This window comes from Erythrolamprus reginae, chromosome 3 (assembly GCF_031021105.1).
Source record: "Erythrolamprus reginae isolate rEryReg1 chromosome 3, rEryReg1.hap1, whole genome shotgun sequence".
Lineage (NCBI taxonomy): Eukaryota > Metazoa > Chordata > Lepidosauria > Squamata > Dipsadidae > Erythrolamprus > Erythrolamprus reginae.
This window is the reverse complement of record NC_091952.1, coordinates 28,639,457-28,774,786: the sequence shown is the minus strand read 5'-3', so window position 1 is coordinate 28,774,786 and position 135,330 is coordinate 28,639,457. Positions and strand designations below refer to the sequence as shown.

The window sequence follows — 135,330 nt, the reverse complement described above, 5'->3', positions numbered from 1 at the left end:
ATGGAGAAATAAGATTTATTCCCAACATAAATAAGCTCTCTCCTTAATGGTACAGTTATCCTCCTTTAACCATTATAATTACTGACCATACAATAATTAAGAGTATTGTTAGAAATGTTAATGGTGTGTTACTTTTTATAATCCCTTATAATTCATGGGTAGAACCGCCTATACTTATAGCATCAGTTTCTGCTTAAATGCATATTGATTTTTTTTTAAAACTTACAGGGGAAAACAATATTGTTTTAGCATATTTTCTTGATGCATTTTTAGGGAGTGAAGTTATTTAATTGTAAAGTGTTGCAATGAGTGTGAAATGATAAAGCTGTCATTTGCTTGGTAATGTGCCCAGAAGATGACCTTTCCCTGTGGAACAAAATGTTTTGTGTTCCATAATTGTTTGTTCGAATATTATGTTCATGTTGTTTTATTTTGGTAACATTTAAATTACAAATTCCTATGCTTTGAATCATATAAATTCACAAAATGAACTGCATCTAGAAAAGTAAATTATCATTTTAGGTGAATTTGTGAAGAGAGTTTAAACAGACTTGGCGACATATCTTGTTATTTTCATGACAAACCAAGAATTAAGCAGTAGAATGCATAGCATTTCAAACTTCATTGGTGGGCTTCTTCCAAGTCTTACCCCATAAAACATGCTTACCAAGACTGAATCCCCTGACAGATGCTGAACTGTCTACATGGGGGTTCTTAAATCTGAACTAAATATACCTTCCAATCTAGCTTTTTTTTTTTTTAGCATCACTGTTTCATTTTTACAGAACTTGAAAAATAAATAAAAGACAGTTTCAAACAAAATCCTCTATTTTTAATATGAGGATGCAATCTTCAGCCGGTATACAGGTGAAACTCAAAAAATTAGAATATCGTGCAAATGTTCGTTTATTTCAGTAATGTAACTTAAAAGGTGAAGTGTAATATATAAGAGATAGTCATCACATGCAAGGCAAGATAGTTCAAGCTGTGATTTGTCATAATTGTGATGATTATGGGGTACAGCTCATTAAAAACTCCAAATCCCCTATCTCAGAAAATTAGAATACTGTATTACATGTGATCAATAAAAAAGGATTGTACATAGAACAATATAAGAGTCTTCGGAGAGGGGCGGCATACAAATCCAAACAATAAATAAATAAATAAAAGACCTCTGAACAGTATAAGCATGCATATGTAATCAGTACTGTATTTCGTTTGGGTTCCTTTTGCAGCAATTATTGTCTCAATGCAGCGCGGCATGGACACTGTCAGCCTGTGGCACTGCTGAGGTGTTACAGAATACCAGGATGTTTCAATAGCATCCTTCAGCTCTTCTGCATTGTTGGCTCTCATCTTTCTCTTGTCAACGCCCCATAGATTCTCTATGGGATTCAGGTCAGGCGAGTTTGCTATCCAATTAAAGACAGTAGTCCCATGGTCATTGAAACAGGCTGTGGTGCTTTGGGGAGTGTGAGTTGATCCAGAAGGACTTGGTACATTAGCAGGTACCAAGTCCTGCTGGAAAATTTAAATCATCATCCCCCTAAAGCTCTTATGTGGATGGAAGCATGGAGTGCTCGAAAATTGCCTGGTAGATCAATGCATTGACCCTGAACTTAATGAAGCACAGTGGACCAACACCAGCAGATGACATGGCTCCCCAAATCACAGACTGTAAACTTTTCACTGGACCTCAAGCATCTTTCAATGAGTGCTTCTCCTTTCTTCCTCCATACTCTGGGTACATGATTTCCAAATGAGATGCAAAAGTTTCCAGTCTCTGTTGATTTGGGGAGCCATGTCATCTGCTGGTGTTGGTCCACTGTGTTTCATTAAGTCCAGGCTCAACACAGATATCTACCAGGAGATTTTGGAGCTCTCCATGCTTTCTTCTGCAGACGAGCTTTATAGGGATGCTGACTTCATCAGATGGGACAGATAGAAACACAGATTGACGGCAGAAAAAGATCTCATGGTCCATCTAGCCTGCCCTTATACTATTTCCTGTATTTTATCTTAGGGTGGATATATGTTTATCCAGGCATGTTTCAATTCAGTTATTGTGGATTTATCAACCACGTCTGCTGGAAGTTTGTTCCAAGCATCTACTACTCTCAGTAAAATAATATTTTCTCACATTGCTTCTGATCTTTCCCCCAACTAACCTCAGATTGTGCCCCCTTGTTCTTGTGTTCACTTTCCTATTAAAAACACTTCCCTCCTGAACCTTATTTAACCCTTTAACTTATTTAAATGTTTTCAATCATGTCCCCCCTTTCCCTTCTGTCCTCCAGACTATACAGATTGAGTTCATTAAGCCTTTCCTGGTACGTTTTATGCTTAAGACCTTCCACCATTTTTGTAGCCCGTCTTTGGACCCGTTCAACTATATCAATATCTTTTTGTAGGTGAGGTCTCCAGAACTGAACACAGTATTCCAAACGTGGTCTCACCAGTACTCTATTCAGCGGACCACAATCACCCTCTTCCTGCTTATACTTCTAGCTATGCAGCCAAGCATTCTACTTGCTTTCCCTACCGCCTGATCTCATTGTTCACCCATTTTGAGACTGTCAGAAATCACTACCCCTAAATCCTTCTCTTCTGAAGTTTTTGCTAACATACAACTGCCAATACAATACTCAGATTGAGGATTATCTTACCTCTTATCAGTGTGGTGCCCCCCTCAGGGCCCTGCACCTTGCTTTAATTCTTAACAAAACCCAGTTGTTGTTCAATAGTACAATTCAGACAATTATTTTCAACCTGGATCAATAGTCTGTTTATTTCCAAGTGCTGATAGAAATACATTTCAAGATCTAACAGTATTTATGCAGTTTAGTAACTCAATGGCTATCATTAATATTCACCTGGCTCACTGTTTTCCCAAATTAAGTTATAAATGTTGTGTGCAATAGATAGTAACAAAGATCTCACCAGTTTTGTTTTTGACCTCTTATCTCAAGAGCAGTGAGCAGCTATAATTATTTCATTTGGCCTCAGAATTTTGGTATATAATTACTCTTAAAAAAGACTGATCTCGTCATTTCAACTAACAACGACAACACTAATGAGCATTTGGGTTATTAAAATATGTAAATAGTTTTTGATAGTATGGAAAGGTTAAATTTCCTTGCTTATAAAGAAAAAATATGTTTATGTAATCACAGTCAGCTTTCGTTCTTTATCCTTAAAAGTGTTTGAAAAACACATACAGATTTAACTGTTAAAAGCCTTGACTCTAAATCCTTAGATTCAAGCAAACTGATAAGTCTGTTGCTGTGATACTCCAAGAAACTAGCAATAACTCTTAATGGTGTACCGTTTAGATAATTAAATTCTGACTGGTTTATAGATGGAAATTTTTAGCAAATCTAAAGTCCTTGTAGTTTGTTTGTTTGGTTTTTCTTTTAATAATCAATGCAAGTTGCTTAAATGAGAAAGAGCTCAATTTGGTCTAGAGCTTTCATGCTGGGGAGAGTTTATACTACACAATTCTGTTCAGAATCAAATTTCACCTCTCAAGCTATATTTTAATCTTGGGAGGAAAATGATACTGATACAGGTTGCTGGTGAATATTCCCTACATATACATATGTATATATCTGTAAGGACAGCTAATGGAACAAGGGATTCTTTTAATAAATATAGCTCAATTTAGGCATTGTTCAACTGATTTTAGGAATAGCTAGCTACTATAATACTAAAGTATATATATTTTTCAGCAAAATAAGAGAATTATCATTTAGATTCATAAGTAACTGACAATAACGTCTTCATGCAAAAACTCAAGCTCAAAAAGCAGATAAATTTATTTCATATATTTAGGAAACAGTACAGACGATACATTTCTTCCTCTTGCAGAGGAAAAAAATGGTTACCTTTTTAGAAGTGATCAGTGTAATGCCTATGACATTTCTATTATCCCATCAAGCTACTGCTCATTACTTTAGTTATTGTATATGATTATTTCCTAAATGAGAAACTAGCATGCTGCAAAGCACACTTTATAGTATTTATACAATAATGACCCTGACTCTTACAGAAGCCCCACAATTGCTTTTAGAAAATAAAACTATCAATAGTTTCAGTTTATTGCTTTGTTGAAATTGTGCCAACCTGACTGCCAATGGGAGGTTGGGAAATGTAAAATATATCAAAAAACAAAAAGAAATCAGGAAATAACATCTAGTAAACTGTTGTTTTGTAACTGCCCTTTTCATTGCTTATGGGGAAAAAAAGAATCCCCAGCAGCCACTTTAAGACATCATAACTTAACTATCAAACTTCCAAATAAGTCTGGAGACCAAAAATATTGTCTATTTCTGCCCTAAAAAAGGTCGCAAAGCATTTTGAATAAACATAGCTTTTAAAGATGTAAAAGTTGAACATAGAAGCAAGGGTATCACCAAAGAACAGAAATAAAAAAATATTGCATAAAACCCATGACACAGGTCTGAAAACTAAGATTATAGTGAAGTGCTAAAACAAAGCTGATGAAAGACAGAAAAGTCTAGACCTGGTTGGAACTGGCTTCAGAAATGAAAATAGATAAAGACATTGACTCACACACAACTAATTTTGGTAATGAGAGAAATGAGAGAGAAAAATGAAGCAATTACAAGGAACTCATGGGCTATAATTTAGTTTTAAAATGGAAGGGAAAGGTAGTTCAATTACTACATATAGCATAAGTCTTAAACAGCAATTTCCCATGAGCTCTAGGTTCCCTGTTTAACTAAAGTTATGTTCATGCAACACTACATCAAACTATGATCTACAAGCTGCAATATATGGGTAGTTCTGAAATTATGACAATAGAGCTTAACATTTATGTTGTTAAGTGAGACAGTTGTTAAGTGAGTTTTACAACCTTTCTTGCCATATTGGATAAGTGAATCAACAGCAGTTATTAAGTTAGCAACATGGTTGTTAACGTGAACCTGGCTTCCCCATTGACTTTGCTTTTTAGGTTGCAAAAACTGTAGTAGATCCTTGGAACAAACTTCCAGCAGACGTGGTTAGTAAATCCACAATAACTGAATTTAAACATGTCTGGGGTGGATATATCCATCCTAATATAAAATACAGGAAATAGTATAAGGATAGACTAGATGGACCATGAGGTCTTTTTCTGCCATCAATCTTCTATGTTTCTATGTAATAAGGGGACACAATCTGAAGTTAGTTGGGGGAAAGATCAAAGGCAACATGAGAAAGTATTATTTTACTGAAAGAGTAGTAGATCCTTGGAACAAACTTCCAGCAGACGTGGTTGGTAAATCCACAGTAACCGAATTTAAACATGCCTGGGATAAACATATATCCATTGTAAGATAAAATACAGGAAATAGTAAAAGGGCAGACTAGATGGACCATGGGGTCTTTTTCTGCCGTCAGTCTTCTATGTTTCTATGTTTCTATGTTTCTAACTGATCACATAACTTAGTCATGGAACTAGGTGACCTGGGGATGGTCCTGATGACACTGAGTGACCTGGGGATGGCCACTATCTTTTTCCACCCAAGTGATCTTAGTGATTTTGTAGAGGAATAAATGTTATAAGGTTGGCTTTTCGATCAAAGGCACATAGATATTAAAATCAATTTTATTTATTTATTATTAGAGTTGGAAAGGACCTTGCAGGTCATCTAGTCCAACCCCCTGCTCGTACAGGAGATCCTACACCATCCCAGACAGATGGCAGTCCAATCTCCTTTTGAAAGTGTCAAGTGTTGGGGCATTTACAACCTTCCGCTGGCAAGCCCACTATCACCATCAAAAAGTTTTGAATCTCTCCTTGGTCAGCTTTCATCCATTGCTCCTATCTGGACCTGGAAAATACCGTGACACCTCCTCTCTGTGACACCTCCTCAAATATCTAAACACTGCTATCATGTCCCCCCTGGACCTCCTCTTCACTAGACCAGTGTTTCCCAACCTTGGCAACTTGGAGATATTTGGACTTCAATTCCCAGAATGCCCCAGCCAGCGAATGCTGGCTGGGGAATTCTGGGAGTTGAAGTCCAAATATCTTCAAGTTGCCAAGGTTGGGAAACACTGCGCTAACTATCCATGGCCAGTTCCTACAACCTTTCCTGGTTTCCAGACCCTTAATCATTCTGTTTGCTCTCTTCTGCACTTTCTCTAAAGTTTCAATGTCTTTTTTATAGTGTAAATGAATGAGAGTGCAAACAAAATAAGATGCGGTGTGCTTTCATTCTGCTTTAATGGAACCCTTTTTCCATTTATCTGATAACTTTGACTTGAATTAGAATTTACTATTTACTAATCATGAATTAGAATACTAGAAGAGCCCTCTACTCCTCCACTCGTAACAGAATACCCTATGCAACTAGACTTACAATCCTAGGTTTAGAACTATGTACAGTAATCTTAAACACGACCTAAGCATAGTCCTTAAAATTATCTGCTACAACGTTCTTCCTGTGAATGACTACTTCAGCTTCAACCACAACAACACATGAGCACACAACAGATACAAATTTAAAGTAAACCACTCTAAACTCGACTTCAGGAAATACGGCTTTAGTAACTGAGTAGTTGATGCATTGAACTCACTACCAGACTCCGTAGTACAATCACCTAACCCCCAAAACTTTACCCTTAGACTATTTACTTTTGACCTCTCCTGATTCCTAAGAGGTCAGTAAGGGGCATGCATAAGTGCACCAGCATGCCTTCCATCCCCTAAGGTTTCTCTTTTACTAGTATCATGTATATGAATATTATTATATCTTTGTATACCACCAATATTTATTTGACAGAACAAACAAACAAACAAACAAATAAAGGTGCACAAGGAGGAGGAGGAGGAGAAGAAGAAGAAGAAGAAGAAGAAGAAGAAGAAGAAGAAGAAGAAGAAGAAGAAGAAGAAGAAGAAATTGGGATAGCCACAGCTCCTTTTACTACTGACTTATTTTATTCAAAGGCTAAAGATTTTATGACATTTTCGAGGGGTAGGATAGGAGAACTGGATGCCTTTGAATAACATTTGTTGCAGAGAAAAAGTACTATCCAATTAGTTTTGGTGTTTTGCTAATATAAATGAACACTACTCTCTCCCTACTGTGTCTATAAGAATAGAGAATCTGCCCTGGGAAGCTGAAGTGAAGTGTTTGTGCACTGCTCATAAAAATAAAGGGAACACTCAAATAACACATCCTAGATCTGAATGAATGAAATATTCTCATTTAACACTTTGTTCTGTACAAAGTTGAATGTGCACAACAGCATGTGAAATTGATTGTCTATCAGTGTTGCTTCCTAAGTGGACAGTTTGATTTCACAGAAGTTTGATTTCACAGAAGTTTGATTTACTTGGAGTTATATTTTGTTGTTTAAGTGTCCCCTTTATTTTTTTGAGCAGTGTATATGAGGAGCCAATTTGGTGTCTTAACATCCGAAGATGCTACACTGTACTGTAATCTATCAGAATGATATTGTATAATGATAATGTTTCATGTTTGCCTTCAAGGAGGACAGGAACTACACTTTATTAGATAAGAGGGGAGGAGTGAATTACTGAAGTTTGTCGAGAACTCAAAAAAAAAAAACGACAGTGAAAATCTTAGATTGAGCCCACTCCTGAACCATCCATGATGTTGATTTTTATTATTCATTTATAAAATGTATAGGCCACCCATCTTACCTTGAGGTAGCTTTGAGATGAACTCTTTTTATCCTTTATTTGTTGAAAATTTTAATGCTACAAATGATTTTATATTTAAGTTTCTATAGCATTGCAAGCTACTCAGAATCACTCTGAATAGTAAGATGGGCAGCATCATTAATTAATTAAATGATGGAGCTATTCATCTCCTATTTTGGTTCAGTTTCCATCAGCATCAAGCACTGTGATCCACCAGGAAACTATAAAGAGCAAGTCGAAAGTGCAGGACTTGACAACAATAGTAGAACCGATGCAGAATATCTCTTCATTATGTATTAGTTTAAATCTCTAAGTTTCTAAGGGTTTAGCAAAGGAGCTTTCTAATGACCAAACCCTTAGGCATTAGTTTTTAAATCCTGGAGATCTGATTAAGTCTTACATGGCTGATGAAAGCAAATGTTATCCGTACTTTCCAAAAGAGGAAGAAGGAATTGTCCATCTGACATTAATTTCTGGGAAGGTTCTAGAGAAGGACATAAATAGATCAGTCTGAAAGTATTTGAAAACAATGTGAAATCAGCATGGGTTGGTCACGAACAAATCTTTTCAGATTAATATTGTAAGTTTCTGCATAAGTTTCTTAGCAGAATTGGGGGATGCTGTAATTATAGTACATATGTATATATCTATGTATATGTATCTGGAGTTCTATCCAACAGTTGACACAGCATTCACTGATAGGCTCATTAGCAAGCTACGGTAGTTAAGAAGTGGCTGGATAACATGACAATTAGGTGGAAACATCACTAGTTCAAAATTTACACTAAGGGAATGCTCAGTAATTTTTCCTTGCCAAATTGGAGAGAGGTATCAAATAGTACATCAACTAATTATTTCTGGGTCCTCTGCTCTTCAGTATTTTCATTCATTAGTCCGATGAAGAGCTGGAGGAGTTAGCTAATACTGTTGCAGTCAGAAATAAAGCTCAATAAAGGGATTACAAATAGCAGAATTATATTTAACTGTGTAAAGTTCTTAATTTAGGAAACAAAAATAAAATGCACAGATATAAGTGCAGGGAAATCAACTGAAAACTGTATGATAAAGTGAATGATGATTGCAAAAAAGGCAAATGTAGTTTCAACCTAATCATAATTTTCAAATCATGAAAAGCTATCATTTCACTCTGTTATGCTCTGGTGAAACATCTCCTAAAGTATTGTGTTTAGTTGTTAGTTTCACACATTAAGCTTTCAGAGAAATTGGAACAGGTACAGAGGACAACAAAAATAATCAGAGCATTGGAAACATCCCTATTCTTTCTGCCCCAACTTAGGAAGATCAAACTGCCCAAGGAGCTGCTGATATGGTTCTACAGAGGAATAATTGAGTCTGTCATCTGCACCTCTATCACTGTCTTGTTTGGTTCTGCAACCCAATAAAACTGACATAGACTTCAGAGGATAATCAGAACTGCAGAAACAACAATTGCTACCAACCTGCCTTCCATTGAGGACCTGTATATTGCACGAGTCAAAAAGAGGGCTGCGAAAATATTTACTGACCCCTCGTATCCTGGATATAAACTAGCCTCAAAACATCGCTACAGAGCACACTAAGACAACTAGACACAAGAACAGTGTCAAACTATTTACTAAATCTGCACTATTACTATTCCCTTCTCCTCCCACTTATGACTGTATGACTGTAACTTGTTACTTGTATCCTTAAGATTTTTTAAAATATTGATTATTTGCTTATTTGACCCCTATGACAATTATTATTATTATTATTATTATTATTATTATTATTATTTATTAGATTTGTATGCCGCCCCTCTCTGTAGACTCGGGGCGGCTCACAACAGCAATAAAACAATTCATGACAAATCTAATAATTTAAAAACATTTTTAAAAACGCCGTTATTAAGCAGACATAAACACAGACATACCATACATAAATTGTATAGGCCCGGGGGAGATATCTCAATTCCCCCATGCCTGGTGGCAAAGGTAGGTTTTAAGGAGTTTATGAAAGGCAAGGAGGGTGGGGGCAGTTCTAATCTCCGGGGGGAGCTGGTTCCAGAGGGGCGGGGCCGCCACAGAGAACGCTCTTCCCCTGGGACCCGCCAAACAACATTGTTTAGTCGATGGGACCCGGAGAAGGCCAACTCTGTGAGACCTAATCGGTCGCTGGGATTATGTGTTGTACCTCATGATTCTTGACATATGTATCTTTTCTTTTATGTATACTGAGATCAAATTCCTTGTGTGCCCAATCACACTTGGCCAATAAAGAATTCTTTTCTATTCTATTCTATTCTATGAAGAAACATTGAAGTGTGCTTAGTTGTGAGGAAAGACAGCTCGGCTGGAGATGATATTATTTTTTTAGTACCTAATTGGATGTTACACAGGTAAAGACAATATCAGGAGATATTGTCTCTCATGCCACAATGTAGCACATCATGGAATAATGAACAATTGTGTCAGCCATTAACATTCATAGTTTTAATTCTAGCAACTTCTGTGGACCTCACTCCATATTTAAGAGATCCATAAAGGGGCATGCATAGGTGAATTGGTATGCCTATCGTCCCTGTCACATTTTGATTTTCTTATTTATTCAAATGTGTACTTTCTGTTTGATGAATGAAGAAAAATGTAAATTACAGTAGGAAACTTGTGATTAGAAGTTAGGGTGTAGAAAACCAATCAAAGTGGAACTAATTACCCAGGGTGGCGGTGGACTCCCCTTTCCTGGAAGTGTTTTTTTTTTAAATAAAGTTTTTATTTACAAGAATATATACAGTAAATACATTTAGGTACAAACAACAATGTAAGCATGTAGAGATACAGAAGGAAACTAAATAAATGGAAGAAACAAAGATTGTGTATCAAATTATAACCTAGGCAATATGCATTTGACTGTAGACAGAAGACAAAACAAAATAGAACTAAACAGACAAAAATAAACAAACAAACAAACAAACAAAAAAGACAAGCAACAACAAAAAAGAGAAAATAAAGGGGGGAAAGGAGGGGAAAGGCAGGCGGGTATACGGTAGATCTGTATTGAAAATATGAACTAAAAATATTCTCAATAGCTCATTATAATATAGCTAATATTCTGAATTATAATTAAGCAAAATAAAGTGTTGCATATAGCAAAGCCAAGAGATTTTTAGTAGATCATTTTAGTTTTTAACCTACCGTATATCTTTATCTCATTCATCCATTGAAAAAGAAGAATTTTTGGTACCAGATATGTATCTATATGCATAGAATTCTTAACATTTATTGGGCACATTGTTCTTTTTTTCTAGCCAGCGGTAAAAGGGATCCCAGCAGTTATTCCTGGAAGTGTTGAAGCAAAAAGTGGATAGCTATTGGTGTGGAATATTTTGATTCGGGTTTTTGTACTGAGTAGGAAGTTGAACTCTCGGCCCACAGGGGCTCACTCCCACAACCTCCAACTCTATGATTCTGTGCCAAGGACTTTAAATGTAATATAATTTCTTCAGAACATGTATTGGGGACATTGATAGGTATTACAAAATATTTCCTGATAAAAGTTTTTTATTTCTCCAAATCTCTTGAACAGGACCCCACCAGTGGATAATAGCTCCTTATCCTTTGCAGTGCTCCAACATTTGCTAGAAGGTAAAGTGGAGGACTATATTAACAGAATAGTAGAATTGGAAGGGACCTTAGAGATCTTCTAGTCCAACCCCCTGCTCAAGCAGCAGACTCTATACCATTCCAGACAAATGGTTATCTAATCTCTTCTTTAAAACCTTCAATGTTGGAGCATCCACAAATTCTGAAGGCATCCCATTCCACTGATTACAGTAATTGTTCTAACTATCAGGAAATGTGTCCTTAGTTCTAGGTTGTTTTCTCCTTTATTAGCTTCCATCCATTGCTCTATGTCCTGCCTTTGGAAAATAGGTTGATCCTCTCTTCTTTGTGGAAGCCTCTCAAATATTGGAACACTGATATCATGTCAGCCCTAGTCCTTCTTTCCTGCAACCATTCTTCTGTAGCCCCCAATCATCTTTGCTGTTCTTCTCTGCATTCTTTTTAGAGTTTCAACATCTTTTTTTATATTGTGGCAATGCAAAACTAAAAGTGTCTTAGACCTTTTTCCTTGATTGATATATTGATACAGAACAGCTGTGATTGAGCAAACAGCATGTCCTTTGGTGCTTGTGGCAGCAAAGCCATACCCCAATTCCTCCTGATTTATCTCTTGTAAATAGACTAGATTAATATGTATTCTAAGGACAAAATTGTTGGAGGTTTTTTAGCTTAATACGTTGTGCAAATCTTTCCACTTGTGGTTTGTAAATGTACGAGGACTTAACATGACTTATAAAACCCAGGAACTGTTGCAGCTTTTATCTCTCTAACGTTTTCTTCCTTGTTCCTTTTGTTAAGGCCAAAAGGTTTGATCCAAATGCAGGCAATATTCTGGATATGCTGGTTGAAATCAAATGAGTCATGACTAATTAATTCCTCTTAGTTACAGTGTGTTTATTTTTAGCATTACCAAATCTGAATCTATATCTTTTTGGTTTTTAAAGAGCAGGAGATGCTTCCTGGACATCAGCCACTAAGTGGAGAGAAGTAACTGCCTCAGTCAATAAATACTGTCAGCAAAAGCAGCCCCTGGAGAGGTTTGCCTTGAGACTGCTTTCCAGTCTGTGAAACATGCCACATGGTTTGTCTTGCATCCCCTAAACTAACCTGCTATTTTTAGGTGCAGTCAAGACTACTGCCCTGCCTTTAGCATTAGAAGCAAAATAAATCTGTTAGTCCATTTTGCTTATGTAAGTGGACCTAGATAATAATAATAATAATAATAATAATAATAATAATAATAATAATAATATTTATTAGACTTGTATGCTGCCCCTCTCTGGAGACTCGGGGAGGCTCACAGTAACAATAACATAATAAAAATACAAATCTAATAATTAAAACTATGGCTAAAAACCCATTATCTTAAAAAATAAGCAATAATGCACAATCAACACTCAATATTACAATCATACCCAAACATAACTTTTAATGGTCAGAAGGGGAGGGGCCACATGCTAGTTGCCCCACGCCTGGCGACATAGATAGGTCTTAAGGCTCTTGCGAAAGGCAGGGAGGGTGGGGGCGGTCCAAATCTCTGGAGGGAGCTGGTTCCAGAGGGTCGGGGCCGCCACAGAGAAAGCTCTTCCCCTAGGCCCTGCCAGATGACATTGTCTGGTTGACGGGACCTGGAGAAGACCGCCTCTGTGGGACCTTATCAGCCGATGGGATTTATGTGGCAGAAGGCGGTCTGATGCCATGTAGGGCTTTATAGGTCATCACCAACACTTTGAATTGTGTCCGGAAACTGATCGGCAACCAATGCAGGCCATGGAGTGTTGATGAAACATGGATATATCTGGGAAGACCTATGATTGCTCATGCGGCCGTATTCTGAAGTTTCTGAACACTCTTCAGAGGTAGCCCCATGTAGAGAGTGTTGCAGTAGTCCAACCTCGAGGTGACAAGGGCGTGAGTGACTGTGAGCAGAGACTCCCTGTCCAAATAGGCCGCAATTGGTGCACTGCAATCTTACCTATTATTTCAAGTTGCAGTATTGTATTTGATTAGAATGCAGTTCTTCTCTCCATTTACATATTTTTAAACTTCCGTCATGTTTCGTTAAATTACATTTTAATTTAATTTTATTTTGTTAACCAGCACTCTCTCCAGGATACTTTAGGTCAGTGAGGGTGAACCTATTTTTTTTAATCGGGTGCCAAAAGGGTGCATGCGCGTGTGCGTGCCCACACCCATAATTTATTTATTTATTTATTTTATTTATTGGATTTGTATGCCGCCCCTCTCCGTAGACTCGGGGCGGCTAACAACAGTAATAAAAAACATCATGTAAATCCAATACTAAAAACAACTAAAAAGCCCTTATTATAAAACTAAACATCCATACAAACAAACATACCATGCATAAATTATAAAGGCCTAGGGGGAAAGAATGTCTCAATTCCCCCATGCCTGACGACAGAGGTGGGTTTTAAGGAGCTTACGAAAGGCAAGGATGGTGGGGGCAATTCTAATCTCCAGGGGGAGTTGATTCCAGAGGGTCGGGGCCGCCACAGAGAAGGCTTTTCCCCTGGGCCCTGCCAAGTGACATTGTTTTGTTGACGGGACCCGGAGAAGGCCCACTTTGTGGGACCTAACCGGTCGCTGGGATTCGTGTGGCAGAAGGCGGTCTCGTATATACCCTGGTCCGGTGCCATGAAGGGCTTTATAGGTAATGACCAACACTTTGAATTGTGACCGGAAACTTATCGGCAACCAATGCAGACTGCGAAGTGTTGGTGTTACATGGGCATTTTTGGGAAAGCCCATGACTGCTCTCGCAGCTGCATTCTGCACGATCTGAAGTTTCCGAACACTTTTCAAAGGTAGCCCCATGTAGAGAGCGTTACAGTAGTCGAGCCTCGAGGTGATGAGGGCATGAGTGACTGTCAGCAGTGAGTCCCGGTCCAGATAGGGTCGCAACTGGTGCACCAGGCAAACCTGGGCAAACGCCCCCCTTGCCACAGCTGAAAGATGGTTCTCTAATGTGAGCTGTGGATCGAGGAGGACGCCCAAGTTGCGGACCTTCTCCGAGGGGGGTCAATATTTCCCCCCCGCACATGCAGTGCCCTCCCCCCGCACATGCACACAAACTCTATATTGCCCCTTATGCATGGGCACAAACCCCACCTCCATGCTGCCCCACCCCACGCATGTGCACAGGCCTCACTGAAGCCTCTGGATTCCTGAAGCCTGCGGACAGTGAAAAATGGCCCAACGGGCCAACCGGAAGTTTAGAACCGAACTTCCGGTTGGCCTGTTGGACCATTTCTCACTGTCCCCAGAGTTCAGGGAAGCCTCCTAAAGCCCGGGGACCGTGAAAAACAACCCAAAGGGTCAACCCGAAGTTTGTTTCTAAATTTCAGATTGGCCCGTTGGGCTATTTTTCTCCATCCCAAGGGATCAGGAGGCTCTCCTGAAGCCTGGGGAGAGTGAAAACAGCTGAAAAAAGGGCCGAAAATCAGCCTGCTGGAACTGACATAGGGCAACACCTCGCATGCCCTCAGAAAAGGCTCTGCATACCACCTGTGGCACGTGTGCCATAGGTTTGCCATCACTGCTTTACCTGAATGCTCCCTTCCCAATTGCTTTTTCTTGATAGTCCTTGATTTAACAACCATTCAAGGACTATCAACCATGATAGTGCTTGATTTAACAACCATTCATTTAAGCAACCATACAAAATTGCAATGGCACTGAACCAGTCCCTGCATTGACTATGACTATCACAGCATCACCACAGTCATGTGATCAAAATTCAGGCAACCAATAAATATATACACTGCTTAAAAAAAAATAAAGGGGACACTTAAACAACGCAATATAACTCCACGTAAATCAGATTTCTGTGATATCAAACTGTCAACACTGATTGACAATCAATTTCACATGCTGTTGTACACATTCAACTTTGTACAGAAGTAGTCAATGAGAATATTTCATTCATTCTGATCTAGGATGTGTTATTTGAGTGTTTCCTTTATTTTTTTGAGCAGTATACAATAGCTGCAGCATCCCAGGGTTACGTGAACCACATTTGTAACTTTGCCAACTGGTTTCTGAAAGACAAAACCAAGTGGGGAAGCCAGATTCACTTAACAGCTGCAATTCTTTGCTTGACAATGGTAAAAAGATCATAAAATCGTGACTCAGTTAACAGTAACATGTATATTAAGATAATAACATTAAGGAACCTCAATTCATTGCGCCCCAGGTAAAGGATTTTTTTTTCAAGGCTAGTATGCTGAAATACAAATGGGGAATGGATTTTAACATACATTTGTTCCTTATTAATTTGTATTGATATTCATTGCATGCAATTGGTTAGTAAGTGCAGGTGAAACTCAAAAAGTTAAATATTGTGTAAAGAATGCTTCACACTGGACATCAAGCATCTTGCAGTGTGTGCCTCTCCAGTCTTCCTCCATATTCTGGGTTCTTGGTTTCCAAATAAGATGCAAACGTTTCCACAATCTGTGTTGATTTGGGGAGCCATATCATCTGCTGGTGTTTGTCCACTGTGCTTCATTAGGTCCAGGATCAACACAGCCATCTACCAGGAGATTTTGGAGCATTTCATGCTTCCTTCCGCAGACGAGCTTTATAGGGATGCTGACTTCATCTTCCAGCAGGACTTGGCACTTGCCCACACTGCCAAAAGCATCAAAACCTGGTTCAATGACCGTGGGATTACTGTGCTTGACTGGCCAACAAACCTGTCTGACTTGAACTCCATAGAGAATCTATGGGGCATGAGACTGAACAATGCAGAAGATCTGAAGGCATCTCAGCAGTGCCACGGGCTGATAGCTTCCATGCCATGCCACATTGAAGCAGTAATTGCTGCAAAAGGGGCCCAAAACAAGTACTGAGTACATATGCATGCTTATACTTTTCAGAGGTCCGATATTGCTCTATGTACAATCCTTGTTTTATTGCTTGCTTGTAATATTCTAATTTTTTGAAATTGTGGATTTGGGGGTATCATGCACTGTACACCATAATCATCTCAATTATGACAAATCATGGCTTGAACTATCTTGCCTTTCATGCAATGAGTCTCTCTCATATATTGGTTTCACCTTTTAAGTTGCATTCCTGAAATAAATGGCCTTTTGCATAATATTCTAATTTTTCAAGTTTCACCCATATATTGATATAAAAATTTGAAAGATATAATCAATCTCTTTAAAGGGAACGCGAAACAAAGGACCTGTCATTATTTCAGCAGAAAATAAACTTGACTGTGAGATGGAAAGTACAGGAAGTTTGTTTGTTTATGTATGTATGTATGTATGTATGTATGGTTGGTTGGTTGGTTGGTTGGTTGGTTGGTTGGTTGGTTGGTTGGTTGGTTGGTTGGTTGGTTGCTTGTTTGTTTATTTATTTATTTATTTATTTATTAGATTTGTATGCTACCCATCTCTGAAGATTCGGGGTGACTAGTTAGGATCTGCATCATGATTCTCCTCATGTTTTTGCCTATCCATAGTCCCTAGACTTTTGGCTGTGATGACTTCTTAACTGAACTCCTGGATTTGAAGAGTAACAGTCAGTAAAGGGCTACCAAAATTTTTACTACCACACTGTGGGCGTGGCTTATGCAGGACACCCTGCATTTTCTTTCAACATCTTTCAGTGCAAATTGGGTGCTCTGGGGTGGAGCTCCATTTTCGCTACCCCACTGCGTTCCCCTCTGTCCGGGCAGCAGCCCACCCCTGGTAACAGTTCAGAAGTTTTCTTAAAAATTGTGAAATCCATGATCAGTGATGAAATTTGATGGGCCTTCTGGCTGGGCATATTTGAAATTATAATCTATACGCATGTGGAGTGATTAAGGTTGGGTATTACAGGAATCTATGACTTGCAGTCTTGTTTTTAGAGTACATGAATGCTATGAATTGTATAGTGCAACCTGAGATCTCGATGAAATTTACTCACATTCTAATTTTACTTAGGGCCAAGGTAAGAAGAACTATCAAGAATTCATCCCAAGTGCCATAATCTAGATGTAAACTGAATTAATGGTAAAAGTTGGGGAATACTTGTTAGCTTGATATTTCATCTTTCCTTCAAAAGCCCAAGGTGATGAATAAAACATTTGATGTACCTCTTTCCATACCGAAAGTGTGAACAGTCCTATAGAACAGAACATTTTATTGGCCAAGTGTGATTGGACACACAAGGAATTTGTCTTGGTGCATATGCTCTCAGTGTACATAAAAGAAAATATATATTTGGCAAGAATCATAAGGTGCAACACTTAATGATAGTCCAGGTACAAATGAGCAATCAAATCATATTAGGAACCAGACAATTTAAATCATAAGGATACAAGCAACAAAATTACAGTCATACAGTCATTGGTGGTAGGAGATGGGTGATAGGAATGATGAGAAGAAGGTAGGATAATCCATCACCTTATCCATTAGAATACAGTATAATTCTTTATTGGCCAAGTGTGATTGGACACATAAGGAATTTGTCTTGATGCATATGCTCTCAGTGTACATGAAAGATACATTTGTCAAGAATCATGTGGTACAACACTTAATGATTGTCATACAGGTCAAATAAGCAATGAAGAAACAATCAATATTAATAAAAATCTTAGGATAAAAGCAACAAGTTACAATCATACAGTCCTAAGTGGGAGGAAAAGGATAGGAATGATGAGAAAAATATAGAAGTGCAGACTTAGTAAAAAGTTGACAGTGTTGAGGGAATTATTTGTTTAATAGAGTGATGGCGTTCGGGAAAAAACTGTTCTTGTGTCTAATTGTCTTGGTGTGCAGTGCTCTGTAGCGACATTTTGACGGTAGGAGTTGAAACAATTTGTGTCCAGTATGTGATTGGTCAGTAAATATTTTCACTTCCCTCTTTTTGACTCGTGCAGTATACAGGTCCTCAATGGAAGGCAGGTTGGCAGCAATTGTTTTTTCTGTAGTTCTGTTTATCCTCTGAAGTCTTTGTCAGTCTTGTTGGGTTGCAGAACCAAACCAGACAGTTATAGAAGTGCAGATGACAGACTCAATGATTCCTCTGTAGAACTGTATCAGCAGCTACTTGGGCAGTTTGAGCTTTCGGAGTTGGCGCAGAAAGAACATTCTTGGTTGTGCTTTTTTGATGATGTTTTTGATGTTAGGTAACCATTTTATGTCTTGAGATATGATACAACCTAGAAATTTGAAGGTCTCTCCTGTTGATACTGTGTTGTCTAGTATTGTGAGAGGTAGAAGGATGGAAGGGTTTCTCCTAAAGTCTACCACCATTTCTACAGTTTTGAGTGTGTTCTGTTCTAGATTGTTCCGGTCACACCACAAGGTTAGTTGTTCAACCTCCTGTCTATATGCAGATTCATCATTGTCTCAAATGAGTCTGATCACTGTTGTATCATCTGCAAACTTCAGTAGTTTAACAGATGGATCATTTGAGATGCAGTCATTGGTGTATAGAGAGAAGTGGACAGTGACGGAAGAGATAGTGACTCTTAAATATCTATGTGAAAATAATGAAGACTCGCAAATCTTTATCTGATAATTTGAATTTAGAAATATTTCTTTATTCATTTGTTTGTTTGTTTGGATTTCTATGCCACCCTTCTCCGCAGACTCAGAGTAGCTTACAACAATAGGAATAAAATACAGTACAGTACTATATGACAAGTGAAATCCAACCTAATACTAAAACTAATAATTAAAACCCCAATAATATAAAAAACATTCACCCAACAGTCATGCAATCACATCTGCGACCGGAGCAAGATGTTAAGCTCAAAGGCTTTTAGCTTTAAAGTTGTTAATATTTAGTTCCATTTAACTTTTGGGGGCAGGAATGTAAAGGTATTTTAATTATGCTCAGTTTTTACACTTTCACACCAACGCACACCTCTTTTAAAAGCCTCAGGCAGCTGACATTTTCAAAATGTAAAACCAACAAATTAATCTTGGCGCATGTCCAGGAACGCAGAGGAATCCGTTCGCACGCTTTTCCCCAAAGCGTCCTTGACAAAGATTTGGAGAAGCCAGGGCGAAGATTATTGGTTCGTGACTACAAACCCCAAAGGGCATTGCGGCGTGAGAAGAGAACTCAAGGCGAGGCAAAGGCCAGTCGCGGAGGCTTTTCGAGCCGGGTGTCCCTTTGGTGGGGGAACTGGAGAACTACAAGTCCCAGATGACTACGCGCTCGCCGGACTGGCTCCAGCTCTTTGAGGAGGCTGGTTCCTACTTCAAATCCAGACAGAGATCAAAATGGCGGCCGCGAGCTGAGTGTGAGGTGGGGAAAGGCGAGAGCGAGAAAGAGACGGCGGAGCAGAAGGCGCGCTCGGCGGCTTTTCCCGGGGGCGGTGAGTGCAATCCCACATGCAAGGGGGCGGAGAGGAAGTTAGCGGGTCTCTCCAGCGAGGAATGCTTGCTACTTCTCAGGGAAAAAGAGTTTGCAGGGGCAGCCCTAGTTCTTCTGACTCTGGACGTGTCGCCTCTTCCACAGGGGGGCGTCCACGGGCTTGGGGGGGGGGGCGTCGGGTTTAAACTGGGGTTTGGGGATGAGGAGAAAGTGTGTGTGTGCGTATGTGGGTTGGGGTAACTGCCTTGTCCCCGGGGATATTATGCCGGGGAAGGGCTCTGCACCTTCCCGGACGGCTCCGCGGGGCGTGTAAAGATGCCCGCAAGAGGGGCGAAGAAAGGAAGGGGCTTTCTTGCAGTCAGAAAGGGGCTGGTGTGTATTTGTGTGTGTGTGTGTGTGTGTGTGTGTGTGTGTGTGTGTGTGTGTGTGTAGAGAGAGAGAATTTGGCGCTCTCCCGTCGCGGGAATCTTCGGGTTGGGGGTTTCGCGGTGAGAAAAGGAGCCCGCGAAGCCCTTTTTGGGTTTTTTTGGCTGGTCTCTGGAGCGACAGGGTGAACGCGGGTAGACGAAGGGCGGGGAGCGGGGTTCCTTCGCCGTCGGGGAAGTTGCAGGGGCGAGGCGACTCCGAAGGAAACTCGAGAGCCGCTTTCCAACACCCCCCCCCCCGGGTTGCCTCTCGTTCGGCTTGTTGAGTTTGAAGCGTCTCCCAAAGAAGTCGCCCGAGGACTCCGGGCGTTGAGGATGCCCGGCGTCTCGTTCCGCTGGCCTGTCTTCTCTCAGCCATAGCAAGCAACCGAGCAACCACCGGGCTTGCAAGAGGGGTTGTGTGCATCGGCGGCTTCCGCTTTCCTGCTTGTGAACAGGGGGTAACACAACCACCGCGAAGCCAAAGGGGAACGCGAGGGCAGGGGGGGGGGACAGCCTCGGGGTAGGGGAGCATTTTATACCCACAGATGCATTTATTTCTAACTATTCCTGGTTACTTATTATTAAAAGTTTGAAGTTGCTTCTGGGCGGTTGGCTGCCTTTCGAGTGGGTCATTTTGCTTTGCCAAGTTTCTCAAGGGGAAAAAAACACCATGTTTCCAGCCTGGTTAGTAGTGCGGCTAGCCAGGTTTTTATTTTTATTAAAAGTGATTTTTTTTAAATTAAGAAAACCCCAGGTAACCTATGGTTATGATATCTGAAAAGGAATGAAAAAAATTATTTAAAAATGTGTACATGGCGTAGGTATATAGCAAAAATGAATGTTCTCTTACCTTGGCTGTGTTAACAGTCTCAAACTGATATTTTCAACAAACAATAATAATAGGCATGCCTGGTCTTTGGTATATGAGATACTACCTCAGGTTCACTTTCCGTGATACAGATAGTCTCTGTGACTTGGTTAGTGAAACGAAAAAGGTGTTTGTAATGAATGTAGATATTGAAAAGTATATACTGTATTCCACAAATGTTTGATAATAGCACATGAGGTGCGGAATGCTTAATTCATTTGTCTGATCTGTCGTCATAAGAACATTCTGCATTGTAACATTTAATACATTGTATATATATTGTATATATATTGTATATTTTATATATTGTAACTCCTAATTGTATGTTACATTTGCTGTAATATTTATACACAAATTTATTTTTATAATATGTAATCTATTAATAAGCCAACAAGAATGTTGATAGTTAAACACTATGGTTTCTACAGAATCACTAGAAGAAAATTTCAACCATCACTGGAAGAAGCTTTTCGTATTTGCTATTTCTAGCCTGATATAATCTGCACAATATATAATTTTATTTAAATATTGATAAATTGAGTATGGCTGTATTGTATATTTCTAACTTGGAAGTTGTCATTGTATATTAATTTGCTTATAATTTAAACGCCAGATAGCTAAGGAAGAAAGCTCTGATCACAATAGAATCAAAAGGAGGACTATTCCTTTACTGTACAAAGCTTAACAATGTAGATTGTATATATGAAAATATTCAGCAAACAAAAGCCTGACTTCTTATATATTGTATATTGGAGAAATCATAAAAATATGCTTGTTAAAACACTTGGGGAAAGAATATATTATATGTAAGATGAACCCGTTACTGTGCCTCAAATGATACTAGATACTTGTCTGACATTAGAGGTTGCTTCAGGTCTTGCATATAAATGAGCAATATGAGCAGTAATCGAAGATCTTATTTTTGCATTGTCTTACAGCGCTGCTTAAGACATGCTGTTATTCTGAAAACAAGAAGAGAACACTATCTTTAATATCTAAATTATTAGTGTGTGCAGCAATTGCAATTTTAAGATAGAATATTGTAATGAATATTGCAAGTTATGGTATTATGCTTAGAATAATTTTAGTAAAGGTAAAATGGGTTGTGTATTGAATATATTTTAATCATTGTGACAAACCAATGTGAAAACTGCTAATTTTAATCAGAATTATTAGACTACCCTCCCCAAAATTAATATGGCATAAACAATTTATTTAGAAACAGAACATAATTAATACATATCTGCAGATAAGTCTACAAACAGACTTAGAATATATTTTTTTTGGAAAAAAAATAGCTAATTGTTTTTACAGTGGCCTGTTTCTTAATTTTTCTTTTACATACAATTAAAATGATATTTTTATATGTATTTACATGAGAAACTACAGTTTAAGTTATTGAAATAGCATGAGAATTGAATGTATTATGGTAGGAGCAAGCAGATAGGATAAGTAGAATTCTTGACCAGGAGCTGAGTAAAAACCTCTCATTCAAGAAACTTTGTTGGCTAATAATGTCACCACCCCTTTTAAGTCAATGCTCAGCAGGGAAACCAGCTATGTTTCAAATCCATTTTTAAAGGAAATTTTCCTCTTCTCAGGAAATTCAAGATCTCTGAGTAAGCTGCCATAAATCTAATAAGCAATTGGCTTCCTTTTAGATGTAAAAAGTATTAATATAGTTGTTCTGAAAAATAAATTGAACGATTTATTGACCATAGCAGCCATTGAATGCCTTGTAGAGGTTGGTAATTCCGATTCCAGTTCTCAGGAGTATAGTTATTGGTGTAAGTTGGTCATTCATAGTTGTTAGGTGTGTGTTCAACACAGTTCAAATCTGAGCTACAAATATTCTACAATATTCTCTTCCATCGATATTTGTAGCTTTATTTAATCATACTGCCTCTGAAGGCCATTCAGAAGTTTTAATAGTTTTAGCATATTAGTTTCACCAATAGAGCACCACTGCTGTAGAAGCTGCAGTGGCTTCCAGTCAGATTCTGGATACAAATCAAAGTAATGGTTATCACCTGTAAAACCCTACATGGCTAAGGGCCTAATTAGCGCCAAGAATGCTTTTTCTTTCTGCCTGAAGAGATCACATTGAGGGAATTTGCTGAAGTTCCAGATATGAGGGAATGCCATATACAGGAATTCCATGCTTAAGAGAATTATAGACCTGTTGCTAGGGAGTGATTGGGCTTCAACTATAGAGTGCTTTGGATGAGATGGATTATCTGGGTCCTTTCCATTTGAATTTCAAATCTGGGTATAGGATGAAGATCAGTTTTATGTAAAAATCAAAGCTCTATTCAATCCTACTCCCACCTGTATTGGTAAAATATTTGGTTTCATGTAGACAATCACAGATTCATCTTAAAGTAGGAAAGTCATTGAATTTGAGGGTAATGAATTCAAGACTCTGAATTAACAGTTGGCAATCTTCCTCTGTGTAGGTGACAGAGGCTATGCAGCCATCATTTTGGGGGCAATAGTTTGTCCTCAAATGCCAAAGAGGCTGGTGAAGCCATTACCAAAATGGCTATCAGAGGAGGTAGCAAGTGATCTTCCCTCTTGTGGGCCTGGGCCAGGGGTGGGTTCTAACTTACTTTGCCACTGGTTCGCTTCCTCTCACACTGCATGGGCACACACGCATTGCATGAGCACGCACATGTGGAGTGCTGAAAACCAAGCTTCTGTGCATGTGCAGAAGCCAAAACCAAGATGGTGGTGTCTATGGTGCTGCCAAAAGTCAGTTTGAGGGCATGGCCAACTGGCGATCACTCCCGGTTCAGCGAGTGGGGGGAAATTACCACTAACGATTCTATAGAACCAGTCCGAACTGGGATCAACCCACCTCTGGCCTGGATGAATATAATTTTTGGGCTGGATGATTTTGGGTGGACAGTCCATGGTTGTAGATTGCTGACTCCTGTTTTAAGAGATGATAGAAATTATGATACATGAAAGGAGTTCCAATTCATTTATTAGATGTTCTTCGTTTTCATTCAGTCAAGTCTTAAACTGAACTTTAAATAATGTTCATACTAGATAGTATACAGGCAGCATTTGTGTTCTTTTCTCTTATTAAATTTTCTTCATAAGGTATTTTTAATCTCTTAGAGGTATATATAGGTTTCCATCTGACATCTTATTTTAGTTTTCTCATATTTTTGTGGATAGTGGAATATGTATACTTTATATGACCTTCAGTCTATTTTTGAAGATGTCTCAATTAATATAGTGACAATGCGAGACTTTGGTTCAAGGAGAAAAGCAAAAAAAAAAATAGACGTTTTGAGTCTTTTGAAATGCATTATTGAACCTACTTTGCTTACGGAATCTATCTTGCAATAGCAGCAACAACCAGTCCAAAATTTCAATATACTGCCTCCAGTAACATTATTGTTATAGTCTTCAGGAGCCAGAAATATGTATTTTTTTTAAAAAAAAATATTGCTGTTGGTTGCAGAAACAGTGCCATCATGTTTTGTTGATACTATTTGGAACTTATATCATTCTTATATTCAAATGACATATTCCTAGTAATATTTGGCTAGAAGAATAGGAGGAATAGAACCTTCAATCATTTTTTTTAAAAAGGCTGATAATACAGTTTGAAGATGTATAGGTTCTATGAATCCTACATTACGTGCCTCGGGTTCTTAGGTCTCTGGTAACTTCCTTATTACCCACACAGAATAATAATTGTTAGTACTTCCAGAGAAAGGAGAAATAACTTGATCACAGTAGGTACTGCTGAACTTATGACTGCAATTAGGGCTGGAGCAAAGTAGTAATTAAATAAAATATGTGACTGCTTCAATTAATGAAAGCAACCCTGGGTCATCTAGTTGCATTCATTAAACAATTGCATGGGGTATTAGGAGGAATGTGGGAATGGCTTGGGTTGGGGAAGACTTGGGGCTTGAAAACATTGGCTGGTTCCAGGACCTACTGGCACACCTGAAGTTGCTGCAGCCCTGGAGGCCTTTGGTCTTTTTCCTAGCCAGCTGTCCAACAATGAGTGTTTGAGTGTTTCCAGGGGTTACTGACACATGCAAAACTGTCATGGCACTGACACCTTCTCACCACAAAGCAACACATGGAAGTCTTCAGCCAACTCCAGGGCCTACTGGCATGCAACTTAACTTTATATTTTTCTGCATCTTCTGACAGACATGCCCAGCAGATGCGAGGTACAGTGTTCCCTCGATATTTGCGGGGGATGTGTTCCAAGACCGCCCATGAAAGTCGAATTTCCGTGAAGTAGAGATGCTTCTTTTCTTTCCTTCCTTCCTCCCCCTCCCTCCTTCATTCCTGTTTTTACTTACCCCCAGAACCCACAGGGGCAATGGGGCGGCAAGCAGGAGGCTTTGCTGTGCTCGCTGCGGTGATGGCGGGCGGCAGTAAGGCTCGGCTTCAATTGGAGCGTAGCAACGCTCCAAGAATTAAAGGGGTGGAATCGGAAGGCTGGGGTGGAAACGGAGCTTTTATTTAAAGAAGCAGGACAGCTGAGGAGGAGGGGGGGGGAAGGAGACTTAAAATGCACAGCCCCAGAAAACCCTTGGTGTGCAAATATCCCACAGAGTATTTTTTAAATAATTTTTAAAAAAAAACCGTGGTATAGACTTTTTGCGAAGTTCGGACCCGCGAAAATCGAGGGAACACTGTACAGCCTTCTTATAGAAGCTGCTTTGTGCCATCCGGCAAATGGACAATTGCTATTCTTTAGGAGAGGTTTTTTTTTAAAAGAAGGGCAGCTTTATATATTGCGAGAATAGTGCCCACTTGCAAAATGACATGAGGTGTCATCTGCAGAAAGCATTGGCTTACATGTCTGCTAGAAGCTGAAGAAAAACAGAAAGGCAAGTTACTTGAGGATAAGTCCTGAAGCTGGCTGAGGACTCCCATGCATGGCTGGATAGCTAGGTAGCAAGTGCAGTCTGTTCCTTCTGCTTATAACCTTTCCTGCCATCTTATTGACTTTTTGAGGAAGCTGGCAGACAAGATTGCAAATGACAATCATATGATCGTGGGGTGCTTTGCAACCTTGGGTGCTTGGCAAGCCAACAGTCATAAATGTAATATAGAATTAAAGTCACTGATATATCAAGGATCTAAATGTGATATTGGAACCATAACCATGATGGTGATGAAGATGTGTGGATTTTATTATGGCAGAAATCTTTCATGGGATGCAAAGCACTCTTTCTGAATCCAAACAGTGATTAAATGACCAGTTGTATGTAGAAGACTTATCATTAACAGTTCTGGTGCAATGAATCACTTTACTTGTACTTTCACTGGTCAGAATGGAGAGTTGAATCCACTGTAGAGGCATCTGATGAGAAAAGACTGGCTCTGCTAGTAATTTCGGGTGGCATAATTTCATTGTTTACTGTTATTGGAAATGTGTTATGGCAACCATTTTGTCTTCACTAATTTATCAAAGGATCTTATATCATGTTCTCACATTTTTATGTTCATTTCTGCTTGTTACTGATTATTCAGTTATCTCCCATTATCCCAATTAGTTTTTTGTTTTGTTTTAAGTAGCTATAGGCTTTCCCACTGACAGTTACTCCTTCCTCCTCAAAGAAATTAATATTTTTCTACGAAGTTTTTAGTCTGTTGATCAAAAGGGTGTTTCTAAGTATGTCTGATCTCCTTAGTCTGAATTTTCACTGGTAGCACTTAAAATTTTCCGGTACTCTTGGCAGGAGTAGTCACGTGTGGGTATTAACTTCCATCTGCCTGAAGACTGAGCTTGTATCACTTTGGCTGGCCACTCTCCTTCGCTCGCCTGGCTTTGGCAGTTTTTTTTACAACTCAGTCACTCAAGGAGACGTTTTTTAATCAATTCCATGCAGATTGAATTTATTACCTTCTCATTTCTTCTCTGAGAAAGATTGTTTACTAAAACAGGATTGCTTGTGAATCGCTACTGGCCTTCTTCACGTGCAAGGGTTGGTGAGTAACAACCTGGCTGGCTTATCAGGAGTCGCTTATCAGTTTTCTTTGGCCCTTGTTTTCTGGGGTTAATCCATTCAGGGAACCCCAATGATGCAGACACTGGAGGCTCAGCGATGTGGCCATAAAAGAATAGCAGGTCCTTCCTGGTCTGCTGGGACAACCACCACCAGTCCGATAACTCTTACAGCAGGATGATTCTGGGGGCTCACCTGTGCTTTGGGATCCCCTGATGTTGGTGGCACAGATCCCTAATTAATTTCTAAACCAGGGCCGGCTAAGCGGATCCTTCCCAGACCCTGGGATGTATGCCCCCCCTCAAGAACATCTCTTGGGACAAGCTTTATGAACAGACAGACATGACTTTGCGGTCGGCGGCTCTTGCAGTTCTCTTTTTAAAAAATTTTTCTTTTCTTCCTGGTCACCACTTTTTTTGTTCAGTATGGTTGCTGTCGCCATTTTGATTGCAATCTGGCCGGGGCCCGGGGAGGCTGTAGCCTAGCACAGACTTTCCCTTTATTCCAGCATCTGGGAGTTTTTTCATGGGCCTTCAAACATTGGTCCTAAGCCCCTCAGTTTTGAAGCTGCAATTGCTTTCTTGTACACCAGCCACCATGTCTCAATCTTATAGTGGCCACCATTTTGTCATGGCTGCCATTTTGGATTGGGATCCAGCCCAGGCCTGGGGAGAGTGCCTGGTAGAGCTTTCCCCTTTTCTCTCAGCAACTGGAGACCTTTCCTTTGAGCTTCTTAAGCTTCTTAAAGCCATTGGGTCCCAGAGTTCTTTAGTTCAATGTCTCAGTTGTTCCCTCTGTATAACGGATGCCATTTTTTCTTCGTTTAATAGCGGCCACCATTTTGTTTTCTAGACTTGATTGCTGGGTCAAATTCCCTCTTGCGGTGGGGTTCTTCGATAGTGACGCCTTCAGGAGACCTTGCACCCAGACTCTACAAGACCACTGCTTGCTCAGGCCAGCAGCTGCCTAGCCTTTCCTGGTCCTTTTCCATCTCAGCCTACCCTTGGGAACAGCTTCCATGGCAGACTAAAGGAAGCTGGTTAGCTAAGGGGGGAGGGGCAGGTCAAAGGGCACCCAAAGGCTCCTGATCCACCCCCAAAGGAGATTCAAGCAAGGCCAAGGCGCCTACATCCTCCTCCATATCAGAGAAGGAAATAGAGTGGCACCACAGCGCTCGGGAGCGCCAGTTCGCCAAAGCCTCAAAAGTAGCTTTGTTCGTCTTTTTGAGGAGGCCATATCTGAAGAGGTGCATGACTCTCCATTCTAATACCAATTTAAAATAGGTTTACTATGTTAGGTAATGTGATTGTGTGGGAAAATGAACTACGGTTTTGGCTATTATATTAACTAAATGTAATATAACATGAGTTTAAAAATCCTTAGCATTTTTGGGGTATTATTATAATTTTTGTTCATTAAGATCTGACACAATATTTGTAAATTTTATGCAGCATTTTATGGAAATTTCTCTTAGGTTGTTTGTCAATAGGATACGTTTCAAATATTTTAGAATATAATCAGTGGTTGTATTGATTAAAGATGATGGAAAATGAACATTACCCCCAGTCAGATTGGGAATAGATAGCTCTTACCTGCAATATAACATCTTTGTATTGCACTTCATTCTAAAAAGAGTCATATAGTTCAAACCAGACCAAATATTTTTCTAGTTAGCATTTGTCTATTCTGTCTGAGCAGCTTGTAGGGAAAATGGTATCAGAGTAGTAACCATAGCACACTTTTATTTTGTTTTATTTTATTGTTTTATTTTCTTATTTGTGTCTTGAAAAGCAAGAATGACAAAATTCACTTAACTGTCTCGCTTAGCAACATAACTTTTAACTTTTAGGCTCTATTGTTGTGAGTTGAGGAGTGGGGTGGCATAGAAATCTAATCAATCAATCAATCAATCAATAATTGTATTGTGCATCCTGCCAATTAAATATTAATCATTTTGATTGCCAAATACTACATTTGCCAAGATTCAGATTCCAAAAAGACTCATACATTTGTAATCACAGTGCTACCTCTACCTACAAACACCTCTACTTACGAACTTTTCTAGATAAGAACCGGGTGCTCAAGATTTTTTTGCCTCTTCTCAAGAACCATTTTCCCCTTACAAACCCGATCCTCCGAAACTGTAACCGGAAAAGGCAGAAAGAAGCCTCCGTGGGGCCTCTAGGAATCTCCTGGGAGGAAGTAGGGCCGGAAAAGGCTGGGAGAAACCTCCATGGAGCTTCTCTAGGAATCTCCTGGGAGGAAACGGGGCCTTCATCCTTCCCAATCGCAAGCATTATTTGCTTTTACATTGATTCCTATGGGAAAAATTGCTTCTTCTTACAAATTTTTCTACTTAAGAATCTGGTCACATAAGTAGAGGTACCACTGTATTTGGCTAGATTAAAAACCTTTGCCATCAGAATTTTTCAAGACGATCCCTCTTTTCTCTGTACAGAAGCTGGGTTAAGGAAGGTATTGCATATAGGGGAAATACTCAAAAGACCATTGAGAAGATAAAGTATGGATCAATAGAGTAATCCAGGCAAATGGCCAAAAGTTTATCTTGTGATAGGAAAACTTAATACAGTAATTCACATAGCTCTTTCATGGAGAAAGATCCGAAGTAACAGTCTAATAATAATAATAATAATAATAATAATAATAATAATAATAATAATAATAATATAATATTAGATTTGTTTGCCGCCCCTCTCTGAGGACTCGGAGAAGACATAGCCTGCAATTGCCCAATGGACCAGTTTATAAAGGAGATGGGGAACGCTTCATACTTTCATAATTGAAAGATTTTGTTAATGTAACCTTACAATAAAATAGAATTAGCTCATCTAGTTGTGTTTCCTGTTGGGTCTACTTGGGAAGAGTGACAGAATTGCAACCAGATGAGCTAATTCTATTTTATTGTAAGGCTGTACTGTATTAACATAAATTAGGGTGAAGGTCTTCTGGGCCTTTTGCCCTGCCAAACACTCAGCTGTGGGCCATTGTGACTCTTATCTGATTGATCCCTTGGCAGTCTCTCTTTGTCCAGTCTCCCAAGGTCTTTCCTATATGCTATTACAATTTATGATTTGTAAGTTCCTGGCATAGAGATAATCAAGTAGCAGACTTCTTTTCAGCATTTTGCATGCTGGTCAGGAACTGAAGCCATCAAGCTCACTGAGGTGGTTTCAGCGCCTGTGGAAAATTCCTTGGATGAGGATCCAAGATGTGAACAGATATTAAATAATGCCTGTAATGTTAATACCTACAAGTGAAAAATGAAGTCTTTTATCTGCACCATCAATCATACTATGTGTCCTAATCAAGATCACGAAGTTTAAAATTGCCCTCAGCATAAGAATTGCTATAGAAAGGAGTTACACATCTAGCAACTCCTGAACATAACCTATAAATCATTAGCCAAAGAACTATAGGAAGTCATCTATCAGAAAGTTTTAAAGCAATCTCCTTCTGTGTGTCATGAGCACTTACATTTGAATAATTTAATCCAGCAGGTAGCCAAAAATGATTCCTGTTACATTATTTCAGAACTCATTTAAGACCTCTTACAATTTTAGAAAGCACATATAGGATGTGTTTTAATACTACTCCGTCTTCAGCCATCCTAGAGAGCAGATCCAAGAATATTCCAGGGTCACTGAGACTAGGTCACATGGATCAGATAAGTGTAGTCCTCAACAACCATTCATTTAACGATTGTTCGAAAGCACTGTAATTTGATTTATAACCAATTTATGTGAACCAATTTTCACACATAAGACTGTTTATTTATTTATTAGATTTCTATGCCACCCTTCTCACAGAGACTCAGGGTGGTATCCCCATGGTTGCAGTTATCCCCATGGTCATGTGATCAAAATTCAAATCTTTGGCAACTGGCTCATGGGACCATGAGACCATGTGATCACCTTTTGCAACTTTCCTACAAGCAAAATCAATGGGATAATATTAATAACCGCGTTATTAATAGCTGCATTGATTCACTTAACAACTGTGGCAAGAAAGATCGAAAAATGGGGTACAGCTCACTTAATTATTGTTTCACTTTGCAATGAACATTTTGGACACAATTTTGCTCGTAAGTCAAAGACTACCTGTAGTATTGTCTTTGTCAAGTATTTTTAAGTTGTTGCCTTTTATTCCGATTTAAGATGACAGCTATTCCAGCCATTTAAAATAATCAGCTGTACTGAACAATTTTTATATGGCAGACGCAAACAACAAAAAACTTCTGTGGCAAAATTTTATTACTTACAGAAAGAAAAACATTGTAGAAGGGACACCATCACAGGAGGGAATGCTTCCCTGCAAAGGTTACCACACAATGTATTTGTTTAGATCCCTGGGCTTAGATCAGAACAGCACTCTCTGACTTCTGGTTTACAGTAGTACTTTGGTATTTGTTAATTGGTTCCGGAAGACGTGATGAGTACTAAAACTCAAACGTGCCAAACAAACCACATGACTTACCACATGACCTTTTATTTTAGCTGGGAGGGACTTCCTGTCTGCCTGTCCCTTTTTCTATATCAGAGACCTTCCCAGCATGGCTGACTTCCTGTTCGCCATCTGAGGCCGTCCCCATCTTCCTTTTGCAGCAACCTTCCTGGCATGCCCAACTTCCTGTCTTTTCTCTGTGGCTTTAATTCTGGGCTTTAGTTCCCAAAGTCTCTTGACATTGGGCATGCAGCCTGATGATTAGTGAAGTGAAAGTCTGGAAAGTAGCAAGTTGCCTATTTTTGCTTTACAGTATTTGTTTTTAAGGACTTTTATCAAATTGTCCAAACCATGTGTTCCTCAATATCAAGCTTTAAAGTCTTACTAATAGAAGAAGCATATGTAGGTTAGGGTTGAACTGTGGATTCCTTGGAATCCATAGTGGAATAGAAGCTTGGAATCAGACAAATCAATCATCAACAGGTACATAGAAATAAACAATATTTAAGCACAGTTTAAAAGAGACAGTTAAAAAGCTAAAAAGGAAACAAAGACCAGAATATCTCTTTGCTAACAATCACTACTCAGATAAACTGGAACTAATACCAGGATTAACACCAGACAAACATGCAGAAAACATCCTAATCAAGGGTGCACACACATACACTATGAGGGAGATGGGTGGTTTATAAAAACATCATAAAAAATAAAACTACCAACTAAGATAGTCAAATAGCAAGCAATCAAGAAACTATCACAGACATAACAACACTTCTATCAACTCTGATAGGACAAGATTTTGTTGTGAGCCGCCCCGAGTCTTCGGAGAGGGGCGGCATACAAATCTAATAAAATATAATTTTTATTATAAGATACTGTAAAGAAACAAAGCGAACCTCACACTCTTAACACTGAAGATGTTACCTAGTTGGGTAATGAATGAAACGTTAGCAAGAAAACAATCAAGCTCAGAGGGCACCAAGGATTCCACATTAAAGTCTGTGCTGTACCACCAAATGCTTATTAGTTGCATTGTAGGCATCTTATTAATAATGATAGTAAGAAAAAATAATGTGTAAAAAAAAAAGGAAGAGAAAAAAATGATTGCAGTTCCCAAAAGAAGGAAAGAGTAAAAATGAAGGTTATGAACAAAGCCTGATTCATGAATCATGAATTATCAGAAAGTATAATACTGTAATACATTTTGGGTTATATTCTTTAAGGGCATGGATTTTTGTTCTAGCTGTTGTAGGGACTGATTGAATTCACATTGTGATTTGCATCACTCTTTCAGTGTTTATAATAGCAATCTAATAGCATGTAGGTTATGTCAGTAATTTTGAAAAAAGACTTTATTCTAATAAAGAAAAGATTTAGTGTATTTTTGCCAATAATATGCAAGAGATATCTACAAAATGTGGATATAGAAGTGCTTCTGTACTGCACCTTTGTAAAAATAGTAGCCTATTTCTCAGTGCACATCTATGTGTTATTACTATATGCTGTGTATCTATTGTGTTACACTGATACTTGCAGGAAGAAAAGTATCAATTCTTACCCTTTCTTTGCTGGTTGGTTGGAAGAAATTCTTATATATTACAAATAAATAGGTATTAGCTAATTAGAAGCTTGCTAGTAATGAAACTATTGCAGTTGTGATGAAGGATTACATACTTCTCTGACATTATTCAGTATAGATATAATCTGGGTATTATACTCTATATTTAATAGTGTAGGTTTAAATGATCCATTGAAAGCACTTCAACAACTCAGATATAAACAATAATCTTGCTACAATAAGACTATTGTTTATATTTGTGGCATCATTGAAGTGCTTATAGTGGATAATTTATGTCTGTTGAATGCAGAAAAGCTTTTGTGTATTGCAGTCCACTTTATCACTAACTATAGTGCTTAGAAAGGAGTGTTGTATGTGTTCTGCCCCAAAGTTATTGAATTAGCTTCAGTTACTAAGTGGAGACTCTAGTTGTAGCAAGAATATAGTTTTTCAATTGACTTTAAAAGCTATAAAATCTTTCAAAATTTCCGAAGCAAATTTGACACCAAATATTAATTGGTGTATTGTAGAATAAAATATCAGAATGAACTACACAGTTTTAAGATGTTACCTAGTGAATTTCCCAATCTTTTCCATTACATTGGAAATACTTCCATCATGTTTACATTGCTGATAGTCTGGTCAGCAGTTTTCACTCTGAATGGAATGTTAAACTATTGAATCTGTCATATGCAGGCAACTAGCAGAATTTTAGTTCTGAAAACAAACTTCAACAAATGATTTTAATATTTCTAAATTTTTATTTAAGAAGTTAATCATTGTTCAGATCGACTGAGGTAAGCTTCAGAATACCATATTGTAAATATGAAACATTCATACTGATCCATTATTAAGAATTTACATTAATAAATAATAATAATTATTAATAATAATTTATTAGACTTGTATGCCACCCCTCTCTGAAGACTTAATACAGTGGTACCTCTACTTAAGAACTTAATTTGTTCCATGACCAGGTTCTTAAGTAGAAAAGTTTGTAAGTGGCAGCAATTTTTCCCATAGGAATGTAAAAGCAAATAATGTGTGCAAACCCATTAGGAAAGAAATAAAAGCTCGTAGGAGGAAGCTCATAGGAGGACAGTCGCTGCCGAAGGAAGAAGGTGAGGTGAGGGGAATCAAAAAAATCCAAAACTTTAAGGCTTAAAAAAACCCGGGACTCTGAGGCGGCGAGAAGGAACACGCATATCCCATACACTCGGCGCGAGGCTGCCTCCCATACATTGTGCCAGAGCGAGAAACCCAGGCAGGTGAGAGGGGGGAACCTCCCGCTCCTTTGACCGAAAGGCTACTGCTGCTGCTGCTACTACCTGCTTCCTCTTCCTTCCCATGCTGAAGGGCTCCCTTCTTCTCTCACTCGCTCGCTCACTTTGTAGTCCTTCACTGTGGTAATTCCTCAGTTTGGCTGAAGCCGAGTTGATTTGGCCGGGGTGAAGTGCCCTCTTTTGCCTTTCTGTGCCCAGACGCTCCAGGAGGCAACCTTGTGCCAGATGTGTGGGAGGCAGCACAAGGGAATCACCATAGTGAAGTGGTTTATTCCCTCTCCAAGCGTCCAGAGAAAGGAAAATGCTTTGTTCACTCTGGATTGTCAAAGCCTTCTTAAGCGCCACCAAAAGGCTCCTCTGGCAGCCCAGAAAAGCCCGAGATGGCAGGGATTAAAGGGGGAATGGCAGGAAACTGGCCGGGCCTTTGTGCTGCTCTCAAATTTCCTGGGAAATTTTTCCAGGCTTGGGTTCTTAAGTAGAAATTGGTTGTTAAGAAGAGGCAAGAAAATCTTGAATACCCGATTCTTATCTAATAAAGTTCTTAAATAGAGGCGTTCTTAAGTAAAGGTACCACTGTACATTGAAGTATCTGTTTTCTAGAATTCATTTTCCATATCTTGGGTCATTTTGAAGATATACGTGTACACATACAAACATGCACACACACACTTGAAGGGCTATCACATGGAGGATGGTCTAGAGCCGTGATAGCGAACCTATGGCACACATGCCACAAGTGGCACATGGAGCCATATCAGACAGCACATGAGACTTTGCCCTGTGTCAGTTCGAGCCAACTGATTTTCGGCCTTGGAAAAGGCCATTTTGTCCTCCAGATGCTTCAGGGAGGCTTCCCTGAAGCCCTTGAGGCAAAAAAAAATCACCGAACGGACAAACAGGAAGTTCAGAAAAATGCACTTCTGGTTTGCTGTATTTGGAATCTGGAGAGTTCAGGGCAGCTTCAGGAATATAGAAAATCTATGGGGTATTGCCAAGAGAAAGATAAGAGACATGAGACCGAACAATGCAGAAGAGCTGAAGGCTGCTGTTGAAATATCCGGGTCTTCTGTAATACCTCAGCAGTGCCACAGCCTGATAGCTTCTATGCTATGCCGCATTGAGGTAGTAATTGCTGCAAAAGGAGCCCAGACCTAATACTGAGCTTTTTTTCCTTTTTCCTCCTTGCTGGCCTGGGACGAGCTTCCCTCTCTCCTGCCTGGCTCCCCTCCAGCCTCACACAGTCACCTCTCACCTGAGGTGCAAGCAGAAGGTGTGGGTGGAAGCGGCGCTGGCAGCATTTATGCTTCTGGCAGCAGCTGTTCGCCTAGCTACCCAACCTGAGGCAGGAGGGCGACCCAAGAAGGAGAGCGCAGGAAACAGGAAGCAAATTGTCATCCCAGCGAGCGACACTGGTAAGGTTGTAAGTCGAAGACAACAGTTCGCTTGAACGATGATGATCGTTCAAGCCATGCCCACCTGATCATATGGCTGGCAAGCCACTCCTACCCACATGACATTTATGCCACACCCACAAAATAAGCCACACCTACATTGTGGCAGTAAACATTTTGGCTGCCCATTACTGGCTGTACCCCATAATCATCACACTTATGACAAATCATGGCTTGCATTTAACGAGTCTTTCTCATTAAGTTACGTTACTGAAATAAATGAACTTTTACACAATATTCTAATTTTTTCAGTTTGACCTGTATATGATTTTATGAGTCTATGTTCAAAGGCACTCTGGATTTTTAGATATAACCAAATTTCTTTGTTAAATTCCATTTTAACAATTTAAAAAAAATTAAAATAGGGAATTTGGGGTACAATAGTATTTTAGTTTTACATAGAGAATGGGGGGAAAAGAAATATTAAATGTTAGATTTTGCTAAAACCCCAAACCCTCATTTGCAATAGGGACAATTATTTTTCTTTCTCAACTACTTTTTAAATGTCTCCTCTATTCAGGCTTTAGTGTTTGATTTTTCTTACATTTAAGTATTTGATCACATTACCAAAAGCTGATTGATGATTTATAACCTGTCTGTACTGTTGACATCCATAAAAGAATACCGAGATTTGTCATTTAAATATATTTCCTACTGCTATAATTGCGTTTTATTCCGGGACTCAGTCTGCTGCAGGGCTGCCTATCCTTCTTGTAATCACAAGAACTATAATTTGATTAAGAAAACAGTTATCTTTTAGCAAAATAAAGGCTTAAGTTTTTCAATGCTTTAACATGATAATAGCTTAAAAATATCACTCTTACAAAGAATTCTCCATCAAATTGAAGGGTTTTTTTTAGTATAAAATGTTTTTTTTAGCTCTAACGAAATTATCAAATATAATTTGTGATTAAATCAAGGAGTAAAAGGATGATGGGGAAAATCCAAAACCCCTTAACGATTTGTTTATAAATATGAAATCATGCTTTGTTATGTCTGATTATGATATTTGCTGTAGCACTTTACAACAAATACAAATCTAATAACATAATTGTACATTATCTATATATAACGTTTATTTCATTCCTCTCTTAAGATATACTGTATTTGTGAATAAACTTTATATGTAATTTTTAAACATATAAACTATTAACAACTGCTTGTTATATGCTTGTTCTATTTAGTTTATGAAAAGACAGTTAGGACCTTCCATAATAAATAGTGTTTCAATTTTTGCAAATCATGACAAATGCTACAAAACTAAGACAACTCACCAGTCTCAACACAATATAACTTACCTTACATCCATAATATAAATAGTTGAAATATTCAACTTATGTGAATATGTATAAATAAAAATGTAAATGTTTGCTTGTTCAAAACCTTAAATCTTCTAAAGTGCTTCACAAATTACTTTGAAATTTTGACACAGCATTGCATTCGAATACAAGCATTTTTATGTACCTATATTACATAGATGTCACACCGGTTACAGGTAAAAACAGGGAGTTGCTTGGCAATGAGGCTGGTGAAAAAAGATAGGAGTTGCGTTTTGATTGACTGCTGAAAAAGATAGGAGCCGCATTTGGATTGGCTGGTGATAATGAACCAATGAGAGTGGTCCATTTCAATGGAGTTAGCGAAGTGTGGTAAAAGGTCGGGTCTTCCAATGGGTCCCTGGCCGAGTGAGAGGTATAGAGGCATAAAGTCCCCAGGGCTGGGGGTTCGACTCCTACACCCAATGCACCTTTTAATTCTCAATTTCATACAGTTATTTTCATTTTCACTAAATTCATTTATTTATTTTGACACAGTGAACAGGGATTTGCTTACTATTGAGGCTGCTGAAAATGATAGGTGTGTTTGGCTTGGCTGCTGAAAAAGATAGGAGCCACGGTTTGTTTGGCTGGTGATAATTTAAACCAATGAGAATGGTCCATTTATATGGAGTTAGCTAAGTGTGGTAAAAGATCGGCAACGGGTCCCTAGCCGAGTGGGAGGGATACGAGCATGAAGTCCCGAGGGTTGGGGGTTCAATTCCTACACCAATGCATCTTTTCTTGATATAATTTTCGATTACCTACAGTTATTTACATTTTCACTATTTTTTTTATTTATTTGGACACAGCATTGCATTCGAATATGCACGTTTTTATGCACCTATATTATATAGATATCACACCTGTGACAGATAAAAACATACAGGTGCTTAAAACAGGACCTTCTTCACTGATTGCTTTGACATTTTGACACAACAGGTATATTGCATTTGAATATGCCTGTTTATACCTGCTATTACGTTATATAGATGTCACACTTGTGACAGGTAAAAACACGCAGGTGCTTAAAGCATGACCTTCTTCAATGGTTACTTTGAAATTTTGACACACCATTGCATTTGAATATGCATGTGCAGTTTACCTCTACATCTGTATTGCTTGTCACATGGGCAGTTATCTGTTGCATGTTACAGAGTTATTAATCAGACAAACCAGACTGAGCCACAGCAACTCTTGGCTGGGTACAGCTAGTTTTATAATAGAGACAAATTATAATATAAAACAGAATTCAAATTACACAAAAAGGGCAGTCTTAAATGACTGTTTATTCTCCACAGCCATCCTGAATTTGTGGAAGGCAATACATTTATTCCCTATTTTCCATTGGGGGATTTGAGGGGCAGAATCGATCCCTGCCCCCCTCCCCATTTAACTGTGCTGTGCAGATCCTGGTATATTTCCATATTGAATGAAAGTTTTGTTCACCAGTCTTAGGACTTATTTATTTGTTTGATTTCTGTAACTGCATATGTTAACAAGTGACTGGGTGGTTACGAATATTTCTACTGAAATGTTGATGTTGTGTAATAACCACAGAAAGCAAGTTATTTGTGTTCTATTTGTAGAAATAGTAATCCGATGAACTTTATGGGGTTGATGTAAGAATTAGTAATAACATGTTTATGAACTATTTTATAAACATGTTTTTCACATAAATGGGGGTATTTTTGCCTTCCCCCAGTCCCCAAGAATTGTCTGCAGGCTTCCCAGACCCCTTCCCCACCCCATTTTTGCAAAAACACCAGGGCAAAAATGGCCCATTTTTCACAAAAAAAGAGGTTGTTTTTGCCCTCTAATTAACTCATCTAGCATGACTGGAGGAGGAATTCTGGGAGTTGAAGTCCACAAGTCTGAAGTTTGCAGTTTGTAAAAAGTGTACATGGTTGTAAAAAGTGTACATGGTTGTAAAAAGTATTCTGCTACACTGGTATTTTATTAAATAATATATTACTACAACATTTGGTTCAGAACACTTTTTTCCTTGTTTTCCACCTCTAAAATATAGGTGTGTCTTATACTTCGAAAAATATGGTATATTGTATGAATCCTCCCTGCTGAAACCCAAGTGTTACTTTCAGCTACTAAGAAAAGAGACTCATACAGGCTGTCTGTGCTGGACCTCCGGGTGCCTGCTTGAGGCACCCCATGCTCCTTACCTTCCGGTTTCTAGTCATTTCTGGGGAATGGCTGAAGGTGCTGCTACTTGAAGGGTTCATCTCCTCTCTGTGCACAGAAAGGAACTCCTTCAGCGGTGCACAGGAATGAAGCTGAATTTTTCAGAATTTTAGCTCCATTTTTGCACCCTACTAAAGCATTCAGCTCCCCTAACTGTACAGAAGGGAACTCCTTTGGCAGGAACAGAGCTGCCAAAGAGTCCAACTCCTTTCATAACTTTCAGAAGTCAGCAGTCCAAAGATTACAAGTAACAAGTCATATGACCGTGGGGCACTTAGCAACTGTTTGTAAGTGCGCCCAAATTGCTAAATACCTTGAGCTCAATCACGTTGATCATAGAGATGGTAGAGCAATGTTTTATGTTACTGGAAGGCCCTTACAGACTGTGAAGCACCCTTTCTCAAGCATTGTAATTCTGGACTATCATTAAACAAATGTTCATAAATTGAAGACTATCTGTAATATTGCTGAAAATTTGCAAATTGCTGCTGCATTTGTGCAACACAAACTTGTTCTCTGAAATGAGGTCTGAACTACCAAAAGTAGAAGAGCCCAATGCTGGAAATGATAGAAGGCAAAAAAGAAGGAGACAACAGAGAATGAAGTGGCTGGATGGGGTCACTGAAGCAGTCAGTGTGAGATTAGGTGGACTCCAGGGGATGATAGAGGACAGGAAGTCCTGGAGGAATGTTGTCCATTGGGTCATGATTGGTCAAACACGACTTCTAACAACAACAATAATAAATTTATGCCAGATTTGCTTCACATTTAAATTTTTATGAAAGGATTGGGGCCATAGCTTTTTGGGGATTATCATGAAAAACAATTTTAAAGTAGGCAAATTTATTGCAATAATTTTGAAAATGTGCTTATTTCAGAATAATTAGATTAGCAGCTAAATCTTATTTTAAAAAAGTTTTCAGAGAACTTTATCAAAATTAAACAATGTATTAATAATCTGATTGGTAAATCCACAGTAACTGAATTTAAATATGCCTGGGATAAACATCCATCCATCCTAAGATAAAATACAGGAAATAGTATAAGGGCAGACTAGATGGACCGTGAGGTCTTTTTCTGCTGTCAATCTTCTATGTTTCTATATTCCTATAATCCATAGCAGAGATGTCAAATTCAATTTCATTGAGGGCCACATCTGGATTGTGTTTGGCCTCGGGGTGGGAGGGTGGGTGTGGCCAGGGTGAGCATGGCCAGGTCGACATCACTCATGTCAGGGGTGTCTGTGGTGGCCCAAGCACTTTGCTAACGAAAACGGGCCCCCAGCTCCATTTTCAGCCACAGCAGCCTCCTGCAGCTCTCTGCCAGTGAACATGGAGCTCAGGGCCCCCCATGTGGCTCTTCTGAGCTCCATTTTCACTGGGAGAGGCATTGCGGCCAGTCCTTTGCTACTTCTAAGGCAGCCCTGTGGGCCAGATTTAAGTATCCTGCTGTCCGGATCCGCTCCCCAGGCCTTGAGTTTGACACTCCTGATCTATAGTAAAAAAAATATTTTGTTTGATAGTTGATCTCTTTCTATGATCAGGTGTTAAGTGTTTCTTTTCCATGGACTTTCTTTTACAGTTATTGATTCATATGAATAGAGTTAGTGATAAAACATCACTGTATGTTAGGGCTCTAAAGCACTTCAGATTCCATCCTCAAAATGTGCTGTCTACAACTTCTTAAAGCTCTTGGTTCTTTTGGCTGCCTCTCAATTTCAGGAAGAGACCTGGCTGCTTTAGGACGTTGCAAATAGATACTATATTTGTGCATGTGTGATGTGAAGCATTTTTTGGAATTAATCTGAGACATTAAAAAGGCCAATTATGTATAGCTATTTCCTAAACTGAAGTTCTTACTAACATTGAAATAAACTCAGGTACTTTTACAAATGAAGATATTATGGTAACTAATATCCATGATAATTAAAATGTATCTCTTAAAATGTGAGCTCTAACTTCTGACAATAAAAGCTACATCAGTTATATTGTTCCTAAAGGGAAATTTATTATTAGATACAGTCAAAGTGATGGGATTCAAATAATTTAACAACTGGTTCTCTGCCCTAATGACCAGTGGCTGGGTGGCACTCACATCAACACCACTCACTTCTCCTTGCCTGGATGCTGCAATGGTCATTAATTTTCGGACAGGGGCGGCATATAAATCCAATAAATAATAATAATAATAATAATAATAATAATAATAATAATAATAATAATAATAATAAGTTTGGTCACTAAATGAACTGCTGTAAGTCAAGGATTACCTGTACAAAAATACAAAAAAACATTTTGCCCTAATTACCAATTATTAGATTAAAAAGATCTGCAAGTTGGAGTTACAAATCAGGCAGGGTGCCAGAGCACTTTGAGGAATTAAAATAGTTGAAAGGCAACTCTTGCTCATAAAGTGAAACCTTTTAGCAGAGAGATCATTTAAGCTCCCCAGAAAGAGCACACCCGGAAGAAGCAATCCTTAGATCTGCTTAGAAGATTAACAACAGGTTCTAGCGAACTGGTAGAATCTCACTCCTGGATACAGAGCAGCAAAATATTATTCAGCAGACATATTTGAACACAACATTTAAACTTGGGAATCTGAAATTCTTCCTTAGAATTATAGAAAATGTTACTTTCTTGATAACTGATTATATGCATCAGTTGATGTTTTATTTCTTTAAAAATCTGCCCCCTTTTTTTAGTAAACTGATGTAATAACCTCAAAAATTAATTATGTGACAGCACCAGAAACAAAAATGTATTTTATCTTATCCATCTTGCAGTTTATTTCCTTACAGTCTTTTCTTCTACCCCTTCTTCCTTTTTCTCTTAAGATAATTGTTCAGCAATCTCAGTTCTCACATATAGGACAATTCTTAAATGACAAGTTAAGCATTAACTATTTTATTGTTCAGTTCTGAATGAAATAAATGCTTGTTGGGTTTGAGAGTATCCCAGAGAGAATTCTGTGAAAATTATTATTGTTGCAATTAATAAATATGAAAAACATTTAATTATAATATTAATATTTTGAATCTGATCCCTTTCAGTTAAGCAGTTGACATAATTTTGAATCAGATGCTTGTTTATATACTGTACTACACCCATTAGATTTCAGGAAAAAACCCCAGTAATAAAAATGCAACACTGCTGTGCAACATTGAAAAATTAAAAAGAAAACAAATATTATTGAAAGAAAAAAATGCAGAGAATATTAATATGGAGATCCCATATAATTAAAATTGCCTTTATGTATATATGGTTATTTATGGCATAAGATCATATTTCATTTTTCAAATTTAGATCTTGTTTTATTACCTGAAACAAACAAACTGATATATTTCTGATAAGAGATCCTATTTTGAAACCATGTTATCAAACCAAGTTTAATTAATACCTTTTTTATAAATATAATTTAGTGAATGTAGAATGCTGGCTTTTTCTTGGTTTGAATTATGTGTTTCCCCCATTTCATCAATTCTGAATGGTCCAAAATAAGAATCTAGAAATGTATTCATAATTCCAAAAGAGGAATTCCTTTCGATGTTTAACAGAAAAGGCCCTAAATTAGTGTGACGTTTGTCACCTATTCTCACATAACATAGTAAGAAAACTCCCAAAACAAGAGGGTTTTTGTTATTGCGCATAAGATAATTGACATTAAAATCATAAATATGGGCTGCATTATTCAAATAATGTTGTGTAATGTACTTTTGGAATTTGGAAGTGTTAATTGCATTTGTAGAAAAAAGAAAATGCAGGGATACAAAGCAATTTAACTGCTACTTCTATTTGCAATGCACATTACAGTTTCAGCAATACTACAGAATAGTTGAATTATATCTAGTAACATATGATGCACCAGGTTGGTGTATGTTGCAAAGGATGAGCCACTTTTGTGATAATGTTGCTATGGCAACTACCTTCTGAGAGCTGCCTCAAGGTCACTCATCAACCATAGCCGAGTGTGCTTGGATTTTAAGCAAAATACAAATGCATAATATGTAAGGATGTTTGTGTATTATTCCTTTTCATATTAAATACTGTATTGTGAGGTACGTGAATAAACACACAATTATTTACATTAGTAAGATTTAATAATATTTTAAATATTATGTGTCGTAGACACAGTAAATGGGAAAAGTAATAATTCCACAGCTGTACCAGTAGCTTCTGAATAATACTTATATTACAAAAGAACAAAAAAGGAGTTCAAATATGTGTTATCTCTGAACTATTTATTTGTTTTATTTATTAATTAATAAAATTTATATAGCCATCCATATCACCAAAAGTAATTCTTGGCTATATAGTTTTATAACGTTTTATAGTTTTTTAAAAAAATAAGGAATGTTACAATGGATTCTGTTGTAATAATACTTAAAACATGGGCAGCTATATCTCAAAATGAATTTTGCAATAATTAATTAATTTAATACATTTTTAAATTGTAATCAAATATAAAAAATAGTAATATTTTAACCATCAATGTTTATTGTCAACCCAACCAGGAAATTCCTCAGGAACACTAGCAATAGCAATAACTTATATATCATTCTACAGTCCTCTCTGAAAGGTTCAGAGTTAGCAAATTGCCCCCAACAATCTGGGTCCTCATTTTACAGATCTTGAAAGGATAGGAAGTTGAGTCAACCTTGAGCTGGTCAGAATAGAACTCCTGGCAATGAGCATTAAGTTAGACTACAATATAGTATTTTAACCACTGTGCTATCATGGTACTAGAAATACTTTTATTGAAATTTGGAAACAATTTTTTTCAAATCTAGTTATTCTGCAGATCCTTTCCCCTTAAATTCCAATTAATTATTTGTCTCCTTTGTCTTGGTCACAACAGTTCTTGCAAATTTCCCTCAAGGTCATCTTCTTTAATCTTTATACAGGGAAGTAAATTGGTACAGTTGATTTGATGAACCTCTTTGCTCATAATTGTAGCTTTCCTCTCGATCTCATGAAATGTGAAACATCTGTAATTACTAAAATGTGCAGCAACTTCAAGGTCCTTCCATGGCCTTCTGGACAAAACATGTGTGGAGTTTCTTTTTTAAAAATGAAGTTTTTATTGTTTCTCTCCAGGCAGGTAACTAATGCCCTTGATCCTTTAATCTGTATTACTTATCTTCTATACATATTCATTTTCTAACCAATTATAAATTTTTCCCCATGCATTATGTATTATTAATCTTCCTTATCTTTAATTTTCATTGTCAATCTATTCATTTCCACACAATCCAATATTTTTAAAATTACTTTCCTTTCAGAAGGGGCTTAGCACCTGTGGAGTTTCTGATAGTCTAGCTCTCTGTTGGCGAACCTGTGGCATGCGTGCCACAGGTGGCAGACAGAACCATATCTGAGAGCACATGAAGCATTTACTTATTTCAGCTCCAGTGTGCATCTGCCTGCTGGCCAGTTAGTTTTTGGTTTTCCGGAGGGTGGAGGAGGCTGTTTTCGCCCTCCTCAGGCTTTAGCAAAGCCTGAAGTCTGGGGCTGGTGAAAAATGGCCCACCAGGCCTACCAGAATCCGGGAGCTTCGGTGAAGTCTGTGCACATGCATGGGGGCGAGTGTGGGGTGTGTGCGCATGCGTGCATAGGGGCATTTGCATTATGGGTGTGGGCACGCAGGCGTGTGCTGTCTCACCTGTATCCTTTTGGCACCCGAGCAAAAAATGGTTCGCCATCACTAGTCTAGCTCATTCTTAAAACTGCTACTTATTGCATAATTATATTATTGCATAATTATATGTCTTGGAGCCTGCATTGATCCAGAAGCTGATATAAATGACTGGCAATGATGTTGACAGCCATGATTTTGAAGGCTGAAATACTAAATCATGCGAAGAAAGATTTAGAAAAAAAAATTCAAAGCCAAGCCACACGTTGACGAAACACGCTGGTTCAGAAGTTATTTGGCATGTGTCTGTTTTCAGACAAAAGCTGTTATTATAGTAGATCTTTGCCTCTACCAGCATGCCTCCTCTGCTGACTGGAGCTGATTGCAGAAACTGTGCTAATTAGGAATAATAATCTGTTTCTGAGCAGATAATTACTCTTTAGTAGACCAATATGCTGAAGGCATTTTTCAGAGTAATTTATTTATTTAGATATGACATCCATTTATTTAGAAATTTCTATAGCTACCCATCTTAAACAGGTGGCTCTGGATGGTGAATACTGAACAATTAAAAATGGTTACAAAATAATAATAAAAATAAATTCATCTCTGGCAGGTACCCATGTGGCACCTCTCATGTCCGCCCTAGTAGGATTTTAAAGGTTGTAGCAAACAATTTGAATTGTGTCCCATAGTAGTGCAATCTTTGTAGGACCAATATCCTAAAAAATAGGATCTTGCTTTGTATCATAAAAAGCAAATATGCTTTTCTGTATATCTAATAAACTATTTTAGTTTTAATAGCTAACTAGTGTTTTGTGATTTTTTTCCTCTAGGTGAAGATGGTGTGTGAATGTTACTGACAAGAATACATTTCCAAGTACCGGTAAGTGTCCAGTATAATAAAGTTAGAACATATTTGATTGTGGACAGAACATTTTATTCAGAGTTGCCTGAACATCACTCAGAGTCATCTAAGCCACAAGATGGGTGGCAACTATATTTGATAAATAAATAAATCCCAATTAGTATTATAGAAACTAAATGTAGGTTGTCCAGTGATTCATGGTTCTCTTAGCCAATTCCAGTCAAGAAAATTAAGCCATTACTATTCTACTAGCATTAATAGAAGAGAGAACACTCATTAGGTAAGGCGTCTAGAAACAAGGATTTAAAATGTTCTCTGACTCAAACTTCCCTTGAGCCACTTTATCTTACGATCCACTTTCACATAAAACATCACCAGTAGATCTATGTCTATGGAGACATTTGTATGTGTATTGGAAATATGTTTGTCTGGCCTTTTCTAGTCTTTTTCAGTCACTGGATCTGAGATTGGAAGGTCATTTTTTAATTAAATAGTCAATTAAAGCATAGGAAATAGTCACTTTAAAAGTTTATTTAAGGAAATAAAGTTCTATTTATGTTTCCTTTTTTTTTTTTTTACTTCACATGTTTAATCTTTTTACAGTAAGAGAAGTCTTGGTTTCCTGTTACGCTTCCATGGAACTTTAGTTTAAAGAATAATGTATTTTTGTTTCAAATACTATTTATGCTTTGTGACTTGTCAACAGTGCACGGGAGTTACAAATCCTCCCGCCATCTTCTGGGCTCTTAAATATCTAAAGTCTACATCTTGCAATGTTAGAATAATTTCCCTGATTTATACCCTAAGTTGGCAAGGGCGCCAAAATGTGCTTGCTGTGATCTAGAAAACAACAACAACCACCTTTAATATTGTTTCTTGGATCCAGAGCAATACATTTAATATAGAAATAAGACACAAATAGTTTCTAGAAAATGCCTTTGAAATGTGCACAAAGCTTTTTATTATACTATTTATTTTTATGTTGAATTTAAAGGAAATTCAGACCAGTAATTTTATAGCTTTATAATATCATCCCCTGCATATATGCTCAGTGGAAATGTGAGACAAAATAGCAGTGGTTAAAATTCAGCAGAATATTTTCCCGGGGCCACTGGGAATATAATTACAACCGTAGACTTTGTCTTTAAAATGTTATTGTCATTGCTAGTATTTCTCTGATCTAGAGAAAGAACAACCTCCCTCCACAAACAATCTAACCCTCCCCAATAATTGTGTCGGTGTGTACATTTAGAAACATACTGAATATTTTATTCCTTCCATTAACCCTAGCTATCAGAAAGTGTTATATTTAATATTGCTGAATAGGTGTTAAGAACTGCCATCATGCACACCCATCCCCCAGTCTTACAGGAAAGTAAAGAGAAGCCTGGCTTGTTTGCAGCACAGTGCTGCATATCTTTCAGGAAATGACCTTGACTTGTATTAATAAAATTCAGAACATACAGAAAAGCTGTTTGGTAATATGCCTATTTGATATAAAACAACATTACATTTTCATTCAAAATGGGGCACCAAGGTGGGAAAAAACTTGAAGTATTTTTAAAAGAGCTATAAGGACCTTAAATGAGAACTATGATTAAGGGTTAAATTTAAAATCTCAGTTAAATGAACGTATTTCTTAAAATATAAAAAATCAATGTAGCATTTACTTGATTGTAAATGCAGCATAGCATTTATTTACCACAATTAGCTGATTTGTATGTTATGTACAAGGAACTCATGCCTCTAAATGATCAGAAACATAGAAGCTTCCTAGATTGATTGTTCTAAGTGAGAAATATGGATGCATATCAATGGCTTTAATAGATCTGACAAGAATTTTTATATCATGTTGACAAATTCCTCTGATCAGTACTCAGCAGTAAATCACAAATCTCCTGACATTTCATGGCTTGCCCAACTTTTTTGCTGGACTTGATTTAAGACTCAGAAATATAACTTAGATCAGGATATTTATTGTAGACAATAATGAAGAGTGCCAGAATGAAGAATACAACAACCCATTGTTCATTGTTATCAGAAGATCATTGGGGTTTAAACTTGTGGCTGCTTCTTCTTCCCAGTTTTACAGAATAATGGACTTTTGATGTAATACTTGGTTGCCTTGAAGCTGAGCTGATGTCTACGTGGGGAATTGTTGGTTCCCATCTCAATACTCCAATATGTGCTCATAAATTATTTTGCTTTTTTTACTTTTTCATTGTTATGAATATGAAGTGGGATAGAATAATTGTGAAGAGGTGTAATTTTATGATAATGTGTTTATTTTTAAAATACTAAAATTATATATGACCACACTCGTTACAGGTTGTGCTATGTAAAGGTCTGTTAGTTGCCTTACAAAATGTTAGAATTAAACTGTCTAAAAATAATACTGGATAATACTTTCAAACTATTTTAGTTGTCAGTCATTTAAATACATACATTTTATACAGCCTTGCACCAACATAGATTTTTATGTAAATACAAGTCTGGGATAAGATAGCCGTCCAGAGTTACCGTGAGTGAGTTGGATGGCCATGTAAATTTTCTTAATAAATTATTAAATAATTTGAGGTATGACTTTTACCGCAATTTTAAGCATGTTTAATTGGATTAAACATGTGCATGATACTCAATAAAATTTACAATTGAAAAAAAAACGCAATTGTGTATCCATAATTTAGCCTGCCATGTTTTCTGAATGTGTTGATGACTATTTTCAATCAAGTCAAAAAGAGAATCCTTGCTTTGTTATCAAATATTTTCTGGATAATTTCAGAATTGTTAACCCCTTGTTTGGATCACATTGCAACCTAAGAAATAATAAAAGAAAGGAATTTTGGAGCAATATCTGCAGTAGGCTAGAGCCCCTTCCTTTCTAATGTGTTGGCAGCAAAACCATTTTTCTTAATGAACATATTGTTCAAATGTTTAAAATAAGGTTTAATAGCCAGAGAATGTATTAAAGGTTTGCAGATCTATCTCTCTTTTTTCTTCTGTTCTGTCATATTTTATTCTTGGCTACTACCTGAACAACTCCCTTCAGTTTCTTTGGTAAGGTTTGCCATTATCTGCCTCCTAGGGCTGAGAGAAAGTGACTGGCCCAAGGTCACTCAGCTAGCTAGCATAGTGCCTAAGGTAGGACTATAACTCACAGCTTTCCTGTTTTTATCCTGATGCCTTAACTATTGTAGCAAACTGGCTGTCAGATATCTTTTTAGAAATAGTTGATTTAAACCCTCTTTATTAGTTTTAGGAACTGTTTAAAGATAAAACAGTACAGTGGTACCTCGGTTCTCAAACGCCTCGGTTTTCATACATTTCGGATTTCAAACAAAATTTTCTGCAAAAATTTGCTTCGGTATCCAAACAAAAATTCGGATACTGAACAGAAAATTTTGTTTACTATCCGAAATGTAAGATCTGAGGGGATGAGGTGAGAGGGAATGGGAGTCGGAATCCCGACACGCCCCTCCTGGCTGCCCTCTTAACAGCCTCCCAGTCTCTACGGCGGCTTCCCTACAAGGAGGAGCAGCGTCAGGAACGTCATGTGATGAAGGTAAGCCGCCGGAGCCGTCGCTGCCAGGAAGGAAAAAGTTGGTGCAGCTGCCTGGAGGTACCGAACTGAACCGCTGAGGAAAGGAGCCCCCCAAAACTGCCGGTATTGCAGCCAGCCCTACCCTTCCTGCAGCTTGGAGCAGTTACAAGGTAGAGACTGGGAGGCTGTTAAGAGGGCGGCCAGGAGGGGCGTGTCGGGATTCCGACTCCCATTCCCTCTCACCCCGTCCCCTCAGATCCTTATCCCATAGGAAATAGAGGAAATACTGTAGATTTAATTGGTTCCCAGCAAGTCAATGGGCTGGGAACCAATAAAATCCATTTCCATTATTCTCCGTACTGAAGGAGCGGGTCCAGCAGTCACATGGGTTGCTCATGTCCAATCCGGTGGAACTGAGCCTAGTATTAAAAAAGCTTGCCGGATCCGCCCCTTCCCCAGAATTCGCTCAGTTCGCATATCCTGCGGTTGTATTGTGATAGCTCGTTCCTTATTTGTTTTACTTGCACTGATAGCGCCAGCCGTTTGCGGCTCGGCTTTTTTCCCTTGGAGAAGTTGCGGTTTCGTTTTCCCCCGGCGGTTTTGCCGTGTACGATCCCCGCGGCCGCTTGTGGATTCTTTTAATCCTTTGGCCTGGAGGTTCTAGTGCAAGTATTAATTGATTCTTTATTGCATATATATTAAAGGGCTTAAAAAATACCTCCTGCGGAGTGAGACGGCTTTCTAGTCTCCTGGACTTAGTTGATCGCTTCCCCTTTAAGACATATTCGGAGCGATTTTTCGGCGCGAAGGCCTTCGCGCCCTTTTTAAATCTAGGCCTCTCGTGTTGGCCTCCTGCCAGCCGCGTAGGCCTCAGTCCACCGCGTGGATCCCGGAGCGGGCCTTGGGGGTCCCAGGCTAAATTCTCCACCGGCTAAGCCTCCAACCAGAGTGCCTTGGTTTACTTAATTGAAAAGTTTAGGGAGGCTGGCCCCGCTGGATTTGGGGGCACGAACTCTGGGTTTGCCCAGATTGTCCTCACGTCTCAGCAGCTTCGAGGCCTCGAAGCAGGATCCATTCCTCTTGGGAAGTCCTTAAAATTCTTCTCCTTTTCTATTCAGTTATTGGCTCAGCCTTGTCTTCTGTTAATTTTCAGACTATGGCTTCCTTTCCCAAGAGAGGCACAACTAAAGGTCCCAGAGAGGCCAGGCCTACAGGCGATGAGATTACTAGTATCCCCCAGGCCTCTTCCTCCTCTTCTCCTGGGGCCCGCCCCTCGACTAAGGTCACCAGGGCCGAGAAGAGAAGGGACCTAGCCCTACAAAGAATCCATGACAAATCAGCAAAACGTTTAAAAGTGCAGGCCCAAGTACTCAGTAGTCAAGACCCCCCAGAGGCTTCTAATCTACCTCCTTCTGGGGTCCCTGTGTTATCTCTGGATGAGCCTAACCTAGACAGACCCCAACCTAACCTATGGGGCATAGGGCCAGAGGAACCAGATATTATTGAAGATTCCTCCCAGCCAGGATCCTCCCAGGCCTTTAGGGATTCTTCTGCCATTCCTGCTGATATTTCTAATTTACCTCCTGAGTTCCAATCTATTTTTGCTGTGTTGTCTAAGGCCATTGATGCCAAACTCTCTTCCATCAATGAGCTTCCCTTACCTCCTCCTCCTTCTCGTCCCTCCCGCCCCTTGGGTTCTTCCCCAGCGGTTAGGGCTCCTATTCAGGATGATTCAGATTCCTCTCAGGACGAATATGAGGATATGGAGGATGATGAGGACCCTTTCCAAGGGCTATCAGATGATGAGGAATCCCAAATAAAGGTTCCTTCTCCAATTACCATTTTCCCTTCTCAATTATTCAAATCTCTCCTCCTCAAAGCTAGGATTTCCACGGGATTAGCGGCCCAGGAGAAACAAGCCTCCACTTCCACTGATCCCCCGGAGGAGAATTTACCTTATTTCACTGAGGAACAGGAGGATAACGAGGTAATTCCTATGCCTAAATTGTTTAAAGATGCCTTACTCAAACAGTGGGATTTCCCAGCCTCTAGTCTTAATCCCTCCACTAAAGACAGGAAGTTGTACAAGCTTTCCTCTTCCTATGAAGAGCTTCTATCCTTTCCCAAACCGGATGAACCTGTCAAGATCCTTCATTCGGCAGCGGCTGTGCCGGGAGAGGCGGAGGAAGTCCTCCGCCCAGAGGACAAGCGCATTGAACAAATGCTCAAAAGAGGATTCACGGCAGATTCCTGGGCCATTAAAAGTTCTGCAGCAGCCTCCTTTTTCTCCAGAGCCATGCTGCTGTGGCTTCGCCAACTTCAACAGCATATTCCTCCCGATGACTTGAGAGGTCAACAAGACTTCAACAAGGTCTTTGCAGCTGCCCAGTACGTGGCTGATGCCACCTTGCAATCTACCAGATTTTCTGCTAAGTCTATTGCAGCTTCTACAACGGCAAGGAGACTCCTATGGATTCGCCCTTGGCAAGCGGGAGTACGCCAGAAATGGCAGTTATCCCAGGGACCCTTAAAGCGCGACCTTCTTTTCGGTGATCTTCTGGATCCACTCCTCACGGAAACCACGGATAAGAAGAAAGTTTTGGGTCCAACCACAAAAAAGGCTACCAAAACGCAGTCCTTTCGTCGCCCGGGGCGCCAGCAAGATCAAGCGGCTTCCTATCAGAGATCTCCAGGTCAGTATTCCCCCCGCTTTCGTTCCCAAAGTAGGAACTCCAGGGGTAGAGGTTTTCGCTTCCAAAGGGGAGCTTCTTCTAACAGGGCCTCAAAAAAACCTAGATGGTAATCTTTCCTCTATTCCCATAGGGGGTCGTCTAGCTCATTTCGCCTCAAATTGGCGTCTCACCTCCAAGGACCCCTGGGTCATTGACACTGTTCAAACTGGCCTTCTTTTAGAATTTATTTCTCCTCCCCCCAAACGTTTTATTTCCTGCCCTTCTCCCAGGTCCTCCTCAGATTGTAACCGTATGGAGGAGGCCATTTCTCATCTATTGTCCATCAGAGCCATTCAACCGGTTCCTTCCGGTCAGAAGGGCCTAGGTTTTTACTCCATTTTATTTATGGTTCCAAAATCCTCCGGAGGTTGGAGAGCTATTTTGGATTTAAAGAAACTAAACCTATTCATCAAATATAGGAAGTTTAAAATGCACTCCTTATCTTCTATTTTGGCCGCCATTCACTCCGGAGATTTCATGGTCTCCTTAGACCTCACTGAGGCCTACCTTCACATTCCTATAGCCAAATGCCACAGGAAGTTTTTACGTTTTTCCTTTCAAGGCAGGCATTTCCAGTATAGGGCGATGCCATTTGGCCTTTCCTCGGCCCCTCGGGTCTTTACAAAGCTCTTGGGGTCCCTGGCGGCCTATATCCGGGCGTCTCCCATTCACATTTTATGTTATCTTGATGATATTTTGATTCATGGGAACTCCCTAGAGAAAGTGAAAACAGACCTTTCTGTCACCATGTCAGTCCTTCAGGACCATGGTTTTTCCATCAACTTTGAAAAAAGTCACCTCCAACCTTCCACATCCATTTCTCACCTGGGTTCCATTATCAATTCAGAATCTTCCCAGGTTTTTCTCTCTCCCGAGAGAAAACTCAGTATAGGGGAGTTAATTTCTGACATTTTATCTAATTCTTCAGTATCCATAGTAACTCTGTCTTCCCTTTTGGGGAAGATGGTGTCATGCATAGGCATCATTCCCTGGGCTCGCCTTCATGCTAGGGAACTCCAGTGGCTCCTATTACCCTTTCAGAGATCGGGGCACAGCAACTCAAATCGGCGCATTGTCATCCCACCAAGTGTTCGCAGATCCTTCAAGTGGTGGAAGTCTCCGGCCATGGACAAAGGATCCCCGTTCAGATGCCCGGATCAATTTGTCATCACCACAGATGCCAGTCTATCGGGATGGGGCGCCCACGCCCAGGGGATGATAGCCCAGGGCACGTGGTCCCCGGAGGAAGCTTCCAGGCCAATCAATTGGCTAGAGTTAAGAGCCGTTTCCCTGGCTCTGAAGCATTTCTCTCCTCGCATTCCCAACCGGCACGTTCTCATTCTCACCGACAACATTGCCACAAAAAGCCATATCTGCAGACAGGGGGGCACGAGATCCAAAGCTCTCATGAGGGAGGCCCTCAAGTTAGGCCTTTGGGCGGAAAAACATCTTCGGTCGCTCCTAGCCGACCACATCTCGGGGAGCCTCAACGTCCAGGCGGACTGGCTATCTCGAGCAACGATAGACCCAGGAGAGTGGAACCTCCATCAGGACCTGTTCCATCAAATCAGCCTCAGATTCGGCCTACCAGTCCTGGATCTCTTCGCGACCAATGCGAACGCCCAACTCCCTCGCTTCTTTTCCAGATTTCCATCCCCGGGAGCGGAAGCAATCAATGCCCTCCGGAGTCCATGGCCTCCAGGCCTACTCTACGCATTTCCTCCAATTCCAATTCTCCCGGACGTGATTCACAAGGTTCTCACCGAGAGGGCCCGAGTAATCTTAATCGCCCCTCATTGGCCCCGCCGGCCCTGGTTCGCGGATCTCCAACAGCTGTCCGTCCAGGACCCTTGGCGACTCCCCGTTTCGGGGGATATGCTGCGGCAGGGGGCCTCATTCCATCCAGACCCGGAGTGGTTCCACCTCACCGCCTGGCTGTTATCAGGAGAGACTTAGAACTGCGTGGTCATGACCCCGATTCAGTGGAGGTCATTTTAAAGGCCAGAAGGGGTTCGACCAATCGAATCTACGACCACACGTGGTCCAAGTTTCACCAGTGGTGTCTACAGGAAGGTCTCTCCCCTCTGTGCATCCCCATACACAGAATTATTTCCTTCCTTATGCAAGGCTTCCATAAAGGACTTTCCACCAGCACCCTCCGGCGTCATCTGGCAGCCATTTCATCTGTCCTAGGGGGTCCCCGCAGACAGCCTCTCCGATCCTTCCCTGAAGTTCAGGAATTCCTCAAGGGCATAGCCAACCTCAGACCTTCCAAGGTCCACAGGTATCCATCCTGGGATTTGCCACGGGTTCTCCATTCCCTCACGCAGGCACCATACGAACCCCTAAAATCGGCGTCCCTCAGGTTCCTATCCTTTAAGGTAGCATTCCTGGTGGCTATTACCTCTGCCCGACGCATTTCGGAGCTGGCTGCCCTCTCAATCAGGCAGGACCTTTGTCAATTCCATCAGGACAAGGTAGTCTTGCGACTGGACCCCACCTTCTTACCCAAGGTCAGTTCCATGTTCCACAGATCTCAGGATATTGTCCTACCTTCCTTTTGCCTCCAACGAGACCATCCCTTGGCAATTAGATGGCACACCCTGGATCTCATCAGAGCGCTGAGAATCTATATCCAACGCACAGGACCCTTTCGGAGGTCAGAAGCACTTTTCATAGCCTATCATCCCAGAGTCATGGGGGCCAAAGTGTCTTCAACAGTAATAGGCCGTTGGATCAGAGGGACTATATCTAAGGCCTATGAGTCGGCCTCCCTCTCAGTTCCAAGGAACATCACAGCGCATTCCACCAGGAGCGCAGCCACCTCGGCCGCTTGGGCGACTCAAGCCCCGTTGGAGGAGGTCTGCAAAGCAGCCACTTGGGCCTCGCCAAATTCATTCATCAGGCACTACAAGATTGATTCTTACGCTTCAGCGGACGCTGCCTTCGGCAGAAGGGTACTCCAATCCGTTATCTCACACGATAGCAATCTAATCCCGCCCTAGGGACCATCTATTGGGTATGTCCCATGTGACTGCTGGACCCGCTCCTTCAGTACGGAGAATAGGCGTTGATTGCTTACCTGAACGCCTCTTCTCGTACGGTGAGCGGGTACAGCAGTCACTTCCCGCCCTTGTATGTGTCTTCTTCACCTTTCTATAATCCTTTTTCCTCTAACAATAAGAGTTGAACACTACAGAGCTTCACAACTGAGCCTAGTCTATGGATTCGCGAATTCTGGGGAAGGGGCGGATCCGGCAAGCTTTTTTAATACTAGGCTCAGTTCCACCGGATTGGACATGAGCAACCCATGTGACTGCTGTACCCGCTCACCGTACGAGAAGAGGCGTTCAGGTAAGCAATCAACGCCTATTTCCTATGGGATAAATTAATTCGGTTCTCAACCAAATCGGTTCTCAACCACACTTCTGGAACGGATTGTGGTCGAGAACCGAGGTACCACTGTATTTGCTTTTGTCTGCTTTCTATTTTACTTATGAAAAATTTGCTCAAATAATAAATATTATTATTTCAGACAAGTGCTTTTTGTCTTTTCCTACTCTTATCTTTAATATTAATATTAAGGGTTTTTTTTTATTTGCAGCTCCAAAGACCCACACCAAATTGTTGACTCATAGAATATATTACTGTATACTTCAATATATTTCTAGATTTGTTTTTGCTTTAAAACTTCATTTGATTGTTTAATTTGCTTATTCTTCATTGGTTTGTTTTTGAATCACTTTAGATTTTTCTCTGTATTTTTGTTTTATAAAAATTAGTAATATTTTTGAACATGATGACTTTTTTCCTACATAAGGACTGGATGCAAAAAACTGAATATATAATTTATTTGTTTCCAAGTCTGGCAAAAATATTTTTCTATTCATCATTGTAAATATTGCCAAGATCCCCTCTTAATAGCTTGTTAAATCTTTTTTTATTACTTGTGCAGGGTATCATGACATCCTATTAATTTTTCTTGATGTTCTGCTATACTGTTGTTTTTAGAACAAATGACTGAAAAACCTCTCTTGGATATTTTTAAATTTTGGCTAATGTATAATAAACCTTCATCCATTCCAGTGAAGAAAATCTTATTGTTTGAATGCTGAAACGTTACAAAGCATTGGAATAGAAAATCTATTTTTGCTAATTTTTAAATCAAAAATATATTACTATGGACATATTTTTCTTTTTTTCTGTAACTTTTAGAGTTGATAATTTATTTAATCCTTCAACTTTAAAAAGCAAGTGTTTAAAATGTCAAGTGCCAATGCAAGTTTCTTAAACATACATTGTTCTTGTATGCAAAATGGATTGTGGGTACTAATGGTTCTTGGCCTATTTGAACAGATTTTTCAAAAGGCCATATTTTAACACCCTTGATGTGACCCATCATAGTAGAGGTGTTTGTTCCTTGACATCTGAGCTTATTTTTTTTTTAATATAAATGAATAGAGATGGGAGTGCTACAAAACACTAATCTGTAGTATAATTTCTATTTGCAATAATGTAGTTGAATTTCACATAGGCATTAGTCATTCGTAGGAAATAAAAGTGATGGTGGCTGTAGTCCAGTTCTGGAAGTACTGCCCTAGTAATAACAGTAATAAAAAAAATCACAATATCTTTGGTGGCTAGAGTAGGTGTTAGGAACGCAACAGTTTGATTATTGTCACACTTCTGACCAACGTGAGTATAAAAGTCCTGCCACAGATACGAGACAAGCTGTTAGGATTCAAAATTACGGCCAACTAAATTTGTTGAGTTGTATAATGTGTTTATTTGGAGGACAACACTACCTTAATTACATCTTTTTGCCATTTTCTATAAATTAGTAAATAATTTTTTTCAAACATATTTTATAATTTTTCATTCCTGCTCTTCCTTCTGAGTTATATGCATTTTAAAATTTTATATGTTTTTCCAGATTTTATTTTATCCTAAAGCATTGTTTATTAAATATTGGATTCATGATCTTTTAGGAAAAAATGATTTTATTTTGAGGATGAATATTATGGATTATTCTGAAGGGCATTATGTGCACAGCAATTAAACTTTAGAGTTATTTGCTGTGTCTTGAGTTTCTATCAAATTAAATCATATTGAACAATTTTATCAAATAATTATAATAGACAAAGTATTGAGCACTAATATCATATATAAAGAGTGTGCACGCGTATTATCGTGCATGCGTGAGTGCCCACACTCAATTCAATGCCTAGGAAAGGCGAAAGCATCTTCCCCTACCTCCCCAAAAACCCTCTGGAGGCTGGATTTTCCAACTTTGGGTCGGCCCAGTAGGCTCGTGTTTTACCCTCCTCAGGCTCCAAAGACTTCCCTGGAAACGGGAGATGGTAAACACACCCACCCCCATCCCCTCAGAGGCTCTCTGGAAGCCAAAAACACCCTCCCAGAGCATCTGTGGGAGCGAAAAATCAGCTGGCCAGCACACACATGAATGTTGGAGCTGAGCTAGGGCAGATATGGCTCCGTGTGCCACCTGTGGCACCTTGCCATAGGTTTGCCATCACTGCCCTAGTAGATCACTTTCATACTGTTGCCTGGTAAATTATACGTGCATGTCCACCTGGAATTGAGTTTTGACATGAAGAGGGATCAAGATTTTATAAAACTTTTATACGTTATATTATTTGGGATGCATATCCAATGAACCCTCTGGATAATCTTTCCCCATGTTGATATGACTCTAATGTCAGTTGCAATTGCAGGCAGTTCCATGTTTAGTGTGAGATTCTGCACTAGGAAAAGCCTTTACGCATAGGATTGTGTATACCGCAGCTTTCCTTCTGCAGACATGCATTGAATTTATGAACATCTGCAGATGCTATTTTTATCAGAGCAACGTTTGGAGACACAAGGATAGGAGTATCTGGAATATTCACTTCATGAATGCTTTGCATGGGACTAATCTAAAGCAAGAGTTCCAAGGAACACTTTGTGAAGGGTTCAAATATTCAGTTCAGAGCTGTATATATGATGTGATGGAAAGAGGTTTCTATTGGTGCTGGATGATTAAGGGACTTAATTTTATAAAATTTAAGAGAAATTGTCTAACACCCTTTCAATATAAAATGAAGAATGCATCTGTAGTATTTGGAAAATGAAAGCAGCTGGGGATGCAAAATTTTGATGGCATATGTCATTTGTTAAGATTTCACTGTTTTGAAAGGTATGACAAAAAAAAAATCTTTTTGACAGAGAAGAAAAATTAAAACTGGCCATTTAATTTTTGCAAAGGAATCAATTCTTCCAGTGGTATAAAATTAATCTGAAGGGGAAATGCAGAAGAATTTGTGGGTTGATAAGAATGCATTGACAAATAATTACATTGACATAACTCAGTGTTTTTCAAACTTGACAATTTCATGGTTTGCACAGGGGACTTGTGAGCTGACAGCATGTCGACTGTAGAATTTAGAAAGTTGAAGTCCACACATCTTAGACATTGCCAGAGTTGAAGAATTCTGAGCTAACAAAACGGGAGTTTTACCTTTAAAGTTTCTGGAAGAGAGAAAAAAATGAATATATTGGGGTGGGAAGAGTGAGGGGAAACCACATTGTTCCCTTTCATCAGCCTATTCTGTTTTAGAAGCTTTCAGGGAAAAAGCCTTTTGTTTTAAGCAAAAGTTTTCTAAACTGATTGTTGCGGTTTGGAAAAAGGAAACAACATTTGCAATTGATAGTTGTTTTATTTTTTAAAAAAAGAATTTTACTTCAACAAGTCAGGTAGTCAGTGAGTTAATTTTTCCTTTGTAGCCAGAGGATCTATCTGCAGTTGCTCTTTTCTCATTGGTTGCTAAAAGGTGAAATTGAAACCACTGTGAACTTTTGAACCCATAGCAGTGCTTATGGAAGACCTTCCCTGCCCAGAGAAAGAGAGTGGCTTTTTGCTTCTCTTCCTGTATTATCCTGTTTGATGATGCAGCACTATGTGCAGGCTTTTGGAATGGGGCGAAGAAGGAGAAACACAAGCAAGTAGACTGCATATTCCAGAAACAGCAAAGTTGGCATTTCCTCTCGGCTTAGCAAAACTAGCAATTAAAAAATGAACGTCAGCCGGAGAATGAAATAGCTGAGCAAATGGGCAACCATCTTATAAGGATGACTCCCTTTGCTTGTTTGATGACTTAAATCTGTGTGCAGAAATTATAAATGGATGGCGACTGTGGTAGTTAGAAATCTGATAACGTATGACTCATGGGGGTGGGCGCTTTCATCCTGCATGTTAGCAATGCTAATCTTTTCAGAGATTTTAAGGTTTTAAAAGTCTGGTTTAAAAGTCAGTCTGATCTGAAGCTAATAAAGAAAATATCTTTCTATGTTTTCTCCACTCTGTGGAAGATGAAGTACATTCCATTTAGTCTCAAGATAACATCTCAAAATTATTTTCTTGTTTAAATTATAATTTTGGGGACTGTGGAAAATTTGAACTCATTAGATCAGTGATGCCGAATCTTTTTTTTGCTTGGGGACCAAAAGGGCACTCATGCATGCCCACACCCATAATGCAATGCCCTCCCCCCCATGCACACACAACCCCCCCACACACATACACTGCCCCCCCATTCATGTATGTAGGCCTCACTGGAGCCTCTGGACTTTCAGTAAGCCCATTGGGCTTTTTTCCCCCTCCCCTCCCCAGACTTCAGGAAAGACTCTGGACTCTGGAGCCTGTGCAGTGGGCCTACTGGAAGTTTAGAAATGAATTTCCGGTAGGCCCGTTAGGCTGTTTTTTGCTCTCCCCAGGCCTCAGAAAAGCCTTCTGAAGCCAAGGGAAGATGAAAAATGGCACTGATGGGCCTTGAGCCTATCTATCACTATTGAAATAACAATGAAGTTAATACGATAATAACAAATGTCCATCTTTCTCTGTTTCTGCAGTTCTCCATGAGGCAATAAAAGCAAAATGGATACTTGATAGATTCCTGTTGTTCTCCTGTTATATGTTTTTATTATTTTCTCTTATTTTTCTTTGGATTGTTTTAAAATAGGCGCATTGTATGTTGTTCTTTATTGTACAAGATATCTTGGGATTTATTCTGTATTTATTTTAGTACAGCATACCAGATTTTAAATTGATTTACCATGCCAAAATTAAATTGGAAATAAGAAGTCACTGTCAAGTGAATGTGCAATATGATAATCATTGTGGTGAAATATTTTTGTTTTTTGAAATCCATATTAAATTTTTTTCTGGCATGAGTGGTAAGCAATAGTTTTAATAAATGTTAAGATGATTTAAGATTGCAGCACAAAGCATATTTTAAAACATTCCTAAATATGGCTCCAGTTGCTTGTGTTTGTGCTCATGCCCATACTTGTTCAACAGCAGAAGAGGCCATCTTCTGCCACACGAATCCCAGCGGCCGATAAGATCCCACAGATTTAGCCTTCTCCGGGTCCCATCGACTAAACAATGTCGTCTGGCAGGCCCCAGGGGAAGAGCCTTCTCTGTGGCGGCCCCAGCCCTGTGGAATCAACTCCCCCCAGAGATCAGAACTGACCCCACACTCCTCATCTTTCGTAAATTGCTTAAGACCCACCTATATTGCCAGACATGGGGGAATTGAGATATCTCCCCCAGGCTTATATAGTTTTATGTATGGTATGCTTGTGTTGTATGTTTTTAAAATAATGGGTTTTTAGATATTTTCTTTTAAATATTATATTTGTTCATTGTACACTGTTTTATTATTGTTGTGAGCCGCCCCGAGTCTGAGGAGAGGGGCGGCATACAAATCCAATAAATAATAATAATAGTAATAATAATAATAATAATAATAATAATAATAATAATAATATTTGCTATATACTTTTATCAGTTGGAATATTTCATTGAAGAAATTGTGAGCAATAGCTATTGGAGGATCCTATCAATTTTCCACTTTGACCCATTATTTTATCAATTTTAGGGTTTCCAGCAATTATTTTTTAAAATTTATGAATAGTTCAATAATTTTATGCATATGGCATAGGATAGACAGACAAGTCAGTACAAATGTATTTCAGTATTTTAATAAAATGACTGTTTTGTGTTTGTGAGACTTGATGCTCAAGAATAGCTAATTTTATTCATGTCTTTATAGTTGCTAATATCTGAGCTGTACTTATTGACATAATGATTTTACAAAGAAGTACTAGCAGACAACAGCAAAATTTCTATATTTCATCTATCCTACTGTCAGAGGGTAGAACCACAAAGCCACAGTTTTGAGTTTAGTACAAAGAAGCTAAAATGTACAGAAATATTTTTTAGAATAATATTCTTGCAACAGCCTTTGGCAAGTGTTACTCGGAATTTTGAGGCTGTCCTATATATTTATTTATTTATTTATTACTTAGATTTGTATGCCGCCCCTCTCCGAAGACTCGGGGCGGCATACAAACCTGACTTACACAATAGTTAGAAACATAATCTTCAGGCATTCTTCTGTGACTATTTGACTATTTGTTCCCTTGCAACTGCACTTTCAAAAATTCTGGCTTAAGATAACATTTTTGTGCAAAGGTCCCCTTTGAAAACATTTGGTTTGTTGAATGCCAGTGTGATTGGCCCTCCATCGTAAGGCATAGTATGGATGATCTTAATCAAAAAATCCTTTAGCGCAACCCTTTGGCATTGCATTTTCATGTGCTGTTGCTGACAAATAACAGTACCATGCTAGTATATTAAAATAGAACATTACATCGGTCAATTTACTTCAAGTCAGTGTGTTCTATGTACTAAGGCTTGGCTTACCACTATAACTGCAAACAGCTACTGGTAGTTCAAAAACAAAACAATAAAAGAAGCTGTCCAGCTGCAACACAATTAAATAATATAATAATGTTAATAATCATGGACCCAGTTCTGTAATTTAATTTTGTTTCCTTGGTTTAAGTGAGTAAACTGGTTTCCTATCCATGCTTAATATAAGTGTTTTATTTTTGCTTCTTTTTTCCTTTCAAAATTACTAAGAAGATCTCTGAAAGTTTTCAGTACAGACACTTTAAACAATCCTTTCTCAGTGCCATATACATATTTAAAAGCTTTTAATCTTTCACATTCTTTAAGGATACTTAATTTTATGTGGTTTATTACATAAGAATAATGTTATGCACAAGTTTGATATATGAGGATCATTAAAATTTTATACTTTGGCCTCTTGTATTAAAAAGACTAGTGCACTTCAAAGCTTGGACACAGAGCACACATGTTCAACACATGTGATAGATATCCTAAGTTTTCAAAATTTTCTTTAAAATGCGAAAATTAAAAGTCCAGCTACTCTTGATAAATATCAGCTGTCCTGTAGTTCAGCCACTCCCTATTGCTTTTCGTATACCAGAAACAGAAAAGATGATTTGGACTTCAACAGCTGTATGCAATGCGTTATACATGGCAATATCAACCTTCAGCTAAGAGTTTAGAGGTTTTATTTCAATATGGTAAAAGCTACTTTTCTAAGAATCTTTACTGCTATCTTTTCAATAGTAAATTGATTTCACTTAGTACAAACTAATATACTAGACTTGACCTTATTTTACTACTATGCTTCAAAAGTTGTGCTACGCTTTGAAAGGACACACTGTTCTTTTGAGGGGATTATTAAAATATAAATAAATAGTGTCTTATGGGCCAAGTTTATTTTCATCATAATCATAACTCATTTTTAAATCCAAAAGAAAACTATTTGCTCTGGCTTATACAAAGTAAACTATTTGCTCTGGCTTATACAAAGTAAATTTTATTGTTTACTAGTATTTTTTTTAATGGATCCCAGCACTTTGATTGTCTTTATATATAAAAAATTATCCAATATAATAAAAGTGAGGCCCACAGCACACCATTGGCAATTTTATCAGGAAAAAGTATTAAGCTACTGCTGCATGGAAATATAATGTTTATGATATCTTAACTGTGCAGCAAGACTTTGTCCCACGTATTCCAAAGCAGTCTTGCTTAAAAGATCAAATCCCATAAAGAGTGGTCGAAGATTCAGCCTTTAAAAATAAGTTGGCATTTACTTCAGCTGACTTGTTAGCTTCAGTTTGTGTTCTGGACTTTGAAAGAATGATGGGAAGTATTAAATATTTGCTATCTCAGAGTAAAAATGCAATTTGTGGAGGTTTTTCTCTCTTCACAAAGTAGAACAGAAAATAGATATTTATTATTTAATGTTTATTATAGAATATGTATGAAGGAAACCAAAGTTTAATTTGTATACTTTTATGAGAAGTTGCTATTAGAACTCCTGGTCCTGATAAAGATGTAATGGCTGATCCACAGAACTGTCTGTCATTTGCTGAATGGAAAGGAAATAAAGGAAGTTGCAGATTGCAAGAAAAATTATGTTCTCTTCTTCTCATCCTGTTATGACCCCAAGAGTCCTGCTCTGCCAGCCTGCCAATTGCTGACACTCCCTCAGCCAACCCTGCCTTGCCAACAGGCATCTAAACTGCTTTCACATCTGTTCACTGTCGACTGCTATTGACACATTTAAAATTGAGCCTCTGTTCCAAAACAGCCAACCAGTACCTGCCCATCAAGCCTTGCTGTTAGCCAATTTGGCATAGCAATGGAACCAAGAGCAACTTCTGGCTATCTCCTGACTTCACCATTAACTTTGCTTTTGGGAAGATTGCAGGGAGGGTCAGAAATCATTCCATCTCCTCAGCTGATCTGCTGAACCACCTACCACTTCTCCGTACTGAAGGAGCGGGTCCAGCAGTCACATGGGTTGCTCATGTCCAATCCGGTGGAACTGAGCCTAGTATTAAAAAAGCTTGCCGGATCCGCCCCTTCCCCAGAATTCGCTCAGTTCGCATATCCTGCGGTTGTATTGTGATAGCTCGTTCAACATTCTAACACCTTCCCTTCGATCTTTCCTTCAAAAAGTAGTAAGATTTATTGTCTTTATTTAATTACTTGCACTAATTGCGCCAGCCGTTTAAAAGAAAAAAAGTAAAAAAGCGGCTCGGCTTTTTTCCTTGGGAGAAGTTGCGGTTTCGTTTTCCCCCGGCGGTTTTGCCGGTTACGATTCCTGCGGCCGCTTGTGGATTCTTCTAATCCTTTGGCCTGGAGGTCCTGGTGCAAGTATTTATCCATTGAATTATTGCTTATTTATTGTATATCAAAATATTTAAGGGCTTATAAAATACCTCCTGCGGAGTGAGACGCCTTCTAGTCTCCTGGACTTAGTCGATCGCTTTTCCCTTAAAGAAATTCTACGGAGCGATCTTTTCGGCGCGAAGGCCTTCGCGCCCTTTTTTTAAAATCTAGGCCTCTCGTGTTGGCCTTCTGCCAGCCGCGTAGGCCTCAGTCCACCGCGTGGATCCGGGAGCGGGCCTTGGGGGTCCCAGGCTAAATTCTCCACCGGCTAAGCCTCCAACCAGAGTGCCTTGGTTTACTTAATTACAAAGTTTAGGGAGGCTGGCCCCGCTGGATTTGGGGGCACGAACTCTGGGTTTGCCCAGATTGTCCTCACGTTTCAGCAGCTTCGAGGCCTCGAAGCAGGATCCATTCCTCTTGGGAAGTCCTTGAAATCTTCTCCTTATAATTCAATTATTGGCTCAGCCTTGTCTTCTGTTAATTGTCAGACTATGGCTACCTTTCCCAAGAGAGGCACAACTAAAGGTCCCAGAGAGGCCAGGCCTACAGGCGATGAGATTACTAGTATCCCCCAGGCCTCTTCCTCCTCTTCTCCAGGGGCCCGCCCCTCGACCAAGGTCACCAGGGCCGAGAAGAGAAGGGACCTAGCCCTACAAAAAATCCATGACAAATCAGCAAAACGTTTGAAAGTGCAGGCCCAAGTGATCAGTAGTCAAGACCCACCAGAGGCCTCTAGTCTGCCTCCTTCTGGGGTCCCTGTGTTATCTCTGGATGAGCCAAACCTAGACAGACCCCAACCTAACCTATGGGGCATAGGTACAGAGGAACCAGATATTATTGAAGATTCCCCCCAGCCAGGATCCTCCCAGGCCTTTAGGGATTCTTCTGCCATTTCTGCTGATATTTCCAGTTTACCTCCTGAGTTCCAATCTATTTTTGCTGTGTTGTCCAAAGCCATTGATGCCAAACTCTCCTCCATCAATGAGCTTCCTTTACCTCTCCCTCCTTCTCGTTCCTCCCGCCCCTTGGGTTCTTCCCCAGCGGTCAGAGCTCCTATTCAGGATGATTCAGAATCCTCCCAGGATGAATATGAGGATGTAGAGGAGGATGAAGACCCTTTTCAGGGCTTATCAGAGGATGAGGAATCCCAAATAAAAGTCCCTCCTCCAATTACTATTTTTCCTTCTCAACTATTCAAATCTCTCCTCCTCAAAGCTAGAATTTCTACGGGATTAGCGGCCCAGGAGAAACAAGCCTCCACTTCCACTGATCCCCCGGAGGAGAATTTACCTTACTTCACAGAGGAACAGGAGGATAACGAGGTAATTCCTATGCCTAAATTGTTTAAAGATGCCTTACTCAAACAGTGGGATTTTCCAGCCTCTGGCCTTAATCCCTCCACCAAGGACAGAAAGTTGTATAAACTTTCCTCTTCCTATGAAGAGCTTCTATCCTTTCCCAAACCAGATGAACCTGTCAAGATTCTTCACTCGGCAGCAGCTGTGCCAGGCGAGGCGGAGGAAGTCCTCCGCCCAGAGGACAAGCGCATCGAGCAAATGCTCAAAAGAGGATTCACCGCTGATTCCTGGGCCATTAAAAGTTCGGCAGCGGCCTCCTTCTTCTCCAGAGCCATGCTGCTGTGGCTTCGCCAACTTCAACAGCACATTCCTCCTGATGACTTGAGAGGTCAACAAGACTTCAACAAGGTCTTTGCAGCTGCCCAGTACGTGGCTGATGCCACCTTGCAATCTACTAGATTTTCTGCTAAGTCAATTGCAGCCTCTACAACGGCAAGAAGACTCCTATGGATTCGCCCTTGGCAAGCGGGAGTTCGCCAAAAGTGGCAGTTATCCCAGGGCCCCTTAAAGCGCGACCTTCTCTTCGGTGATCTTCTCGATCCACTCCTCACGGAGACCACGGACAAGAAGAAGGTTTTGGGTCCAACCACCAAAAAGGTTACCAAAACGCAGTCCTTTCGTCGCCCAGGGCGCCAGCAAGATCAAGCGGCTTCCTATCAGAGATCTCCAGGTCAGTATTCCCCCCGCTTTCGTTCCCAAGGTAGGAACTCCAGGGGTAGAGGGTTTCGTTTCCAAAGGGGAGCTTCCTCTAACAGGGCTTCAAAAAAACCTAGATGGTAATCTTACCTCCATTCCCATAGGGGGTCGCCTAGCTCATTTCGCCTCAAATTGGCGTCTCACCTCCAAGGACCCTTGGGTCATTGACACTGTTCAAACAGGCCTTCTTTTAGAATTTATTTCTCCTCCCCCAAAACGTTTTATTTCCTGCCCTTCTCCCAGGTCATCCTCAGATTGTAACCGTATGGAGGAGGCCATTTCTCATCTTTTGTCCATCAGAGCCATTCAACCGGTCCCTTCTAGTCAGAGGGGCCAAGGTTTTTACTCCATCCTATTTATGGTTCCAAAGTCCTCCGGAGGTTGGAGAGCCATTTTGGATTTAAAGAAACTAAACCTATTCATCAAATATAGGAAGTTTAAGATGCACTCCTTGTCTTCTATTTTGGCCGCCATTCACTCGGGAGATTTCATGGTCTCCCTAGACCTCACTGAAGCTTACCTTCACATTCCTATAGCCAAGTGCCACAGGAAATATTTACGTTTTTCCTTTCAAGGCAGGCATTTCCAGTATAGGGCGATGCCATTTGGCCTTTCCTCGGCCCCTCGGGTCTTTACAAAGCTCTTGGGGTCCCTGGCGGCCTATATCCGGGCGTCTCCCATTCACATTTTATGTTATCTTGATGATATTTTAATTCATGGGAACTCCCTAGAGAGAGTGAAAACAGACCTTTCTGTCACCATGTCAGTCCTTCAGGACCATGGATTTTCCATCAACTTTGATAAAAGTCACCTCCAACCATCCACTTCCATTTCTCACCTGGGATCCATTATTGATTCAAAATCCTCCCAGGTTTTTCTCTCTCCCGAGAGAAAACTCAGTATAGTGGAGTTAATTTCTAACATTTTATCTAATCCTTCAGTATCCATAGTTACTCTATCTTCCCTTTTGGGGAAGATGGTGTCATGCATAGGCATCATTCCCTGGGCTCGCCTTCATGCTAGGGAACTCCAGTGGCTACTGTTGCCTTTTCAGAGATCGGGGCACAGCAACTCAAATCGACGCATTGTCATCCCACTGAGTGTTCGCAGATCCTTCAAGTGGTGGAAGTCTCCGGCCATGGACAGAGGATCCCCGTTCAGGTGCCCGGATCAATTTGTCATCACCACAGATGCCAGTCTATCGGGATGGGGCGCCCACGCCCAGGGGATGATAGCCCAGGGCACGTGGTCCCCGGAGGAAGCTTCCAGGCCAATCAATTGGCTAGAATTAAGAGCCGTTTCCCTGGCTCTGAAGCATTTCTCTCCTCGCATTCCCAACCAGCACGTTCTCATTCTCACCGACAACATTGCCACAAAAAGCCATATCTGCAGACAGGGGGGCACGAGATCCAAGGCTCTCATGAGGGAGGCCCTCAAGTTGGGCCTTTGGGCGGAAAGACATCTCTAGTCGCTCCTAGCCGATCACATCTCGGGGAGCCTCAACGTCCAGGCGGATTGGCTATCCCGAGCAACGATAGACCCAGGAGAGTGGAACCTCCATCAAGACCTGTTCCATCAAATCACCCTCAGATTCGGCCTACCAGTCCTGGATCTCTTCGCGACCAATGCGAACGCCCAACTCCCTCGCTTCTATTCCAGATTTCCATCCCCGGGAGCGGAAGCAATCAATGCCCTCCGGAGTCCATGGCCTCCAGGCCTACTCTACGCATTTCCTCCAATTCCAATCCTCCCGGACGTGATTCACAAGGTCCTCACCGAGAGGGCCCGAGTAATCTTAATCGCCCCTCATTGGCCCCGCCGGCCCTGGTTCGCGGATCTACAACAGCTGTCCGTCCAGGACCCTTGGCGACTCCCCGTTTCGGGGGATATGCTGCGGCAGGGGGCCTCTTTCCATCCAGACCCGGAGTGGTTCCACCTCACCGCCTGGCTGTTATCAGGAGAGATTTAGAACTGCGTGGTCATGACCCCGATTCAGTGGAGGTCATCCTAAAGGCCAGGAGGGGCTCGACCAATCGAATCTACGACCACACGTGGTCCAAGTTTCACCAGTGGTGTCTACAGGAAGGTCTCTCCCCTCTGTGCATCCCCATACACAGAATTATTTCCTTCCTTATGCAAGGCTTCCATAAAGGACTCTCCACCAGCTCCCTCCGGCGTCATCTGGCAGCCATTTCATCTGTCCTAGGGGGTCCCCGCAGACAGCCTCTCCGATCCTTCCCTGAAGTTCAGGAATTCCTCAAGGGCATAGCCAACCTCAGACCTTCTAAGGTCCACAGGTATCCATCCTGGGATTTGCCACGGGTTCTCCATTCCCTCACGCAGGCACCATACGAACCCCTAAAATCGGCATCCCTCAGGTACCTATCCTTTAAGGTAGCCTTCCTGGTGGCTATTACCTCTGCCCGGCGCATTTCGGAGCTGGCTGCCCTCTCAATCAGGCAGGACCTTTGTCAATTCCATCAGGACAAGGTAGTCTTGCGACTGGACCCTACCTTCTTACCCAAGGTCAGTTCCATGTTCCACAGATCTCAGGATATTGTCCTACCTTCCTTCTGCCTCCAACGAGACCATCCCTTGGCAATCAGATGGCACACCCTCGATCTCACCAGAGCGCTGAGAATATATATCCAACGCACAGGACCCTTTCGGAGGTCAGAAGCACTTTTTGTAGCCTATCATCCCAGAGTCATGGGGGCCAAAGTGTCTTCAACAGTAATAGGCCGTTGGATCAGAGGGACTATATCTAAGGCCTATGAGTCGGCCTCCCTCTCAGTTCCAAGGAACATCACTGCGCATTCCACCAGGAGCGCAGCCACCTCGGCCGCTTGGGCGACTCAAGCCCCGTTGGAGGAGGTCTGCAAAGCAGCCACTTGGGCCTCGCCAAATTCCTTCATCAGGCACTACAAAATTGATTCCTACGCTTCAGCGGACGCTGCCTTCGGCAGAAGGGTACTCCAATCCGTTATCTCACACGATAGCAAGCTAATCCCTCCCTAGGGACCATCTATTGGGTATGTCCCATGTGACTGCTGGACCCGCTCCTTCAGTACGGAGAATAGGCGTTGATTGCTTACCTGAACGCCTCTTCTCGTACGGTGAGCGGGTACAGCAGTCACTTCCCGCCCTTGTATGTGTCTTCTTTACCTTTCTATATCTTTCTTTCTCTAACAATGAGAGTTGAACACTACAGAGCTTCACAACTGAGCCTAGTCTATGGATTCGCGAATTCTGGGGAAGGGGCGGATCCGGCAAGCTTTTTTAATACTAGGCTCAGTTCCACCGGATTGGACATGAGCAACCCATGTGACTGCTGTACCCGCTCACCGTACGAGAAGAGGCGTTCAGGTAAGCAATCAACGCCTATTTTCTGGAGAGAGGGAGGACGAAAGGAGCTGTAGACCATAGTAAAAACTGCACTCCCACTTCCCATCCTATCATGTCTCCAAGGGTCCCCTTCCTCCAGGGAATGAGGAAATGTATTCATTAATTCCTGGCAAACAGCCCCATCCAGCTCTATCTCACCAGCACCACTGTTAGGAGATTTCACACTTTAGCATTGATTCCAAAGCAGCCAATTGACATTAACCTGTTGGGGCTTGCAACCTGCCAATTGGGTGCAGGGGGCAAAGTGGTTGGAGATACAGCTGTCAAGTGCATGAAAATCAGAAATTCAGGTAGTTCAACTGAATATAGGTTTATTGTATGCTAATCCTCTCTACAAGAATCTGAACCACTAACCGCCAAAGCCAATTGGTGGTAGAGAAGAATCAATGGAATTCAAGGTGGGCTGGACTTAGATCTCTTGTATACCTGAAGGAACTCAAAACTAATGAGGCGTTTGATCGCTCCCTTGGACTTAGCCTGGTCATCTCACAACAGCTCTCCTATCTCCTATCTTCCCTTGCATCATGCAATACACTTCCTGAGAAATGTAGGCCAAAGGTGAGGTGGTGATGAAGCAGCCACAACTTTTCCAAATTTCATTCCCATAAGAGTCTTTGTTCCTGGTATTCTATAAATTAGCTGATTTGAGTTACCCTGGTTCCATAATTGTTGCCCTGTACTTTCTTTTAAAAAAAATCATTTTTCATTTTTTCAGTTTACATATCAATAAACACTTTAACAGTAATGTATCATATGATTTATATGGTTATTTACATTTACTTCTATGTTTCATTACTTCTCTCTTCTAGCTACTACTTATTCCACAGCTCATAAAATTCTGTTTCTTCTTTGCCTTTCATTTCTAATGTAAGCTTGTACATCTCTGCACATTCCAGTATCTTATGTGTTATCCTTTCATTGCTTGGTGTGTTTTCAAGTTTCTAACATTGAGCGTATACAATTCTTGCTGTGGTTTCTACATGTAAAAGGATGTATTTGAGTTTTTTATTTATCTTTTGGTTGATTATTCCTGATAAGAATAGTTCAGGTTTAAATTCTATTTGTTCTCCTATAATCTCCTGTAGCCATCTCCTTATCTGTTCTGAATACTTCTTCGCTTTGGGAAATTGCCACCACATATTATAAAATGTTCCATCCTTACTTTTGCATTTCGAGCAATCTAGTTTCATATTTATATACATGTTTGCCAATGTCGACGGCCTTAAATGCCACCCATAAAGCATTTTATATTGATTTTCTTTAAATGAAGTCAATAATGTTAATTTATAGTTCTTGTTCCATATTCTTTTCCATTCCTCTAAATTTAAATTATGGTCTAGATATTTTGTGCCTATGCAATCATTGGACCTTTCACAATTTCCTCTTCCATTCCTTCTTCCAATAAGTGCCTATATGTTTTTGTTATAATTTTTTTAAAATTCCCCATGAGTATTGTATCTAATTGTTGTAGTATCTTTTGGATAGCATATTCTTCCATATATTTTCTGTATCTTGATTATGTTTGTAAATATGGCCACCAATCTATGTTTATACCCTGTTCTCTTAGTTCTTAATTTGATTTAAGTTTCCCCTGGCTATCTAATAATTCTTTATATCATACCATCTTGTTAATCTAATATATCGTTGCCTCCATTGGTGAAACCCAATCTGGCAATTTTGGGTAATATTTCTTTTGAACTTTTCCCCATATCCATATTAATGCTTCTCTTAATTTTTGCCAATACAAGTATAAATGTGCCTTTTTATGCTTGTCCCATTGGAAGGAATGTCAGCCTGCCTGTAAATCATCTCCTTCAATTGTTAACACCCTTTCATTATCTAATTTTATCTATTCCTTAATCCAGAGGTCCCCAAACTTGACAAGTCTTAAACTTGTCAACTCTGGCTGGAGAATTCTGGGAGTTGAAGTCCACAAGTCTTAAACTTGCCAAGTTTGAATACCTCTGCCTTGATCCATAGCTGCTTGATAATAAAATTCCCATTTTGGAAGTCCAAAGCCTCCCGTGCTTTTATTATTTCGTCCCTGCACCTTTTAATTTCTCCCAATTGAAGGGAGTTTTAGTGTAGACCTGGCCGTATGTCTACAATTGGGACTGAAACTTCCATCGCTAAGCAATATGGTTGCTCTAGTGATTCTAAACAATCCTAAAGAGAAGGTTTATTTGCTTTATTGAAAAAGCTTTACAAAGTTCATTCTGCAATTATTTTTAAAGGAAAAAATAACAAAGTTCTATAAAATAAAGCTGATATTTGTATTCATGTTAAGATACAGGTCATCAAAAAAGAGAGAATAATAATTGTTAACTGCTTTGAGTTTTCTGATGCTGTGTTTGAATATATTTGAATTTCCAAGATCCTTGATTTGTTTACCACACACACACACACACACACACACACACACACACACCATTTGGATGTAAGATTATATACTTCTTGACATGTATTTTTGTTCCTAGGAATGCATATCCTCCCTGTCATACATGTTTCTATAGAAACATAGAAGACTGACGGCAGAAAAAGACCTCATGATCCATCTAGTCTGCCCTTATACTATTTTCTGTACTTTATCTTAGGATGGCTATATGTTTATCCCAGGCATGTTTAAATTCAGTTACTGTGGATTTACCAACCACGTCTGCTAAATGAGGACATGTAACCTCTGAACAAACAACAGAATTGAAAACTTTGTAAATTGTTTCCTTTTACTGATACATTTTTACTGAAGGTATTTTAGCTAAAATGTTGGATAGACACAGTAGCTACTCAACGAATAAACAGTTCCAGATGTAATGAACTGAATAAAAATTCCTTTTGGTGGGGGGACTTGAGCACATTTGATTGTTCAAGTGTTTGTTAACCCCCTATAACATAATCTAAACTACTAGGCCTACATTGATGATCATGTTATTTTATTTGCCTTCAATTGAGAAACATTTGAATTGCAAGTTTTATTTCAAGAGTGTCTGAATGAGGAAATCTGGTATCTATTTTCAGTATGTTGTGTCTTGAAACTAGGCTAAGTTGGAATATCTTTCAAAGCTGCATGGAGGTTTCATTTATTTGTTTATAACTCTTAAGTTCTTATGCTGTTAATTAAAATGGTCTGTCATTGGGACGTGGGTCTGTTATCTTTTTTATTATATTTCTGTAACTGAATTACCTGCTGCTCTTTCTTTGATCAATGCAAATCGCTCGCATCACAATTCAGTGTAATTTATCAGATCTTTTAAATCCCTTAGCATGAGGGATAAATAAACCATTTAAATGTTTTTCTAGAGATATGTCACATTATTGAGAAATCAAGACAACCAGTTTCACAATTTCTGGTGGCATGAATTGTACTATAGTAAAACAAACTAATGCAGATGGAGATGAGATCTCTCTATGCAAGCTTTTAGTCTAGATGCAAAAGTCTAGATGGCCATCCATTCAAGGTGCTGAAGTACAGCCAGTCCTTGCTTAATGACCAGTCACTTAAGAGAAGTTTGAAATTAAGAGGAATTTCTCCCAAGCCTCTTAGGCCCAATATGGAGTTGCAACTGCTGCATAGCCCCTATGATCACATGACCGCAGTTCGGTTGCTTCCCCTTCCTTTGATAGTATCAGTACCTCCTCTGAAAGGTCAAAGGAGATCCACAGCTGATTCTTAAGACGTTGCTCTCCCTATCATTGCTGTAATCTATTTTCCAATGTCTTGGGCAGGAATTCTCCTAGCCTTGCTTGCAAGGATGGAACATGGGGATGAGAAAGCTTTAATGTGGCTAATTAAAAATGGGAACAAATACTTTTGATTTCTTTACAGCTGTGCTATAGACTGGTCTACAATTCTGAAATGTGACAGCTTAGGAAACCAGAGTTATATAATTGAAGCTAGGCATAGGAGGAGGAAAGGATGAACAAATAGATTAATGACTCATTCTTGGAATCCTTGGACTGAAAGCAAGCTATTTTGGGTTGAAATATTTGAGCTTGGCATAAATATAGCAATAGCATCGGAGTGGATTTTGTAGAATTTGAGGATAGTATAAAATTCAGTATCATAGATCCGCTACAGTTTTATTCTTTGTGCTCTCTAATTATATTCAATCTCAGTTTAGATCTTATACTTCATATGATTGTTTCAGTCTGAGAAGGAGCCCTTTTTTTCCTGCTCTTCTCTTTGTGTATACAGTGATCCCTCGAGTATCGCGAGGGTTACGTTCCAAGACCCCTCGTGATACTCGATTTTTCGCGATATAGTGGTGCGGAAGTAAAAACACCATCCGCGCATGCGCACCCTTTTTCCATGGCCGCGCATGCGCAGATGGTAGAGTTTGCGTGAGCGGTGGGGAAGACCCAGGGAAGGTTTCTTCGGCCGCCCAGCAGCTGATCTGCTCGGCAGCGCCGCAGCAGCGAGGAGCCGAAGACCGGGGTTTCCCCTTTGCATGGGCGGCGGGGAAGACCCAGGGAAGGTTTCTTCGGCCGCCCAGCAGCTGATCTGCTCGGCAGCGCCGCAGCAGCGAGGAGCCGAAGATCAGGGTTTCCCCGCCGCCCACGCAAAGGGGAAACCCCGATCTTCGGCTCCTCGCTGCTGCTGCGCTGCCGAGCAGATCAGCTGCTGGGCGGCCGAAGAAACCTTCCCTGGGTCTTCCCCAACGCCCATGCAAAGGGGAAACCCCGATCTTCGGCTCCTCGCTGCTGCCCGCCCGCCTGCCCGCCCGCCGCCCGCCGCCCGCCGCTCGAGAGCAAGAGGGGGAGAGATAGAGAAAGAGAGAGAAGGAAAGAAAGAGATGAGAGAGGGAGGAAGAGAGTGTGAGAGAGGAAGAAGCAAGATAGAGAAAGAGAGAGAGAAAGAAAGATGAGAAAGGAAGAGAGTGACGTCAACGCGATATAGCGTTTCGCGAAGCTCGAGATCGCGAAAATCGAGGGATCACTGTATACCGTACCTTCAGTATATCTGTTCTGACTTGTTAAACTGTAGTCTCGGGTGTTATCTAAACTATTTGCTTAATTGTTACTTATAAGTGAGAATATTAAATCAGAATGTAATGAAACTGCTTATTGAACTTGTCTTGCTCTCCAATTAGTTTTGACTTGCTAGCAAAATTATGAATTGACCTTGCTGCTTGAACGTGTAGATCAGGCACAGCCAGAAAGTAGGGTCATGCTTTAACCACATATAATGAATTGTTTCTTTAGGTGTTTGAAATTGGAAGTTTTCATGAGGAAAAAATATAATCTGGTGTAAAAAGAAATGGTGGCAGAATGTGAGAGTTTAGTGCATAATAACTGAGATATAAAGTTGGGGATTCTGTTTTACAGTACAGTGATACCTCATCTTACAAACGCCTCGTCATACAAACTTTTTGAGATACAAACCCGGGGTTTAAGATTTTTTTGCCTCTTCTTACAAACTATTTTCACCTTACAAACCCACTGCTGCCGCTGGGATGCCCCACCTCCGGATTTTCCTTGCCAGGGAAGCATCCGTTTTTGTGCTGCTGGGATTCCCCTGAGGCTCCCCTCCATGGGAAACCCCACCTCCGGACTTCCGTGTTTTTGCGATGTTGCAGGGGAATCACAGCAGCGCAAAAACAGGCACTTCGCTGGCAACGGAAGTCTGGAGATGGGGTTTCTCATGGAGGGGAGCCTCAGGAAAATCCCAGCAGTGCAAAAACGGGCGCTTCGGCTGGCAAAAGGGGTGAATTTTGGGCTTGCACGCATTAATCGCTTTTCCATTGATTCCTATGGAAAACATTGTTTCGTCTTACAAACTTTTCGCCTTAAGAACCTCGTCCCGGAACCAATTTAGTTTGTAAGACCAGGTATCTGAAGTGCACTGTAATTTATTGTCTTCTAAAAGTATCATATTTGTATATACAAAATGATCCCTTCGTTAAACAAATGAGACAACTGACAACATGATTTCTAGACAAAATGTATACTAATTAACAGTAGCAGATAGTCAAAGACTTGTTTACTTATGCTAGATAGGATTTTTTCCTGCTGCTTGTATTTGATCAACTAGAGAGCCAGTTTGACGTACCGATGCAGGTGCTGCTTTAGAAACCAAGGAGACTGTGAGTTTTAGAACTCTCTTAGGCACAAAAACTGGTTGGATGATTTTGATCCCTCCTCCCTCAGCTCACCTCAACCCCAAAAAGTTGTTGTTGTGGAGAAAAGAGGAGGTGTGTGTATTAGATATTTTGCCTCTTTGAGTTTTATATATAGAAAAGATGGGATAAAAATACAATAACAGCAACAGCAACAGCGTCAGCATCAGCATCAGCAACAACAAAACAGATGATTCAGATTCAGTAGTGGTTTCCTATTTAACAGTGATGGTGAACCAAGCCAAAAGGAGGGGACGGGGTGTGCGTGTGCCCACACCCACAATTTCCATGTTGTCCCATTGCACATGTGCTTGTGAAACACCTTCCCTCGCTCCTAGCACACGATGGCATGCCCATTTTTCACTCTCCCTAGGCATCAGAGTCTTTCCAGGAGGCTGGGGAGGGTGAAAATGGCCTCCCCCCGAGGCCCTCCGGAGGCAGAAAATGGCCCATTTGCCAAGTTTCGGTTGAACTGGAAGGACCGATTTATTATTATTATTTATTATTTATTGGATTTGTATGCTGCTCCTCTCCGCAGACTCGGGGCGGCTAACAACAATGATAAAAAAACAACATGTAACAATCCAATTTAATAAAACAACTAAAAACCCTTATTATAAAAACCAAGCATACACACAAACATACCATACATAACTTGTAATGGCCTAGGGAAAGGAATATCCTAACTCCCCCATGCCTGGCGACAAAGTAATTTGTCTTGAGTAATTTGCGAAAGACAAGGAGGGTGGGAGCCGTTCAAGGAGGGTGGGGGCCGATTTTTGCTCCCTCCCCTCTTGGGAGCCCCTTCAGAACTCAGAAATGGCCGATTTGCCAACTTCTTCAAGTTGGGCCATTTCTGGCCTCCCAAGGGCCTTGGGTGGGGGAGACCATTTTCATTCTCCACAGACTCCTAGAAAGGCTCTAAAGTCTAAAGAGCAAAAAGCTGGAACTTTTGGTTTTATACAGAAATTAGGGATAGAATTAATTAGGATTTTCTAATTAATGCAAATACTGATTCTTGTAGAATTTTGCAGCTGCTAATTATATGATTAATTAAACATGTCTTGATAGGATATGCTTTTTCATCAGTTTGCGTAACTGTATTTCTTGATCATAATAGAAAATAACTATATATATGTATATATGTTGTGAATTTGGGTTTTCCCCGTGTAATATTTTGAGTGTCTTTGCGACATTACGGCGAAACCACATTCGCTGCAGTTGCAAACAAACCATATTCAAAGTAGCACAAAGCCCATAACTTCAGCCTGATGATGGTGAGTGTGATTTCGCTGAAACATCGCAAAGACTGTTTACCCGGGGAAAAACCTGAATTCACAACAATCTACATACATATACCCGTGGAAATCTACAAAAACAGACACACACAGAATTATAGGTTCAAAATATTAACTACATTGTTTTTATTGAACGATACTGTGAATTTTTTTAGTATAGCTATTAACATAAGCTAGTTTCAGTATCAATAAATGGAACTATTTTTCTCTCTTGATATCTGTGCATTTCTTAGAATTTACCAAAGGCTGTTTAGTTGATTTCAAAAGTTGATATGTTGATTACTTAAGAAGAATGTAATAGAAAATAGTAATATGTTCAACATGAAGGTGACATTTTGGCTGCTGGTAAAGCCTGCAGTAGTTTGTGCTTTTGAAATTAAATCAATTGCTGGGTGTTAAAAATGTATAAAACACAATAGGCTACATTTCATGAGCATTCTTGGATGGCTTCATTCATTGCCTGTTTTGGCCAACCTCCTCTTTTTTAGAATGTACAAATGTTTGGGTATTGTACTATTGAGCCTATGTAATTCAGATTAAATCACTTATTTCCTGCTGGATTATGAAACAGGAATGTATATAGTTGTGAAAAACTTCAAAAAAATGAGCTGCCCTCATCAAATAGAAATCAGCAATGACAATTGGGCTAACTGGTTTCCCTATTTATTTGTACAAAACTTGATTATAATTTCAATGCTATTAATTGTTTTATTGTCTTCATTTAAAAAGCTTAATCACTATTTGCTTTTTAAAATTATGTGCATAATTATCACCTGGAAGAAATGATAGCTACCTGTTCCTGATTCCTTAAAGCAAGGTGATTTTGGAAGAGTTTGAGCCTATTGAACCCGAGGAAGTGGTGTTTCAACTGCTAGCTCAACCACTTGTGTATTAAATCTGACTAATTAATGCATCATAGCAGGAGATGTGTAAGTGGGTCTGCATAATAGTTAACTCCTCCTTGAGAGAGGAAATGGCTCCTGTTAGTTCTTGAAGAGGCAGTGATGCACTCCTTCCTCAAAGAACAATTGCTTGACCAAGCTAGACTGGAAGGTTTTCATCTCATCTCCCACCAGTCATTTTTAAGGAAAGTGGTTGCATGAAAGCTTCAGAGAACTCTAGGTAAAGTAGATTATCTAGGTCCCTCTCAGTAGAGGTTCAGACCAGAATTTGAGACTGACACAACATTGATCGTGCTCATGGATGACCTCTGGCAGGAATGGGATGGAGATGGAGTGCATCTGTCTTGCCTCTTCTTGACCTTTCAATGGCATTTGACACCAAGGATCATGGTATCCTTCTGACTCTGGGAACTGGGGTTGTGCAGCATTGAATTGTGCTGGTTCTCCTCCTTCCTCAGTGTTGATAGAGTGTGAGAGATACAACCTATAGCTCAGTGATGGTGAACCTTTTTTTCCTCGGGTGCCGAAAGAGTGTGCACATGTGCTATCATGCATGCATGAGTGCTCCCACCCATAATTCAATGCCTTGGGAGAGCAAAAACAGCTTCCCCTGCCCCCTGAGGCCCTCTGGAGGCCAGAAACAGCCTGTTTATCAACTTTTGATGGGCCCAGTACACTTATGTTTTGGCCTTCTCAGGATCCCAAGGCTTCCCAAGCTGGGAGAAGGTAAAAACGCCCTCCTCTATCCCTCTGGAGGTTCTCTGAAAGCCAAAACACCCTTCCAGAGCTTCTGTCAAGCCAAAAATCAGCTGGCCAGCACACACATGCACACTGGAGCTGAGCTAGGGCAACGGCTTGGGTGCCAGCAGATATGGCTCCACGTGCCATCTATGGCATCTGTGCCATAGGTTCGCCATCACTGCTATAGCTCCTACTTTGTGAGTTTTCTCAAGCTCTGTTCTCTCTCCCCTTCTATTTAATATTTATATGATGGTTGAGGCAATTTGTCGGTTTGGAGTGAGATTCATTAGTATGCAAATAGAGCCAGGGTGGCGCAGCAGGTAGAGTGCTGTACTGCAGGCCACTGAAGCTGACTGTAGATCTGTAGGTCAGCGATTCAAATCTCATCGCCAGCTCAAGGTTGACTCAGCCTTCCATCCTTCCGAGGTGGGTACAATGAGGACCCGGATTGTGGGGCAATATGCTGGCTCTGTTAAAAAGTGCTATTGCTAACATGTTGTAAGCCGCTCTGAGTCTAAGGAGAAGGGCGGCATAAAAATAGGATAGATAGATAGATAGATAGATAGATAGATAGATAGATAGATAGATAAATAAATAAAAAATAAATACATACATACATACATACATACATACATACATACATACATACATACATGAATGAATGAATGAATGAATGAATGAATGAATGAATGCAGATGACACTCTGATTTATATTTTCTTGGTTGATACCATAGACATCCCGTTTCAGTGTCTGAAGGCTGTTGGAGACTAGATGAGACAAAATGTTCTCTGACTCAAGCATAGCAAAACAGAGTGGTTGTGGAGACCCTTGGACTCCCCACAGACAAGGGTCTTCCATGTTTAGTTCTAATGATGTTGCACTGTTCCAAACAGACCCAGTGTGCAATCTGGGAATTCTCCTGGGCTTTTTACTCCCGCTTGAATAACAGGTGACAGGTGTGGTTAGGAGAGCTTTTGCACACCAATTGCGCCCATACCTGGATCAGGAGGCCCTGTCACAATAACTTGTAATCTCCACATTAGACTACTGTAACAAACTCTTCATAGAGCTGCCCTTGAAGACCATTCAGAAAATCCAACTCGTACAGATTGTGGCTGTACATGGTGCCAGGTAAACGGCACACTTAACACCACTCCTGCATAAGCTGTTTCTGGGTGCAATTCAAGATGCTAGTGATTATTACATGGCTTGAGACCTGGTTACCTGATGGATTGCCTTTTTCCAAGAGTCTCTACCCATTCAACTAGGTCAAGCAAATTCAAATTCAAATGACCTTACTGTAAGTCATTAACCTGCAGAAACAAAAAATAAGACAGTTTTCAATTATCCAGAACATCCAAAAACAAATGAGGAATTATACATAGGAAAATATGCTAAAAAGCTTCATTCTTATTATTTAAAACTAACGTAAAAACTAGAATTATAAAGCCCCTGACAATTCTGAGGAAGGTATAAGACAGTAGCTGACATTAAAAAAAAATAGACTGATGGATAATGTTGAGACAACAAGTGTATACTGTTTACTAGTTAGGCATTAGGGAATTGGAGTATTTCAGAATGCAGTGTAAAACTTGACAGTACAAACGAACATGTTCAGTAATTTCTACTTGTCCTGAGACACAAGGGCATACATGTAAAGGGTGTGGTATCTTTTTCTATCTTCTAATCAGAAGTGCTGAGGGTACCATTTGCCCCAAAATAAGACATCCCCTGATAATAAGCGCAATCGGGCTTTTGAGTGTATGGCAATAAGGCCAGGCACTTATTTCAAGATTTAAAAAAAATATAAGACATGGTCTTATTTTCGGGGGGAAATTACATAGGGCTAAAGTCACAACCCTTCTCTGGTTGAGTACTAGGTCGAGCATAATGGGCATGCTGCATACCCTACTAATCAAAGAAAGTCAGCTGGTGGGGACAAGGTGAGATTTTTCTGCAGTGGCCCCTGCTCTATGGAACATCCTCCCTTCAGAGATCAGAGTGGCCCCAACTCTATTAGCTATTTTGTAAGGCCTTTAAAAAACTGGCTTTGTTCACCAGCCTGGGGTGCTGAATAAGGCCAAGAGCTCTGTTTCCTGCCTATATTGCTTATGGGGCAAATATCTTCCTCTTGTCTCTGTTGAATTGGATGGTTTAATGTTTTTTACTGTTTTTATTGTTTTAAAATGTTTGTTTCAGTTTCTGAATTGTAAGCCACCCAGTTATTCAATAATATGGGTGGCTACAAAAATTGATTGATGGATTGAATGAATGAGTGAATGAATTAATGAATAAATGAATGAAATGTGTATGGCTACTGTGTGATCACAAGAAAAATTGTAGCTTTGATTTTATTGATTCCTTTTCAGCAAAGCATTTGATAAAGTATTCAAGCTCAACAAGTTAATTTAAAGTGGACTAGATAGCATGACAATCAATAGATGTTTAGTTCCCCTTGTATACTTAATTTTTTTTAGAAAAGAGGAACTGCCTGATCTTAAGTTAGGTGCTAATGTTAATATATGATTCCTATGCAGTGAAATGGGGATAGATTTTTAATTCCCCAATTTATATATTTTATAATAGTGGTATGAACAACAATAAATGATTGATTTTGAATACAGAACCAAGAAATGTTAGTGCGGTGAAGTTAGCTATGTAGGTGGTTAATTTGATTGATTAACCATAAAATTTAAAAAGCACATGTGGAGGAAAGCAAAAGAGATGAAAGATATGATTTAAAATCTATCTGATATGCATTGTTTTTATTTTATGGTTCCGTCAATGATAAATGAGGGGCAGCATAAGTTTACCTTGTCTAACATGACAAAATATCTTGAGCTAGTATGGTGCACTCAGAAGCAGAATGCTGGATTAAATGCCATGCCTTATCTTGATCAGAGATACAATACTGAAAGTGCTTGCAAATAAATGCAGGTGTATAATTTAATCCTCCAAAATCCTCCATAAACCCCCTTCCATCCATGACTCCTCAGAAATTCTCTAGTGATGTTTATTATTTTATTACAAGCTATAATTCCAGCGGCCGGTTAGGTCCCACAGAGTTGGCCTTTTCCGGGCCCCGTTGACTAAACAATGTCGGCTGGTGGGACCCAGGGGAAGAGCCTTCTCTGTGGCGGCCCCGACCCTCTGGAACCAGCTCCCCCCGGAGATTAGGACTGCCCCCACCCTCCTTGCCTTTCGTAAACTTCTTAAAACCCACCTCTGCTGTCAGGCACGGGGGAACTGAGACATCTCCCCTTGCCTATGTAGTTTTATGTATCGAATGTTTGTGTGTATGTTTTTTATATAAGGTTTTTTTTAGTTTTTTATGTAAAATTGTTATTTTAGACTTTAATATTAGATTTGCTATTGTATACTGTATTGTAAGTAAGTAAGTAAGTAAGTAAGTAAATAAGTAAGTAAGTAAGTAAGTGAATGGTTTCTTATTCTCTGTAAAGGTTTGTAAGTAAGCAACATACAAAGAATCCCTGGATTTCAAAATATGAGATTGTTTAATTGGTCTGGTTCAGTATGATTATAACTTCTCCTTGGTCATTCAATTTGAGATTCTTAAATTTCTTGAACATCAAGACCTGTCTTAATGTTTAGAGAGTAAGGAGTCAGAATGCACTTTTAAAATCAGACTCACTTATAAAAACTGTAAGATGACAAAGGATATCATGAAAATAGTGCTTTAATAATGCTAGATATATCCTACTAAAAAACATCACTAAGATATATTGTTATACAACAGAGATAGTAGAAATGCAGAACAAACCACATATTTTGACAAGATAAGAGCCTGGGTTTGTTTTATGATCCATATTGTGTATGCTTAGCTGATTGTATGTCATATTTTGAACAGGAACACAACTGCTCTTAGTTACTAAAGTGTTAGAATGATGTTTTCTGTCTTCAACATTAAAGGGGTAGTTACTGCAGCAAACCCTGGCAAACTGCTCTTGAATATACACTGCTAAAATAAATAAATAAAGGGAATACTTAAACTACACAATATACCGTAATTCCAAGAAAATCAAACTTCTGTGAAATCAAACTGTCCATTTATCCCAAAGGACTCAGGGTGGCTTACGGCAATTTTATTGTATTTTAGTATTTTATATTAGTATGTTATTTAGCATATTCAGTACAGTAATACCTCATGATACGAACTTAATTGGTGCAAGGAGGAGGTTCGTAAGACGAAAGGTTCGTAAGACGAAACATTGTTTCCCATAGGAAACAATGTAAAGTCAAGTAATCTGTGCAACCAAACCCCCCCCCCCCCGCAAAAAAATGGCTTTCGGCGACTGCTGGAAAGCTGTGCGGCTGTTTTAAAAGGTGACAGCCGGCCTGGGGGGCTTACCAGCACCCCTCCGAACCCGGGTTCGGGGTTCGGGCCCAGCACCCCAGGCCGGCTGTGACCTTTTAAAAGAGCCGCGCCGCTTCCCATCTGTCTTCTGAAGCCGAACGGCAAAGCCGAACTTCCGCGTTCGGCTTCAGGGGACAGCTGCGAAGCGGCGTGGGTGTTTTAAAAGGTCGCAGCCGGCCTGGGGGGCTTGCCAGCACCCCCCCGAACCCCAAAACCGGGTTCGGGGGGTGCTGGCAAGCCCCCCAGGCTGGCTGCGACCTTTTAAAAGAGCCGCGCCACTTCGCAGCTGTCTCCTGAAGCCGAACGCTAAAGCCGAACTTCCGCGTTCAGCTTCGGGAGACAGCTGCGAAGCGGCGCGGGTGTTTTAAAAGGTCACAGCTGGCCTGGGGGGCTTCCCAGCACCCCCCGAACCCTGAACCCGGAAGTTCGGCAAAAGTTCGGGGTTCGGGGGGGTGCTGGCCATAGTTCCCTCTAAGCTGAGCATTGAGCAATCGCTCACTTAAAAATCATCATCAACTCAGAGTTTTTCAAACCTGCCCAGAAGCCGAGAGGGAAAAAGTGAGAGGGAAAGAGTGCCGCCCAGTCCCAAAAGGACTGCCGCTCAGACACTATACTTTTCCGCCCACACCAGAAAAAAATTAGAGGGGACATTGGTGCTGGCAAGCCCCCCAGGCCGGCTGCGACCTTTTAAAACACCCGCGTCGCTTCCCAGCTGTCTCCTGAAGCCGAACGCTAAAGCCGAACTTCCGCGTTCGGCTTCGGGAGACAGCTGCGAAGTGGCGCGGGTGTTTTAAAAGGTCGCAGCCGGCCTGGGGGGCTTCCCAGCACCCCCCCAAACCCCGAACCCGGAAGTTCGGCAAAAGTTCGGGGTTCGGGTGGGTGCTGGCAAGCCCCCCAGGCCGGCTGTGACCTTTTAAAACACCCGCGCCGCTTCTCAGCTGTCTCCTGAAGCCAAACGCTAAAGCCAAACTTCCGCGTTTGGCTTCGGGAGACAGCTGGGAAGCGGCGCGGGTGTTTTAAAAGGTCACAGCCGGCCTGGGGGGCTTTCCAGCACCCCCCGAACCCCGAACCCGGAAGTTCGGCAAAAGTTCGGGGTTCGGGGGGGTGCTGGCAAGCCCCCCAGGCTGGCTGCGACCTTTTAAAACACCTGCGCCGCTTCCCAGCTGTCTCCTGAAGCCGAACGCTAAAGCCGAACTTCCGCGTTCGGCTTCGGGAGACAGCTGCGAAGCTGCGCGGGTGTTTTAAAAGGTCGCAGCCGGCCTGGGGGGCTTCCCAGCAACCTCCCGAACCGAACCCGGGGTTCAGCAAAATTTTGCCTCTTCTTACGAACTTTGTTCGAGTTACGAACCGGCGTTCGGGAGGCTTCTGGGAAGCCCCACCGCCCGGCTGTTACCTTTTAAAACAGCCGTGCGGCTTCCCAGCAGTCCCCGAACGCCGGTTCGTAACTCGAAAAAAGTTCGTAAGAAGAGGCAAAATTTTTCTGAACCCCGGGTTCGTATCACGAGTTGTTTGTAAGACGAGGGGTTCGTATCTTGAGGTACTACTGTATATTCTATGCTAAAATGGGATCACCCCTAGAGTTTCATTTGGCAGTCAGAAAAGAACAGAATAACAGAATTGGAAGGGACCTTGAAAGTCACCTAGTCCAACCCGTTGCTCAAGCAAGTCTTTCCTATCTTTTCTGGAAAGTTAGAATTTAAACCTGAAAAAAGTCTACATACAAAGCAGACACTCTGTTTCTAAACTGTTCCTTTCATGCAGATATTGTACATCCATGTACATGGAGGGCAATGATTAATGGGTCCAGTAGGGGGGTGACTGGAATCCCCTGCCCCACTTCTATGGTTGAGCTTATCACTGCTTCAAATTTCAATTTCAGTTTTAGCCTCAGTCTTATGTCTCCCTTGTAATGATTTGGAAAGTAATTTTGGAAGAGAAGCTTAATATAAGTTGAATAAATATTTTCTTTTCCATTCTTCAATTAAGAAATGCTACTTGATCAAATTTGCATTTCAGTCCTCACCCCAAGTGATATTCCACATCTTGACAATAGTGTTCTTTGCACAAGAAAAATTAATTCTTGAGCAGCTATCAAATCAACTTAACACGAAGAAGACCACCACATAACAGGAGGTAAGAGAAAGGAAAACAGCCTTATATTTACCAGAAGCAACTCTACTCTCTAAATTTTATTTGTAATATAATTTTGGACTGCGTCTTGAATCTCCTATTCCAGTCTAGCATATCAAAAGGCTGAGTAACAAACACACCCATACCACAAATAGGCACAATAATAACATTTACCTTGTATGGCTGTCCTAACTATCACTATCATGTTTCAGACACTGGCCTGCTTTTTAGTGTTTAGAGACTGTGAGAAAAAATATTTTAATTATTTCTAACAGATCTACATTAGAAATACTATGAATTTCTGCTTTTGTTCTTATTGCCCAAACTCAGCAATATAAATAATCTAATATTGAGGAAAGCAGTCACTACGGTACGTCTTAGTTGAGAGGATATAGTGCATATGTAATTTTTTTGCAGCTCATCCATTGGCTAAGAAAGCCAATGAAAAAAACAGCATGAACTTTTAAGAGTCAATATATCATTATTTGTTTCATCAATCAATCTTGCCATTATTATTTTTTATAAATAATTCAAGAGGATGAACATATCTGATATACCTTTCCTCCTCCTGTTTTCCCCACAACAACTCTGTGCGGGTTGGATTAAGAAAACATGAACGACCCAAAGGCCACCAGCCAGTTATATGATTAATATTAGATTTTATTAGATTTTAAAGCTGTGGTGGTGTAGTGGTTAGAGTGCAGTACAGCAGACTACTTCTGGCTGATCATTGTCTCACCAGGCTCAGGGTTGACTCAGCCTTTCATCTTTCTGAGAGGGCTATGAAGCGGTATATAAGTCTAAGTGCTGTTGCTATTGTTATTAAAAGGAAAGCCACAAATGTGAAAATTATAGCTCATTAGAGGAGAGAGTCCAATCTGTTTTATCGCAAGGTCTGATGGAGATCCAACATGTCTGGATCCTGCTGGTAGCAACTGTAAATGTTACATTGCAAATGGTCAAGCAGAGTATAATTTGAGTAAGACTCTAACCAATATTAATTTTGTAGTAAGACAAATCAATGAGTATTTTAAAGCATCCTACCAAACCCTATATACTGGTCTGGTTTTCTAATATTCTTATTTTGTAGTGTACTATTCACTTTTTGACTATTCAGAATTTTTCATATTACTCCTGGATTCCACGTGTTCATTTAGCTGCTGTGATCTGCTAAAATAATTTAGGTGATACCTTTCCAAGGAATAAAATTTAGCAAGATATTAGATGACTGTTGGGAATGATAAGCTGGCAAATTTAGTAAATTTAAGATGAAGCCTGTCACTGAGTCTCAGGAGAAGGGCGGCATAGAAATCAATCAATCAATCAATCAATCAATCAATCAATCAATCAATCAATCAAACAAACAAACAAATGGAGAGTCAATGGAAACACCCAGCAAACACATCCTGTACAATATATTCTTCCATTTCTTGTCTACCTGAGTTTGTTAAAATCAACTGTCCATCATGGATATAAACATGGAAGCAGTGCCAAAGCATGTGCAGGCCAGCTGATATGGACAATAATCTACAGTGCCAAAAACTGTAGTATGTTTTCATCAGAATACGTAAAATATTATGGCAATGATAATATCTTTGTGATGGATAAAACACAAAGAACAGATTAATCTCTCTAGAAGTCATAAATTTTCTTTATGTATACTGGGCAGAAAGAATATCTTCTCTCAACTCCATTCTGTCCCCTATACAGTAATCCCTCGCTACTTCATGATTCATCTTTCGCGGATTTGCTATTTCACGGGTTTTCAAAGGAAGCTTAAATCCATTAAATCCATTGAAAATTTTAAATCCATTAAAAAGTCATAAATTCTTCTACTGTACTCTATTAAAGAAACTGGTAGGATATGACATGTAGTTACAGCTGAGAAACATTATAGAATGACTGTTTAATGCAAAGGGTTGGTTTTAAAAGTCCAAATACTCTTTAAATACATAAAACAAATATCTTTCCTCTACTTCATGGAAATTCGTTTTTCACGGGTGGTCTTGGAAAGCATCCCCCACGAAAAAATGGATCACTGTACAGTGGTACCTCGACATACGAGTTTAATTAGTTCCAGACCCGAGCTCGTAAGTCGATCAACTCGCATCTTGAATGAATGCCTTTAGACTTTGTTTTTCGCGCCGAGATAACCAGAAGCAAGGAGATTATTGCGCCACCTAGTGGAAGCTCAGCTCGTATCCCGAATTTGGGTGTTGAACAGAATTCGGGTGTTGAACAGAAATTTCGCGTCACGGCTCGTAATTTGGAATACTCGCATGTGGAGCAGCTCGTATCTAGAGATACTACTGTAATCCCTATTCATAGCATCCCTATTAATGCCTCTGGGTGGGGGAGTATCTATTCTCTATTTTTAACCTGTTCCTAAGACTTTGTTGTTTTGTTTTATCATCATCCTCATCTTCATCGTCATCAGTATCATTGTTACTGATATCTCTTGGTATGTGTTGCAATGAGTGACAAAGAAATTACTATAACAAAATAAAACCTGGGAAGTTAAACCCTAATACCTCTTTGTGTAGTAACACTTCCTTGTTCTGTTCAAGCAACACAGTTGCTATGTGGATAGTTGCAGCCTCATTTTTGGATCAATGGGGCTCCGCCTCCCTGCCAGCTTTTTCTGGGCAAACTGGCTGGGTCTGTTTTTAGCTCATCTCATCTGAGGAGGAAGGAGTGTGCTACTGGAGGCACTCAGTGTAATCTTTATGGTTTGAAGTATTTTGAATTCCAATTCCAGCAGGGTACAGTTTAGTAACCTTTTAATATTAGAATTACTTCTAGATTTCAGTATTAGTTCTAGATTTTAAAGTAGACTTGGACCTGAGAGACAGTACATGGTGTTAGACAATTTGGAATGTTAAGACAACTTGAAACTCAAACAGTGTGGTTGAGTGGCAGGAAAAGCAAGTAGGATGCTTGGCTGCATAGCTAGAGGTATAACAAGCAGGAAGAGGGAGATTATGGGTAAAATAGCAGATTCAGTGACTTTCTCAGAGGTGTTACCGGTTTGTGGCCAAGAGGATAAAACAACGTGTATCATAGAGTTTAATGTGTGGTTAAAGCAGTGGTGTAAAGCTGAAGGTTTTGGCTATGTAAGTCATGATGTCAGTAGGTGGTCTAATAGGGAGTTGTTTAAGAGGGATGGTTTGCATCCATCATACAGAGGTACCCAGGTACTCGGTGAGGAATTCAGAACTTTTTTGGACAGGCATTTAAACTAGGTAAAGGGGACAGAGATGTAACTGATGTGGGTGATTTCTGTCCCCGACCAATGAGGATAAAGCAGTTTTTGGAAGCTTATGAAAAGGGAGCTGCAAATAAAATAGATGTAGTTGTTGATGATAAGGGGCAAACTAATAATGAAAATAATGTTCTTCGTGTAATGTGCACGAATGCTCGAAGCTTGAGCAACAAGCTCTGTGAATTAATGGCCATAATATCTAGAGATAATTTGGACCTGGTTGCCATAACTGAGACATGGTTTAAGGATTCTAATGAATGGGAAATATCCATACCAGGATATACACTGTATAGGAAGAATAGAATAGAGAGAAGGGGAGGTGGAGTAGCCATTTATGTTAAAGAAACTCTAAAAACAACACTAATTCAAAATACATGTCAAGATCTAGAGACCCTCTGGATTTGCATGCAAAATAAAGACGGTTCTGTCATTAGAATTGGGGTGATCTATAGGCCTCCAGGGCAATCTGAGGAATATGACAACAAGATGGTGGATGAAATTACCCAAATGGCAGTAAAGGGAGATATTGTGGTTATGGGTGATTTCAACATGCCTGATGTTGACTGGAATATCCCCAGTGCCCTTACATGCAAAAGTAAGAATATAGTAGAGGCCTTTACAGGAGCAGCTCTGGCACAGCTGGTTAAGACACCAACTAGAGGGGAGAATATTCTAGATTTAGTTTTTACGAATGGGAATTGGGTTTCAGATGTCAAGGTGGGAGAAAATTTAGGTTGCAGTGACCATCTATGTTTGTGGTTTGATGTAAAAACTCATTGTGAGCAATCCTATAATGCAACCAAAGTATTGGATTTCAGAAAAACAAATTTTAATGCAATGGGGGAATATTTAGATAATGAATTAAAGGGGAGGGATAAAATGGCAGGAGCGAGCACCCAGTGGACTGTATTTAAAAAGGCCATCTTAAAAGCCACTGGACTGTATGTAAGACAAATAACTAAAGGTAAAAGGAAGAAGAAACCGCTATGGTTTAGCAATGATGTAAGGACTATAGTCAATGAAAAAAAGGCTGCCTATAGGAGGTATAAAGAGTCTGGAAGTATAGCTGATAGGGAGGTGTATAAAATGAGACAGAAGGAGGCGAAACAGATAATATATGCTGCTAAAGCCTCAAAAGAGGAAGAAATTGCCAAATCTCTAAAGAAGGGGGATAAAACCTTCTTCAGATATATTAGTGATAAGAAGAAGAAAAACTGCGGCATCACGAAGCTTAGTACCGGGAAAAATACATGCATTAATGGGAATAAGGAGATCGCTGACCATTTCAATAGCTACTTCTGTTCAGTTTTCTCAAAAGACACCTTACAAAATAATACTATAGAGGGATATAGCATTGCCTCCAACTGTACGGATTCAGCTCCAGTGATCTTAGAAGCCGATGTCTTAGAAGAACTTGAACGATTAAAGATAAATAAGGCAATGGGTCCAGATGGCATCCACCCCAGAGTTCTTAAAGGACTCAGATCTGTCATTGCTACCCCCCTGACTGATTTGTTTAACCAATCCTTGTTAACAGGAGATGTTCCTGAGGATTGGAGAATGGCAAGTGTTGTGCCTATCCACAAGAAGGGCAGTAGAGAAGAAGCTGGTAACTACAGGCCAGTTAGCTTGACATCAGTTGTCGTTAAAATGATGGAGACTCTACTGAAAAAGAGGATAAATCAGCACCTAAAAAACAATAAATTATTGGACCCAAATCAGCATGGCTTTACTGAAGGCAAATCATGTCAGACTAATCTCATTGATTTCTTTGACTATGTCACAAAGGTGTTGGATGAAGGTGGTGCCGTGGATATTGCCTACCTGGACTTCAGCAAAGCCTTTGATACGGTTCCACATAAAGAGCTGATAGATAAATTAGTGAAGATTGGACTTAATCCCTGGATAGTTCAATGGATTTGCAGCTGGCTGAAGCATAGACACCAGAGGGTTGTTGTGAATGGTGAGTATTCTGAGCAGAGTCAGGTTACAAGCGGTGTGCCACAAGGGTCTGTTCTGGGTCCTATTCTTTTTAATATGTTTGTGAGTGACATAGGGGAAGGTCTGGTAGGGAAGGTTTGCCTATTTGCCGATGACTCTAAAGTGTGCAATAGGGTTGATATTCCTGGAGGCGTCGGCAATATGGTAAATGATTTAGCTTTACTAGATAAATGGTCAAAGCAATGGAAACTGCAGTTTAATGTTTCCAAATGTAAAATAATGCACTTGGGGAAAAGGAATCCTCAATCTGACTATTGTATTGGCAGTTCTGTGTTAGCAAATACTTCAAAAGAAAAGGATTTAGGCGTAGTGATTTCTGACAGTCTCAAAATGGGTGAACAGTGCAGTCAGGCAGTAGGGAAAGCAAGTAGGATGCTTGGCTGCATAGCTAGAGGTATAACAAGCAGGAAGAGGGAGATTATGATCCCGCTATATAGAATGCTGGTGAGACCACATTTGGAATACTGTGTTCAGTTCTGGAGACCTCACCTACAAAAAGATATTGACAAAATTGAACGGGTCCAAAGACGGGCTACAAGAATGGTGGAAGGTCTTAAGTATAAAGCGTATCAGGAAAGACTTAATGAACTCAATCTGTATAGTCTGGAGGACAGAAGGAAAAGGGGGGACATGATCGAAACATTTAAATATATTAAAGGGTTAAATAAGGTCCAGGAGGGAAGTGTTTTTAATAGGAAAGTGAACACAAGAACAAGGGGACACAATCTGAGGTTAGTTGGGGGAAAGATCAAAAGCAACATGAGAAAATATTATTTTACTGAAAGAGTAGTAGATCCTTGGAACAAACTTCCAGCAGACGTGGTAGATAAATCCACAGTAACTGAATTTAAACATGCCTGGGATAAACATATATCCATCCTAAGATAAAATACAGAAAATAGTATAAGGGCAGACTAGATGGACCATGGGGTCTTTTTCTGCCGTCAGACTTCTATGTATGTTTCTATATAGAGTGCTGGTGAGACCACATTTGGAATACTGTGTTCAGTTCTGGAGACCTCACCTACAAAAAGATATTGACAAAATTGAATGGGTCCAAAGACGGGCTACAAGAATGGTGGAAGGTCTTAAGCATAAAACCTATCAGGAAAGACTTAATGAATTCAATATATATAGTCTGGAGGACAGAAGGGAAAGGGGGGACATGATCAAAACATTTAAATATGTTAAAGGGTTAACATACGGAGAGGGGCGGCATACAAATCCAATGAAATGAAATGAAATGAAATAAGGTTCAGGAGGGAAGTGTTTTTAATAGGAAACTGAACACAAGAACAAGGGGGCACAATCTGAGGTTAGTTGAGGGAAAGATCAGAATCAGCATGAGATAATATTATTTTACTGAAAGAGTAGTAGATGCTTGGAACAAACTTCCAGCAGACGTGGTTGGTAAATCCACAGTAACTGAATTTAAACATGCATAGGATAAACATATATCCACCCTAAGATAAAATACAGGGCAGAGTAGATGGACCATGAGGTCTTTTTCAGCCGTCAAATCTCCTATGTTTCTATGTTCACAGTTGAACTGAAATTTGAATTAAGATTTTTTCCCCTTCAGTCTTTCTAGGTTTCCTATTTGTAAAATAATGCATTGCACACCTGCTGTGGTGACAGATTTCCTATATTTCTATTCCATTGAGGGTTTTTTAAATAAAAAAATGTATTGGAAGCACATGTTTTTTTATTATCTCATTGGCCTAATACATCTAATGAAGCACATAAAAAAACACTACAAATAAACTAGTCCATATTTGAAATGCCACAAGATGGTTATTATTATAGTTTGAACTGTTGAGCTTTCCATTTAGGAGAAAGTTTGCCAGCTGTTAAACTTTACCTTCGAGAATTAAGGAACTTTCTTTTATAGCAAGGTCAACTGAACAATTTTTAGGTTTTTCCATATAGCAAGATTTGATCTCAGTACTGTCTGAAAATTTCAAATGCATCACCTTTAAATAATCATAGAAATTAAGAACTACCCTTTTGCCTTGGCCTCTTTTTAGTCTGCATTCTAGTGTATTTTAGTCTACGCTGCCTTTGATTGGGGATTAAATATTAAGATCATGTGTAAATGCTGAAGCAATATCTTCAGTATTACTCTAAAATTACTTTAAAATTTAAATTGAGAACTAGAATCTGTCAACAGCGTGCAGTCATTGTGTACCATTTGAGTGAGACAGTGATATATTACAAATAAGTCCATAGTATCACGAGGAGCAAGAAGACCTAGAAATACTGCCCCAGTCCAGTAATAGATTCAAATGTTTTACTACCGGTTCTGTGGGCATGGCATAACTTGGTGGGCATGGCAGGCAGGGAAAAGATTCTGCAAAATCCCCATTTTCTCCCGATCAGCTGGGACTTGGGAGGCAAAGAATAGATGAGAGTGGGACCAGTCAGAGGTGCTATTTACCAGTTCTCTGAACTATTAAAAAATTCCTCTATCTGTTCTCCAGAACTAGCGAGAACCTGCTGAATACCATCTCTGCCCCAGTCTTGTGTCTCTTCTGGAAGCCATTCCAGAAACAAGAGCTAAGCCCCAACCCTTAAATCTTAAGGACTACACCAAACAGATATGGTGTTTGTGTTTGGACTATCAACAGTGAAGACTGCTGCTAGAAAAATGCATTTTTCAAAGTACCTTTTATTGAATAATAAATAATAATAAATAATAAGAATAATAAAATAGTTTTTCTCTTATAGAGTAGTCTTCAACTTACAACAGTTTGATTAGTGGCTTTTCAATGATACAATGCCATTGAGTCATCTTTCACACTTAGAACCATTGCAGCATCTGTTGCAGGTAGTTGAGGACCACCTGTATTAACTATTAATGCATACCATGTATGTATTAAAAGTACTTTCTTATTCTGTTACAAACTTTAAAGAATGCTTAATCAAACTTATTGTACTCCTACCGTGTTTCCCCGATAGTAAGACCCCCCCGATTGTAAGACATATGGGGGGTTTCAGGGGGGTCGGCTAATATAAGCCATACCCCGAAAGTAAGACATATGTCTTACTTTCGGGGAAACACGGTACTACGTAAAAGCGAGGGAGCTGTGCGCGGTGGTGCGCTGCGCCCAGAGCTTGGGCCACCCGGCGGGCGAGGCGGCAGCCCTGGCCAAAGCGGCACGGCTCTGGCTGCGGCACGAGCGGGAGCTCCGACTGCGCTTCCTGCGCAAGCCCAACGCCGACAAAGAGACGTCCAAAGGCGGACGCTTGAAGCTCAGCGACATCGGCGCCGAGGACAAGTCCAGCTTCAAGCCTTACTCCAAACCCTGCGCGGATAAGGAGGACTCCTCGGCCGGCGGAGGAAGCGCGGTGGCGGCGGCGGCAGGCTCCGGAGGGAGCTCGGGCGGTGGCCGCTCCGCCGCTTCGGCCAGGGCCGCCGCCTCGCCCGCCGGGTGGCCCAAGCTCGCACCACCGCCAGCTTGGGCCACCCGGCGGGCGAGGCGGCGGCCCTGGCCGAAGCGGCGGAGCGGCCACCGCCCGAGCTCCCTCCGGAGCCTGCCGCCGCCGCCGCGCTTCCTCCGCCGGCCGAGGAGTCCTCCTTATCCGCGCCGGGTTTGGAGTAAGGCTTGAAGCTGGACTTGTCCTCGGCGCCGATGTCGCTGAGCTTCAAGGGTCCGCCTTTGGACGTCTCTTTGTCGGCGTTGGGCTTGCGCAGGAAGCGCAGTCGGAGCTCCCGCTAGTGCCGCAGCCAGAGCCACGCCGCTTCGGCCAGGGCCGCCGCCTCGCCCGCCGAGGATAAGTCCAGCTTCAAGCCTTACTCCAAACCCGGCGCGGATAAGGAGGACTCCTCGGCCGGCGGAGGAAGCGCGGCGGCGGCGGCAGGCTCCGGAGGGAGCTCGAGGCGAAGGGCGCGCGGGGAGCTGCCGGAAAGGAGGTGGGCGAAGGAGGGCGCAGCTCCGGCGCCTCGCCCGCCCACCCAGCGTCTCCGAAGCTTACTGGCCGGGACGGGCAACACGGCGGGAGCGGCGGGAGCAGCAGGAACAGCAACAAGCAGTGAAGCAGCCCGGCGAAGGCTTCTCCTGCCGAAAGGCGCCCGCCAGAGACCGGTAAGCTTTGGAGACGCCGGGTGGGCGGGCGAGGCGAGCAGCCGGAGCTGCGCCCTCCTTCGCCCGCCTCCTTTCTGGCAGCTCCGGACGGGGCGGGCAGGCGGGGATGCGGATGTGTGTCCGTGTGTTTGTGGGGGGGGGGAGGGTGCTACTACTTTTTACGGGACACGGGTGTTGCGGGTTCGGGTAGGTGGGTTGGCCGGGTGTGTCTTATTTTTTCCAATATAAGACATACCCCGAAAGTAAGACATAGGGGGGCTTTTGGGGGTAAAAAGAAAGTAAGACACTGCCTTACTATCGGGGAAACACGGTAGCAGAGTTTGATACATAGTAGTAGTTCTTGACTTAAAACCACAACTAAGCCCCAAATTTCTGTTGCTAAATGAGAAGAGAAACATCTTTCAGCTGTGGCGAGGGGGGCGTTTGCCCAGGTTCGCCTGGTGCACCAGTTGCGGCCCTATCTGGATCGGGAGTCACTGCTCACAGTCACTCATGCCCTCATCACCTCGAGGCTCGACTACTGTAATGCTCTCTACATGGGGCTACCTTTGAAAAGTGTTTGGAAACTTCAGATCGTGCAGAATGCAGCTGCGAGAGCAATCATGGGCTTCCCTAAATATGCCCATGTTACACCAACACTCCGCAGTCTGCATTGGTTGCCGATCAGTTTCTGGTCACAATTCAAAGTGTTGGTTATGACCTATAAAGCCCTTCATGGCACCGGGCCAGATTATCTCCGGGACTGCCTTTTGCCGCACGAATCCCAGCAACCAGTTAGGTCCCACAGAGTGGGCCTTCTCCGGGTCCCGTCAACTAAACAATGTTGTTTGGCGGGACCCAGGGGAAGAGCCTTCTCTGTGGCAGCCCTGGTCCTCTGGAACCGACTCCCCCCAGAGATTAGAATAGCCCCCACCCTTCTTGCCTTTCGTAAGCTTCTTAAAACCCACCTCTGTCGTCAGGCATGGGGGAACTGAGATATTCTTTCCCCCTAGGCTTCTACAATATATGTATGGTATGTTTGTATGTATGATTGGTTTTAAAATAAGGGTTTTTAGCTGTTCTAGTATTGGATTGTTGCATGTTGTTTTTACCACTGTTGTTAGCCGCCCCGAGTCTACGGAGAGGGGCGGCATACAAATCCAATAAACATAAACACATAAATGAGACAGTTGTTAAAAGAAATTTGCCTTGTTTTAGTCCTTTCTTGGCATAGCTGTTAAATGAATCATTGCAGTTGTTGAATTAGTAATAAGGTTGCTAAGTGAATTTGGATTAATTCTTTGTTTCTCTGTTTGGGTAAAAAAAATTAAGAATAACCCAATGGAGTACCAGTTACCCAGATTTTTTAAAACTAAAGTTTCACAGTTTGTTTTAGTATTTAGAGAAAGTGGATTGAATGAAACGACTCTTTTAATGGTTTTGGGGTTTTTTAAATTTAAATTAATTAACTGGGTTAAGATGTTTCATATTGTTTTATTATATGTTGTAAGCCACCCCGAGTCCTTGGAGAGGGGCGGCATAGAAATCCAATAAATAAATAATAAATAAATAAATTTCATGGAAATGCAAAAGCAAAAAAAAAAGCTTTCCCATTCCTTGTGGAAAGTTGGCAGGGAGCAGCAGACATCTTCCCTTCCTTTCCTCAGATAAATGGCTTCTGTTGAAAGGGGGGAATAGGGAATGAAGGATTGCAAGACTGGCTGGAAAACTGTCACAGAATGTTGAAAATGAAGATCAATCCAGCAGCAGCCAGTAGCACTAAAGCAGTGAAAACCTATCCAAATGTCATTCCCTTGGGAATGTCCTGTATGTTAGCCAATTTGAGATACTTGCATTTAAAAACGCTTGTCATATGATGCACTATTTGGCCAGTTAAAGGCCATGACAATTTTAGCAATATACCCTGTTTCCCCTAAGATAAGATCTATCCTGAAACCAAGCTCTAGCATGTTTTTATATGTGCATCTAATATAATGAGCCGAGGTGGCGCAGCAGGTAGAGTGCTGTACTGCAGGCCACTGAAGCTGACTGTAGATCTGAAGGTCAGCGGTTCAAATCTCATCACCGGCTCAAGGTTGACTCAGCCTTCCATCCTTCCGAGGTGGGTAAAATGAGGACCCGGATTGTGAGGGCAATATGCTGGCTCTGTTAAAAAGTGCTATTGCTAACATGTTGTAAGCTGCCCTGAGTCTAAGGAGAAGGACGGCATAAAAATTGAATAAATAAATAAATAAGACCTACCACAAAATAAGCCCCACTTAAGCCTGCACCGCCACCCAGACACTCATTCTGTCTGCTTGCTTACAACGCACAGCAGAGTGATGGGGGAACTGCCTCATTTCCCTCACAGCGGCTTACCCCAGCTACTACCCGTAGCTAGGCCATCCCTGCCCTGACATGTAGCCATGTGCTACAACTGCCATGTTGGACGTTAGTAGCCCAATGGTGACCCACTTCGGCTGCAATGGAACAGGGGGCTGAGCGGTGTGTGGGCTTGCTGTGACTGCAAGGAGAGGCAGGTGTAAGGTTATGGGTGGTCTCTCTGCAGGGTCCCTGGCGTAAGCAGGGCACATGGGGAAGCTCCACCCCCCAGGCTTGATGGCAGCGGCACTAGCATGCCATCCGGTTTCCTGCCCTGCCATCCGTAAGCAGAAGAAGTGGGCTTTCCATACACAAGGGGAAAAAAATAAGCCCTAGTGTTTGTTTTGGAAATAAGACCCGGACCTACTTTAGGGGAAACTAGTATATAACTCCAAACACATGCTGACAAAAAATGAAGAAACCACATCCTTATTTCTGTGAGACAGCTTCACTATTGTATTTTTTAAATGAATACTTTTTTTGCTTTGGCTAATTGGCATTGTAGTGACAGTGTCTTGTAGCACAAAGAAATTAATGTCATTAAACATTTTCAGCATAGGGTCTTCCTAGGCAAATTGATGGCATAATGACATTGCAAAACAAAAAAATAATAATGGGAAATGATGTAAGATCGGACAGCATTGTTGTTAGGGTAAGACTGTTAAATTTCATTTTAAAGTATCTCTTCTCTAGTGCATAGGGATCTGTCTAGTTTTCTGTAAGAGGTTTTTTATTTCAGCCTGTAACAATTACTATGATGAACAGGTAGAATTAGAGTTACTAACCTTTATTTAAATGTTCTCATCCTTGAACTATATTTGAAAGAAAGAGAAAAGTGCTTAGTATAATACAGCAGAGACGGACTAATTTTCTGTTATTATCAATTGAACCATGTAATTTTCAAATGCAAAATTCATTACGTATATATATTTCTTCTGGGGAAGTTATTCTTGTTCAAACTGAAATATGGTAGCTTTTTATTTAGGAGCTTAGTATACTGCTAATTATGCTATACAAATGTTATACAAAATGTGATTTTTTTTAAAAAGACATTGGGGCAGTTTATTCAGCAAAGTAAAATGCTTGTGGGTTTTTGATATATTTTTTGTCCTCATATTTCCTGAGCTTTTCTCATCCCCTTTATCTTGGGGTTTTTTTTGTACTTCCTGTCTCTCCCTGGGAGTTTGTAGTGCTATAAAAATATGTGCCTCTTTAGAAATGGAGTTGTGTGAGAAACAAATACTGCCTGCCATCTGAACTTCTACTTCAAGTTTTGAGTTTTGTTATAAAAAGTCATGCATGTGAGCCATTATATACCACGTAAAAAGTGTAAGCTGATGCACTAATATGACTGACGTGGTTTTTGCATGACCAAGATATTTAATTTTGCTTTTTCTTATTGAAAAGCCTGCCCTTTAGTGATTTTCTGTCCTTTTACTATGGCAGTTGTCTAGTTCTTTAATGTTGATCTGCCATCTAGTGGTGTGCATGACACTCACAATTTTTTTCCCTAACCCCCCTGCCCTCTAGATGGTTGTGTGTATTAATTATTTTTAAATCTAATTTTATTAGAAAAACTTTATATAACATTGTAAAAAAAAAAATATCAGCAAGAAATACCACCCACAATTAATCTGTGGATGTTCCATCTCTTTTATTTTATGAATGGTATTCATGCATAGATTTGACTGGTTTTTATATAAATGGGTTTTATCGGGGTTAGTTTTTTTAGAGATTATATTTGACTTCTTTTTATTGCTGTATCTTTTTAAATTGTATTATGTTGTGTTGTAAGCTGCCCTGAGTCCTTCGCGATTAGGCAGCATAGAAGTCAAACAAACAAACAATATATAAATATTTTTAAAAAGAGGTTGGACAGCATTTGTTTGGAATGGTATAGGTTGAGCAGAATTTTGGACTAGAAGACCTCTAAGATCCTTTTCTACTTGTTTTTCTGTATTCTATCTGTTTCCAACTAAAATATTTGAAATATGAGTGAAATAAATAAATCAGGTATCCTTTTCCAAATTGCAGAAATCTATGAGGATTCCATTCAGAAATTGTTCTCTATTGCTGGGGAAATCGGTTAGTTTCCCAATGAACTGCTGTGCTTCATTTTACCAATTAAGTTTCATATTGTCTGAAAACTGGATCTACACACCTATGTAAGAGTTCAATAGTCAGAGAAATGTGTATCACAGCACATTGATTAACACTGAAGTTTGAAAATGTCACTGATTTCTTTCTATGGTTTTATACCTGAAGGAAGTTGATTCTGAATTAAAAAATGGCAATAATTCCTCTATGTTTTCTATCAATCTTTTCTTAAAAAGTGAATGAAAATTCATTTTTTTTCATTATGTGGTAAGCTTCTAAGTCTAAACCATGGAACTTTCAGGCTAGTAGATAATAGTTTGAGACTGCAGGCCTGCTTAGCATATACAACATTTATGTATCAGAATCTCCCTCCCCTTCTCCCTCCCTATGTCTAAATACAGATATCAGATTGCTAAGATTATGTACTTTTATTTGCATTGCGATTCAGTTTTTTTTAATAGTGAATTTGACATTTTTGCCAAGAGCCCTAGTCCATAGGTCTGGAATTGTATTGTCCCTGTCAATAAGAAACTCGTACAAAGGCTAATTAAGCCAGCATTTATACTGTGGGATGCAAGCATTCTTCCATGAATAAGCAATCACCTTTTTTGGCACAGCTCAGGCACAATATGTTCAAAGTTCTCCATAGATTAAAAGATTCCAAATTTGGAGGATATATTTTAACAAAACATTAACATGTTAACCTTTAATTTCATTCAAACAACTTTAAAGATAGATTGATATACTTTGGTACTTATATAATGAGTTAGATAATACCATTGTTTCACCATAGTATTAATATCTAACCCATAATATAAATACCAAAGTACCGTATCAACCTATCTTTAACCACCAGGTTTTAAACTGATAGACTTGGGATAATTCTTAATGTGATGTGGCCTTACACAGGTGTGTCATATGTTAGATGATTTTGGGTATGAAATCTATAAAAGAAGAATCAAAGAATCAAAGAATCAAACTTAAGCATAGATTATGTGGCAGTTTAAATTACCCGAAGCTCTGGTAACATTCACTGGCACAAATGGAAAGGGCAACAGTTGGTGGGGTACCTGGATAATGTCGATCTTGTTCTTGTAACTTATGCTTTCATCACTTTTGCAAGTGCAATCCTTGAAGGCTGCAGTATATACAAAATGCTCAATTACTAGTGGCCTATATGTGCGTGTGTTCCCAAAGTACATTGCACCAGTGTTTTGAGTGTGGTGTCCTTATTGAGACAGAGAGCATATCTGTTAAGTAACAGAAGAGATTGTTATCTTGAATTTCTGGTATATGAGAAGGAGGAGCAGAAGTAGGAGGAGGAAGTAGCCAGCTGGTTTCCCTCCCCCCCATGGATAGTTTGTTTTTTTGTTTGTTTTTTTGTTTATTTATTAGATTTGTATGCTGCCCCTCTCCGAAGACTCGGGGCGGCTAACAACAATAAAGAAGACAATGTAACAAATCTAATATTAAAAAATAATCTAAAAGACCCCAATTTAAGAGACCAATCATACAAACAAGCATACCATGTATAAATTCTATAAGCCTAGGGGGAAGGGAAAATTTCAATTCCCCCATGCCTGACGACAGAGGTGGGTTTTAAGGAGCTTGCGAAAGGCAAGGAGGGTGGGGGCAACTCTGATATCTGGGGGGAGCTGGTTCCAGAGGGTCGGGGCTGCCACAGAGAAGGCTCTTCTCCTGGGTCCCACCAAATGACATTGTTTAGTCGATGGGACCCGGAGAAGGCCAACTCTGTGGGACTTAACCGGTCGCTGGGATTCGTGCGGCAGAAGGCGGTCCTGGAGGTATTCTTGGATGCTTTATTATTCATTGTCATTGTAAACCACCATGCGTCTATATCCTTTGATGTCTGTGATGAATTTCTTTACAGTTCTCAGGATCTCCCTAGACTTGGGGGCATCAAGTAATCTGATTACTGTTTTCAGGAAAACAGACAGTTGAAGAAAGGAAAAAGGATTGAAAGTTGAGTTTTAAAACATCAGTGGATGAATAAACTGAAAGCCATTAAACTACATGATCACCAGTCCTTCACAATCATGTCATTCTGGAATGTTTTTCTGAATGTTTACCTTTTTTCTTAGGTGATATTTTAAACTTAATTACCGTATTCCTTGATGGTTTCAGCTGCTGATGCATGATCAGAATGAGTGGATTAGGAGAGAACATCTTGGACAATATGAACAGTGAATCAAGAAAACGCAAACCATGTGATATTGCGGGACCAGGGTAAAGTATTTGCAAGTTTTTAAAATAGTCTTACTGTTACAAATTTAAAAATAATGCATGGTAATTTCAGAATTTAAAATTGACTTAATATTTAGAGTTAAAGTGTTGAAATGAGGCAAATCCATACTATTGCAAGAAAAAAATTATTTAGGAAAAGGAAGAGATTATTAAATATATAATAATCCCCAAAATAAGACCCGGGCTTATTTTCCCCCAAAATAAGACCAGGGCTTATTTTGGGGGCCCTCCCAAATAAGCACTAGGGCTTATTTTTTGGGAAACGTGATTTCAGAGTGATTAGCCCTGGGCACCCCGCCCCCGGCGCACACACGAGGCGGCAAATGCATGGGGACCAACTGTAGCTGCAGCCTGCCGGTCCCTTGGTCAGTACACTCTAGGGCTGCGCAGAGCAGAAGTGGAAGACAGGTGATCCCAACATTTGGAGTGGAAGGCAGGCAATCCCAATGTACTGTGCGGGCTGCGGGCAAGCCAAGATTTGTGAAGATGAACCTCCCATGGGCACCCACCACCCTGGCCCATTGATGCTCAGCTTTCCCGCAGCCCATCCAGTGCATCCAGACCACTTGCTTCTCCCTACATCTGCCTCCCTCTGCTGCTTACACAGGTACTCAACTCACCTGTGCTACGCAGAGCCCCCCTAACATTGTTGGCTTATGCATGCTCAATGCCTCCTATGCTGGCCACGCCCACCCCGTTCACTAGGGCTTATTATTGGGGTAGGGTTTATATATTAGATGCAGACATAAAAACAGGCTGGGGCTTATTTTCAGGGTAGGTCATATTTTTGGGGAAACATGGTAAATCAGGTACATGTTTAATTCAATAGAGTAGGACCAGGCAGTCATTTTTCTGTCAAGGGTTTAATTCTTCAAGGATAATCTATTAGGATTATATATTAGAGAGTGGAAGCAAACTGAGAGATGAGAAAAGCCAGTAGTAGACCTCACCTCTCCCTCTCTCCCTTCATTTGCATTCTTGATTTTTTATTCAACCTTGAAGAATATTGTTGTAAATTCATACTCAGAAACCAGTTTTCCTCAAGAACAGAGTAACATTTAGCCTTTTGACACCCAGTTGGGAAATATCAGTATGGCCATTGGGGTGGGTAATTTCCAAAGGGTTAGATGTGATTTACTGGACTGAAGTTATTTCATACATTTATACTTAGTGTATATTTTGGCTAGGGTAATAAAATCAAAATCACTTTTAATTTAGCAGTTTGATTAATATATTTTATAAAAGGAAACCATATGACCAGAAGCCTTAATCCCATAAAACCTCTGTATCTTTCTCTCTCTTTAAGTCTTGTATGCAGTGGAGAGAAGCGGCGACGTGAGCAGGAAAGTAAATATATTGAAGAACTGGCTGAGCTGATATCTGCTAATCTGAGTGACATTGATCATTTCAATGTCAAACCAGATAAATGTGCAATTTTAAAGGAAACAGTTCGACAGATACGTCAGATAAAGGAACAAGGCAAGACTGATTCTTAATCTATATAAAAATATCCCCTTTTATCTAAAAACCATGCAGACGTGTCTGATTTTAGCTTTAAAACAAGAGTTACATTTTATTTTCTGTTAAATATTTGGCTGCTTAAGCTAACATTAACAACAGGGATACCACAAATAAAATAGCTGAAGGATTAACTAATGTTTTACTAAAAGAATCATAAATTTACATTTATTACATCGTATTAGAGTCAGTAAAATTACAGATTGGTTAGATCCAAGTCATTTTATTTGCTTATTTAATTTATGGCATACCATACATGGATTGGCACGTATGATAGAAGAGCCAAGTCATACTGCCATAGAATCAAGAGCTGGAAGGAACTATTTAAATCATTTCCATAATCATTTTATTTTTGTGAAGGGAGAAAGTAAAGAACATAAAAGAGGTCATGGAAGAAATAGCTCTCTCCTCAAGCTACCATAACACAATTCTGGATCGTTTCATTTATATACTTGCCCAGTCTTCATTATCAAAGTGCGGTGGCTCAGCAGTTAGGATGCTGGGCATGTTGGCTGGAAAGCCGGCAGCCCAGATTCAAGACCCGAGTGCCACAGGACGGATTGAGCTCCCGTCCTTGACCCACTCCTGCCAACCTAAACAGTTTGAAAGCATGCAAATTTGAGTAGATAAATAGGTACCACTTCTGTGGGAAGGTAACAGTGTTGCTGGCACAAGACTGCGGAAATATCTTTGTGTAGTGCTGGCTCAATGGCCTTGAAACAGAGATGAGCACCGTCTGTTATAGTTGACAATCACTATCTGAATAATATCCGCAGGGTCTCCTTTATCTTTTACTTCATTATCAAAAAATGTCCTGGTTAAGCTGCATTTATATTTTCTAAGTCACCGAGGAAGCTTTCCTCTTCCAGTGTGGAATGAAGATTAATGTTGTGTATGTCTCAGTGCTATTTTTTAGCTGTTTAAATTCTCATTAAATATTCTAAAGCATTTTAATAATAAATAGTAACAGTTAAATCTGTGTATCCAGTGGCATGCTTACATATATAGTATTAACTTTTTCAAGACTTGCTATCAATTTCAGGAAAAGCAGCGTCTACTGATGATGATGTTCAGAAGGCCGATGTATCTTCAACTGGACAGGGTGTAATTGATAAAGATTCATTGGGACCACTCCTCTTACAGGCAAGTATATAATGTTAATACGGTTAAGGATATGTCTTGGAGATTCTCTGTCATCCAGGTCATGGTTGTCCCAAGGTTGCTTTTTCAAAAGGAAACCCTACCACTCAGTCAGATCTGAAGAAACATCTTGGATGAGAAGTAAAATGTCTTAAAAGAAAAACCAGAAAGTTCAGTTGTCTCTTGAAAAAGCACCTTTGGGATATACCTTTAGTATAGTATATTATAATGATTATCTGGAATCATTAGTACAGCAGAAATCTCTATATTTGCTACTATATTTGTAGTTGTCAAGAAGATTTTATCAGCTGTCAATATTTTTACAGTCCAAAAACTCTAAAAATTGAGATTCCTTCTCAATTCCTAGAAAATATGTACCTTTTTCTTAGTGAGATGTCTACATGAGATGTTGGACTGTAATATATAATAATTCTGAGTTCGCACAACCTTTGGTTCACCTTTTTGGAATGTATTAGAGAACATCAGGTTTGGAAATGAGAGATTGAGTTGGGCATTGCTTCTAATAATAATTTTTCAAGAGCAAAATCAATACTATTCTGTTCCCACTTAGTTTGTAATTCTTAGCACCCTTTTATGGTACAATTCCATTGATTTTATTGGAGTCATTCTGAATAAGTATAGGATTATTTACATGCTTATATACATACATATCCACCGTATTATTCCTGTTCAGAGCAATATCGGGTTCCTACCTGGATGGCAGGGGCACACTGGTGGCGGAAATGGAGCCGGCAGGCAGGCACACATGTTGGAGCTAGATTTGACTTCTGCACAGGAAGCAAAGTCTCATGAGAGGAAGTGCGTGCGTGCGAGATTTGGGCGATTTTTGCCAAATTTTGCTTCAGCGCATGCGCAGAAGCCAAATGTAGCTCCGATGTGTGCCCCTGCCTGCTGGTCACCCAGAGCTGCACAAGGAGCTCCTTACTAGATTTGCTTCCTGTGCACGCGCAGAAGCCATGTCTCACTCTGACATGCGTGCATCCCCACTGGATGCAAATGCAAGCATGCTCCAGTCACACGGAGCTGTGGGCACATCAACACTGGTAGTGCTGGTAAGTTGGAACCCCCACCTGGTTTAGAGTGAGCATTGTTACAAAGACCCCAGGAAAAGGGTAGGAAATAGCAATGACAATGAACAAGGACATTTGTTCAAATTCCCATCTACAAAGATTGTTGGCTGAGCAGATAAAAAATAGTCAGGGAAATGATTGAAGCTTAGGAAATGGACCCCTTGTCAGTCAAAACGAGTTCTGATTTACCACCAGATTATCAGGTACTTAGAAGTTGGCACCAGAAGGAAACAACCAGCCAGTGACTTAATAACTGGCCCTCAACACCCCAATCAAGAACTAAAAAGCTGCACATAACCAGACACAAATAAACACTATGCATAATACAGTGGAACCCCGACATAAGAGCTGCTCTACTTAAGAGCAACTCGAGATAAGAGCTGGGAGGGGAGAGATATTTTTGTTCTACTTACAAGCCCAAATTCGAGATACAAGCGCCAAGGAGCTGTCTCCTGAAGCCAAACGCTAACTTCCGCGTTCGGCTTCAGGAGACAGCTGCGAAGCGACACGCATGTTTTAAAAGGTTGCAGCCGGCCTGGGGGGCTCGGGGGGGTGCTTGCAGCTTTCTTTCTTGCTCTTTTTCTTTCTCTCTTTTACCTTCCCTTCCTCTATTTCTTCTTTTCTTTCTCCTTCCCACCTTCTTCCCTCCCTCCCTCCCTTCACTCATTCCTCTCTTACTCCCCCCTTTCATAAGTTTCCTTGCTTCCTTCCTCTGTTCCTGTCCCTTCCCCCTTTCTTTCTTTCTTTCTTTCTTTCTTTCTTTCTTTCTTTCTTTCTTTCTTTCTTTCTTTCTTTCTTTCTTTCTTTCTTTCTTTCTTTTTTTCTTGCTCTTTTTCTTTCTCTCTTTTACCTTCCCTTCCTCTATTTCTTCTTTTCTTTCTCCTTCCCACCTTCTTCCCTCCCTCCCTCCCTTCACTCATTCCTCTCTTACTCTCCCCTTTCATAAGTTTCCTTGCTTCCTTCCTCTGTTCCTGTCCCTTCCCTCTTTCCTTCCTTCCTTCCCACCCTCCGTCCATTCATTCACCCATTCCTCTCTTGATCGCTTAAAGCCGGTCCCTGGTGCAAAAAGGGTTGGGGACCTCTGTCCTACAGGATTGGGTGGCAGAGAAGTTGAACATATGTAAATTTAAAAGTTTAAGAAAGTTTACAAGTTAAGTGAAAGAAACTTCATTATTCATTTATATGTACATGTACATTTCTTCATTAAAAACATGTCTTTCTGCATAATTTAGACTAACTTTGTGAGTTTTTTGAGGGCTGGAACCAATTAAAATTATTTACATTAATTCCTATGGGGAAAAGTCGTTCGAGATAAGAGCTGCTCGACTTAAGAGCCCAGGTCCGGAACGAATTAAACTCGTATCTCGAGGTACCACTGTATAACCGAAAGCACATACTCTGATGGGAGAGAAGTTACTGAGGATGGGCTCAGTTGACTGACCCAGATTGAATCCTGCAAGAGATATTAAGCCAAAGAAATATTTATTTATTTAGTTTTTGCATTTTGAGCCACCTCTCTTTATTCCATTTAAATGAAAAGTGTAATGATGTTTATTTCAATACATAATAACTGTTAATATATATGTGTGTGTGTGTGTGTGTGTGTTTAAATGCCTCAATACTAGCTTTCCATAACTTTATTTCTAGGCATTAGATGGCTTCTTATTTGTAGTAAATAGGGACGGAAATATTGTATTTGTATCTGAAAATGTCACTCAGTATTTGCAATATAAACAAGAGGACCTGGTTAATACAAGTGTTTACAGTATCTTACATGAGGAAGATCGGAAAGATTTTCTTAAAAATTTACCCAAATCTGCAGGTAAGAAAGTTTTTCATAATCACTTGGTATGTGCAAAATTGACCTTTTCTTTTAAAAAAAACCTTTTATGTTTAACTTTAAACTACAGTATTAACTTTAAAGTACTTTAATTTTTTCATTCACATTGTATCTTAATATGAAGAGTTTTCAGAAAAAATCAGTATTTAACCAAATTATTCATAAGTTTTATAACTTCTTGAAAAAGATGGTTTATGTAATTTAAATTGTTATCCCATATATACACACTTCCTCGGCCTGCCTCCCAGGGTTGTTTTAAGATTAGGGGATTTCTTCATGTAAAAAGCCTTGAACTATTACAGAAATAATATATATGGTAAGTAAAAACATGCTATTCTCTGTTAATGGAAATTGAAGTCTTGCTGTTCAGTTTATTTAAAATATACTATTATATAGATTCCAATTTCATTATTACCAAATTTTGCTGAACATAATATCAATCAAAATTTATTTTTTGAACTAGAAGTCTATTACCCCATCTTAATGTTTTAACTAAATTTGGTTAAATCTCGATGGTAATCATAATAAACTATTAAGTGTGAAAAGATGCAAATTCAGTTGTGGCCGATATTATTACTTCTATTAGAGTTAGGTTTTCATACAGTATATTACTCTAATTCCCAGAAATGATTCACTTGATGGCAAAGACACCTGGACTTAAATCTCCTGCACCATAATGATCCCAGCAAAATTGTGGCAATGCATATCTAGATATGCTTGCAAATTAACATTGTTGTGTATGATTGACAGTAATGATAACATTTAGGTAATCCAGAATAGAAATGGGAATAGTTGGAATGAGACTTTGGTTATTCAAGTGTAAGAAAACTAGTTTGGTTTATTTCAAACTAACATCGTCACATTGTCGTCATGTGACGTATTGTGACCCCGCCCCATTCACTAAAATGGGGTTGGACTGTGAGTTTGATACCCTTAGTCTAGTGGTTAAGGCACCAGGCTAGAAAGTAGGAGACTGTGAATTCCAGTCTTACCTTAGCCATGAAAGCTAGCACGGTGACCTTTATCTCTATCCAGCTCACCACACAGGATTATTGTGGAAAAATAGGATGAGGAAAGTGTATATGTTTACAGCCTTAAGTTGTAAAAAATAATAAAGGTGGGATATAAATAAATAAATAAGTTCATGTTGCAAACGTTGTTGGTTAATATTTGAAGAATCTCTACCTTCTTCCACCCTTTAATATATTTATAGCAGAGTTAAATTAAATTAGGTTTTTTTTCTTTTGTGGACAATTCTTAGCAGTACATAAATATTACATAAAATAGCATGCCCTAACCCTTCTCAGTTCTAAATAGCTAATGTAGCTGCATAAATACAAAATTAAAGTCATCATTCTTTTTTCCAGCAACTTAATGAGAAGGATTATAACTTTTTTTTTTTTTTTAGTGAATGGAGTTTCTTGGACCAATGAAGCACCGAGACAGAAAAGCCACACATTTAATTGTCGTATGATGGTGAAACCATTAAATGAACTTTTAGAAGATATAGGAAGCGGTCAGGAACTGCATCAAAGATTTGAAACCATGCAGTGTTTTGCTTTATCGCAACCAAGAGCTATGTTAGAAGAAGGGGAAGGTAATGGCAAATCATCCACTTTATAAAATGTAATCTGGTGGCATATCTCACATATTGAATGGCTAGCATTTTACATTATTTTAAATATGTCATAAAATATTTTGTATTACAGATTTGCAGTCCTGTATGATATGTGTCGCACGTCGTATCTCTACAGTAGAGAGAGTATTTTCCCCAAACACAGAGAGCTTTGTTACTAGGCATGATCTGTCAGGTGAGAATTTTACTTGAAAAAACCCATCAAATACATTGTTTAATGCAAATTGTAGGAATAACATGGTTTGTATTACTAAATGCCCTCAAGCATATTATTTATTTATGAATTTATTCAATTTATATGGTTGCCCATCTGACATACATGACTTTGGGTGGCACACAACTTTAAATAAAAAATGCAATTGCTAAAATAAGAAAACATAAAAATAAAATGAGAGCTAATTTGGTGTATGGGTTGGGCCATCAGTTAGAATAGGATAGGATAGGATAGGATGGGATAGGAGAATAGAATAGAATAGAATTTTTATTGGCCAAAATTTGTCTTGGTGCATATATTCTCAGTGTACATAAAAGAAATGATAAGTTTGTCAAGAATCATAAGGTACAAAACTTAATAATAGTTAGAAAACAGGAGACTATGCATTTTAGTCCTATCTTAGGTACAGAGCTAATTGGGTGTTGTTGGCCCAGTGCTTAGGAACGAGGCAATGGTAAACCACTTCTGAAATCTTGCCCAAAAACCTAAAGCAGCAATGAGGGTGCGGGTCAACCTACAAAAGATAGTGTTTCAGAGGGCAAAAAAGACATTTTTTTCAAGGCCCTGTTAAGCATGTACCTCTCGGGCAACAGTATGGAGAAGTTGCTGGATTAGATTGAGACAATCACAGTGAGATGGGCATATGAGTAACCTGGCTCAAGTCAAATAAGGCTTTAAAGGTGACTACCACCATCTTAAATTATACACAGAAGCAAACTGGTAGCCAATGCACATGACAGAGCAATGATGTCATATGTGCCATCTCTCTGGCACCATTAACTGCCCTCACTGCTTGCATTCTGCGCAAAGCAAGGCTGGAGAAATTATGATTTCATAATTTTTTTCTTGTAGTGCTTCCAGTTTGCAGTATTTGCCTATTGTTTTTTGGCTGAACTGAAATTGTTTGTTTCAAACCTTAAATGGTTTAGGACAGGGGTCTCCATCCTTGGCAACTTTAAGACTTCTGGATTTGAAGTCCAGAAGTTTAAAGTTGCCAAGATTGGTTTGGGACTCATTGAAGGAACTCAATGTCAATGTCAGACAGACAATTACATTGATTCATTGTCTGTATGATTATATGAATTAGTTCATCCAAGGGTCATTGGGATGTTTGTTCTATATTGTTCCTGAATTATGGAATATATTTTCTCCAGAATTGCAACTGAATAAGTTTTATTCTATTGATATTCTTCACTTATTTCTAGTATTTTATTCAATTAAGGTTCTATGCTTTTATTTTTTTAATAACATTGCAATGTATATTTTTACAAATTGTACTAACACAGCATCCAGTTAATCAAGTATAAATATATCAAGGTAATTCCAATAATTTCTTTCTCTATTTGGCAGGTAAACTTGTTAACATAGATACAAATTCTTTAAGGTCTATGAGACCGGGATTTGAAGATACAATCCGCCGTTGCATTCAGAGATTTTTATGCCAAAATGAAGGTCAGCCCTGGTCAAACAAGCGGCACTATCAGGAAGGTAAAATCTGGAATTTGAAAGCTGCCAATGGTTAATTTAAAAAAAATAAAAGGGTGATATTTATTTTTGGGGCCAATTTGAAACAAATACAGTGAATTGTTTACAGTGGCAACTGTAACATTTAAAGTGACAGTACAAGTTTACAATGGCAAATCCTAACAAACATGTGCCCTGTACTAACAGTCTTGGAAGTTTTAAATAGAGCATGGATTTTCATATATATAAAAAAGTATCAAATGATGTCTAATTATGTCAGACATGATAGAGCAATAAGCCTTCTACCGCTCTTAATGGGAAGATAAGTATAAGACACACTTTTAGATCTTGCTTGTTATCTTGCTGCCATTGAATTTTCTCACTACTGTAAGGTGATGCTTTGTGTTCATAAAATGATCACTGGGAGGTGGCATAGGGAAATAGTTCCTGTTTACTTTAATAAAATCCCAGTCCCTTCAATTGAGAGTCTTTATTTCTGCAGGTAATGATTATTACAATGATTAGCTTGCTTATCTTTTGACATATACGTTGCCATTACAAATTCACACAGAGAAGCTATATAGATTTTTGGTTGTTGTTATTGTCTTTCATGTGTATGTATTTTAGGCAAAAATTACTAGACATCAAACTTGATCTTTTAAAATGTCTACCTTACTTTGTAAGCCACTATTTGTGTAACATAAATTTTGAAGAGGAAGATGCTCTTCTAATAAAAATCTGGTTTTCCTTAAACAGCTTACATGCAAGGCATTGCTGAAACACCACTCTACCGGTTCTCTTTAGCTGATGGAACAATAGTGACAGCACAAACAAAAAGCAAATTATTCCGAAATCCAGTTACCAATGACCGTCATGGGTTTATCTCTACCCACTTTCTTCAAAGGTAAATTACATTTTAGGATTTCCAAAGTGTAAACCTTCATTAAATGCTTATTTGTGTAAAATTTGAGATATTAACCTCAGTATATGACATGTTTCTATAGCTTGGTAGCTATTTCAGATTCAGATAATGGTTTTCATGGAATAAGACTGGTTTTCTGTTTTGGAAGCCAGGACAGGAGAACAAGATGAGCAAATAAATCATGCTAAATTTTCTTTTTAACATTTTACCTGAATGGCAAAAACTGAGATGGTATCTTATTTCAGAGTACAGCTCATGATTACTCTCATGCAAGTGTTTTTAAAATTGAAAATGCCTACCCCTGAGTTACAACTTTGGCTGTAACCTACAGGTAGTAGTTAGTTCAGCAATATGGATAGATAACTAACTGAGTTTGTTCATATCTCGTGATTTTAAAAATTAACAGCTGAATTTATGGGAAATAGTTTCGCTCCATGGTGAAATAAGTAATGTTACTTATTACCTTCCTGGTTTTGCTTAAAAATAATAAAATGGTAATCCTATGTGTTATTTAAATGAGCATAAATGATGGGGCTTCTGCAGTATCTGAGGTTCTGCTGAGCTAATCTCAAGAGGATAGGGATGAAGAAGAAAAGGTGTTTACTTTTCTTCCTTAATGATTTTTTTTGGAAACAGAACTCCCTGAAATTACTGGCTTGGGTAATATGTCATTTGTAGCATAGAGTATAATCCAGGTTTGATTTTTAGTAGAACTAATTGAAATGAAACTGTAGTTTAGGTTGTGTGTGGGGAAAAATGGTGATGAAGACTCTTCCTTAACAATTCCTGGAATATATGTTTTATGTTGCAAGTGATTGCTTTAGTTTGATGATATTTCTCTCTGGTGAGGAACATAGGAGGAAACTGCTTAGAAGACTGTCTAATTACATCTTGCTTAGGTTTTGGAGCCTGACACATACCAACAAAGCATTTAAATAGATTATAGGTAGTTCTTGAGCTTGGTGAGATTTGAACTGATGAGATTTGAATTGGAAAAACAGGTGGGAAATCTTGGATTGTTGTAGGACCGTGATCTCCTGGTGGTGCTTATTTCCTTCTCTTCCTTACACTCTGTGGCCAATTCTTTCTCCATTTTTAAAAAAAGCATAAGTGCTCCTAGGATAAGCCTTCCCTGGACCCAGCTGTACTTAATAATTATCGTCCAGGCTCCAACCTTCCCTTTATGGGGAAGGTTGTTGAGAAGGTGGTGGCACTCCAGCTCCAACGGTCCTTGGAAGAAGCCGATTATCTAGGTCCCCAGCAGTCGGGTTTCAGGCCCGGTTACAGCACGGAAACTGCTTTGGTCGCGTTGATGGATGATCTCTGGCGGGCCCGGGACAGGGGTTTATCCTCTGTCCTGGTGCTCCTTGACCTCTCAGCGGCTTTCGATACCATCGACCATGGTATCCTTCTGCACCGGCTGGAGGGGTTGAGGGTGGGAGGCACTGTTCTCCAGTGGTTCTCCTACCTCTCTGGCCGGTCGCAGTCGGTGTTAGTGGGTCGGCTCCGAGGGCTCTCCCTTGTGGGGTGCCTCAGGGGTTGGTCCTCTCCCCCCTGCTATTTAATATCTACATGAAACCGCTGGGTGAGATCATCCAAGGACATGGGGTGAGGTATCATCAATATGCTGATGATACCCAGCTTTACATCTCCACCCCATGTCCAGTCAACGAAGCGGTGGAAGTGATGTGCCGGTGCCTGGAGGCTGTTGGGGCCTGGATGGGTGCCAACAGACTCAAACTCAACCCGGATAAGACGGAGTGGCTGTGGGTTTTGCCTCCCAAGGACAATCCCATCTGTCCGTCCATTACCCTGGGGGGGGGAATTACTGACCCCCTCAGAGAGGGTCCGCAACTTGGGCGTCCTCGATCCACAGCTCACATTAGAGAACCATCTTTCAGCTGTGGCGAGGGGGGCGTTTGCCCAGGTTCGCCTGGTGCACCAGTTGCGGCCCTATCTGGACCGGGACTCATTGCTCACAGTCGCTCATGCCCTCATCACCTCGAGGTTCGACTACTGTAATGCTCTCTACATGGGGCTACCTCTGAAAAGTGTTCGGAAACTTCAGATCGTGCAGAATGCAGCTGCGAGAGCAGTCATGGGCTTACCTAGGTATGCCCATGTTTCACCATCACTCCGCAGTCTGCATTGGCTGCCGATCAATTTCCGGTCACAATTCAAAGTGTTGGTTATGACCTTTAAAGCCCTTCATGGCACTGGACCAGAATATCTCCGAGACCGCCTCCTGCCGCACGAATCCCAGCGACCGATTAGGTCCCACAGAGTGGGCCTTCTCCGGGTCCCGTCAACTAAACAATGTCGATTGGCGGGCCCCAGGGGAAGAGCCTTCTCTGTGGCGGCACCGGCTCTTTGGAACCAACTCCCCCCAGAGATTAGAACTGCCCCTACTCTTCCTGCCTTCCGTAAACTCCTTAAAACCCACCTTTGCCGTCAGGAATGGGGGAATTGAAGCACCTCCCCCGGGCATGTTTAATTTTATACATGGTGTGCTTGTGTGTGTGTCTGTTAGTATATGGGGTTCGTTTAAATCTTTAAATATTTTAAAGTTATTTGGATTATTTATGATTTGTTCTATCTTGTTGTGAGCCGCCCCGAGTCTTTGGAGAGGGGCGGCATACAAATCTAAATAATAAATAAATAAATAAATAAATAAGATTGTTGTCACCTGTCTTGCAGGGTTCTCGCAACCCCGCAAAAAACTCTGTTCCCTCCAGCTCACCGCCTACCTAGTCCACACGCCCCGGGCAAACACTGCCTTCAATAGGACGTTGAGAGGTTCAGGCTGCTCGCAACCAGCATCCTTGTATGATCCCACACTATATACCAGATACCATTTCTTTTGATGGTGGCATCCTTTTTGCTTTCTTCCCCTGGGTATCTTACTTGGCCTTTACTTTGTGAGATGAGTTTTCAGGCGTTTCCCCCGAGCTTCAATACCAATGGCAATTGGGACTGGAATTTCCATCAATAAGTGATGCAGTCATACAGCATGAGATCATATGCCTGCATTGCTTAGTGAGGGCAATCCTAGCCGTTCTGGCTGTTGCTGTAATCGGAGGACTACATGGGTCATTAGGTGAATCCTCACATGACTGACCTGGCAAGCAGACTGGCAAGTAAGGCTGACAGAAGGACATAGGCAGTGAAAGCAGGGTGTCCAGCAAACCTGGAAAACAGGGAAATCGGGGAATTATCAGGGAAATTGGCGGTTCAGGAAATATCATGGAATTATTAGGGAATTCATGAACAAAATGGAATAAATCAGGGGAAGAAAACAAACTAAATTAAAATATTTAAAGTCAGAGAAAAATCATGTAAAAAAAAAAATAGATAGTGCTGCCTGGCAGAGTCAAGCAAAAATGAGCATAACTGTGGCAACAACTTGCTTCCTCAGCTACCAATATTTCTCCATGGCTTAGCTGTTTATCTATGACCGCACCTTAACTAGATCACAAATTACAGGGAAATATCAGGGAATTTCAAAATGCTTTCCCCCTGGACACCCTGTGAAAGCCAGTGAGGCAGGCAGGTGCTCAAGTTGAATGGGCAGTAGATCTTTCTCAATTTAAAAACATTAATCACGTTAATGATGTTTTAATTGCAATTAGTTTTTATTGAATCAATACTCATATAATTGTCCTTTTCGGTTATACTTTCTTAATAATTTTTTTAATTAAGCAGATTAACAAATAAATAATTCTGAGAAACAATCCATTATCTTTTGCACCAAATAGTAACTAGTAACAACCTCTTTGCTGTAGGCAGTATCATTCTATTCACAGAACCGCCTCTCCAAGCATTTTAATGATTATAATCATTTAATTAATTTTCATTTTTTAAAAGGACAGGAAAGGAACTAGTCAATGTTGTGGAAGTCTGTCTATTTAATGTAATATGATTAAAAAGTGGATTTTGATTTTATTGTATTCCTTTGTTCAACTTTTCAGAGAACAAAATGGATATCGACCAAATCCCAATATAATGGGACAGAACATAAGGGCTTCTACAACTATGAGCACCAATTCATGTAGTGGCGTTATGAATATGATGCCTGGGCAAAATGTACCTCTTCAAAACAGAAACTATGCCATGGGAGATCCTAACATAATGGGGCAGATGAGTGGTGCTAGGTATGGAGGTCCAGGAAATATGGGATCAATGAACTCTGGGCAAGGAATGCAGCCTTTTCCTTATCAAAGTAATTATGGATTAAATATCAATAGTCCACCACATGGCAGCCCGAGCTTGAATGCCAGTCAACCGAACATAATGATGTCACCTAGGAATCGTGGGAGTCCAAAAGTGAATTCACACCAGTTTTCTCCCATACCAGGTAAAGGTGGTTTTCTATGTAATATTTCATTTCAATATAAAATATCCATGGATTTACAGATGATTCATGTTTTTATTTGGATTTATAACCTGGTCTTTAAAAATATCCCCTGAAATATACTGAAACATAAACCTTGACTCACTTTAGTCAGATTAATTATATAATTACTCTGTTGTGAGAAACACTGGATAGAAAATATACTGCTCAAAAAAATAAAGGGATCACTCAAATAACACATCCTAGATCTGAATGAATGAAATATTCTCATTGAATACTTTGTTCTGTACAAAGTTGAATGTGCAGAACAGCATGTGAAATTGATTGTCAATCAATGTTGCTTCCTAAGTGGACAGTTTGATTTCACAGAAGTTTGATTTACTTGGAGTTATTTATTTATTAATTGGATTTATATTCTGCCCCTCTCCGAGGACTCCGAGTTATATTGTGTTGTTTAAGTGTTCCCTTTATTTTTTTGAGCAGTGTAGTTTTGCTCCTTTTTCAATATTTATGAACTATAAATAAATAAATTGTGAATTGTTTTTATAGGCGTACACTCTCCAATGGGACCGGTCAGCAATTCAAGCAGCAACAACTTTTCAAGCAGTTCACTTAGTGCTCTTCAGGCCATTAGTGAGGGAGTTGGAACAACTCTCCTATCCACTCTTTCCTCACCAGGCCCTAAACTGGACAGTTCTCCAAATATGAATGTCCCTCCCCAAAGCAAAATGGGGAGCCAGGATTCCAAAAGCCCCCCTGGCATGTTTTGTGAACAGAATCAAGTGGAGAGCTCTATGTGCCAGTCAAACAGCAGGGAGTCAAATAGTAATAAAGACTGCAAAGAGGAGAGCCTTGAAGGTGCTGATCAGAGAGGACCACCTGAAAGCAAAGGACACAAAAAGCTTCTTCAATTGCTAACATGCTCCTCAGAGGAGAGAGGACACCCAACACTTTCAAATTCACCCTTGGACTCCAGCTGCAAAGAATCCTCTAACAATGCTACCAGTCCTTCATCTGGTGTTTCATCTTCTACATCGGGAGGCGTTTCTTCATCAAATATGCAAGAGAAGCACAAGATTTTGCATAAGTTGCTACGAAATGGTAATTCTCCAGCAGAAGTAGCAAAAATCACAGCCGAAGCTACCGGTAAAGATCCATTTCATGATACTAACACAGTTTCCTGTGGAGATGTAGTGAAACAGGAACAAATGAGTCCAAAAAAGAAAGAGAATCATGCCCTGCTTAGGTACTTGCTCGATAAAGATGATGGGAAAGAGACACTCTTAAAAGACATTAAACCTAAAATTGAGACTCTGGATACGAAGATGGGACAGTGTTGTAATTCGGCCATATCTACATCAAGTAATGAAAAGGAGATGAAAATAAAGACAGAACCCACAGAAGAGGTAGAGTATGTGTTAAGCAGAATTTCCATTTAAAGAATATTTGAAATATGCTAAATATATTTGAATAATTTCATTCCACAAACTTATTCGAAAAGGACAACAGTCCACGAACAAGTAAAACTCTGGAGGAAGTTGTCTTACATTGTTCTTAACTCAGTTATATAATAGCAATTGTCCTTTTCTCCCCTTTAGATTTTTACATGGCTAGTTCCAGGAAAGATCGATCCTAAAGAGGCATTCCTTTCTATAGGAGTAAAGCTGGAATACTTCTTTTAAGTAGATTCCACCTATAAGATTTAAAGAACTTAGTTAATATTTTTAAAAAGTGACTATTGTAATAAATATTTTAAAATTATTCCATTAGGTTAAATAAATGAAAGGATGAACTACTAAGCAATCAGTTTTCTTTTTTTCTAAGTTATCCTTTAAATGGGCTATGTGTATGGGCTTACTGAATAGTTGTTTTTATTCTTCCTAGACAAAAATGTACTCTGTGTTTGTTTGGTCCATTGGTTTTTGTTGATTTAGAAGTTAATGCTAAGTCTCAGAAACAAATGTTTTGAGTCTATATTACCTTATAAAATCCATCCTAGAATTTTTTTAAAAATAAATTCATTATTTAAAATGTTTTGCAGATAAGTGGCAATTTGGTGGATAATTTAGATGCAATTTTGGGTGATCTAAATAGTTCAGATTTTTGCCATAATCCTATACCTACAAATGGAGTTAGTATGGGAAATAAGCTACCTCTATGCCAAGGAAATACAACAATGGGTAAGGAATTATTTGTGTTCTGATTTTATTTCACAAAATAGTTTATGTTAATAAATAAGTAAAATCATTTTTATTGTTATGTTTTTGCCTTTTTGGTATATTGCATTGCATTTACTTGATGTTTATAGAATTGAACATGTAGCTGCAGAAGATATAGTTAATACAAAGTGTACAGCGAAGGAGAAATATTATATTAATTTAATTTCACATTGGATTATAATAGTGTTCTGGATCATTTCACTACAGTTCTTTAATAATTTATTTAATAGTAATAATAATTGAATACACATAAAGATAATATTTTTACAGATGATGTGTTTATAATTCTATTTAAATTTTTCAATAGGTGTCAGAAGTCCCCACTCTAGGCAAATTACCCATCCTCCTTTCAACAGAGCCATATCTTTAGATAGTCCTTTATCGGTGGATTCTGTCTCATCAATGAGAAGTGCTAGTTCGTATTCATTGTTACAGAAGCAAAATATGATGGCTGAGAGACCAAGGATGATAGAAAACCAAGAAAATTTTGGAGCCAATATAGGTTTGTTTCTAATTCCCTTCTTTACCTTCATTAGGACTCCAAAATTTTAATAAACCTTATCTGTATGATCAAAAGATGATTTGCAATCCTCCAACAAACAAGTATTGTAAACAGTAGGTTGGTCTGATTTGCAAATTTTGAAGTTTGAAATCACAAATGATTGACATGCCTCTTCTTTACTTTAATACCCAGAACATTTGATGCATATTTGCAGAGTGAATAAAAAAGTAAAATAGAAAATCATTTATGAAAGATGGATTCCATAGGTTTGAAGCTCTTGTGTTGCATTTTAAACAACTACAGCTAAGAATCACAGTTTAGGATAGTTGAAATGCCACCCCCCCCCCCCCCCCCCCACTTTTAAGAAGTTCATCTTTTCTGGAGGAAATCTCTGCATATCTCACAAAACTTTTCTATACAAGAGTTTCCTGATTTTAATATGTTGTTATCGGTAGTACAGCTGGAATCCAGAGGCAGAAGTCTTTCTCAAATCTGATTTTTCAGTAAATTGTAGTTCCAGCATATATCTGGTTGGGTGGGTGGGAAATACCTTAATATACTTTCAGTTTTGATGTAGAATTATAATCTGAATACAGTAATCCCTCGCTACTTCGCGGTTCATCTTTCGCGGATTCGCTACTTTTTTTTTCAAAGGGAAAAGAACGCGGGGCAAGGACGGTTTGTGTGTGTGTGTGTAACTGCAGCGGCGGCTTCCTTCAGCCCGCGTGGTAGCTGAGAGAAGCCGGGTCTCTCTCTCAGCGGTCAGCAGCAGCGGGTTGTTAACAATACAGGGAGGGTTTTAAAAGTCCAAATACTCGTTAAAAACATACAAAAATATCTTTTCTCTATTTTGTGGAAATTCATTTTTCGCAGGTGGTCTTGGAAGGCATCCCCGTGAAAAAACGAGGGATCACTGTATGTGGAGGAGCAGAAATGCTATAATTGCTGTAACTGCTATAATTAAATTGTATTCCGTATTTTTCAGTAACGAAAGTAAAATGCCTTTAAATATGTTAATTCTTCTAGGGATATGCAACAGAAATGTTCCAGGGAATCAGCATTCGGCAAGTGATTGGAATCTGCAAAATTCAAAACTGAACAGGATGGAGCCTACAGCTTCTGGTTCAATGGCAAGGACTGGGTCAGACTGCAGTTCTCTTGCCCGGTCTTCCATGGGAGGATCCATGCCTGGTTTGCCCATGCGGTCAAATAGTATTCCTGGCACCAGATCAATGCTCCAACAGGAAATGATCCATATGAGTGAGTGATTACAATTGTTATGTATTGAAACCTTAGTACAGTAATACCTTGTCTTACGAACTTAATTGGTGCCGGGAGGAGGTTCGTAAGGTGAAAAGTTCGTAAGATGAAACATTGTTTCCCATAGGAATCAATGGAAAAGTGATTAATGCGTGCAAGCCCAAAACTCAGAAACCCGGAAGCAGGCCGCCCACCACCGAAGGAGGCTTGAGCCTCCCGATCCTCCCCACCCCTTTGCCATGCATGTCATCCTGGGTGAAGCGCTGGGGAGAGGGGAGTCAGGAAGGTCCTCCTGCTCCACCTCCCCCCAGCTGAAAACACATCGGAGGTCTGCGGCTGCCATTGGCTTGAGCCTCCCTTTCCTCTACGCCACTTCGCCTTGCCTGTCATCCTGGGCGAAGCATGGGGGGGAGGGAGTTAGGAAGGTCCTCCTGCTCCCCCCCAGCCAAAAACACAAAGGCCGGTCTGCCGCCGCCCGCTTGAGCCAGGATGACAGGCAGGGCGAAGCGACGTGGAGCAATGGAAAGCTGAAGCCGCCGGCGGTTTTCAGCCTCCCTTTGCCCCACGCTGCTTTGCCCTGCCTGTTGTCCTGGGCAAAGTGCTGGGGGGAGACGACAGCCGGGCAGCGGGGGCTTCTCAGCGGCCTCCCGAACCCGAACTTTTGCCCGAACTTCTGGATTCGGCATTTGGGAGGCCGCCGAGAAGCCCCGCCACCCAGTTGTCACCTTTTGAAACAGCCGGGGGGCTTCTCAGTGGCCTCCCGAACGCCGAACCCGGAAGATCGGGTTTGCCGTTCGGGTTCAGGAGGACGCTGAGAAGCCCCCCGGCTGTGTTTAAAAGGTGACAGCCGGGCGGCGGGGCTTCTCAGCAGCCTCCCGAACCTGAACTTTTGCCGAACTTCCGGGGTTCGGCGTTCGGGAGGCCGCTGAGAAGCCCCGCCGCCCTGCTGTCGTCTTTTGAAACAGCCGGGGGGCTTCTCAGCGTCCTCCCGAACGCCAAACCCGGAAGTTTGGGTTTGGCATTCGGGTTCAGGAGGACGCTGAGAAGCCCCCTGGCTGTTTTCAAAAAGCGACAGGCCGGGCGGCAGGGCTTCTCGGCGGTGGCAGTGGGTTCGTAAGACGGAAAACGTTCGTAAGAAGAGGCAAAAAAATTCTGAACCCCGGGTTCGTATCTCGGGTTGTTTGTATGGCGGGGCGTTCGTATCATGAGGTACCACTGTATTTCAGATCTTGGGCACAAGATCTAAAGCCCCCTTCTGTTTTTTTCCTTTTTATATTTTTTCCCAGTTATTAATTGGCACATACATATTTTTATACTTTAGTATGGACCTTATTACTGGGTCATTCTTTGTCAAGTGGACTGGGTGAAATTGAAGCCTTATTTTGAAAAGAAACCATCACAAAAACAACATATATGATAGGGAAAAAACACGCTCTTTCTAATGATATAAAAATGAAGATGATTGAAGGTGAGAAAACAGTGTGATAGAAAAAAAGTGTTTTTTCTAATGAAGATGATTGAAGGTGATGAAACAGCTTTCTGTTTTCTCATCTTCAATCATCTTCATTTTTATTTCATTAGAAAGAACATGTTGTTTTTGTGATGGTTTCTTTTCAAATAAGGCTGCAAAAATCAGTCAAGTGGATACCTGGTCCACTTGACAAAGAATGACCCTACTCATTTCTGTTTGGATAAGACTTTGAGACTTGTTACAATTCAGATCTAAATCAGTTTGTGCATGAAACATTCTGCCATAATAATCAGTCTTGTACTGTTCCATGCTCAAAGGAATATACCATTCAATTAGTATTTATTAATCACTATAGTGCTATTTTTAACATTGAAAAATTGTTGTTCAGTATTTCTTGCAATACAAAAAATATGTATTTTGTTTCCTTTTTTAATAGGGTCAAATGAGATCAATGTAGGAATGGGAGGAAATCCTTATGCACATCCAGGACCATCTAATCAGCCAAACGTATGGCCCGACAGCATCGTCTCCATGGAACAAGCAGCTCAAGGTTTGCAAGACAGGTAATAATTACTAGTTAGATGATTATTTTATTGTTTGGTCACAGTCAACTAAGAAAAATATTTTGGTCAAACTAAAAAACATAAAATATTGCTTATATGTTCTATTAATTTCAGATTGACTTTGACTGTAACCACCTCTTCTGCATCAATGTTTGGAATTTGATCAATTCTATGAAAGGCTGTCTGTGAAGTCTAATTAATATTATTTGGTCATTGACTGGATTGTATTCTCTTTACTATATCTTTACTGAGTATGAAAGTCATGCCATTTGTTCATTGTTGTTTTTGTTCTGGTAGAAAAAAGGTATAGTTTTCTGGTGAAAAGTATCCCGTTCCAGTTCATTTCAATTTGCTAATGCCTAATAGGCCAGTGTTTAATTGACTGATGCCTAATTGGGTAGTTAATTTCTTCCTTCAGCTGCCTGAGTTTTCCCAAATTCATGCATTTTTAACCTTTCATGTTCCAACTGTAATTTTATCTTTGCCACTTCAGATTTTCTTTCCTGTATATTGACATCAGCAACTAGATATCTAGAAAGCTTTTATCTAGTCTCATCATACACACAATTAATACTCTGAAAGACTTTCAGCTTTTCCTTTATAGTGCCATCTGAGCTGAGGGATCCATCATCTGGTCTTATATGATCAATCGTTTTATTTTATATATCTAGATGGATATATAAGTCTATCTATGTAACTAGATGGTTTTCTTGGTAAGATGGATTGGGGCCAGGTTATTTGAAGGGCTGCCTCTGACCAGTTACATTTACTCTGCCCACCAAAGCCAGAAGGCCAGGTATGTTATGTTATAGGGTAGTAGATCTAGTAGGAAATAGGAGAAGGGCCTTCTCTGTGGTGGCTCCCTCCTCCTAAAATATCATTTTATTCAAGATAAATTAATCCCCTAAGATAATTTCCAAAAGGCTCTGAAGACATGGTACTTTTGGTGGGCCTAAGACTCCAGATTGCCATGAAATTGATCAAGTGGTTGGCCTGGTATGGTTGTGCTTGCTGCTGCTTCAGGGTAGGAATGGACAGGGTTAGAACATTTTTAATACTGCAGAATTTTAATGATGTAAAGTCTCCCATATATGAGATAAGAAACCAAATAAGTGTTTTAAATAAATAAATAAAATTACAGAAATGGTTTATCCTTGCTTTCTTTTGCTTTCATCTCCCATACCTTCCATGAAAAAGAATCTGAAATGTGATTCAGTGGGACAACTGGATATGCCAATTTTACATACATTCACAGTATACTGCTTATGCTTGAATCAATGAGTTGGTTTTAGAGAGACCTTTTTTTCAGATTCGGGATGACAAATTCTTGTATGTTGGTACTAAAATCTTTACTCTCTTCATCTTAGATGTTTCCCAAGGACTCTTCAGAATTCATCTTAGCAGAAAAGTTCTTGCTTTCAACATATAAGATCCTGCTCATTTTCAACGTTTGTCTTTCCTAGGCAGTTAGTTAGAAATTCCTTGGATGACCTGTTATATAATACTCCAAATGTAGATGGGCAAAGTGATGAAAGAGCTCTACTAGATCAGTTGCATGCATTGCTGAGCAATACTGATGTTACCAGCCTTGAAGAAATTGACAGAGCCTTAGGAATTCCTGATCTTGTAAACCAAGTAAGTAAATTATCTTCTTAAACTCTTTATTTTTTCAGCTAGCTGAATATATTGTAAACTATAAGGATGCTACTGGATTAGTTCTATTACAGTTTTTCCCCCTGCTCTATTATACTTACAGATTCTTCTATGAGAATTTATTTTAGATTGTCTAGACCTCTTATCCCTCACCTTCTCCCCAAACTGAGCAAGGTTCAAGTTCACTTCATTGTTGCTCAGTGGGAATTTTTCCCCAGTTCTAAGTATACATTAAAAGGAAAAGGTTAATTAAGCTATTGATAACACATGATACAAAACACTGCATAAGATACTGTAGTGCCACAAATAAAACCTGGAACAAACATAGTGATAAAAACACTCCATTTAATATATTTTTTTCATCTAGAATTATTCTGTTCCTAATACTTGCTGCAATGTTCCATTATTTATTGTACATAATTGTAATTAGGTATGCACATAATTTTTCTATATTAGCAAATGTGATGCTATACCATTTTACTAATTACTGATCTAAATGAATGATGCCAGATTGCCAAAAATTAATATAATTTTGAATGGAAGGAGTCAGTGGAGCTAAAGAATGAGTTTTTAAAGATTGTGTTAGAAGATTACCTAATAATTGTCATAAAAGTGCCAGAAGAGCTGGCAAGTTATGCCCTTCCACCAATAGCCATTATCTCCAGGTATATTCTTTCTCTCTGCCACACACACACACACACACACACAATAATATTGTTCACCATGTATCTATTAATATATGTAATATATTATTGCAGACAATGAACTAAGTTCCCTATTCTTTTGAAGGGACAAGCTTTGGAATCCAAACATGAAGCATTTCATGGCCAAGATTCTGCAGTCATGATTGACCAGAAGCCTCCAATATATGGACAACCCTACCATGGGCCAGGAGCAGGAATGCCCGGTAGTTTTAGTGGCAGCATGCAGGGCCAGCAGGCAGCCTTTAACTCGATGATGAATCAGATGAACCAGCAGAACAATTTTCCAATGCAAGCCATGCATCCCAGAGCAAATGTCATGAGACCACGAACCAATGCACCAAAGCAGCTCCGTATGCAACTCCAGCAGAGGCTTCAAGGACAGCAGGTAATGTGTTCTGAAAAAGCAGGATGGTGCCAAAATGTAACATTTCCCCCCTCCTATTGGAAAGTTTAATACCCATAATAATGATTCAATCTTCATTGCTGTATTAATCTGCTTGATAGTGTATTCCTTGTGTATCTGGCTGCTGCAGAGGATGTTGATTACAACCACACCCACTGCAAAGGTGCATTGCTTCTTATACTACTCTAGGCCAATCAGGTTGCAGCTTAGTCACCATGACTCAGCAGTATGACTGCTTTGCATACTCACAACCTTTTTACCTTAAATAGAATATTACCTAGGATGGTATAATCCTTGACATACTCAATAGGGGAGACATCTTGAAAGTGGATGACAAAGGATTGTCAAAATGAACCATAAAAAAAGCTAAGAAAGAAACCAAAAGGCCTTCCAGCAGCCTACTCCCAGACATGCAATAATTAACACTAGACAAACATTCTAGCAGTAAGCAATACTCTAATCAAGGAACTACTAAGGAGAAAACCACACCTCACCAAATACTGGCAGGGCAAGCTACTATATATAAGCAGAGAGCAAACCTCCATTCACTAGCAGAGGGTTTGGCAATTGGTAGTAAGTGCAAACCAGTTGCCAGGAGGCAAAATCACAATCATTAGTGCATAGAGGCATTGCAATGGCAATTTTGAGCACAGTGATAAGTTGCTTCATTCAGTAGCAACATAATTTTGGTTGCTGAACAAAATCGATCATAATTCAAGGACTACATGTGTGATACATTTTTATAAAGGTTTTATTTTTTATAATATATTGCTTCCTTTTTCTTAAGTTTTTGAATCAGACTCGTCAAACGCTCGATATTAAAATGGAAAATACCAATCCTGGTGGTGCATCAGTGATGAGACCTGTTCTACCTCCCCAGATGGGATCACAAGTGAGTCATAGTGCTTACGTAGGCATGTTTACTTTATTTTGTTTTTAGTTTATAACGGGTATCAAACTCAAGGTCTGGGGGCTGCATCGGAACCACGGAGTGCTTAGATCTGGTCTGCAGGGCCACCTGGAAACAAAGAAGGACCATCCTCTGCCTCTGCCGGTCAAAACAGAGCTTGGGAGGACTATGTGCAACCTTTTCGCTGGAAGAGGGTTGCAGGAGGGTCTGAAAACGGAACTCGGGAGCCCGACATGTGATGTCAAGCTGGCTATGCCTTCCCAGCCATGCCCCCTCCCGACCAGGTCCCCTCACAATCCAAGCTCAAACAATGAAATTGAGCTTGACACTCCTGGTTTATAACAACATGGAAGAGAGACACTACTCAAAGATGGTTCGATTTGTCAGTCAAGGGTCCAATCCCGGATTTTCCAGAAGATCATCTATTATTTCAGATTATTCTGTCCAGAGGTTGTGCTAGCCTAATACTGCTTTCTTCTGCATGGATTGTGTGATTTTGGCTGCATAAATAGAGCAGACAGACAATGAGTTGGAAATACTGTATACTAGGTCTTGATAATGTGTTTTTACTGTAGAATCAGGGGTCAAACTGAAGGGCTGGGGGCTGGATCCAGCCTGAGGGGTGCTTAGACCTGACCCATGGGACTGTCCTGAAATAATGAAGGACTGGCCCACAGGGCCTCTGCCAGCATAAACAGAGCTCAGAGGACTGCACACTGCCCCCAATAATAATAATAATAATAATAATAATAATAATAATAATAATAATAATAATAATAATAATAATAATATTAATTGGATTTGTATGCCTGCCCCATGCTCCATTTTCACTGGCAGATAATTTCAGGAGGCCATCACAGCCGAAAACAGAACTTGGGATCCCATTTTCGCTGGCAGAGGGCTTGGGCTCTGTGATAGAACAGAATATATTACATTTAAATATATTAAAGGGTTAAATAAGGTCCAGGAGGGAAGTGTTTTTAATAGGAAAGTGAACACAAGAACAAGGGGACACAATCTGAAGTTAGTTGGGGGAAAGATCAAAAGCAACATGAGAAAATATTATTTTACTGAAAGAGTAGTAGATCCTTGGAACAAACTTCCAGCAGATGTGGTAGATAAATCCACAGTAACTGAATTTAAACATGCCTGGGATAAACATATATCCATCCTAAGATAAAATACAGAAAATAGTATAAGGGCAGACTAGATGGACCATGAGGTCTTTTTCTGCCGTCAAACTTCTATGTTTCTATGTTTCTATGAATAAAATAACAGAGTTGGAAGGGACCTTGGTAGTCTTCTAGTCCATCCCCCTGCTTAGGTTAGGAAACCCTATGCCGCTTTAGACAAATAGTTAAAATTTCTTTAAAGCTTCCAGTGTTGGAGCATTCACAACTTCTGGAGGCAAGCTGTCCCACTGATTAATTGTTCTAACTGTCAGGAAATTTCTCCTTAGTTCTAAGTTGCTTCTCTCCTTGATTAATTTCCACCCATTGCTTCTTGTTCTGCCCTCAGGAGCTTTCGAGAGTAGTTTTGACTCTCTCTTCTTTGTGGCAACCCCTGAGATATTAGAACACTGCTAACATGTTTCCCCTAGTCTTTGTTGTTATTAAACCCAGGTTCTGCAGCCATTCTTCATATGTTTAAGCCTCCAGTCCCCTAATCATCTTTGTTGCTCTTCTCTGCACTCTTTCTACAGTCTCAACATCCTTTTTGCATTGTGGCAACCAAAACTGAATGCAGTATTCCAAGGGTGGCCTTACCAAGGCCTCATAAAGTGATATTAACACTTCACATGATCTTCATTCTATTCCTTTGTTAATGCAGCCTAGAATTGTGTTGGCTTTTTTGGCAGCTGCTGCACACTGCTGGCTCATATTTAAATGGTTGTTCACTAGGATCCTAAAGTCCCTCTTAGTTACTACTGTTGAGCAAGGTACCACATACTGTACATTGTACCTGTGCACTTTGTTTCTCTTGCCTAAATATAGAACCTTACTTTTTTCACCATTGAATTTCATTTTGTAGATAGTGCCCAATGTTTTGTTAGATAATGCATAATAATGTTGAGCTGGCCATGCCCACTCCAGCCCCCCAAGGTCAAACACAACCCAGATGTGCCCCTCAATGAAATAAAGTTTGACACCATTGATATACATCTTCTACTGGAATTTTAAGTTATTAAAATGATAACAGATTAAGTATTTTTATGGTGAATGGCTTATTCCCTGCTTCCTTGTTTTGGTGTTAACAGCAAGGCTTCCTTAATGCTCAGATGGTGGCACAACGCAACAGGGAGTTAATAAGTCATCATCTCAGACAACAAAGAATGGCCATGATGATGCAGCAGCAACAGCAACAATCTCCAGCCTTCAGTCCTCCCCCAAATGTGACAGCCTCAGGAAACATCGATGGTGCTGTTACAGGATCTCTGATGGCTCCTGTCCCACCCCAACAGTTTCCGTACACTTCAAATTATGGTACTCATTTCACTGATTCTGCTTTCTTCCTCTTTCTTCTGGACCTAAATGTTGGCATAAATGAAGTACCTGTGATCTTAAGGATGAAAGCTTAATATAAATAAATATAAGCAGGAAGGAGAATGGTAATTTTCAAATGATCTAAAATAGAATTGTCAAGGAGAGAGGTTTAAGATTAGATGGCATTTATCGTTACATTTAATTCACTTTGCAATTATGTTGATTGCAGGGCTTTGATTTCAGTTACTGCTCATTCATTTCTTAATTGCTCTAAATTTTTCTCTTCTGCCAGTGAAATGGTTCAAGAGCATACATGTATCTTAAATTTGTTGCTTTGGTTTCCTAGATTCAAATTATTTCTCTTTTGTTTCAGCAATTTAAATTTTTCAGAATGAGTTCAAATTAGTTACTCTGATTGCATTGATTGATTGATTGATTATGTACCATCAACTCATTTTTTTTACTTCTAGCAACTACATAAATATACTAGTTGAATATATCTTCTATATTCATATCTATTTGCAACATGTGAATTTGAAGAAAGTACATCAGTTTGGTTAATATCAAAATCTATTACAGAAAAGGGTGAAATAACTTTTTAACACTAAAGATGCAGTCATATTGAATGCTATGGCTCTTCAAAATAATGTTTTCTTCTACTATACTGCTAGGTACTTTATTTAGTGACTATTTGAGTAAAGCACACGAAGAGAAATTTTGAAATCCATTTTCTGTAAGTTCTGATAGAAGCAATATTGTTTGCATTTTGTTGCAAATCTTTTACTTACTAAGGAATAATAATACATTGTGGAATCAATACAGACCTGACTTATCAATAGCACAATGAGCAAACATATGTATGTATATACATACATACATACCAGTAGAACAATGTCTGCAGTTCAGTAGCTAGTTTTATATTGTTAAAAATGAGTGAAACTAAACACAAATACAGGAAATCCTTTCTACAATCCATCTTGTGAACTATATGCTGAACTAATTACTACCAGAGATCAATGTTGATAAAGGCATCATAAAGCATTCCTTTCTTTAATTTTTTTTAATTGAATTAGAAATAATAACCAAGCTGTTATTTATGTCCTTTTCAAGGAATGAGCCAGCAACCTGATCCTGCCTTTAGCAGGGTATCAAGTCCTCCTAATGCCATGATGGCTCAACGAGTTGGACCTTCGCAAAATTCCATATTGCCACATCCCCAGGCTTCCCCAATGTACCCAACGCCAGAGATGAAGGGATGGCCTTCAGGAAGCATTGCAAGGAGCAGGTGAGAGAAAAATCCTAGCATTTTCAGAATGGCAAGGACAGCACCAATGCAGGTTTTCAGTAACAGGGCAAACAGGACGAAGCCTTTCCTCTTTCCTTACTTTTGCTTCAGATTTTAGCTTGATGTATCAACTGTCAGCAGATCCTTAAAACTGAAAATAGCTTTAAACAAATGGAACTTTCTGAAAAACATGCTCCAATTCATTTCCTTGAATATACTGCTCTCTGCATGGTAGAGAGAGCAGGGGTGAAATCCAGCAAGTTCTGACAGGTTCTGGAGAACCAGTGGTGGAAATTTTGAATAATAATGGACCATGAGGTCTTTTTCTGCCGTCAGACTTCTATGTTTCTATGTTTCTAATTCAGAGAACTAGCAAATATCACCTCTGGCTGGCTCCTCAGTGGGGTGAGAATGGAGATTTTGCAGTATCCCCTGCCATGCCCACCAAGCCATACCCACCATGCCCACGCAGAGAACTGGTAGTAAAATTTGGATTTCACCACTGGTAGAGAGGCTGTATAAACCATGTGGTCTATTTAATGTAACAGGCACTATAGCAAAAGAAAGAATTGCTTGTAAGAAAAGCAGATTACAGGTCAAATTAAGAATTTATGTGACCTTTGCTCTTCAAATAGTAAAATGTTTCATTCTACTGATTCTGCCATTGATTAATTGCTGTACAAACTCTTTTCAGAAGGCAGTAGCTTTGATACTTTTGGTTTTTTATATTTTTAAGGCCACTTCCCCTTTAATCCCTGCCATTTCTGGGCTGCCAGAGGAGCCTTTCGGTGGTGCTTAAGGAGGCTTTGACAGTCCAGAGCGAACAAAGCATTTTCCTTTCTCTGGGCACTTGGAGAGGAAATAAACGTCTGCCATCACCCAGAGAAAAGAAACGCTCCCTTTGCTCTGGGCAGCCTAGAGAGCATTTTCCTTTCTCTGGGCACATGAAGAGGGAATAAACCACTTTTCTGTGGTGACTCCCACACGCTACCTCCCAAACACCCAGCGTCTGGGCACGGAAAGGCAAAAGGGAGTGCTTCATCCTGGCCGGATCAACTCTGCTTCAGCCAAACCGAGCAGTCACCACAGTGAATAATCAATCGTTATATATATATATATATATATATATAGACATACATATACACACACACATATACAGTGGTATATATATTGTATTCTTTTGTCCCACAGTTCTTTTCCACAGCAGCAGTTCAGCCACCCAGGGAATCCTGCAAGTTACAATATGATGCACATGAACAGTAGTGGAAGCCACATGGCCCAAATGAATATCAATTCTATGCCTATGTCAGGAATGGCCATGGGTCCTGAGCAAGTAAGTGGCATTCAATTTCTACAGATCACCAACCATGATCAGCTCCTTTAACTACCTTAAAGTAGAAATCTGTGAAGATTCTCATGGTTGGCCCAAAGATGCTTTTTCCAAAAGGAAACTGGCCTTACTTTGGTTTTTCTCCTTTGAAAACATTTTGTTTCTCATTCAACTGAACTGAAGCAAAACATTTTCAGATGAAAAAAGCCAAGAACGTCCTGTTGCCTTTTTAAAAAGGTATCTTTGGGACTACTTTTAAAGTAGATAGTCTCAGTATTTTCAGACCTGATTCATAAATTAGATGTACTACTTGACGTGCTTGGTCTTTTTCTTGTATATTTCCTCTTTTCCCACACATTATCAATTCTATATTATTCTATATTAACTCAATTCTATATTATTCCAATAGATTGTCATTTGCTTTCTGCAAAATGAAGTATTTGTAATGGGAAAATAACTATCCATCACCATTATAGCTCTGGGAATATAAGAGTTCAAATGTAACTGACCTCTTTCTACCAAAATTCATTCCGTAGTGTTCAAATTATCAGTTAATTTATGTTTATATATTTAATTTATAGAATGGCAATATTATTTTCACTATATTCTAGTGTTTGTTTCCCTTATATTTTTCTGTTGTTCTTTTCTGCAGAAATACTGCTGACATACCCTGCCAGGATCCCCTAACAGGCTGATGCCATAGATGTTGGTGAACTATATTACAGAGAAGTGTCACGTTAAACATGTAGCCTTATGGTGGGGGAGGGGGGAGAACCACTCCCTTTCCATGAAGATCTCCAAGTGACTTTATAAGTTATGAAGTTTGGATGTGATCAATAGAATCAAAACATCACTGTATAATGTTATAAAAAGGTCAAATACTACTTTTGGCATTCTACAATTGGAACATGGCGACAACTCTTGAGTAGGTGTGATGGGCATATAGTTTGTAGACTAATTCTGTTTACGGGAGCTATTCAAAGCCCATAACCACAGGCAGACCAAAGTGCCTGGAAAAATCTTGGTAATGATCTTTAATTACACAGTAAGAGCCTCTGACAGAATGTAGCTCTTGGCCTTGATATAATCATGGAACAAAGCACTCAACCGTCATGCTGCTGTTAAGGTTGCTCCCATATGTTGGAATTTGGATGTGCGTATTTCAGCTCATGCCCATCATTAGAATCCACATCATGATTTTGATGCCAAAAGGTTTCAGGGAGATACGTGACAGTGATCTCCACCCTGATGTGCAGGTGTGTGCACTTTACAAAATGGTATATGGAAATGCAATATGGTTAAGAATGATTGGATGGACCTTTCCCCCTTTTAAGATCATTCTGAATTGCTGTTACATACTGTGTTTCTAATCATGGTAATAAGCAATAATCACGGCTCCTGAACTTCACACAAAACTCCAAAAAGTTGGAAACAAAACTATTTGTGAATATGTTTGTAAATATCTTAAGATGTTGTATGATAAATATATGACTTTTTGTAGGTCACTAACTCATTTTTGCAGAGTTTGTGAAGCTATTTAACAAAAGATAATTTCTGTAAACTCAATTTAGTTAGAGTTGTCCAAATAGGATTTTTTTAATTATTATTATTTAAATGGTTTTTGGAGCTGGGTAATTGTAGCCCTTGTTGTCTCTTGGTTTCTGACAATTTATTTAGAATATTATGTACTGGCCTTTTAAGATATTTTGGGCATATTTTAGTGGTCTTAAATTTTTCTCTATACCTTAAGTGTGCACTTTGTTACTTTTTTTAATAGAGAGCAATTTGATGACAAAAAGGCTCATTTTAGCTGTTAACAGTTTGTTGAATTTTTAATATCTGCTTTTTCAACAAAAGAGCCTCTGCTCCAGGCCACTTGGCTAACTTTTAAAGAACTTCAGTGTTACTCAGAACATGTTTTTGTGTGTATTAAATGTCTTCTGTCATCTGGAGGCCAAATCTCTTGTGTAACTTACCCAGAATCTTTTATGAACGGCAATTAATTATATTACATCTTATTGCAATATGGGCAACAAATAAATTTATTTTTATGCATTACCCTTCATATCATTATCTACAATTTAAGGCTAGAAATGCCATAGTTTTTCTTTCCATTTATGGCAAATAAATGAAAGTCTGTGTATTGTCTTTTTTCCAGGAAAATAACTGTAGTGATTCAGAATGAACTATTTCAAAAGGTAGATTAAAATGTCTGAAGCAGTGTAGTGCGTAGTTTCATTATTCCTATTACATTTTCAAATTAGTTCTTCCCGAATATGTAAACTGGTGATTTTCATTACAGTATTTGATTTGTATTGGAAATTTATTTTAATTTTTGCAGAAGCTTTGCAATTTTATTCTGAGAGATACAATTACTTTGCTCCCTCTACTCCAAGGCTGCTGTTATTTTGAGCACACACTGAACTTATTGCCTTTTTATATAATTCATCCAGTGATTGTATTTCATTTTCTTAAAATTGTCTTTTAAATATTTGAGTTTGAATCCAGAGTTATGTGTGTTCTGATGGGCATATTTTCCTTGCAAATGACCAGAAGCTTCCTGACCCTTTTATTTTTCTGAAGTATCAGTTAATCTGTAAATTGATGAATTATATTTAATGTTTAAATTGTAATAGAAACTATTTAAAGCATAATTTAGATGAAACTCCACGTGGCATCACATATTAAAACAACATACTAATAGTCAATAATTGAGGAAACATGTTGCGCACATTCATATCACAACTTCTGGGCATTCAAGGTGCCTCTAAACTGAGGCTTGTCGTGTTGTGGATGTTATTACAGTAAAAAACCTAAGCTTTTTAGGAGCCATTTTAAGTGCAAAGTGCAACTTCATGGTAAAAAGCTAAAAAGCAGATGTGTGCAAAACTCTGAATTCCAAATTAGTTTCAAGCTTGAAAAGGGGTGTCCTGATATCCTGGGAAGCATTCTGAGTAATATGAGAACTCTTCCTATGAAGTTGGACCAGTTGGTAAAATTTCAACTTTTACAAGGCTTGAGATTCTGGTAACAGCTGTAAGTTTAGTTACTTTGTAAAATTTGGTCTTTCATCTGACACAATTTCTGTTTCCTCCTTTTTCAATTCTGGTTTCATAATAATTATATTTTCAGATTAGTTATTCCTGAATCTGAGTACTCCTGAGTATTTCTAAAATCCGGTAGTTTTTGTTGTCCACAGATTCTTTTCCCTATTGTTTTTTTGATTCCAACAATTTCAAATTTAATTTTATTAAGTAAAAAAACCAAATCATACTTTTCAAAAACTTCATTTTGAGTTGCTAAGAAAAACAGTCTTAAGTACTCTTTAATTCAAAGTATCAACTTTCAGCCCCAATTAGGGCTGGAAGTTTGGTCTCAAGTCATGATTATCATAAGTTGAGACCAACAAGTGATCTGACCCAATTTTATGGCAGTAGTTAATCTAATCACAGGGTTATAAATATGAATCATGCAGTTGCAAAGTGAATCACACAATCATAAGAACGGGGCAGAAACTAGGAAAGACTGCTGGAAACTGGCAAAAAAGTTGCACACTCTGGTCACATGACCACAGGATATTGCCGCCAGTCATAAATGTGAGCTAGTTGCTAAGCACCTGAAATGTCGTCATCACTTGCCCTGATGATATTACCTTGCTTGGGTAATGAAATGTCTGCAAGAACATGACTAAACTCAGAGAGCTCAAAGGACCCCTCATTTCAATCCTAAACTACAAATAACTCTCCTTTAACAAGCATCCTGCAAGTGGCAGTATATTTAGTAGCTGCAGTGCTGATTGTACAGCATTTGGATGGTTTATTATCACAAAAGGATTAGAACGTACTGATGTCTTTTAAAATTGTCATTGTACCAACCCCGTTCTTATCCAATTGGTTTGCCAGGGTGCATTCATTTTTTTCCTGTTTATTCTTTGTGTTTGGTTAACCAATTTAGCTACTATCTCTCAACTTTTTTATTTGTGCTTTTACTTTAGTAAAACCTTTTTCAGATGAAACCATTTGAATGTTGCACAAACTAGCATAGACAATTTAATAGCAGACTGCTATTAAATGTCACAATGTTGAAACCTTCCAAATGAGAGCAATTTTTGTAATCAGGAGAAAGGCATATTTAAAATTAATTATGGAATTAGTTTACATTTATTTGACTTGTACAATTGATCTTTACATCACACAAAGCCTCCCGTGGGCCCTGGCATTTTAAACTCAAAGGGTTTAATTTGGGATGTTTATATTGTTTTAATTTGTTTTATTTGAATGTGGATAATAATGCAAATAAAGGTTTCTATTTGAAACTGAACTTTGGTGGCATGATTAAATCTCAAATGGTAAACACTATATACTTTCACTTACATTTTTACTCCTGAATTAGATTCTGTCCTGGCAAACTGACTAATGTAAGTTAAACTCCCAAAATCAGATGATATAGAGAAATGGGTATGATGCATAAAAGAAACATTTTTCATTAAGAAATATAATTAGTTGATAGTATTTAGTGGCATAATTGCCTGTTACACATTTGATACTTTGTGAAAGTTTCAACACAGTGGTTCCATAGAATGATTCCATATATACACTACACTTATAAATTACTCCGTAATATGTTCGTAAATATAAAACAGCCAGTACAAATCAAATTCGGTGGTTGCCACTTAAAGCTAATATTGGCTATTTGCAGCTTTTACTCGTACTAAACTAAAGCTCCTTTTCACTTGTGTAGTTGTTTGAAAAACCACAGAGTCAAAATGATTTAAACTTAGATTGTAGGCCATGTGACAAAATTCAGTGTAAATGGTGATAGTTTTGGTATTTCTCACATCTATGTAAATAATGGATGTAAATCAAACAAGTTCCTACACAGGTTTTATCTAGCATAAGGTAGGAAGTAGACTTACTTTTGTACTGAAACTTTAAACTCAGTAAGGTTTGCAATCTTGAAATAGGTGATGTTATACTCTCTTTAGGAAGACATCACTTGAACTAGCCATCATAGATGACTATACTACCACCAATTTTTTTTTTTTGCAGAAAGAAAAAATGGTAGAGTGGCAGCTAAAGGGGTTTTTTGATACAATTATCTGGCTCTCTTATATTCTGGATTCGGATTTGAGAATGAGATGGAAGCTGTATTTCTACGACATCTCATTTTTTTCTTACTGGATCACATAGCAGTCTGATATTAAATTATGATATCCGTTTGGCCGACTTACAAAGA

The 135,330-nt window shown here is 39.8% G+C and overlaps 1 protein-coding gene across 2 annotated transcripts; it reads left to right on the top strand.

The window, feature by feature from the left end:
- Positions 1-19,512: 19,512 nt before the first annotated feature.
- On the top strand, positions 19,513-134,415 carry NCOA3 (nuclear receptor coactivator 3). Of its 2 annotated transcripts, none has more exons than XM_070744661.1 (23): positions 19,513-19,621; positions 45,624-45,673; positions 101,017-101,118; positions 102,443-102,615; positions 103,697-103,797; positions 106,533-106,707; positions 108,134-108,322; positions 108,435-108,536; positions 109,926-110,063; positions 110,796-110,943; positions 114,930-115,315; positions 115,862-116,718; positions 117,354-117,492; positions 117,839-118,033; positions 119,060-119,293; positions 121,201-121,327; positions 122,791-122,962; positions 123,770-124,069; positions 124,875-124,979; positions 127,255-127,480; positions 128,591-128,765; positions 129,957-130,098; positions 130,748-134,415. In XM_070744661.1, the coding sequence occupies exons 3-23, from the start codon at positions 101,027-101,029 to the stop codon at positions 130,757-130,759; spliced, it is 4,188 nt and encodes a 1,395-aa protein (XP_070600762.1). In that variant the 5' UTR covers positions 19,513-19,621; positions 45,624-45,673; positions 101,017-101,026; the 3' UTR covers positions 130,760-134,415. The 2 variants fall into 2 exon arrangements, with proteins under 2 accessions (XP_070600762.1, XP_070600761.1); XM_070744660.1 differs by having other exon boundaries at positions 19,537-19,621; positions 45,624-45,667.
- The last annotated feature ends 915 nt before the right edge of the window (positions 134,416-135,330 follow it).

Bases quoted from the DNA above. Each gene is read 5' to 3' on its own strand.
- NCOA3 (XM_070744661.1), top strand. From the start codon at position 101,027: ATGATCAGAATGAGTGGATTAGGAGAGAACATCTTGGACAATATGAAC. The intron at 115,316-115,861 runs GTAAAGGTGGTT...TTGTTTTTATAG, and splicing joins CCAGTTTTCTCCCATACCAG to GCGTACACTCTCCAATGGGA. The intron at 119,294-121,200 runs GTGAGTGATTAC...CTTTTTTAATAG, and splicing joins ACAGGAAATGATCCATATGA to GGTCAAATGAGATCAATGTA.